This window comes from Eulemur rufifrons, chromosome 28 (genome assembly GCF_041146395.1).
Source record: "Eulemur rufifrons isolate Redbay chromosome 28, OSU_ERuf_1, whole genome shotgun sequence".
NCBI lineage: Eukaryota > Metazoa > Chordata > Mammalia > Primates > Lemuridae > Eulemur > Eulemur rufifrons.
In genome coordinates this window covers 43,894,512-44,035,045 of record NC_091010.1, presented here as the reverse complement: position 1 = coordinate 44,035,045, position 140,534 = coordinate 43,894,512, and the positions used below count along the sequence as shown (strand labels likewise).

Sequence of the window (140,534 nt, the reverse complement as noted above, 5' to 3'; positions counted from 1 at the left end):
GAAATATTTCACATATTAGCTGTTTATAGCTGCATAAAGTTATTACCCCAAAGATAAAACCAATGAACATTTATTATGAAATCAGGTGCAGTGGCACACGCTTGTAGTCCCATCTACTCAGGAGGCTGAGATGGGAGGATCACTTTAGCCTAGGTGTTCAAGGCCAGCCTGGGCAACATCAGGAGATTCCATCTCTAAAACAAAAACAAAACAAAATCACATTTATTATCTCATACTGTTTGTGTGGGTTAGGAATCCAGGAGCAGCTTAGCTAGGTGTTTCTGACACAGAATCTCACATGATATAGCAGTCATGATGCTTGCCAAGGCTTCAGTCATTTGAAGGCTTGACTAGAGTTAAAGATCCACTTCTAGGGTGTCTTATATGCATGGCAAATTAGTGCTGACTAATAGCAGGTAGTCTCAATACAATGTCACATGGACCCTTCCACTGGGCTGGTTGAGTGAACTGACATGGCCACTGCCTTCCACCAAAGCTAGTGATCCAGGAGACACAAGATCTAAGCCACATTGTCTTTTATGACATAGGCTCAGAAGTCGTACTCCCTCATTTCCACAATATCCTGTTGGTTGCAGAGGCTAGCTGTATTCAGCATGGGAGAGGACTACTCAAGTGTTTAATACCAACAAAGAAAAATCACTGTAGGTTATCTTGATGGATAGCTACTGTTACCAAACCCACAAAGGGGTTCCAGCCTAGGTCTGGTTGGTTGTCCCACAGAAAGCCAATTACTGAGACAATGAGAAGTGCCACGGAAGAAAGAGAATTTATTATGGATGCCATTATCTGGGACATGGGAGAACTGCTTCCAATCCATCTCCTTGACCAGCTGAAGGTAGGGGTTTTAATAAGGGGCTCAGGAAGGGCCACAACCTTTCCTTTTAAGGGCATGACTTGGGGTTTGCACACATCTCTTTTGCTCCTGTCTCAGTGGCCAGTACTAAGTCACATGACCCAGTTCTAAGGGAGGCAGATTCTTTCTTTATGGCAGCACTGTTTCCTGCTAAATTTAAGAGTTCTGTTACTACAGAAGAAGGCAAGAATGAATATTAAAGACAACTACTGTTTATTTTTAATTGAATCCAAAAACATTAAAAGCTTTCAATTAAATTGTGACAATGCTTTCTTATCACTTATTTTTATGGTGTACTTATTGAAATAGAGCTTTTTGGTTTACTTAGAAATGGACTCAATTATATATCACTTCCATATATATATATATATATATATAAAGGAATATGTAAGCAAAATAAATCATTTAAGGTATTTCTAAATTTTTTTTACATTCAGAGTCTAACTATTCTTAATCACTTTCATTCAGTAGCATAAGTAACTGAATTTTTCTATCCAGTGTCATTCTCTGTACCATAAAGAATGTTTGTGATGCAGCATTTTTTAAAAAAGTGCTTCACTATTACCTCTGGAATTTTCTGACACATTGCTCACACCCATTCAGCATATTTTGATGCTTGCTATGACTAAGGAAAAATAGTAAATTAGTATTGATTCTGGAGAGTTATGGATCTAGATAAAATTATGGGTTCTATGAGTATAGAAGAAGGAATGGATATTGGGAGCTAACTAGAAGTCTTAGTAACATGATTATCATTTCCATATCATATATATACAGTAAAAGAGGCCCAGAGAAGTGGACTAATTTTCCCAGTGACATGCAATTACTGAGTCACAGAGCCAAAATCAAGTCCAATTAGTCTAACTCTACAATCCTACTCTAAAACATAAATCTAGAATTGACAAGGCTTTGAGGAAATTGGAACACCCATATACTGTTTATGGGAATGTAAATCACTACATTTTAGGAGGAACAAGTTAGCAGTACCTGTCAAAAATGTAAATGTGTTTTTCTTTAAACTGAACAGTTCTTCTAGGAATTTAGTCTAAAAATACCAGTACAAATGTGCAAAGATACACATACAAGAGCTACATGAGTGAGTCACTTCTGTAGGTTTTAAATTTGAAACTAGTGTTGCAAATAAGGATGGGGGTATGGTGGCAGGTATATTGAATTTCAGAGCCAGCAGTGGCAGTATTGTCATTGGTACAAGCAATAGTGTCTATAGCCAACAGTCACAGTAGTGTTATTCCCACATATGTGAGTTCTGCGGTGTGATTTTGGGTGTCTTGGTGGGCCAGCCTCCAAGATGGGTTCTCTGGCCATTCCAGAGATTCTGTGAGCTGCCAAGAATCTTTCAGCAAATTGCTTTGCTTAAACTGTTACATTGGTTTCTACTGATTGAGACTGAGAAGTGTAACCCATACACTGGCCTCCTTTCCTTTCCTCCAAACTGCAAAGTTGTTACTGCCTTAGTTAGGCCCTTTGCTTTTGGCATTCCCTCTGCCTTGATCGCACAGGGCCAGTTTCTTCATATTTAGGCCAAATGTCACTTTGTGGAAACAATCCAGATGATCCCCCATCTAAAGACGTTCTACACCCACATCTTTCCCTCTTTATCAAATTGCCTTGTTTTATTGTCTTCACAGAATTTCTCAATAGGTGAATTTTTTTAGTTCACATTTACATGTTTTCTTATTTCTTTCCCTCTCCACAAATAGAAGCATGAAAAATCACCTTGCCCAGAAAATTGGCACATACTATGAGTACAATAATTTTTGTTAAATTAATAACTGAATAAAGGAATTTTAGAGCTTTGTTTTGTGGTACCATTAAATTGGGAATATCTTTTGAATATCCATAATAGGAAATTAGTTAAGTAAATAGGGGCACAACCAATGTACCTATTAAAAAGATAAAGTGCATTTTATATATCTTGACATAGAATGAATTCCACAATGTGTTGCTGAATGAAACAGTGACAAAAGTAGTTTATAAGGTGATATTATTTCACATGTGTAATAAGTGTAGAAAAATATGGAAAGATTTTTGCTGCCCAGACTGGAGTGCAATGGTCTGATCATAGCTCACTGCACCCTTGAACTCCTGGGCTCAAGGGATCCTCCTGCCTCAGCCTCGAGAGACCTGAGACTACAGGTGCGCACAACCACGTAGAGCTAATTTTTTTTTTAAAAAAAGAGATGGGTCTCATTATATTGCCGAGACTAGTCTTGAACTCCTGGGCTCAAGCGATGCTCCTGCCTCAGCCTCCCAAAGTGCTAGGATTACAGGTGTGAGCCACCACGACAGGCCAAAATATGGAAAGATATTAAGCAAACTGTTAAGAGTACTTAAGCCAATACTATGATGAGAATAGTGAGATGGAAGGAGGGGGAGAAACTCCCCACGTTTTGCCTGATAATTTTTTGTATATTTTTGCACCAATCATGTATGCATTGAGACCTTCTTAGGACTGCAAAGAAAAACAACAACAAACAAACTAGGCTGAAAAGATAAATTTATTGGAAAACTGTCAGGGTATGATAGCCTTTATAATAAAAGGAAGGCTTGAACACACAACTACTGAGAGGAAAAGAATGATACTAGGTCTCAGGAACTCCTAGAAACAGTGATATAAAAATTCTCAGATCTCTTCCCATCAGTCTCCTGTCTTGACTTATATTTACATGTCAGCTTTACTCTAGCTCACTGCAAAAAAAAAAAAAAAAAAAAAAGCGCTTTATCCAAATAGTAGAGAATGTCATTGTTGATAGTTTCTCAGCCTTTTATCTAATCTCTTCTACCCTCATACCTCTACCAGCTGAGAAAGACTAACCTATCTTTTTCAGGCCCAGTTTGAAAAATCCCAAACTTTCAGATTTGCCCAGCTATAATCATATGCAGTAACCACAGTGTTGGGATTGGTGGAGGCATAGTTCTCAGAAGAACATGAGAGATGCTGAGCAGTAAAAACATGAGATTTATACTATAATATACTATATTAAAATTGAATACCAAGTAAGAAAAATGATACATTGAAGCAGTATCTATAGTTCAGGGTTCACTCAATTTATATATAAACTTGGTCACTAAAATGGGGAAAAATTACCAATATTTCCATCTAGGTTATGTACAATAATGTTTCCCCAAAGACACCCATGTCCTAATCCCTGAAATCTGTGAATATGCTTCCTTACATGGCAAAAGGAACTTTGTAGATGTGATTAAGTTATTTCCCATTCTGAGACAGGGAAATTATACTGGATTACGTGGGTAGTCCCAATTGAATCACAAGCGTCCTTGTAACAGGAAGGCAGAGGTGTTAGAGTAGAAGAGAGGAGAAGATGGTGTGATGATGGCTTTGAAGATGGAGGAAGGGACCATGGGCCGAGGAATGTAGATGCCTCTGGAGGCTGAAAAAGGTAAGGAAACAGATTCTCTCCTAGAGCTTCCGGGGGAACAAAGCCCTACTGCCACCTTGATTTTACCCAGATTTCTTACTTCCAGAAATGTGAAATAATAAATTTGTGGTGATTTCTTAATAATTCAGTAAGTTTGTGATCATTTGTTACATCAGCAAAAAGGAATCAAATCTACCATCATAAGGCATGAAACACCAATAAGATAACTCAAGATGTGTTAAAATTTCTAAGAAAGAAAATTCCTTAACCTAATAAAAGATATATACGAAAGTAAATTACTGCAAACACCATACTTAAGAGTGGAACATTAAATGCACTGGAACAGCAATAGGACAACATGACATTAACATCATTTCTATTCAACATTGTATATATTGCACTTACTGGTGCATAAAGCAAGAAAAGGAAATAAAAATAAAAGGATTAGAAAAGAAGAACCTGTCATTACTCATAGATGATATGATTTTGTATATGGAAAAGTCAAAAGAATGTATAAATAAATGGATGATTAAAATTAATGTGAAAGTTTAGCAAAGTTGCTAAAACCAACATATAAAAATCTGTTGCACTCCCAAGAGCTAGTTAAAAATTTAAAGATGATGCCATTTATTATAGCATTATTAATAAAATATGAAGTACTAGGAATAGATGTTAAAATAAACAACATGTGAGACATTTGTAGAGAAAACTATAAAACTTTAGTAAAAGACATTTAAGGATACTTAAATAAATGGGGAAATACACCATGTTCATGAATTTGAAGATGCAATGTATGCATGCCCAGTTGCTAGCCAAGCAGGAACAAGCCTTTGGGGCACAGGCAAGCTAAGACTGGTAAGTAGGGCATCAGCAGGAAATCAAGTGCACGAAACAAATCAGAGTACCACTGTGGGTGCTGCTGGTATCAGGAGCTGCCAAAAACCAGTGCACTTCTGTGTGTGGCTTAGGCGAAGGCAGCTTCGGGCAGCTGCACTGGCTCACTGAAGACAGCCAGCTTTCAGGGCTCCAGCTATGTGCACATGTGGGTCTGAGGAGTGGATGAAGAGAGAGAGCAGTGACCTGGGAAGACACAGATTTATGCTGCTTTGGGGCTCCCAGCTTTGCCTCTGCCACCCAAGTCTAGAAATGGACACTAGATAAAGCTGCTCCTTCAGATACTTCACACTGGAGAGAACTGTACAGTCCAAACAGTAGAGAATAAAAGCACGTTCTCCAGAAGCCAGTAGAACCAGGAAGGAAAACTTGCTCCTCCTACAATGTCTCTCCAGCTCACATCCAGCTCCCATTTCTTAAAAGATAAACATCATGCCCACTGGCAAAGGAAAAATATTTCAAGGACCCAGGTCCATTTTTACAGATCAAGAAAAAGGCTAAATTTTGGGCTGGGAGGAAATCAGTTAATAACTGGCATAGCTGCTTGATAAATAATACCCAACAATGAGTTATTTTATAGCAGAAGGCATATCTCAACAAAACAGAGAAGCTATGAAGAACAGAGCAGCTGAAGGCTCAATACTTCCACACTGTGTCACCCACGGTGGAGGACAAAGACCAGTACTCAGGGAGCTTTCTTCAGGTGAGGTAGCATTTAGTCTACTAGCAGGAGCCAAATGGGTTTTTGGGGGCATCACTGAAGACTCAGAACCATCCACAGGGCCCATGTAGCTGTCTGTGGTTTGTCCAAGGTGAAAGAGGAAGTAGTAAGAGAGATGGCTTCTGAAGAACCACAAATGTGGCATCCAAACTAGTACTGTGAGTTCTTTTGCCTCAACAGGACGTCACATTTTGAATAATATAAACGATGCAAGATTTCAGTGGTAGACATACATGGTGACAACTTTTATGTTTTCATCAGGGCAATTACCTTCTTTCCTCTAGATCATCCATGTTTTTATGTTCACACAATCTGTAGGTTATAGCTCATCTTTAAACACCACTGAGAAGACTTCCATAAACTGGATGTGGAAACTACTATGTATAATAACACTCTGAATAGAGACCACCAACTCTAGTACTTTAGTATTTCTCATGACCTTGGTAAAATCTTAATCACATTTATTCAGATGATTGATATTTTATACAGTATTTTTATTCAAATTAGTCAGTTCCATCAAAACCCAAAAGGGAGCGTTTTAAAACTGTTGAAGTATTGCGTAGGCCACCTGCTGGTTTTTTTTTTTTTTAATTTCAGTATCTTAACAGAATACAAGATTACTGCTTTTTCATGTCCCAGTCCAATATGGGTTAAAAGGCATAGCAAGAGGGTTCGGCTCCATGTAGTCATTCAGGGACATAGGTTTCTCATATATAGTGGTTCCACCTTCCCGAGGAAGCTAAGACTCCTGTGAATTCTCCATATCTGGCCTTCAGAAAAAGTAAAGAAGCCAACACCTGTTTCTAACCATCACAACCTGAAAAATTACACACATCACTTCTTCTCACATTCTGTTGGTGACGTCTAGTCATATGATCCCATCTAGGGGAGCTGAGAAACAGGCTGGCTCCATGCCCAGGAAGGACAGGAGGAAACTGATACTGGTAGTCACTATCAATCTCTATCAGAGTTGATAATAAACCGCTTGTTGTATTTTTCAAGTGTTTATTTCTAACAGTCACCTCCTTTTAGCATGAATAATGTCATAGCTGTACAACTGTTTCAGCAGGTTCACATTCTGTATTAGTTGACACATCATTGGTTGCAGGTATCAGAAACTCAATGCAAAATAGCTCAAATGAAAAGGAGAATTTATTTGCTCACATAATTAAACCTTAGATAGGGGAGGGACAGAGCAAATCCTAGGTACAATTGGAATAACAATACGGTTCCCTCTCTCTGTTGCTGATCTCTGTTTGTTTGTTTTTTTTCCCCTATGTCTATTGGTTTTCTTCCTTAAAACTTTATGTTAGGAGACATGTATTTAGAGCCAAACAACTCTATGAAGATGGAAATGATAAGTGGTGCAGGCACTTTGGAGAACAGTCTAGCAATTTCTCAAAGGGTTAAACATAGGGTTACAGTAAGACTCAGTAATTTCACTCCTAGGTATATATCCAAGGGAGATAAAAACTTATGTCCATACAAAAATTTGTACATGACTGTTTATAGAAGCATTATTCACAATAGCTAAAAATTGGAAACAACTCATATGTCCATCAACTGATATACGAATAAATACTATGTGGCATATCCACATAATGTAATATTTGGCCGTAGAAAGAAACAAAGTACTCCTACATGCTACAAGATGGATGAATCTTGAAAACATTATGCTAAGTGAAAGAAGCCAGTCACAAAGGACCACATATTGTTGTATGATTCTGTTTATATGAAAAGTTGATATTAGGCAAATACATAGAGATAGAAAGATTAGTGGTTGCCTAGGACAGGGGGAAATCGGGAATTGGAGAGACAGGTAAGGGGTGTGGGGTTTCTTTTTGGGACAATGGAAATGTCCTAGAATTGACTGTGGGGATAGATACACAATTCTGTGTATACTAAAAGCCATTGAACTCTACACTTTAAATGGGTGAATTGTATGGCATGTAAATTATATGTCATAAAAGTTGTTTAAAAGAACATGTAGACATAGATAACAGGTAAAATGGGCATGGCTGCGTTCTCATAAAATCTTATTTCTAAAAACAGGCAACTGACCAATGGGTCATAGTTTGCTGACCCCTGTTATAGAGTAATAGAATCCTCAATTTTTTTTAGCTGGGCACTGGCTTACTAGAAAAGAAAATACTACTTTTCCACCTGTCTTGCAGAAGCTTGTGTGCAACTTTTGGAAATTATCTTTGAATGGAAAAGGTGCACTTTTCTTTGAATTCCTTAGTCCTTCCTGTTCACTGGAATAGCTAAAGCTTTAGCAGCCACCTTGAATCCTTAATTGACTTTGGAAAAGGGAAGCCACACATAGTGGGGCAACAAGGTAGACAGAGCCTGGAAGCCTCACCCCATTAATCACCATACCTACCCTAAACTGATTTCATCCATACTTCCTGAAAGAAAAAAACAAATTTGTCATGTTTAAATCTTAATAACTTTTGTTTTGGAGCTTTCTGTTACTTCATGCTCGAAGCGGAACCTAATCCAACCACTGTAGCCCTCAAGGAATTAAAAAACAGCTATGCCTCCTGGAAGAATCAAGGGGATGCTATAGGAGGTGCCATTCTTCGTATTTTTTTTTTTTTTTAATAGTATTTCATTCTTAACATACTGGCCTTTTAACCTGGTGTCTTACAACTACTTGGGTTCATATTTGTAACAAAGATGTAAGAAGATATATTCTCTATTAACCAATTCTGTGTAACTTTTTAAAAAATTCAAATTCCAAAAATATAAGCAGCACCGTATCTCTTATCAGAACAATTCCACTGTGTAACAACTCCCTGTAACTTAGTACAAGTCCCAGGGCTTAGCTAAAGTCCTGATCACTGCGTACACAGAGTCTGTTGTGGGACATGGGTCCAGTAGTGTGAACATTAACTTGTGACTTTCTCTGCTCTGCAGGATGGAAAAAACAGGGTCCTCTGGGTATGCAACTTTTCCTTGGCAAGATTAAAATAATGTCTGACGAGCTCTAAAAGTGTCACAAACATCATCCAGATATCATGTTTACTTTTGTTCATAAAGAGATACAGGGCAGGCCAGGTGTGGTGGCTCATGTCCATAATCCCAACACTTGGGGAGGCTGAGGCAGGAGGATCAATTGAGGCCAAGAGGCTGATACCAGCCTGGGCAACATAGTGAGATGCTGCCTGTACAGAAAATAATAAAGAAAAATTATCTGGGTGTGGTGGTGCATACCTGTAGTCCCAGGTACTTGGGAGTCTGAGGCAGGAGGATTGCTTGAGCCCAGAAGTTTAGGCTGCAGTGAGCTCTAAGCACATCACTGCACTCCAGCCTGGGTGACAGAGCGGGATGCTTGCTCAAAAAAAAAAAAAAAAAAAAAAAGGGGGGGGGGAGAGAGAGATAAAGGACTGCAAAGTCACCATAGCATAGCTCCTCCATAAGGGTGTGACGCATGATATAGACCTAATGTTCTCATGATTCCCCCACTCCAGAAAAAGTATCTCAGAGTCACACTTTGTTATGAACTGAATGTTTGTGTACCCTCCAAATCCATATGTTAAAGCCCTAACCCCCAGTGTGGCTGTATTTGGAGATGAGGCCTCTAAGAAAGTAATTAAGATTAAATGAGGTCATAAGTGTGGGTCCCTTGATCTGATAAGATTAGTGTCCCTATAAGAACAGATACCAGAAATTTCACTCACCCTCCACCCTCGAGCACAAGCCAAGGACAGGCCATGCGAGGACATAGGAAGAAGGCAGCCATCTGCAAGCCAGGAAGAGGGCCGCTCACCGAAAAGCAAATTGGTCAGAATTTTGATCTTGGACTTCTAGCTTCCAGAACTGTGAGAAAATAAATTTCTGTTGTGTAACCCACTCAGTCTATGGTATTCTAGCAGCACAAGCAAACTAATACACACTCCAAAAGGACAGTGTGAAAAGATGTTGCTTCAGCATCATTTAAAAATTATCCTCTGATAAAATCTTCTTTAACACTGGCATGGTCATAAGCTGGCTTTACACAATCTGGACCTACTTGAAAGTTAAAAACTTGACTCTTACTCTCATGGGTGATTTTTTGGGTTGGTGGAGGTTCCCTGCTAGGGTGCCTCCAACTGCAACTCCTGAACACGTAGAATGACCAACCATCTTGAATTAGTCCAGAACTGAGGGGTCCCTGGGACTTGAGGCTTTTTGGTACTAAAGCAGAAAGTCCCAGGAAAACTGGGACAAGTTGGTCATCCTAGATGGTCAATGAATTCTATTCCTTCAGTTACTGCTCCATCTACAGATCTGGATTTTCTAATAATCCACACCACACAGACTCTCTCTGTTGGAGTCCCAGCTCCCTGCTAGGCAGCCGTCTTTGCTAGACTCAAAAAGGGCCCGGGCCAACTCCCTCTTCTCTCAGGTGCCCGCATCTGATGCATGAGAAACATCAAGGTATCATCTGCCCTGACAAACTATGGCTAATGCCAACATAGTAACTCTCCTTCATTCCTCTGTCAAAATTTCTCACTGGCCCATCTCCTACACCCTTGGGATTTCCCAGATGTGAGTCAGAATACTACTGTACCTCTCAAAACCCAGGGAACACAGGTCAAGTTCTCTGATTACTGCCATGGAAGCCCTTCTCACTAGACTTGAAGGTGAGTGGGGAAGCATAGCAATGGCTCTCTCCAAAACTTCTCCTCTCGAAAAGCTTCTCCTCTCCTCCCTTTCTCCAAAAGCATTAAATGGCATGGCAATGCTGGTGTTAAGCATAATGCCTCACTTCTAAACTTTGTTGGAGTCAGTTGGATGTAAGGTCCACGACCTCTCCCCGCCCCCGCCAGCTGCTCTCATGCACACGCTGCCGGAAACCCCTTCACCACAGTCTTCCTCAGTCGACCGCGGATCCTTCCGCGTCGCGTCAGTTCCGTTAGCCTCTGGCCTCCGCTCCTCGAAATACCCGGATGCAAATATCATGGCTGCCATCAGTGGAGACCAGCAATGGAGATCGAGTCCAGGGTTGCCCAGAAGGCGCTCAGAGCCTGGGGCTTCAAGGAGGACTGTCAAGGGACAAAGAATGAGATTTCGGGGCAGCAGGGTGCCCCAGACAGTCCTAGGAACTGCGTCTCCGTGCTTCCTGTTAACTTGCAGCCAAGTTATTTTAAAGTCGCCCCTCTTGGCAGGGAGGGGCCTCACTTCTCACCCGCCCCTTCTTTGTGTGCTGAGTTTTTGTTTCCGTCACTTCCCTCAGCCCTGAAGCTAGGCGGGCAGTGGGGCGGCAGCCTGGGAGGGGCGTGCCGGTTGCTGGAAGAGAGAGAGGTGGGGCGCGCGGGGAACTCCGGGGCAGCCGAAACTGGGGGCGCCTCACTAAGGGCAGCCTCCAGCTGTCGCCCCCTTTGGGGCCTGGTTTCTGGTCATTTCAGCAGAGATACGCCTTACCGTGGGGCGCTCAGAGCTGGTCACAAGGCCCTTCCTTGCTAACCCAACTACACTCAACCCTAGTCTGCCCTGCCCTAGATAGACTTTGATCCTAGAAAATGTCTACGTTGGGTATAGTGCAGTATGTGATTGTTTTTTAAAAAATATCTCAAACATAAAGGAACTAATACTAGGTTTGTTTCAAAATTAATAGGCAAAGTTCACACATTGAGTCATGTGACAGTTTTAAGGTTTAAATTTATATAACATGTTAGTGCTTTTCAGATTTTAATGAAAGCGTTATTTTAAAATAACTGGTGTGAGAAAACAGATTAATATTTAAAATATTTGAACTTTCCTACTGTGCAGTTAGTTGTAACACGAAGATACCTCATAATAAGGCTTTAATTTCCAGATGCTTCTGAAAATAAGGTAGTTCTATTAATTTGAGTTACTTTTCCTCCTTGCAGGGTGTCCTATTAGTTTTGTCACGGAGTGAAACAGGAACAAATGTGAGTTAATTTTTTAGCATTTCCTAGTAATTAAGATTATTTTTTAAATGCTTAACTCTGTTGGATTCAAAATCTAAATTGAAATCATTTTTATTTGCCTGAGATATGTAATGAGTTTATACATAAAATACAGAATGTTACTATTTTTGTAGAAATAAAAATGTCAAAACTGATATTTAAAGCAGGTTAATTCTACATAATGTGTTCTAATTTAGATTTTCACTTAAACTCTCAAAATTAGAAGAACTGACCTAGAAAGGCTTAAACCTCTAAAACTTGTGTTTTTTTTGTACTAGGGTTAATATACTATTATAAAGCAAAAAGAAATGATATGTTTATACATTTTAAGTATTTTGTTCCTGGTGTTGAGATTGTGCTTATAATGTGTTTGTATAAGGTACTTATTTGGTGGTTATAGATAGTTTGGATTCTTTCTTTTTGTATGGTTTCTTGCAGGTAGGTCTATTGGGTTCTTGGCACAGTAGTTAGACAAAGCATTAAGGTGGAAATTTTTATTGTATTTATCAGTGCAAACATTTGACCATTCTATTTAGTTTTCTAGTATTTTGGACAAATAACTAGATGTGGTTGTCATATAATGAACAATAGTTGTAGGGTAATTGGTGACTACTTTAAACTATTTTCTGCTAAATGTAAAGTTTGATCTCAAATAGTTGACATTTATGGAATACTTACCATATGCTAATCTCTGTGATAAGTCCTATGCATATGTTATCCTATATAATACAGCAACACTGTGAGTTAGGTTTATTAAATTGCTGTTTTAACAGTTAAAGAAACTGGAGCAAAAAACGATTAAATTTCTTGCCCATGGTTACAAAACTAGAGCCATCTTCGTACATATTTATTTTATATGACACCTCTTTGCCTCTATGTATCTGAACACAGGTAGAACAACAATGAAAATGGAACATAGCCTGGACCTAGTCTACCTACCAGCTTTGTGAATTAGGCAAGTCATTTAACCTCTATGAATTTCATTTTCCTTACCTGTAATAAATGAACACTTTGAACTGTTACATTTTATTGAATCTTGAATCATCAAGAATCCTTAAAAGTATACGTTCAGTGTTGAATCTGGGATTTTCTTACAAGCCCCCGACGCTCATTCTGCAATTTTGATGCACGTGTAGAGGCAGTGCCAACTCCATCTGCCTGGTCTGAAAACATTGCTAAGATTGTAAGTTGTGACTGATTTCAGAGATGTCAAAATGTAAAATAATGTACATCTTGGAATTGTTGAGCTCCTTTTCAACCCTGATTCTGTGACATCGGTGACTTTATAACATTTTACTGCTGGATTGTATATTCTTAATGTAAATGATTCAAGGTAGAACATGGGCTTCATGATAGTAGGAAAGTAGAAACCATATCTGTCTTTATCACCTGTGAATCCTCAATACCCAGAATAATGCCTAGTATGTAGTGAGTGCTCAGCAAATATTTGCTGCATGAATCAAGCAAGTCTTCATTTCATATTACAAATATAACTTTTAAAACAATTGTGTTTAACTTGAATTTGACATAAAATATGCAGTTATGCATGCCTTAGTGACAGGGATAGGTTCTGAGAAACATGTCATTAGATGATTTTGTTTTTATGCAAACATCATAGAGTGTACTTACCCAAATCTGGATGTATAGTCTACTGCACACCTAGGCTATATGGTATGGCGTGTTGCTCCTAGGCTACAAACGTGTGCGACATGTTACTATACTGTAGGCAATTATAACACAGTGGTAAGTATTTGTATATCTAAACATAGAAAAGGTACAATAAAAATACAGTATTATAATCTTATGGGACCACTATCCTATATTGGTCTGTCATTGACTGACACATCATCATGCAGTGCATGACTTCAATAGTATGAACAGTGCAAAAATATTTTACACCTCAAATTTTTTGCATTTAAAATTGCACTGTTGTAAGATAATAGGAAATTATTTTATTCTCATGATATATATCCCAGAATGTTTAAAATCCTTTCCAGTGTTCAATATGACTATAGTTATAATTTTACTTACAGAATTCTGTAAGGTATATATGTCTGCATATCCAACTTTTAAGGAATAAAGTCATTTAGATAGCTACTAAACTTTCTGCCACTAAAATAAAACTCTATCACATGACAGCACATCATTACTGAATTAACATTAACCACTAACATCTCAGAATTTCCACTATCCATTTGCTTTACTTAGGGCCCTTTTTCATGGAAAACACAAAATTTTTCTTTATAAGTTACTCCCTATGCAGTAATGAGGGAGAAATAGGTTCACTTCTGTTAGTAGTTATTTCCTTTCACAGACTGTATACATGTATACTTTCCTGAATCCTCCAAACCCAAAGAAGAATAAAGCCAAGGGCCCACAAGAAATTATTATTATTATTATTATTACAGGATCTAGCTCTGTCACCTGAGCTAGAGTACAGTGGTGTCATTATAGCTTACTGCAACCTCAAACTCCTGGGCTCAGTTGATCCTGCTGCCTCAGCCATTCAGGAGGCATAGGCGCGTACCATCATGCCCTGTCTAACTTTTTTTTGTAAAGACGGCATCTTACTCTGTTGCTCAGGTTGCTCTTGAACTCCTGGCCTCAAGGGATCCTCCCACCTTGGCCTCCCAAAGTGCCAGGACTACAGGTCTGAGCTACCGCTCCTGGCCAGCAATTATTTTATTAGTCCAAATAAAGTAATTTTATGAGATTTTCACAGAAGTTTATTTTTTTTTTTATTTTTTATAAAAAGACAGTCCATAGCAGAGAATGGTTTTGATCTATTGACCTCTGGGTTAGGAGCCCAGCACACTTCTGCTGCACCACTCTGCTGGCTTTTAAGTTTATGCTTTACTAATCAAAGGCCTTTAGGTTTGGAGAACTGAAGGAGAAGTGATGTTTATTAAGTTTGGAGCAAATAATATGTTGTTTGATTTAAATAACTAAAAAATTTTTAAATGCCTAAGAATTGCTTTGTACTACTTTAAAATTTGTTTTTCTTTAAAGTTGTCATGATTTTTGTACTTTCTTTTCTATCTTTCTGTTAACCTATAAATGAATCACATAGTAATCCCCTCTCCCCCAACCGTGAATTTACATAGGCTGAAATCTTAGGATATATTTACTTTGTTTTGAATACCTTTTCCATATGTTTAAGAATTTATATCAAATATAGATAAGTTCAAAAATGTGACATTTGGAGAGAATCTCAGTGACTCAATAAAATCAGAAAGGCATGGAATACTTGAAAGGAGAACCAGAAGCAAAATTTTTAAACCCTCTCATTGTATTATCTACAGCAAAGATGAATTTATAAGCATCTCATTTAAACTCTAGGGTAAGTAAATTTTTTAAAAAGTTTTTAGAGAACAAGGAATACATTTCAACATATGGATTTTGGGGGGAAAAAAGAAAATAAAAGAACAAGGAATACAAATGGAATGTTGCTAATTTAAGACATCATTGTTTTTAACTTTGGTATATTTAAGGTAAAGGATTTTACAAGTTCACCAACAATTTTGTTCTCCAAATCCTGATTTTTTTTTCCCCTTGGAGGTCTCAACCATGACTTCTTTTAATATGGGATATTCAGAAATGTTATCCTACAAGTTGGTGAAGAAATATTGCATTTTCTTTCTAATCTTTATTATAAAATCATTCTTTATAGTCAAATCCTTCATGGCCCATTTTCATAGGCAGAATATACTTTTTATGCTCTGCTTCTTAATTTGGTGACTATGAGAACTCTTTCATTTAACTGATGACATTTATGAAGTACCCGCACAGGGTTAAGAGATAGACATGAAATGATGACTACATTTTCCCCCAGCCCTGGAAGTCCCTACATGAGAGTGACATTTAAACATACACATGTGATGAAGTATGACCCAGACTGTGGTGGAAGTATGTGCAGGGTAGAGAGAAGACACAAGGGATCCTTCTCAAGAGCTGGAGAATGTGTTTAAAGGGGGAGAGGGGCTTCATAGAAGCTGTGACACCTGGATGGCCAGGTTTCTTTGAGGAAGCACTCTCAACAGTTTGGTGGCTGTGTTTTCAACAGGAGCAGTCCTAACATGTTGGAAAGGACAGTTTATCACTGCACTAGACTCTGCTAAGCATTGCAAGCCATTTAGCAGCCTTGCGTCTGTGGTCTTTTGCCACCAGCTTTTGTCAGTTGGAATTACGAGGAGTAGTTGGCATCCTTATTCCCAATTTTGACCTTTACACATGCTCACACAATCTCACTTTATTGCTTTGTGAGCTTTCCTGTCGGTGTCTTTCTCATTTCCTTACATTGACTGAAGACTTTGGCACATAGCTTAGTTTCCCTCCTTTCCCGAAGTCCCACCTTTATGCCAGGTCACTTCAAATTCTGTATGGTTAACACAGCCAACATCCTGGCCTCTCAACTGCTTGCCCCCCCTCAAATTTAGCAACCTTTACCTTTCCATGAAGCCACCCACTCTCTAAACTTTGTTATTATTTATGTCAGCTCCACCCTTAAAAACTATTCTTTGCCCATTTTTCCGGCTTTCTAACTGAATGACTTCCAGTGCATCTGTATTTCCGCTGTGAAAACTGCTGTCTCCCTGTCAGCTTCTGCCTTTTAGTTGCCATCACTTTAACCATTACACTCTTGTACCCTTTTCCTTCTGTTGTATCTGCCCAGTAAAACCCAACCCTAGGTCAGAAATTATAATAATAGCTCTCATACACAGAATGCTTATGTATTCCAGATACTTTTCTAAATTTATCTGGATTGTCTCCTTTAATCTTCATTATAGCCCAGGGAGATAGGCATTGTTATTATTAATATCCCCATTTTGCAGATGAGGAAACTAAAGGTCAGTTTCGGTAGATGTTTATATGGAACTTCTCAGAAAAAAATAAAATAAATTAAGCTCAGTTTCTGTCTACTCAGTGTCACTAGGCTATAAACCCAAGCAGTGCTCCTAGAAAACATGCTCTTTACCATGTCTTCAGATGGCCTTCCAAACCAGCTGTCTTCTCTGCTTCCACATTTGGACTGCTGACCTGTTTTGGGGACAGAGTAGGTTTGGCTAGATGGAGAGTGTTGAATGCACTCATCTTAGCCCTTGGCTCAATAACTGACCCTCTTGGTAGGTCTCCATCCAAGCCAGGAAACAGATAAAGAGGGAAGTAACAATGATTAGGCATTTAATGCTACCAGCTGCTTCTGGTGTCTGTAGCCAGAGGGAGAGGGAGTGGGAGAGGGAAAATGAAAGAAAGAAGATGCATCAGTTTGGGGATTGAGCTTGACTTGTTACCTCTGCCAGATGACCAGGCACCTACTGAATTTTAGAGATTTAGACTTGGCTTAATTGGCAAGGGAATAGACAGGAAAGGGTCCTCTGTCTGTTTTCAGTAAACCACTGTAACTAGTCTTTACTCTGAATTTCTCTCTCTGGATGTCCCTCTTTTTGTTCTGGATTTGTTGACTCTCACATTGTCACTTGAAGTGACAGGGTAAAGTTTTTGAGAGATGATTGCTCTAGTTAATAGGGCACCTGTGGTGCCTTCTAAGTACAGTCATGCATTGCTTATAATGGAGATATGTTCTAAGAAATGCATAGTTTGGTGATTTCATTGTGCGAACATTGCAGAGTGTACGTGCACAAACCTAGATGGTACAGCCTACTATCTGCCTGGGGCTGTATGGTACAGTCTATTGCTCCTAGGCTTCAAACCTGTACAGCATGTTACTGTACTGACTGCTGTAGGCAATTGTAGCACTGGTATTTGTGTACCTAAACATATCTAAACATAAAAAAGATATGGTAAAAATAAAGTATAAAAGATTTTTTTAAAAAGGTACATATATATAGGGTAGCTTGGTTATAATCTTATGGGACCACCGTTGTATGTGCTGTCCATTGTTCACTAAAACATCTATTATGTAGTACATGATGGCTATAGTTATTTTAGGGCTTTGTTTTGACAATGATTTTTATTTCCCTATAACAAAAAACCTTTCCCATTGCCATTCTTAGGTCCTTAAAAAGGCAAACTTTTATTTTCTAAATATTTAAAATAATACCGATAACTTCTTACCTTTAATGTCACAGATTCCCCATAATTTCTGCATGTATTAATAATATTCATTGGCTGGGCGCAGTGGCTAACCCCTATAATCCTAGCATTCTGGTAGGTTGAAGCAGGAGAATCACTTGAAGTCAGGAGTTTGAGACCAGCCTGAGCAAGAGCAAGAGCAAGACCCTGTCTCTACTAAAAATAGAAAAAAAAAATTAGCCAGGCATAGTGGTACATGCCTGTAGTCCCAGCTACTTGGGAGGCGGAGGCAGGAGGGTCTCTTGAGCCCAGGAGTTTGAGGTTGCTGTGAGCTAGGCTAACTCCACAGCACTCACTCTAGCCCGGGCAACAGAGTGAGATTCTGTCTCAAAAAAAAAAAAAGGAATTTGGGAAAGATTGTTTTTGGCTTTTAAGAGTGTTGGACATGAAGGTAAGGGAATTAGTTTTGGATTTTAATTCTATTGGGGTTTAAAATTTTGATTTGCAAGGAGATTTAATTTTGAATTTATCACTGTAAATTTGATAATGGGAGAAGGTTATATTAATATTTAGATTTGGGCATCTCTGTGTTGTTGGCATTTTATTGAGTCTTGGTGCTTTTAATATGCCAGGTTAGACCATGTATTAGGGTTCTCCAGAGAGACAGAACTAATAGGCTATGTATATAGATATATGACAGGGGATTGATTAAGGGCATTGGCTCACGTGATTATGGAGGCTGAGAAGTCCCAAAACAGGCTGTTTGCAAGCTAGAGACCCTGGGATGCCAGTAGTGTGGCTCAGTCCAAGTCCAAAGGCCTCAGAACCAGGGAAGTCAGTGGTGTAACTCTCATTCCAAGGCTGAAGGCCTAAGAATCTAGGGGGCATCTGGTGTAAGTCTTAGAGTCTAACGGCCAGGTAGGCCGGAGTTCTGATGTCCAAGGATAGGAGAGGAAGAGTGTATTACAGCTCCAGGAGATAGACAGCTCCTCTGTTTTTGTTCTCTCCATAGTTCAATTTTATTGCATTTGAATTCTTATACATACTTAGAAAGAGTATCTGTTCTTTGAGGCTATGAAATAATTCTTCCATGGTTTCTCTTTGGTCAATATTTAAATTTTTTAAGGTATGGATCCAATTTTATTTCTCCAGGTAGCTGCCCCATTGACCTAACTTGATTTATTGAATCATCTGTTTTTCTCCGTTAATTTAAGATTCCACCTTTATCATATAAGTTCCATATATGTTTGGAATTTCTATTCTGTTTCACTAAATTGTCTGTTAACTTGTTTGCCAGTACCATTGTGTTTTGTTTATTGTATGTTTATAATGTATTATAATATGTCATAAGCCTTGTTTCCATTCATTATTCTTTAAAAAATTTTTCCTGGTCATTCTTGTTTAGGTCAGCTAAAACAATTAGTTTGTGAGATTATGTTAAAGTTATAGATTAAGCAGAATTGACATCTTTATAATGTTTACTCTCTTATGCAAGAATGCAGTATGCCTTACTCAAGTATTCTTTTGTGTCACTCACAAATATTTTAAACTTTCTTCTTGTAGATCTTGTACATTTCTTGTATTTAATGCTAAGCATTTTATCTTCTTTTGGTGGCCAGTGTATTGAGTATACCTTGCATTAAATCTAATTGGTGGTTGTTTGTATATATGAAAGCTATTTTAATTATGTACCCAACCAATTTACTGAATTTGCTTATTGTCTGTAATAGTTTTTCAGTGGATTATCTCATATACAATCATATCTGCAAATAGTTGTAATTTTATCTTCTCCTTTCCAATTTTTAAACTCTATTTTCTTTTCTGTTATTTAATTACATTGCATATATTTGTACATAGGTATTATTTCTTTTGTTTTTCTCTTTTGTAATTCATTAATTTCTGCTTTTGTATTATTTATTACCCTCTATTTCTGTTTGATTTACTTGTTCATTCTCAGACTTTTTCAGCTGGATGTTAATTTTCTTCTGAGCCATTGGCTTTGGTTTTATCCCAGAGTTCATGATGTGTAGAATTTTCGTTATAATAATTTTCTAGTAATTTCAGTTTAGATTTCTTATTTGACCTAAAAATTGAATTCTTTGGTCCTATTACATATTTCTTTTTCTTTTTTTTTTTTTTTTTGAGATAGAGTCTCACTCTGTTGCCCAGGCTAGAGTGCCGTGGCATCAGCCTAGCTCACAGCAACCTCAAACTCCTGGGCTCAAGCAATCCTCCTGCCTCAGCCTCCCAAGTAGCTGGGACTATAGGCATGTGCCACCATGCCCGGCTAATTTTTTCTATATATATTTTTAGTTGTCCATATAATTTCTTTCTATTTTTAGTAGAGACAGGGTCTTGCTCTTGCTCAGACCGGTCTCTAACTCCTGAGCTCAAACGATCCACCTGCCTTGGCCTCCCAGAGTGCTAGGATTACAGGTGTGAGCCACCGTGCCCGGCCTACGTATTTCTTTTTAGTCACATTTTCATGATACTATGTCTTCTACATTAATTCTACTTTCTGGAATTGATGCATAGTCAAGTTTTGTGTAACTTCCACATTAGAGTTTGATATTATCAAAGAAAACTTACAGAAATATAGTAAATTATTAGTATCCTGTTTACTTGTGCACAGTGGAAACCAGTGATGGATTGATTTCGTCTAACAAAGGCAAAAGTGGGAGTGTGTGTGCAGTTTGCAAATATGAATTTTATTTTCTTGGGTAAGCTACAGACTAGCTTGCAGCTAGTAGCAAAGAGGCCAATGAGAGTATTCACATTTAAACACCTAGATGGGTCAACAAAGAAAGCAATTTTAGCAGGCTCTGAAAGCAAAGAAAGCACTCTTCAGGAGACTGAGAATTTTGCTGTTGGCCTGAGTGGCAGGCGGTTTCTGTATGTCTGTCAGTGTCCTTTGTTGTCTCTTCCAGCTTTGTGATGCCAGGTCTGCACCATTTCTCTTCTCAGAATTTCTCAAGGTATGTCAGTTAGATCTACCATAATGATATGCTAAGGTTTTTTATATTCTTTTTACATCACTGATCTGTCACGGACTGGGAGAGATGAATTACAGTTTCTTTCCTACCACTACATTTTTCTTTTATTTCTCCTTATACCCCCTATAGTTTTTGCTTAATATTCTGCTAAGTTACTTGATCCACAGAGATTCATAACTGTTCAGGCTGCTTATCATGAATTGTATCCTTTAGCATTATAGGGTGGTTTTTTTTTAAAGTCTGGTTTAGTACATTTTGGCTTGAATACATAATGCGTACGGTCTTGTCAGTTAAGGTCTTGACCCTTGCTTTTTGTTTGTTTGGGTTTTTCTGATTTCTCTTTACACATCCTTTGATCTTCAACCTTTCTAAATTATTTTATTTTAGGTCTAAGTCTTTCATACAACATAGATTTGAGTTTTGCTTTGTGTTTCAGTCTGAAATTCTTTTTCTGTTAATAGTTGAATTTAGCTCATTTATTGATTTGATATGTTTAGACTTAGTTCTGTCATATTTTGTTATACTTTCTGTATTTATATCTTTTAAAAATATTTCACTAGTTTGCTTTGTTTTTTGTATTTCTTTTAATAATTACAAAGACTTGTATTTTTGTTCCTATAGTTACCTTTGTAATTCAGATTGTTTTCTGTTTATTTAGCCAGTATCACAGTGTCTATAATTTACTTTTATAAGTAATGATAAAATTAGTATATTTCCTTCCCTGTATTTTATCACCCAATTTTATCAATTCTCTTATCTTTCTTAGTGTTTACCTTTGTACTATTAAATGTCCATAACCCCCTGTTACTTGCTTTGTCATTATTACAGAAAGCTTCCTGACTCCCATCTCTTCAAACTAACCTATCCTGATACTGTCCATCTTCCTTCCTAAAATCACCTGTATCACATCACAAACCCTCAGAGGTATCTGTGACCCCACAAAGTCTTGCATTCTCTTCTGGCTTTCAAAACCCCATAACCCAGCCTTGTTCTACCCAACATTATTTCTTTCACAACTTCTCAGGGAGTCTGTCCTCACTGTCCACCAGATGAGCTGAGCATAGGAGGAGGGAAGGGCTTCAGCCAGGCTAGGGCAGTCTGCTTTGTGCCAATACTAGGAGTGACAAACCCCACCTGCAGACTGCCCTCATCACCAGCTTGTGGCTAAATTTGGGGTTTGTCACCATTCCACTTAAAATTCAATTCACAAGATTTTCCAGGTATGATCTAACCAGTACTGAATCTGAGGGGACTGTGCCTTCCTATGATCGGAATACTCTAAGTCAGCCCAGGACAGCATTTTAGTAGCCACAGCTCACTTTTGGACTGCATTAATTTTTTGAGTTACTTAGTCCCAAAAGCCTATGATGGGCTATCACATATCATATCCCTATCACCACATATAGGAGCACAAGATAAATAAAACAAAATCCCTGCCCTCAAGAAACATGTTGATTCTGTGAAATGATCTATGATCTTCAAAACTGTCAGTCATCACAAACAAGGAAAGTCTGAGGAACTGTCACAACCCAGAGTTGCCTAAGATGATCTAACTATTAAAGGTAATGTGATATCCTAGGTAGGAATCTGGGACAGAAAAAGGATATTAAGGAAAAACTAAAGAAATCTGAATAAAGTATGGACTTCAGCTAATAATCATGTATCAGTATTGGTTCTTTGTGATAAATGTATCATCCCAATGTAAGATGTCAGTAAGAGGGGAGACTGGGTATGGGGTATATGGGAACTCACTGTATCATCTTAATAATACTTCTGTAAATCTAAATGTTCTAAAATTAAAAGCTTATTAAAAAGGGAAAAATGGAATATGTTCTAGTGAGGGGAAACTAGCAAGTAAGCAGATAATACAAGACAGGGGCTCTTACTATTTTTAATCACAGATCCCTTTGAGTAGCTGACAAGACTTTATGGACAGAGGAAAACATTTACCTATAAATTGCATACCACGTCAGGGGCTCATGGACTCGATTAAGTACTCCTTCCATTCAGGGTGGGAATGCTTACCTGGGAAGCAGAGGGTGCTCGGGGAGCAAAGATGAAGAGTGGTAGTGGGGCCGGGACAGGGTGGCAGCAGGTATCCTTCCCACAGGAAACTGGAGCCTGGTCTTTATGCTGTCAACTGTACTTGTTACTTTTTTAAAATCTAAGGGATTTAAAAAAATGGATGTTGAGTGATTCCTAAACTAACACAGTATTAAACTGAGTTCCAGACTACACCACTCTAGTTGCTTCAAGTGTACTAGTCATATTTATCAAACTAGATGTAAACTGTTTCAGGCTGGGGAGGCGAAGTCTTTTACCACGTGCTTGAAAAACACATGCAGAGCTCAGAATCACAACGCAAAGCTCCCTGCTCTGGTTTAGAATGTTGTTTTTTTTCCCTTAAATTTGGCCCTAAAGAACACTATATTACAAATTATATTTATACTTAGGTGAACAGACCATTGTCACTGTTGACTTGTTACATCTCATACCTTTGATCATTTTCTGTGTCCTTACTTTTGAGATCAGACTTCACATTTTCTAAAGCTTGCACCATTGTTCAATAAATTAGAATGTGCAGTTGCTAATGTACTAACAACTATTTAAAGCTCAAAAGGCAACTGTGGTGTTTAGTACACTTTTGTGGGTGTCAGTATGGAATACATAATGAATGAATACGTTTCCCACCACTATGGTTACATTCTACATCTGGATGGCTTTTAGTAAATATAATCATGCTTCCAAGTCTGACTTATGTGGTGGCATGGATCAATAAAGCTACAAATATGTAAGTTTGTATTTAAAATAAAAACACCAAAGCCATTTTACTGAAAACTAGTTTTATTTTAAAATTAAGTGCATAGCACTCATCTAATTCCATTGGTGTAGACTTTAGCACCATACTTGCTATTTGCAATTAATGTCAGAACACAGATACATTTTGGTTTGCAGTCTGTACTTGAGTAGTGTTTATTTAGTGGACTTTGGTAAAGCCCTTTATACATATCATTAATCTCTTCACAGTACATAGTTAATGATGGTCCAGTAATCTCAAAAAAAAAAAAAAAAGACCTACTTTAAAGACTAATCAATAAATTAAACAAAACAAACCCACACAAAATCCCCCCACCCCCAAAGCTAGCAGTTGTGAGTTGTATTTATATGGAAACCTAATGTTTTAAAAATAGTTCTGGTTCTCCAACCACCCCATCCCACCCCGGGTATGCAGCAATAGTAATCAATTATTTTATTCTACCCCCCCAAAAGATTAATCCAGTGTTCTTTAGCTTTTTTAAATATAAATTGGGAAAGTATTACTAATAAGTTTTTTTAAAAGGCATATTCTTCTATAATAAGAATGACATATAAACCAATCAATAAAAGCATTTGACAAGACATTAAATTATCACAGGCACTGGTTGTTGTTTCAAGTTGGGATCTCTATCCCAGTATCTTACATTCATAGTATTATTGAGGTAGTTAAAATACTGAAAATTGGACTCCAGATTGCAGGGTTCTGAATGTGAATGTGAAAGATATATTCTCTTTTGAAACCCACTTTCCCCCCAAATAATTCAAGTTTTCTTGAGGTAAGAACTACCAAAATCCAATTGGCAGCCTTCTTTAAAGAGGAAAAGTGGTGGTACTTTCAGAAAATAATGTTCATGCTTGAAAACTGCCATCAGTGATTGTTCTTACCCAAGTAGTTTTTTATCTACCAGACTAATAAATCCACATTATGCCCTATGTACTCTAAATATATAAGTTAAATCCTTTTAAGTAAAGAACATTTCTCTAAGAATTCGTGCTGGAAGAAGCCACCCACCCACATTCATCCCCTGGAACCATCTGGACAGTCCATTACTGTGTTGAGCCCCTTCCCTTCCTAACAAAGGCCATTGGCTTGATTACTGAGACTCCTGCTGCATACCCACAACATCTTTATAATAAGTTTGTCTTCAATGCAAATTGTGGCAGTCACATATCTGCCATGCAGATTCCCTTCTATTCAAGTGCTATCTTTAAACAAACACAAACAAAAAGACACACCTTTCTAATTTTTAAAGAAAGCTTCCCTCCACCGAATCTCTCTTCTCCCACAGATAATAGCGCGATGTATACAGTTTCAGTTATTACAATGACATATTTTTTTTTACTTTTTAAGGTTATTCCCCCAAAACGCTTTACTCCCAAACTGCCCTTGCTGTAATAACTATTATTGCTGTTTTCACTTATTACAAGTACAATGAAATGTCCCAGGGCAGTTGTAGGACCAATCCAATGAAAATTGCTACTGAAATTTAGTAATCAGTACCTTTGCCTGCTTAGACTGACTAGCTGGATTCAAAGGCTGCTTATAAAAACCTGTCTTCCACATAACAAAGTGCTGCTGTAGCACAACCTGAGAACTACCCTGGCCACAGTCCCTTCCAAAATAAACCTATGGGACTTTATCCTAGAACTGACATTTTACAGTTATGCCTTCCCTTGAAAAAACTTTTTTTTAAAAAGTGATATCAAATCTGAGTATAAATCACAGATTGCACTGAGAAATGCAAAACCTATACACTTATCATGAATCACAGGAACTACCACTTTGTTCATTCTGAGCTACACTCTTATGTTCTCATTTGAAAACACATCCTAGCAACAGTATTTTAACCTATGTTATAAAGGTAGTTCATACTATAACATTCCCAAAGTATGTTGCATTACAGTTAAGTGTTTCCAAGTATTACAAATTCCCTGAGTTAAATGTGTTTTAATTCTAAAGATTTGAGGTTGATCACTTAGGGAAAAAACAAAACAAAACAAAAAATTATGACCATGATTTTAAAATAACAGACTTAGTCCACCCTTAATTTTAGTACATAAATCCAGATACCTAACCTATTTATGATAGGAAGTTATATAGAATCTAAAAAAAATTGTTTTTTACTGCACAGATTGGTATAGCATAGCAACTCATGAGTTTAAACTTAGTAAAAAATTTATCTGTAGAACAAAAATAAAACTCAAAACTGTAGAATTAAAAAAACCTCATCAAAAATTAATACTGTAACTTTCCTTCATAAAAGACTGTTTGGCAAGTCCACAGATAAACATTAGTCTTTGACTGATAAGCCAACATTAGGCCCAGAACCTACCACAGGTCAAATCTCAAAATGGCAAATTGGAGTCTGTCCAAATTTTCTGTTGTATTAAATATTTTTGAAATATTTGGACCATCAGCCAGGACTTGAACATTTTTATCATGCAGGGATTTGTTGTAACAGAATTTGACACACACACTATTAAAGTGTTTTAGTCCTCCCAGGTATTCATGGTGCATTGAAAGGGATAGTCAGTCTTCCTGGTGCTGGTACCTGAAGAGTTCTGATGTCATTTGGATCCCTTTCCTTTTGAAGAGAAGTTTACAAAAGCTTACCCAGAGCTTCCAGTCACAAAGCAGTCTGGGTCAGTCATCACCTTCACACACAATCACCTTTCAAAGCATGGAGTAATACAAGGGTAATGTTCATTTATCTGATAACTCCTGTTATAAGAAACACTCAGACAGGGTTTAACTTCTACTGGTATTGCCAACGACATCCCAACACCAGTCTGCACTTGCCCAAGGCCCTGAACACTAGTTTGGAAACCAGCAGGACATGTCTGTAGTGTGTAGGATGAGGTGTGTGTGGTAGATACAATTTGCTGACAGCTTGGTTGTTCCGATGCAGGATGGCGATACTGCAGTGATGTCTGATGTGGCTGATGGAGATTTTGCTGAAAGTGAACTGGCCGTGAGGGCTGGGAAGCTGTCTGGAACACACTTAGTTGTGCTGACTGATGTCCTGCTTGTCCTCTCTGTTTGTTTGCTTCTTTCACATCATTATCATGAGCACTGAAACATGGAGAGAAAGGAAACTATTAATAATGTTACTTACAAAGAATTTGCAATAAAGTCATGCCCCACACCCAGGTCCTCAACAGGTAGCTTCATACTGCCACCACTACTTAGGTAGCAGTCAATGCACCACAATTCCAATAGCAGTGAGACCTCGCTCGTACACTTCTAAAGCTCTTTCCCTTAGTTTGAACCTTGCTGGTAGCTTTGAGGGCTATTTCCGGCTTGGGAGATATGTACAAAATAAGTACTTAAGTGTGGCTGCCACTTTGGTAACATCCTGGTGGCCCCAAAATTAAAAAGATGCGGAAACGGGGAATGGGAGATGATTTGGCTGGCTGAACTGATCTCACAGTTATGTGGCTTACAGACACACAAGAGCAGCTCCTTTCCCTATCATGTATCTAGAATCATTCTAGCAATGACAACTTCTAACCAGTTAACAGCCCAAAGGGACAACCCTTCTGCAGAATATTGCTCCTACAGGGCCCTGCTGATGGCAGCAAGTAGGTGCTAGAAGCAAGTTTCCTGGAAGGTCTGTGCCTTTGAGAAACTTTTTTTAGGGCACCTTATTCATGTAGAAAAATGGTAGCAAGAAATGACAAATACAAGAACAAAAAGGCTTACATCAATAGCCGTTCAATACACTGCACTAAGAAATCCCAGGAATAAGCAGTAAGACGATGTAGTCTTGTAGGCCACGTTGGAGAAAGACGAAGTATAATCCTTGAAGAAGCCACACATGCAGCAGCTACTAAAGAAGGTGCATAATTTAGAAAGGCATAATCTGTGGAGACACCAAAAATGAACTTAAGCAACAGAATACACCAGTCACAAGCACACAAGTCACTTACGGGCATTCACAACCACTCACCTTGCAAAGATACTTCCAGGAAGTAATCTGCATATTTGGCCATATAGAGTTTAGTTTTTTCCAAGCAAATCATTGGCCAGCCATCATGAAGATCTGTTTCATGTACTGCTTCAGAGAGGTAATACTCAATGAAATGGGCAGCTGTTGGAAGGCAGAGGTTCCACTGAAAGGTTTCTAATAATAACAGTTCCATATGTAGCAAATTTTGTTTTGTTAATACTAGATTCATATTAGTCATACAACCCAGGCTGTTGAGCTGCTCCAGCTTGGGCACACTATCTTCTTTTTCTTCAAATTTACCTTGTAAGAAAAGTGGGGAAAGGAAAGAAAATGTTAGGCAAGTGATCATTATAGGTTTAGTCAGTAAAATGGGATTTGCTATCTTACTGCCAAAATTTAGATCCAAACACATTCTTTATCCTACCTTTCGTAGATAACAACTGTGTAGAACTCTGTGGTTCTCACATTTCCATGTGTTTTTCTTTTCCAGTGCCACTGTCCCCAACCTTTCCCATCCCCGGAAAAAGACATGCTTGAAACATGTAAACCATTCTGATCGGTGTTCTATTGTATAATGTACATAGTCCTATGTGCCAATGAAAAATAGCTTTCTCAAATCTCATCAACTAAATCTTTTCAGGAAATTCCTTTTTGCAAGCAGGTGGTGGCTGGTGGAAGAAAATTATTTTAAAGTAGAAGATAGTTTTAAAAAATTTAATGTCATAGCTTTATCTGAAATCAAAAATAGTTGGGCTTCAGTTGTTTCATCTTGGCATATTTTCAGCATAATCTCAATTCCAGAGAAAGATAAAAAGACCAGGAGGAAAAACTGGGTGAATATTTAACATAAGCATTGTCATTCCACAAAAACAAACAAACAAACAAAAAAAAAACCCCATCCCTTCTCTTTTGAATTTAAAACAAAAATCTAGTTGAGTCTAGTTGAGTCTGTTAAAAGAAAAACGAGAAGGGGAAGGGGAGATGCTTTATGTCTTTATTAACATATCTTTAGATAATTATCTTTTAGATCCCCTTACTCAAAGCAGAATAAAGACAATATGATGGCAGAACTTTATTATTCAAAGGCATTGATTTCTTTTCAGGAAATACTTATCTATAAGGTTTCAACTATGCATAGCTGAAGATTCCCTTTACAGCCCCAAAATAATGTTTCTATAGATTATGTGCCATCTTACACTTTAATTTACAAATAAGCATTTTACTATATATATAAAGCATTTGTCTTAGGTATTTCTAGAACTGACAGCTGGAGAAAATTCACAAACTATAAAGTTCCATTATGATTTTCCAGATGTAGCAACAGAACCAAAGAGCTGTCTTCAAGTCTCTTTGGGTCTTTGTTCCATGGTGGTCCATAAAAAGGAAATTATAACTAAGCCTTCTACCTCTCAGGATGGCATTCTATTTTATATTTAAGGTTTAAAACAGTCATATCATATTACAATTATTATTGATTTCTCACAATAGATTTTACACTCATACTTGTTCAAAATTGTTAGAATGTTACTAAAGAAGCATATATTATTTTCAAAAATTCATTTTAATATTTTGATATATTACAATATATTTTGATAACAATTTCAATATATTTGGTTTCCTTGGAAATTTTTTTTTTTTTTTTTGAGACAGGGTCTCACTCTATTTCCTGGGCTAGAGTACAGTGGCATCATCACAGCTCACTGCAACCTCAAACTGCTGGGCTCAAGGGATCCTCTTGCCTCAGCCTCCCAAGTAGCTGGGACTACAGATGTGTGACACCACACCCAGATAATTTTTTCTATTTTTAATATCAGTGGGGTCTTGCTCATGCTCAGGCTGGTCTTGAACTCCTGGCCTCAAGTGATCCTCCCACCTCGGCCTCCCAAAGTGCTAGGATTACAGGCATGAGCCACCACACGTGGCTGGAAAACTTATAATTTTATCCATTTAAAAACTTTTTTTTGGAGAAGAACCAGAAAGACTGCCAAAGCAGGAGAAAGCAGAAAGGTTTCTCTTCTAGAAGCGATGCGTTTTTACCTCACGTTAAAGATGCTACAAATGATAGTAACCAGGGTCACTCAGCCCAGACGCTCAGTGTGCAGCAATGGGGCTGGAACCAGCGTAGATTTGCTGATGTTGACCTGTCTTGGTGCTGGGGAAAAAAGACTGCCTTGATCTTTGCTCAGGGAGAACTGGGGTAGAATTTTTTGTCTCTGATACCAGGAGATTCTAAGCTTATGTCTTGTGAAGAACCTACACCCAAAACATCAGGAGTGATGGCAGAGAGATGAACTTACTCAGATCTAAACCCCTTTTTAACTAAATATTGTCGCAGGTAAGAGTTTATCCAAAACTTACATAATTCAGAATTTAAAGACAAATTTCACAATTTTTGCCAATATCATATACTTAATATAGTAGAAAGCACTAAAGTGATCTTTATGACATAGTCATCTAGCATCATCACTGAATGAAGAGATAGCAGAGGAGACCACTGTTCTTAGTATAATGAAGTGAAATTCTTCAGCAGGAGAATGACCTAGAAATTCAGTTCAGTCCCTCTGGATGAATTATTATGGCTTTCAGGTACCCTGCCCTGCCATTTGTGTAGCAACAACAATATTAGCAGTGTACTTCAAAGGAATACTGTAAAAATTAATGAGTTTATTTACATCATGCGTGAAGTTTCTTTGAAGAAATTAATATACCATAATATGAAACATTCTTGATCCTTGAATTATCTCCTTGAAACTGTCAACACTGGGGAAAAAAATGTATATGACCAATTTCACTCTTCAAGAAATCAAGGTAGTGAGGTTGGCCAATTCATGTAAAGTCAAATAAGTTAAGTCAAACCAAAAATGGAAGCCAAAAGAAGATTTATGTTTGAATTCCCAAATCAGCACTTCCAGACCAAAGTATTGCACCAGGTTACATGGGAATAACAACTACCAAGAGGACAGACTTCTATATTACTAAGGATCTATGGGATTTTTATATTTATAAAGTATTTGGCTATTACAAGTATGAAAAACTTTGCATATTGATTTGCAAAGGTAAAAACCTGCATACTGTATAAATAACCATACTGGGGATTTTAATTCAGGTTCAAATTTTTTGGCACTTTTTCATTATGTATAATAATAAATACTCAAGATACATGGACATTAAAGGATTTTAAAAAGTGTGACAACCTCAGTGAGCACGTGTATTCATATTTATAGTTTTTGTTGTGCTGAACACTATGTGTGTGGGTATTTTAAATCCACTTATCCACAGTGCCACACAGAGATCACAAAGATCAGTTTCTTCAACTGAAAGGAAATACCAGAAGCCATGTGATTATATTGATAAAGGCCCCAAACAGGAAATAAGGGCACAGGAAATTCATATCTGTTTCCCAGAAAATAAAGAATTAGAGGCTACAGAAACAAAACACCAGGTTGTCTTTCCTTTATAGGAAATGTTCAGATCAGCCATGGAAACCAACACATTTTCAAAGCCAGCAGTGAATGGTAGGTATGTGGTAGAGAAGATTTGTATCCTGAGTAGGGGATGGATCAGATGTCATTGTGAGCCAACCCAGATTCTATTCTTTTATTACTAAGAGGAGAAAAAAGTCATCCTTAATATACACTAAGAATCATCACAAATTTACAAGACTGTCCATCTAATATAAAAATGAGTAAAGAGTAAGAAGAGGTTGTTTATGGAAAAGAATTTCTAAGGCCATTAAAAATGGAGATGTGAATTAAACCAACCATGAGTCAGTAAAGTAAAAAGCTTTGCTAATCCAGTATTGGTGGGCAAGGGGAAAAAAGAACTTGTTACAAATTATTAACTAATAAAATACTCTTATCTTGCTTCTGGCTTCATCTGGACTCCAGGATCATTTCTTAGTTAGACAAGACCCTGGGCAAATTATCAGAAACCTTATCTCCAACATTGCTTCCATATTCTCCATAAATTTAATGGTGCTCATAGAAGGCAAAGGAAACCAGTGTATACATGTGAAAGAACTGGAATATGAGAATTTCTCAGGACAGATCAGGGTCCATTTTAGAAGCTAGAACCTTTAGGGCAAAGGAGGCAGGCTAAAGATTATAGCTTAATGTAGAATTAATCATGATGATGATAAACAATTTGTTTCAATTTCCTATGTGCTTTTAAACAATATGACCCCACTTAATCTTCACAACAACTTTGTAAGGTGTCTTTAGTTCCATTTTATAGAGAAATAAGCTGAGACGCAAGGGTTGTTTAAATTCATATTGCTGATCAGAGATTTAAACCCAGGAAATCCATCACTGTCCTCCCTGCTCTAAAACATGGCTCTTCAATCAGAAGTAATCTGTAGGCCCTTCCTTCCTACCTCTAATAGAGGAGACATTCAGGCAGCTGGATAAACATTTGCTTCTGGAACTTACAAGGTGTGTTCCATATTTTGCCAAACTACCTGCAGCTTCCCAACTTATTCCGTAACTAGAATCTGTCACCCAGTCCTGTCAGCTGTAAGCTGTTCTTCACTTTCATACAGCAGGGCACCCATCCCGAATCAGGGAGCAGCTGGGGAAGGGGTATACAAAAAGTTCAATCATTCTGTGAGGAGAAGTATTATTTGAATGTTTATGATAACTATTAATAATTGGATAGCTGCTGTTGGTATCCAAATGTAAGATATAGAGTATAAGAATGTAAGAAATACTAGAATGAACTCTACAAATTTAAAACAGACATCTGATACTGAAAACAGGATATCAGTTTATAAGCATCCCAAGCTTTTTTGCTGTAAAGTCATAGACTGGGGTGGGGGGTGAGGGTAGAGATTGCTGCTGGCTGAGGGCCATCCTCTTAGATTCCTAACTTTAATGTAGAGCTGACAGCAAACTCTTTTGACCACTTCCTACTTTGGAGGGGCCAAGACACTGAAGGATACCTCACACACATTCCCACTCTCCAGGGCAAAAGGAAGAATGTAAAGGCAGTTCTCTCTCAGGGAAAGGGGGCTTTGGGAGCATCAGCAGAAAAGAGGGAGGAGGTATCCAGTTCTTTCAGTAACAGGTGATAATTCATATTTGAACCCCAGCAAATACAGCCTAGTTACTGGAAGCCTAGTTACTGGAAAATGAGCCAAAAATAACTACATATTACCTGAGAGATGAAACCAAATAATCTTCAATAAAATAAATTGATCGTAACCTTAAACTAACATTAATATATAATTTAAAAAACAAGAACAATTGAAAACTCCATTCCAACCAACCTAAGATGGTACACAAAGATGAGCCTCTCACTTGGCCCACACCACACTTTAAGAATGGCAAGCACAGAGCAGGTAGAACTTTGTAGTGTTAAAATGACAGTGATGGCCATAGTAGCCAAAAGGTTACTTTCCACCAATTATCCGAAATTTTAAAATAACCTAACTTGCATGTCTGATTTCTGGCATGTTTCTACTATAAACTGATCCTATAACAAGCTATTATTCTGGGGAATAACAAAAAGCCATTTTATTTGTGGACTCACATCTAACCTGTCAAGTGTTTGGGTTTGTCCAATCTTATGCAAACTATTAAACCACAAAGGGCTTCATAGTCAGTGATGAAACACGTATAGTATTAGACACGTGATTACTTATGAGCATGAAACTTTAATTAAAGGTTAAATTAAAGGTTAATTATAAATGTACAAGCATTACCTCTCTGGCTTCTGGGTGGGGAAGAAGGGTGGGTGATGTGTCTGCATCTTAGAGAACAAAAGATTTAAGGGGAAATATGGATATTCAGGAAGTAAATAGTATTCTGCTAAGAATTTGGCTCAAGGTACGTGGGGCTAGGGTTGGATGAGACTGGAAAGGTAGCTGGGTCCAGATGAAAGGTTCTAAATGCCACATTAAGCAATTTTCACCTTAACACACATGCAGTAGGAAGTCATCACTGCAGCTGTGATTTATTTATATTCAGCCTCGTTCTATAAGGGATCTGAAATAGCTTACAAAAGGACATTCAAGGGACAAAACAAGTAGTTGGGCCATCAGATCAAAAGAATAAGGGCAAGAAAAGAAAATCTGAAAAGAGATTAGTACCAGAAATGATACCACATAAGACTGCATTTGGTTTTAGGTTTATTAGCAGCCAAAGCACAGAGGTGTTTTAGAAAGAACTCTGGTGACATGAGTGTACGGATAGTGTTCCTTAGGCAGCAGCCATATTGGATCCCAAACCCTCAAGTGGGGGTTACAGGTGAAGGGTGTCAATCAATATATTTACATACTACTTTGAAATAGGGCTTAAATTTCTATTGTAATGACATGGATAATACAAAAACTATTATCAATTTGAGTTCAATATCAAATAGTCTTTTCACATTACTAAAAGAAGAAAAACTCAATTTCAATTCCTTTACTTGCCGTCTCTCTTCAGTGAGAGTACCAACAACCGATGAAATGAGTTACAAGATGTTAACAGAAAGAAGCCCCCAAAGGTCTATCAGTACATTCTGTATTGGGTAACAAATACAGTTGTATCAGATTATCCTGAAGCCTATTACATAGTTGGCCTAATGCATAAGCAACAATTTTCACATTTGTAGCAGTTGCACATTAACTTTCAGTTCACTAAGCCAGCTCATTACGTAGTCAGTAGAAAGTATTCTAACAGTATAAGAGTATGGTGGTACCTTTAAGAAAGATTTTCTCAACTCCAGCTCCACTGATGTTTTGGGAAAGAGAATTGTTATGGGGAACTGTCCTGTGCAATACAAGATGTCCAGGCCTCTATGTATTAGATACCAGTAGCATTCCCCCAGGATGTGACAACCAAAAATTTCTCCAAGTGTCCCTGTGGGACAAAATTGTTCCTGGTTGAGAATCACTGCTTTAAGACAGTGGTTCTCAATAGGAAAGGTACATCAGAATCACTTTTGGAACTTTTAAAAAGTTAAAAGATACCCAAGCTCCATTATGTAGATTCTGACTCAGCAGATCTAGGGTAGCCTGTCTGACAGACATTTGTTATTAGAATTTTCAGGATGCAGGGCTCAGGCACATGTTTTTAAAAGACTCCAGAGCTATTTTTTAATGTCTTAAGAATTACTGTGCCAAGAAATACTTTCAACACAAGCTTCCTGATACTAGTAAAGTGGAATGAATGAGATTTTCTGATATTTTACTGAGGTACACATAATTTTAATATACAAAACATAGGAATTTTCACTCATGTAGATCAGAGCCATACTTACTTGCTAGAAGCAGACAGGAAAGCGCAACTAAATGCAGCTGCTGGATAGAGATGTCATAGCGATCCATAAACAGGTCCAGCAAATAAACAGCAAGATGGCGGGCTGAAGGGCAAAGCGTGAAGCGATTGCTCACAATGGCAATCAAGTCAGCAAAATACCGTCTGAGACTTAGTTGAGGGGACTGCCCTTTGTAGGAGGGCAACTTCAGCTCCTAAATCAAGAGGAATGACATTTAGTCTGATATATCTACAATAAACCTACAATGCAAAGATTTAACATTGTTTTCCCACTATATCAGTGTTACAAGTACTCAAAACATACTTTTCTTGAGTGGAACACAAAAATGGAAAAGTTGAGTGGAAGGACAATGAATGGCACTTAAAATTTAATTTAAAACCAAACTTTTCTTCTTATTCTTAACCACCCCTGATGTGAGCAATTATGGGTCTTTCTTGCTTTCTAGAATTGATGCATTCTAGAAGGATTTTTAAAAAGGGAATCCTGTTTTCCCCACCAAGTGTTTTTAGGAAAACATCCTTACAAAAAAAAAAAAAAAAAATCAACCACCCAACACACACATGTGCAAACACACTCCTCTCCAGGAAGTTCAAAGCTTTTGGTTAAAAGATAAATGGATATGCTTCTGGTATGCTGCGTACTGTATTATACTTGCAGTGACACAGAGACCAGTATTCATCCACTAGTATCTTCTAATTTTGTTTCCCTTTTAGTGTTTTATGATCTCTCCTTTGCCATCATCCTTTCATATACCTAAAATCACCTTTCAATCTCAGGACTATATCATATCAATTTATTTTTTAAAAACTGGAAAATTTCTAGAGCATACAGAAAGATAGAAAGTTTCCAAATTCATAAGATCTGCATAATGCTGATACTAAATCCAACAGATATCACAGTAGAAGGAGGCAACACTGGTATAACCCAAAAGCACAGGCAAAATTTTAAAAAAAAGAAAGAAAAAAAAAAAGAAATTAGACTGCATCAAAATTAAAAACTTGTTTATCAAAGGACACTATCAACAGAGAGAAAAGACAACTCACAGAAAGGAAAATATTTGCAAATCATATCTGATAAAGGGTTAATGTTTAGATTACATAAAAAACTACAACTGAACAAAAAACCCAACCATTTTAAAAATGGACATAGGACTTGAATAGACATTTCTCCAAAGAAGATACACTAATACCCAACAAGCAAATATGAAACATGAAAAAGATGTCAACATCACTAATCATTAGGAAAATGCAAATCAAAACCACTAAGAGATACTGCTTCACACACATTAGGATTTATATTTAAAAAAAAAACAAAGACAAAAACAAAAAAATAACAAGTGTTGGCATGGATGTAGAGAAATTTGGAACCCTTGTGTGTTACTGGGGAGAATGTTAATTGGTGTAGTCGCTGCGGATAACAGTATGGCAGTTCTCAAAAAATTAAAGAATTACCACATGACCCAGTAATCCCACCTTTAGGTATATACCCAAAAAACTGAAAGCAGAGACTTGAACAGATATTTGTATACCCATGTTCATAACAGCATTATTTACAATAACCAAAGGTGCAAACAACCCAAATACCCATTAGCAGATGAATGGATAAACAAAATGTAGTATATTCACACAATGGAATATTAGCCCTTAGAAAAGAAATTCTGATATACATTCATCTACATTGATGAACCTTGAAGACAGTATGCTAAATGAAAAAAAGGCACAAAGGACATTTATTGTATGATTCCACTTATATGAGGTGTCTAGAATGGTCAAATTTATGGGACAGAAAATAGAATAGTGGTTATTGGGGGCTGGAGAGTGGGAAGTTGAGGAGTTATTAAATGGGTATGGAGTTTCAGTTTGGGAAGGTGAAAGAGTTCTAAAGATGGAAAGTGGTGATGGCAGCACAACAATGTAAATATACCTAATGTCATTGAATTGTACACTTATAATGGTTAAAATAGTAAGTTTTAAGTTATGTATAGTTTATCATAAAAACAAAGGTAAACTACATATTAATCTAACTTAATGTTACCTAATATAAATAGATAAAATAGTCGTCAATGTAATTTAGTAGTGTAGCCAAAAAATATATCATCATCAATTGTAACACATCCCAGGAATGTAAGGATGGTTTGTTATTAGGACATCTGTAAGTCGGAATAAAAACTCACAAATATGCACAATCATCTTGACAGATGCCAAAATAGCATCTGAAATGAAGGTAACCCTGGGAGAAATGAGAACAGAAATATTTCCTTGAGGAAAGGGAGGGAGGTAAAAAGATCTCAAATATAAGAGCCAGCATCTCACTTGGAGGTGAAACAACAGGATTACCATTCTAGTGCCTACAATTTAACATTCTGTGAGCACTAACCAATTCAAATTGAAAAAAGAAAAAGAAGGTATAATTATTGGAAAGGAAGAATCAAACGTCATTTTCAGGAACAAAATTGTAACTTTTCAGATAGCAGAATTTATATTAGAAAGCCCAAGAAAATCAAGAGAAAAAATAAAGTGAAACAGGAAGAATTCAGCCAGACGCCTGATTATAAAATATAAAAAGTCAATAGCTCTTCTGTATACTAAAAACCAGTTTGACAATTTCATATCTAGTAACTATAAAATGAAAATACCTAGAAATAAACTTATATATGCTAGCACTGTATGAAGATAACATTAAAATTCTAATGGGGTATGGAAGACTTACATACATGGAAAGACATTCCTTTTACTTGGTTAGGAGGACCTATGTGATAATAATGGCATTTCAAATAAGGAGAGAATAGATGCATTTAATATTTCTGTCACATATGACAAAGAACTAATTTCTTTGTTATTCCGAGAACTCTTGCTTACAAGTCAGTAAGAAAAAGGCAACAAATATGGACAGTTCATAGAAAAATACTAACAAAGGCCAAAAATATACAAAATAATTCCTATCCAATTCAAATATAAAGAATTATATAGTTTTTCACTTAACAGATTAGATTTTATCAATTTTTGCTTATGCTATTAAGAGGGAAAATAGGAACTCTCACATACTATTGTTCAGATTGACAACTGATAGAATCTTTTGGAGGGCAATTAGGTAAAATAGATAAATTTTTAAAAATGCAGATAACTTTTAACCTAGCAATTCTAAGCCCAGGAATTTACCCTACGTGTAAGGAGGTCCTTTGCAGCACTGTTTGTAATAGCAAAATAGTGGAATAGAGAAGCTTGATGCCCCAAAACCTGGAGGCATCTCTAAGGAATTATGCTGAGTGAAAAAGTTAATCCCCACAGGTCATATACTGTATGATTCCATTTAAATAACATTCTTAAAATGACAAAATTATAGAAATGGAGAGCAGATTAGTAGTTGCCAGGGGTTAAGGTGGGACATGAGGGTGGGAGGGAATAGGGTGTGGTTTTTATAAAAGGGCAACATGAGAGAGTCTTATGGTGATGGAAAATGTGTATCTTGACTATATCAATGTAAATATTGTAGTTGTGATATTGTACTACAGTTCACCAAGATGTTACCACTGAGGGAAACTTGGTAAAGGGCATAGAGGGATCTTTCTGTATCATTTGTTATAAATGCATGTGAATCTACAATAAACTCAAAATTAAAAGTTTAATTAAAAAAAGTGTGATGTCTAACAGGGAACTGGTTAAATAAACTATGGGGCATTGATCCAAAGTGGCTTTTAAAATAAAGAGCAGTAGAGCTATATGTGTTTATATGGAAAAATCTGAGGGTAGGGTTGGAGGAAGGTATAGAACAGTGAATATATATTATGACCTCTGTATCAACAACAAAAATATTTTACTAGAAGACATATTAATTTATTGGGTATCTTTTCAGGAGAAAACAATAATGGTAGTAACCTTAGAGGACCAGGGGTTGGACGAGGCTCATTTTAAACCTTCCTATAATATCTGAAATTTTTTTTTAACCATGTACATGCAACCCTTAAAATTTTTTAAAAGTGCTAACAGGGGTTACTTGGATGATGGGCTAATAGGCCATTTTATGTTCTTAATTTTTGTATAAGTGAGAAAGGCCTAGACAAACACCATTGAGGAAAAAAATATATTTCTTAAAATAAAGGGAACATGCTGATTTCTCATGCAGCTCCTAGGATTTTTCTTTTACTCCTTCACTATTCTGTAGATCTTTACAATGGCGTAAATGAGTGACAATTTTACCTTTGCTGCCATCATGTGATATTTATTGAGCATCTCCCATGTAGCAGGCCCCCTGTGCTAATCCCAGGGATTAAGGCTGGAAAAAGTCTCAAGCCTCTCTCTAGTAGGTGAATCAGAGATTATAATACATGTAGTAATCATAGGCTACTATGGAAATATGGAGGAAGACAATCTAACTCAGCTCAAGGGGTGGGGAGTTGGGGAAAAAAAGCCAGGGTAAGTTTTCTGGAAAAGAGGCCTGAACATGGTCTTAAAGACTCCCTGGGAAACACACTTGGAAAACACTAGTGGATTTATTTTTAACTATGTTAACCTTACCAACTTTACTAAAAACAAAGGCAGGAACCACAAGGACTATCAATAGAATATTTTTAACAATGTGTTCAATACATTCTCTTTTATGTCTTTTTAAATGGTAAAGTACAAGTGCTTGCCAGATGACTGTCAGACTTTGTTCTCTTTGTCCAGGTACTGCAGTCATATACACATGCGAAAATGACTCCTGCTTCTCTCACTTTATGAGTTTCTTCTATTGTCTATTTCTGATCCCTCAGAACTGAACACTCTTGTTCCCATCTGCTTTTCAGGAATCCATGGGACCAAAGCACAGGGAGGCCTGAATACATCATCTCCATCTCCAGTCTCAAGTGTCCATCGGCTCTGCATACCAAATGCCATCCCCTTCCCAGAATGGGTTAACTGTCCAGGTAGAATTGAAATAAAGGCCTAAAAGGAATACTCAGAAGCCTAAGTACAACTCTGTGGGGTGAATATTTTCTTACTGTTTCTCACAAAGCTAGAATTGTTCCCATTTATTATTAGGCTCCTAAAAATACATTCCCAAACAGCCTATGACACTAAGTATACATAGCAAAATGATAAGAAAGAAAAGGAGACAGCTACTTCGTAGGGTTTTTTGGGGGGGGCGGGGGGGGGGGCAGTAAATTATGTTTTACAAAAAATAGTATAGCTGGCATGAGGATTTCCATTTGTTGTAATTTTCACTCTCTCTACTTCGTAGGGTTTTTTGGGGGGGCGGGGGGGCGGGGGGCAGTAAATTATGTTTTACAAAAAATAGTATAGCTGGCATGAGGATTTCCATTTGTTGTAATTTTCACTCTCTCTAGTAGATACAATGCTGGTCAGACCAATTATTTCTCCACAAACCTTGGGTCTAAACATAGAACACATTCTACATTATCCAAATGGCAAATGCCCAAAGGAAGACCTAAATTTGGGTACTCTAAATTATAAAAAGATTAATCTATGAATAGGCTGGAATTACCATGTCTTTTCTCCGAGAAAAGTTCGTTTGAACTTTTCTTGACTTCAGTGTACTACAAATAGTGGTCTCTCCAGTTCCACTTTACTGATTAATGTAAATTCTTTATAAAGTGTTACCAATGTGTCAAATCATGAAACATGGCTTACACAGTGCTTTATTTTTAAAGACAACTCAAGGCAGTATGCCACAGGTGGCCCAAGATAACTGTCAGTGGAATTCCTTCAGACCTTGTGCTACCTTGTCCTCTGATAGTCTATAAGAAACTTGAGTGCAGGGTTGGGTCTTATTCTTTGAATCCTCCAGAGACTAATGCACAAAAGCATTCAACAAATCTGAATTAAAAAAAAAAATCGACTTCCAACCTCAACTGACAAAATTAATTCAGATAAACAATTAGGAGTAAAATTATCTACATATAAAACATAGGAATTGAAAACTTTTTAAATTTCATGTAAATTAAAAAGTACATATTATTAACATCAAATAATTCATTTCACCACATACCAGAGGGATAAAGAGGCTGACACTTATAAAAGAACTTTTCAAAATATGTTTAACTATTATATGTCAATTTTTAAAAAAGAAAAGAACATTTCACACTGAAAGATGACATCTGCAAAAAAAAAAAAAAAAAAATCAAAAGTGTATCTGGACAACTTTCAAAACAGAAAACCTGCAACTCTTTCCCTAACAAGCCAGAGATTCCATAGTTGGAATGTTTATGTGGTCCAAATGATCTCCTAGGGGGCTGAGGTGTATTTAGTGTGTGTAAGAGATTGAATATCAAAATTAGTAAGTAGCATTTAGAAATCTCAACCCTAGGAAAGCTTGTAACAATTTAACTCAGACTTAGGTTTTCCAATCTACTTAACTTGGTCAGAAACTCAGGACATAGGTTCATTATCATCCCAGGATCTCTCAACTCCAAGGGTCAGAATCCTCTTTCTTTCCCAATTTTCTACACTTACCAAATGGCTCTCTCTATCCAAGATGAAACTGAGTTAAGCGAGAGATCATTTTGGATCTAGTCTCTCTTCTGATTATCAAAAAGGCAGAGCTGTCGTCTCATTAAGCTGTCTCGTGACATGCAGAGCAAAACTGTAACTTAAAAGCAACAATACGCAGACTTTGCTTTTTGCTTTGCAAAAGAAGGTGTATTTTTTTCCCAATGCCTATTAAGTATACTAAGTCTACTTTCTGACTTTGATATTAGCAGGAGGAAGCAGCTAACTCCTTCCATCTTAAGGCTTTTTGAACAGCCCAAATCTTGAGGGGTAAGTGGTACTAACAGTTATCACTTACTATATGCCAAGCACTACTCTAAGCACATGTCTAGTACTAACCTACTTAAAGTTCACAATCATAAGGTACGTTCTATTATTCCTCACTTTACAGATAAGGACACTGAAAAACAGAAAACTAACATGTCCAAAGTCTCACAGTAAGTGAAAGGCTGGGGAATTTATGCACGAACGCGATTTACAACAGATAGCTGCATCTTACAGCAACCGTAGACAGACCAAGGAGGGCTGCTCTGCCCAATAAAAATAAAATCAAATTCATGTTCCACCTGGAAACAAGAACATCAGCATGTTCCTTTCCACCTTCTCTGGCCCACATACCACGCCCCTCCCCTCACTTAAGTTGCAGGTTCTTCTGATACATCCCAGGGAAGGAGCCAAGAAGTTAATTAACCTTGAGCAAATAAGCAAACTCGCCTTTTCTGTCCTGGAAAGTGGAGAGTAAAGAAGGGAGCCGAGATTCCTAACAACTGGCGCGAGACAACGAATGGGAAAGGTTGGGCGTTCGAGTTACCTTGTACCGAAGCGCTTGGTGAATATCAGCAGCCAGCTGTCCTCGCCACCACTGCCCCTCCAGCTCCATGGGACCCGGCGGCGCGCCTAACCAGACGCTGCAACTTCAGTCTGTAAGACACCCCCCAGACGTGGTCACCACCAGCTCCTTCCTACGACCCTCCGCGCCCCTTCCCTGAGGGCTGTGACCTCAGGCCACCCTGTGTGGCTGCTCATCTTCCCCTGACTCGTCCTAAACCCAGCACCGATCCAGACCGGCTCTCTAACTCCACACATAACGCCCGACCTGCCACTCAGGAGGAGCTGGCTTATTCTGGGAACTGCCCAACTGGGTGACGGGCAAAAGGGGATCAACTCGGGCCCCAAGTTGCCAATGGGTGCAAGCTCTGGAAAAGATGGAGCGGGGGGCCTGGCTTCGGGCTCCCAGCGTCGTGGGTTCGAACTCTCCCGCCGGCCCTGAGGAGGGGGAGACTTGACACTAGTCATGGCCCAGCTGAGGTGAAAAGCTCCCCGCAAGAAGCCCGGAGGTCACTGTCTGCCTGGCTGGGGGTCCCCGCTTAAGACCATCGGGCGCTTGCTCCTCCTCGGGAGCCCGGAGGAACTCAGGGGACCGCGCGGCCCCAGAATGGCGAACAAAAGGCCGGGCCGGCCAGGCTCCGCGCCTCGCCCCGGGCCGGGCCGGTGCCGCACGCCCAGTCCAGGCCCGCCCGGCCCTACGGCAGCTCCCTTACCCGGAACCGCGGCCCTCACAGCCCCAGCCCCGCCGGCGTGCTGGGAGCGCCGGCCCCGCTCATGCTGCGGACAGTCGGCAGCGAAGCGCCGGCCTCAGCTCGGGCCCAGCGCCGGGGCGCTCGCGCCGCCCATTGTTAAAGGACCGGCAGGCGGCTCCGCGTACAAAGCCAGCGCTGGGGCACAGGCAGCCCGCTGCTGCCAATCTCGTCTCGCGATACAGTGGGGTCGCCCCGAGCCGCCCAATCGGCTGCCGGGCCGGGTCCAGGTGCAGCGACCGCTGAGCCCCAGCCTGGGCCCGGGCAGCATCCTGGGCGGCGCCTTGTAGCCTAGGCTTCGGTTGCCCAAGAGACCTGACACCAACTAGCGCGAAGCCGGACTGAGGGTGGCTGAGGTCGGAAGTGCACCGGAGAAATTATAACGTTGATCACTGCAATGACTGATCCAGCCAGGCCACTCACCTGCTGAGAACCTTCGATGGCTCCCTGGTGCCCGGAGGAAAGTTCCGACGCCTCAGTCTGGCATTTAAAACCCTTCGCAGCATGGATTCAATCTGCCCTATCTCACATTGCAACAGCCCCATATATCTTAGGGGCTGCTCTGTGGGATCATCAGTCTTTCCAAATCTGCTTTAGCTGTTTCAACTGCCCCTAAAGCACTTTTTCTGTGAAATTCCGATCTCTTTTAACTTCCACCTCAAAACCCACCCTCCCAGAAACCTAATTAATCTCTTCCCCCTTCTTATTTCCTTTGCTTTCGAGATTCCCAAGAGCTTTGAATGAAGGGAATTAAGATTACCTTTAGTAACCTTGCTTGTCAAATCCATAGTGGATGTAATTAACCATCTGTGGTCGTAAGTCAGGAATCTACAAAACTGAAAACACTCCAACGTCAATTAAAGTGATGTGGGAGCTGAAATGTGATTAGCAGAAACCTAATCAATTTATTTTAACCTGTTTGGTGGACCATCACTAAAGTGGATAGTCACCAAAAGACAGTGATCCCCACTTCTCTGAAACTATCACCCTCCTTTAACATTAAAAAAATAAATATTAAAACATAAAACCCCTCCACTTTTACTGTGAATCCTTTTCCAAAAAGATGCCTGATGATAAAGAACTACTACAAAGTGATGAATGTGTGTTACGTGCATCTAGGTTTATCACAATGGCATCTTCATACACTTAAAGAACAGGAGCAGGCATGTATATGAGCCTTAGTCCACCTATAGACTATGCCTATGCCCAGGAGAGCAGGGCTATAGAAACCAGTGGCAAGAAAAGGGAAACTCAGAAGCAGAGGTTGGCAGAGCCCAGAAAGGCTGCCCTCACCTATTTCAGTTGCAGGGGTTTCTCTAGAAAGGAGATAGACAACATTAGGCTAAAAGCTCCATGCCATTTTTAATGGCATTTAAGTAGTATCAACTTCCTCAGGTTCCAATTCATGACTAATGAGCAACTTTATGTCAATAATTTGGTTTCCAAATGACTTAAATATCCAGGGCCTATTTAAGAACCCTTTCAGAAAAATAGGTCACAGACTATAATCATTGGTATAATAAGTAGGTTGTCTCATGGTTTCTACTTTGAAGGTATTGTTCACTGGGAGATATTTATTTAGAAATCATTCTTTTATTATTTTCTGGATTTGCCTCATGTGATGAGAAGACTTCAATGTTCATTTCCTTTTATAGATTAACGTTCATTATATAGACATTAATCTACACACATATGTATTTTTCCCTAGTGTGTCTTAGATTATAAATCCCTAAAATGTGAAATTCAGGTTTATTATTATTTTTTTTAAATTCCTATAGAGCAAGGTGGACACAATTAAGGTATTTACTTAATTCTTAAATAAAAGTCTTCTCTTAGAATTTGAATGGAAGAGAGAAACATAATGAACAACAAAAAAACATGTCACATGGTGACAAGTACTGTGAAGAAAAACAAACAGAAACAGAGGCTAGAAAGTGACCATGGGTAGACTTTTTTTTTTTTTTTTTTTTAATGAAGGGGTGGAGGGTTGTGAGGAGGCATTGCTCAGTTGCCTTGTTTGTTGTTGAGACATAGTCTCACTCTGTCACCCTGGGTAGAGTGCAGTGGTGTCACTGTAGCTCACTGCAACCTCCAACTCCTGGGCTCTAAGTGATCCTTCTGCCTCAGCCTCCTGTGTAATTGGGACTATAGGCGCAGGCCACAAAGCCTGGCTGGGTTCCACACCCCCCCCCCCACCTTTCTTTTTGGTAGAGACAGGGTCTAACTCTTGCTCAGGCTAGTCTCGAACTCCTGAGCTCAAACAATCCTCCCGCCTCAGCCTCCCAGAATGCTATGATTATAGGTGTGAGCCACGGCACCAGGCCAAGCCAACCCCAGTCGACTTTGTTTTATGATAAAGTGAGGCGTGCAAAGGAATGAGGGAAAGGAGTGAGAATACACATAATCTGGTGGCTGAGCCTTCCAGGCAGAGGGAACAGCAAATCTCTAAGGAGAATATATGTTTGGCGTGAAAATAGGGGCCAATGTATGTCTGCAGCAAAGAGGAGATAGGAAGGACATTCCAAGTGTAGGAAGCAGTGATCATCAGCAAAGGTATGAAAGGATGGAAGTAAAAAAGGCAGAATATCTACATAAAGAGCAGAGAATGGAAACTGCAGAGTCCAGTGTGACTGCAGCATAAGGCACAGCTGGGTTTGGCAAGAGATGAGGGGGGAACCAGATTCTCTGGAGAGTTTTTGTAACTCACTAAACTTTAGGCAATGGAAAGGTGCTGGTTTTAAATTGTTTATTGAAATTTTTTAAATGAATGCATACAAAAAGTAAGACCTTCAAATAGTAAAAGGCTATATACAGTGACTAGCAGGTCTTCCTCCCTCCTCTAATCCCAGTTCTTCCAGAACCAACACTATTACTCTTTTATACCCTTCCAGGGATATACAGGTATTTATGATCATGCATCTATATAACCCCCTTGACCCATTTTGCACACAAATGGTAGCACATTACACACTGTCTTGTGTACTTAGCTTTTATCATACAGAATATTCTGGTGAACATTCCATAATAGAATTTCCAGGATTACTTTCAATGGCTACATTGTATTCTACTGGATGTTAAAGAGCTTAAAACCTTTCAACGATTTCCTACTGCACTGTCAATGAAATCTAAACTCTTTACTATGACCCATATGGTCGGGTCCTGATGTAACTCTCCGGTGCTGCTACTCTCCCCTCCCCAGGAAAGTCTCTTCTTGGACTGAAGATCTTTGCAATCAAAGTTTCCTCTTGAATGCTTTTATCACAGGTCTTTGCACTACTGGCTTCCTTTCACCTCTGGTAGACTGTGATTTGCCCACCCAACAGCCACATTCCTCTTTCTCCTCACCAACAGAATGCTGATTTTAGTTGGGGGAGCAATATATCCATGTAAAACACTTGATCTCCCAGCCTCTCTTATACCATAGGAGTGATACAGTTCTGGCCAGTGGGATATAAATAGACGACACTGGGAATGGTCTCCCGGGAAGCATTTTTAAAACAGCAAAACCAGCTGGCATACTCTACCATCCCACTCCTTTTCTGTATTTTCTGGTCATGAAAATGCTTGTGAAACGACAGCCAAGTTTCTGAAAGTGTGCTCCCTAGATCAGCAGTCTCAACATCACCTGGGAATTTATTTTTTTATTTATTTATTTTTTTTTTGAGACAGAATCTCACTGTGTTGCCCGGGCTAGAGTGCCATGGCGTCAGCCTAGCTCACAGCAACCTCAAACTCCTGGGCTCAAGCAATCCTTCTGCCTCAGCCTCCCGAGTAGCTGGGACTACAGGCATGCGCCACCATGCCCAGCTAATTTTTCTATATATATTTTTAGCTGTCCAGATCATTTCTTTCTATTTTTAGTAGAGACGGGGGGGGGGGGGGTCTCGCTCTTGCTCAGGCTGGTCTCGAACTCCTGAGCTCAAACAATCCTCCCGCCTCGGCCTCCCAGAGTGCTAGGATTACAGGCATGAGCCACCATGCCCGGCCATCACCTGGGAATTTATAAGTACAAATTATCAGGCCCCACCCTAGACCCACAGAATCAGAAACTCTAGGGGTGGGGCGAGCATATGTTTCAACAAGCCCTTCAGGTGATTCTTATACTTGCTGAAATTTGAAAGCCACTGAGGTAGAAGATAGAAGACACCTCAAAGATAGCCAAGAAGTTGGATGAAGCTAGTATACCTACAACATCATGGAGCCACTATACCAGACTTGGACTGGCTCCTCTTGACCTGCAGTGCTGTGAAAAAGTAATCCCTATTTGGTTATGCTAGTGTGGTTAGGTTTCTACTACGGGCAACTGAATGCACTTGTAATTGATAAATCATTGTTTAAATCTCAGCTTAAATGTTATCTCCTTAGAGAAGCCTTCCCTGACTACTCTGCTTACAACCTTCATCCCCACCAAATACCTTCTTTATCATCCCATCCTATTTGTTTCCTTTATAGTACTCAAATCACGTCCTGAAATTTTCCCACTCACTTGCTGTTTATATGGTATGGTGTCTTTGTCCTGTAAGAATGTAAGCTTCACACCTGTAGGTAGGGTCTTTTTGCTGCTGTACTCCAGCACGTACTCAAGTGTCTGGCACATAATGGATGCTCCCTAATTATTTGTGGAATGATTTAAAAAAACTTTAAACTTATACATTCCACTTAAAATCATGTATTTTTAATGTTTAAATGAAAAATGATTCATTACATATAATTTTACAATTTTCAGGGAAAAATTTAGTTGTAAAAAAAAAAATTCATACAATATGGAAAGGTCCTCTGGGCTTGCCTGTGAACACTTGCTACCTTACTCTTGAGTGGCCTATCAATTCTAAAACCACAAACAACTAATAAAATAGCTATGTAAACATTCAAAGCTCCACAGAAGTGAACTACATGAATTCAGTATTTCTTTGGCAACTTCATCTTTCCATCAGCATCATTTTGACTTGTTTAATAACAACATTTCATGCAACATTTAAACACAAATATTCAAATAAAAATAAAAATTCTCATTAGTTTTCTAGTGCATGCCACAAGACATGCACAATTAGGTTTTAACCTGGGAAGAAAAAACATTCCTTCACCCACTTTGCTTTCTCTAGTAATCTCAAGCTTTGTCTAACATCACTGCAAATAAATGAGGCCTGCTCTGGCACAGGTGCATGCAGGCACATTTGGGTAAGGGATACAGATTGGGGGTCTCCTGCAGATGAATTTAGGGTCTCTGGTCTCTGCATGTGAGAGTGAACCAAGAAACCCCAATGCTTCTGTCATGGGAGAGATGAATTATCTTTCTCTTATCTTTACCTCATACAAAACTGCTCTGGTCAACCTTTGGAAATCTGTATCCCTTGATTATTTCTTTTAAATAATAAGTTGTTATGTTACATTTAAGTAAATTGTATAAATATTTTTCTCAATGAGGACAAAATAATCAATGAGAAGAAAGTATAGTGCTTCCTACTTAGATCCCTGTCCACTTTTTCTTGAGGAGCTCCTAGGATCTAGATGGACCATCACTAGGAAAAAAAAACAAAACAGCAAAAAGTGCCAGAGGCAGAGTGAGGGGCTGTTCACTAAGGAGAAAAGGAGCCCTGAGATTTGTCAAGACCATTTCCTCCCTCACAGAATCGGGAGAGATTAGATAAGATTAGAGCTTCCTCAGAGTCCCTTCCAAATACCTTTTTCATGTGTAGCAAACTTTCATCAGGTGCAAACTTTTGAAACGGCTCCAGAACTGACATATCAGCCCAACATGGTAGATTTTCCTTTTTTTCTTTCTCAGTGAAATAACCTTTTATCTATGAGAGGCAATGACCTTAGGTTTCCATTTGAGTAACATCTACCTGAAATTATATCAGTACCAGCCTTACTTTTGTAATGACAACATTTCTTAAGTCTGGGTTCTTCCTCTTAAAAGTGCATCAGAATTATCTGGGGGTGCTTGTTGAAAATAACGCAGGTTCTGGAGCTCTACTCCCAGAGGTTCTGCTTTAATAGGTCTTGGGTAGGATATGGGAATCTACATTTTCAACAAGGCTCTCCAGATGATTCTGATGGAGATGGTGTGAGGCCCACAATTTGAGAAACACTGGCCTTAGGGGGAAAAGCCAGAATTGCTTCTTTCCCAGAATAAGACTTACTGTAGACAGTGACCCAAGACAGCCAGACTTCCCAAAGGGTCCTCCTTGAAGAGGTTTCTGGTGAGGAGGTCATCCAGACTCATCCTCAAAGACTCAGGGGAATAAATCTCCATACTGCCCAACTTGATAAGTGAATCAAAAATTGGGTTTAGCACTTGGCTAGATTTTAGAATAAGCAGCAAAATCCCAAGGTACCAGAAAAGTTTGGTTTGCTCCTGGTCTAGGGATTCATAGCACAATCTTTTCCTTTTTTTATATTTTTATTATTTTTTCTTTTTCTTTTTTAAATTTTTTTCCTTCTTATTTCCCTTTCTTCCAGACCCCACAAGGACACCGAAATCTTTCCCTTTTCTCTTCTTCCTTTTCACTTATATTGGGTTAAGGAAGCCAAATAAACCCACACAGATAATATGTTACTTGGGTATGAATGGATGTATACAGCTAATGCAAATTCTGTGTGGGGAAATTCAGAAGAGTGAATTCCAGTTTGATACACGGCATCAATAACTGACTGTAGATCAGTGTATGGCATCTGGATGGGAAATCCTACAACCTGGATCAAAGACAGAACAACATATAAACCCACATTACAATCAGGTAATCAGGAATTATTGTACACAAAAAGATCACAGAAGACTCAAAGAAATGATAGCCATAATATAATAATAGTTTTTTGTGGGTGCTGATTATGTTCTGGGTATAACTAAATGTTTCACATACATATTTAATCCTCAAACAACCCTATGAGGTAGGTACTATCATAATCCCCACTTAACAGGTAGAGAGGAACACAACCAGGTCTGTCTGATGCTAGAGCCTATCCTGCACATTCAACATTCTACATACTTGCACCCTTTCTAGACAGCAAACTGCCAAAAAAGAAATTACTTGGTCCTACGTATGAGAGATTTAAGTGAGAATTTTTGAAGACTTTATTCAACATTGATTCAGTTTATATTTACTAAGTGACTATTTATGTAACAAGATTAACAGATCATGGAACATGGTCCTTTGCAAAATTATCTATTTAATAATACACAGTGACATTCATAAGCCTCTTTCAACCTTATACAGGAATATTTTCCTAATTCTTAAATCTGTTCACGTGTTCTTCCCATGTGGTTGTGTAGTGCACTGTCCTTCCTTGGGCTTACTTAAAAAAATATATTGCAATTATCTGTTTCCTAGTCTGCCTTTCTAAGTATAAGTAGTCTGTCATCTCTGTGGATGCACAAGCTCATATCTGCCTTGTTTAATGCCATAACTTCATTGCCTAGCACAATTCCTGGCACATAGAATAAAAATAATAAATAGCATCTACTAAACATTTAGTAGGTGTTGGGTGCTAGAGTAAGTAGTAACTCACACAATCCTCAACAAAATGACAAAACAGACAACTATTTTTATCCCTGTTATCCAATGGGGTAGAAAGTGTAGACAGGTTAGGTAACTTGCTCTAAATCAAAACTAGTGAGTGGTTAAGCCAGGTTTGAACACAGGCTGCAGGGTTCAGTCCAGGTTTATTATTGTTGACTGTATTATTAAATAGTCAGATAATTTTATATCAGAACACCAAGTTTTAAACCTTGGCTTATATTTAACTATGCCTTGCTTATCTGTTTACTCCCTAATTCTATTGAAAATAAAGCAAAACAAAAACAACTTCTTCCCTACTCATGAATGAATAGTGCTGGCAGATCCCTTCCTGGTGGCCTAGGTACTCAACTCCAAACTCCTTACTTCCTCCTCTCAGAGGCTTCCACTAGGAGACATCTTCCACTCTATATTGATGGTAAGGGGAACGAGGAGTCTTACTCTTGGGAGGCTCGGTTTTTCAAAAACCCACTGGACCAGTTCATAGGGGAGAGGAGGTGAAAAGATACCCAGAGCTGAGGGTAGGGTAGGAAAAGGAAAGGAGAATCCTAACAATACATCAGATGCCCACCATGTTTGCTTATGGACTTGTGGAGTTTGAGATGCCTTTTTGCCATCCAAGATGTCAATGGGCTGGCAAATATATGAGAGGAGGTCAGGAGAGAGGTCCAGGCTTAATGTATAAATTTGGGAGTACAGCTGGCCCTCCATATTGGAAGGTTCTACATCCCATCCACTGATTCAACCAACCAAGGATCAAAAATATTTGAAAAAATAAAAATAACAATATGACAATAAAAAATAATATGAATAAAAATAGTATAACAGTTATTTACATAGCATTTACATTGTATTAGGTATTATAAGTAATCAAGAGATGATTTAAAGTATACAGGAGGATGTACATAGGTTATATGCAAATACTATGCCATTTTATTAATATATGAGGGACTTGAGTATCCATAAATTTTGGTACCCATGGAGGTCCAGGAACCACTGGTCCTGGATGACTATGATTTGCATATAGAAGAAGCTTGTCTGCAGTCCTCTTGCCCAGAACTAGTGACAAGGAATCCAATCTATTACTGGAGATCATCTTTTACTTTCTTAGTTACAGGGTGGTTTCCTTTTGGGCATCTCTTTCCAAAGTCTATAGCTCATACATCATAAAATATGTGACTGGTTTCAAGAAAATGCCATGCAGTATGGTCCTGGTAATGACTGTTCACTACATTCGAACAATTATTCTTGGTCTATAAGTAAATCCATTTTAATGCCATAGCATCTATCTTCCAGGATCAAGACAAAAGGCATTTCAGAGATATTTAAGATTGCTATTATTTAGCAATTAATATACATAAAACAATGTCATTAATGCATTAAATTATATACAAACCCAATAAAGTTGTAGTAGTCTTTCAAATTCACCCTCTTTTTCATCTGAAGCAAAGCTTCCTATGCCAACTTCTAGCTTAGGAAGGATTTGTCGCAAAATAGATGAACATTGTCGATTCCAACGTGTTGGGTGTTGAGGTCGCCATTCCATCATTTTACACTTTAGAGTCCTTTCAATCCTAAGATAAGATTGCAAAGATAATTTTATTACAAATTACAACTCATCTAGTAAATATGATAGTTTTGTCGCTTTTATTCAGGTATGAGAATGTTACTTTTGGGGCTTAGGAGGAAACCAGACCTCGATAACTAGGGGTTATCTGCCACCATTGATATTAATCAAGTTGGGGAGAAGCAAACTCTTGCTTGGCTTGGGAAGGCAAGAAGCTTCCTGGAGTAGCCAGAAATTAGCTCTCCAAGTCACATCTCTTTTCCAGTTACCTGTGTGTAGGAAGCTGCCTACTGGGTATGATTTGACAATACTTACCATCCGATTACTGGGTTGACATTCCTACTCCAAGACCTTCCTTTGACATAGAACATAGTATTTCTAAGTAACCACCTTTACGAAAATTCAGATATCTGGTCTGGCATGATGTTAACAGAGATAGGATTATTTGATCAGTTAATTTAGCAAGCAGAGTTAGGAGGAATTGAGGCATTGGACTGAGAAGTATGAGAGGTATGGCGATGAGCTTCTCCCTACTAGGATGTAAGCTCCATAAGGGCAGGGATTTTTACCTGTATACTCAGCCCCTAGAACAGTGCCTAGTGATGAATGTGCCAGGGAGGAGAGAGAATGGGGACAAAGTGTGGGTTGGTTGATGAGGTCTTCCTGAAAAGCCTTTCTGTGCAGGATGATTGCGTGCGGTTGATTCTCTAACTGCAGTGTGTGTCACAGAAGAAGCTGCTGGGAATCTCCTCTTGGTTGACTTTATAGTGCAACTAAGTGGTTGGAGTTTGCAGAAGGTCCCAATAGTGGCCATGCATCAGAATCCCCTGTAGGGCTTTATCAAAACGCTTCGCCTCCAGACATTGATTCAACAGGCCTGGTCTGGGATCCTGGCACTTGTATTTTTAAATAGTTCTAGAAGTGATTCTAATCAAAACCAGAAGTTGAGAACCATTTACATGCTGCATTTCTTTCTTTTTTGCTAAGAACTTGGATATGAGGAATGGGAATGACAGGGTGTTGGGGCAGGCGTTGTGTGCTAGTGAGAAAAGAAAGTGGCAAAACTATTTTTGTTATGCTGTTTTGATTGGTTGGTGTGACTTACATGCCAGCCTGCTGTGTGAGTATGAGTCACTGTAGGCAGTTAGATCTAGAGCCTCTGACATATCTGGAGTAGGAGTGAGGCCTGCTGCCAAGTCGGTGACCCTCTGGGCTTGACTGACCAACTCCTTAAGGCATTTGTGTGTATGTGTTTGGGGAAGTGAGGAGCGCCCAGGAGTGGCAGCACTGTTGTTTCTGCCACCCAACTGGAATGCTTTTACCATTCCCCAAGTCATGGGCCATTTGCCTTCAGGTCCTTTCAAAAGTGTTAGCTAGGCTCGGCATGGTGACTCACGCTTGTAATCCTAGCACTCTGGGAGGCTGAGGCAGGGGATTGCTTGAGGTCAAGAATTCAAGACTAGCCTGAACAAGAGCGAGACCCCATCTCTACTAAAAATAGAAAAATTTAGCTGAGCAACTAAAAATAGAAACAAAAAATTAGCCGAGCATAGTGGCACATGTCTGTAGTCCCAGCTACTTGAGAGGCTGAGACAGGAGGATTGCTTGAGCCCAGGAGTTTGAGGTTGCTGTGAGCTATGCTAAGGCCACGGCACTCACTGTAGCCTGGGCAACAGAGCAAGACTCTGTCTCAAAAAAAAAAAAAAAAGTGTTAGCTACTGCATTATTATTACTACAGGCTCAACAGGCGTGTGTTGAGAACTTTCCAACGGTGACCCACAATGTTTCCCAGAGTTAACTTAGACTGTCCTTTCAAGGAAAGCCCTAGATGGCTAAGGGCTCACTTTTCAATGCATGTACGAAGAGACAGGTGGTTTCATGAAACTATTACAATCTCCCTTTCATGTTGTGTTGCTGAATGTAGCAGCTATTTTGAATGGCTGGGTCAGGGGACGGAAAGGTGACTAAAGAGATTAAGGAGAAAACACAGTACCTGTTCTTTAGATCTTCTACCATGCTTTTATTAGTATCAGTGTAAGTTATTTCTTCAGGCTAAAATACAGACAACCAAAAGTTAGGAAAGAGTCTATAGAGACCATTTTTACATCACAGTCACTCTGGTGTACTACCTAAAATGAGGAGGAACCCAAACCAGGCTCTCATGGCAGAAACACTTCATCCCATGGGTAAAATGTAGACCCCAGTATTCCCTTAGACACATGCAAACCCCAAAGAACTGGATACTGGCAGCTGAAAGAAAAAATAGTCAAAGAAGGAAGAAGACAAACGGTGTTAGAAGATTAATAACAATGTACGATGTTTATTGAGCATTCCATATGTGCCAGGATTTACATGTATTACTTTACTTTAAAACCTTTAAAGACCCTAGAGCAGTAAGCATACTATTGCCCCTACTTTAAAGATGAGGTAACTGAGACTCAGAACAGAGAGGTTAAGTAACTTTGCCAAGGTCACAGTGAAAAAGACCAGTATAGCTGCCAAAGATTATTTGGTAGAATCAATGAGCATGTCAAATGCTTGTCTGAATAAATGAATGGGGATAGCAGGTCTGTCTTACCCATGAAAAATACCTTCTTTTGTAAATCCATACCCCCTCCCATGCACTGGGGAAGCCTCTATGGGTCTTCCTGCTCGTTGCTGCCACTCTCTGCTGGGACTATTCTCTTTCCTGATTTCCGTCTAGGCCAGCTCCTGCTCCCCCTTCCTCACTCAGCTTGTCATCACTTTTCCCCAAGAAGCCCCTGCAACTCCTCCTCCCTCAGGTCGTCTGGTGGCCATGCTCCCAAAGTACATTCATTTCTTTTGTAACAGCATTTATCACTCTGTACTGCACTTGCTTGTTTCCTTTGTTTCCTCCTCTAGAACCCAAGTTCCAAGAACACCAAGGCATGTCTTTTTCTTTGTAGTATCTACACCTAACATAGCACTGGCTCATAGCTGAAATCAATAAACATCACTTGAATGAATAAGAGAATGATCATATATTAAATAAATGAAACCTTCATTTCCAAATAGGTCTTTCAACCCCTCAGAGGCAGCAATGCTTTGGTCACACCTTTAGGAGGGGAAACCAAGGCATGGGTTATAGAGGCTGTGAATGTCTGCTCAGGAGAGATAAGCACATTTTCCCTTCTTTAAAATAACTTTTCAAATGGGAAATACATATACATGCTTGCATCTGCATGGAGGATGTTAGAAAGATGCCCCCCAAACACTGACAGTAGTTATTTCTTCCAGTGTGGGAAAGCAATGTTGAAGGGGAGAGAAACGCTTCACTTTACACACTTGGGTATTCTTTGGTTTCTTCTCTCACAGCCACCATGCATTCTTTTTGATGGTGGGAATGGCCTCGAATATACAGACAAGCACAGGGAATAACACAAGGAGAGCCACCCAACATACTCCTTTAAAAACTACTGATGTGTGGCTACCACTCTCAGAGATTCTGATGTAATGCACGTACAGGCAAATTGAGAACTATTATAAATTGGTTCAGTTGGTTCATCTTTTACTGCTGTACGGAAGATTTCATTTTATGAGAACTTCACAACTCATGTACCAATTTTCCTGTTGATGAATCATTTCAAATTTTTGCTCTTTCGAGCAATTCTATAATGAACATTTTGTACTTGTCTCCCTGTGAATGTTCCTCTAGGGGATATACATAGAAGTTTGAACTTGTGGATCAAAGGCTGAGCATCTTCACCTTTACCGGATATCATCGTATTGCTTTCCAAAGTGTTTATAGCAATTTACGCTCCCACCATTTCTCTGCCTCTTTGCCAACCCTTGGCAAAATGTATGATCACACAATTTGTTTCCAGTTTTATGCACGTGAAATAGTTTTATTTCACATTAAACTATTAATTTCATAAAACTAATAGTTTAGTTTAAATTGCATTTCTCTGATTATGAGTGCGGTTGAACATTTGAGTTTCTGCTTCTGTGATGTATTTTGCCTATTTTTCTATTTTATTTCTCTCTTTTTCTCATCTTTTCTCTCTCTCTCTCTCCCCCTCTGGGCTCACAGCTCCTAGTTTGTAGACGTTGCCATTGCCTGCACCCTGACATACCATGGCCCTCAATCCAGAAACAGCTGCTGAGACGGTATTTGGAGTGCTTTCCCAAAGCCATACTGAGCACATCGTAGGTCCACTGGCCAAGCCATCTAGTGATTGGGTTAGTTCTCAGTCTCCTGCCTTCTGCACCCCACGCAGTGAGTCTACAGGTTTTCTTCCCAATTTCTTTCAAAAGTAGGAGTGTAGGGGAGCCCCATCATAGTCCCTGGCTTCAAAAAGTGATGCGTGCTCTGGTTCCTTGTCTTTCATGAAGCATTTTCAGACCTTGCTGCTATCCCTGCTTCAGCCCCACTCACTGTCAGTGTTTCTCTCCCGTTTCTATTCCATGAGATAATTATCATGGTTTGGAGCCCAGATAAGCCTTTTGTCTGTCAATTTTTATACCTGATCATCACCATGGATGTGGAGCAGGAGGGCTAGGTCAAAGTAATAACTTACTATACATCTTGAACATTATATGCTATGTTTTATGATTAAAAATTTTTTAATTCTATTTTAACATTGAAATTCACATTTGAGATGGCACTTTGTTCTCAATTTATTTTCCTTCAGATAGAGCAAAAGAGCCAAAGTAGCCCGAACATGGGCTGCATGGCAGAGAAAACTAGTTTTTGATTAACGTTGCCAAATAATTCAATAAGCAATCAACTACAAACCATGGCAAGAGCTGTCACAACTAGTAAAGATTAGAAGCAATGGTAACTCTCATACAGACACCTGGAAAAATATGATTTACCTGTATGCTTTGTGCTTTTATCTCTTGAAAATTGTTTGGAAGCAACTGTTTCCAGAAACTTTCCTTTGAATAGTCAAAATGTACAGCCATTGGTATATTATTTTGTTGAATATTAAACCAGACCTATTAAAACATTAATAGAAAATCATTGTAGGTCCATGGAACACAAGGCCCATAGTTGGTAAGGATGAAGCAAAATTTTACAGTCTTACTGCCCAATGAAGTGGCAGAAGCCAAGGGCAGTTCTGAGGCGAGAGACAGAGATTCCAGGGTTTTGTGATCACTAGACTATCTCACTGGTTCTCAACCTTGGAGGCACTACAGACCCACCTGGGGGATTGCCCAGGCTCCATACCCCAGGGATTCTGATTGAACATCTATATTTTCTCCAAAGTTCCCAGGTGATTCTAATGTATAGCCAGAGTGACTCTTGAGGAGATAACTCAAAATAAGATTTCCCCCATACACTCACATTTCTATCATCAAACAAACAATCTACACTTTGTAAGGGACAAAATGGGTCAAACTGCTTATGACATTGCCCAGTTGATGGATTCCAAAGCAAATATTCATCAGTTTCTTGAGTTAATACATAAGCCACAGGCCCCTGTATGAAGAAACAGAGTTAAAGTCATTTGTGGTGCATTTAACTAACTTCTATATGTGGAAATTATAATGCGCTGATGCTAATTCTTAAAAGTCTTTTTTAGGGCTTTTTAGTTTTTTGAAAAAAAACAAACCCCCAAAGCTCCAGCAATCCTCCGGGCCCAGCTTGGCACGAGGACTCAGATGAGAGACCCTGTGAGCCAGTGCAGCCACGTACGGGCCTGCAGGGTATTACCCTCATGGCAATGAAATATGCTATTCTAACAAAATCAGTATATTATGATGATTTCCCAACAGATAGCACTAAAGTGTCTTGAGGTGGGGGCACTTTTGTCTAATTCACACAAGGTGCTATGTGGACTAGCCCTGTTTTGATTAGAATATAGTTGGAGACTAAGGGTGAACATCAGGCAGAGTTACGGAATGGAAACTGGCTTACAGCTCTGATAAAACCAAGTCATTAAATTAAAATATAAGAAATTTTAAGCCATTAAATTAAAATTAAGAACAAGATTAGAGGCTAAAGACTATACAGGAAACTAGTCTGAGGAATAAAAAGTAGTCATGATGTTATTATTTTTCTCTGCACATACCTTTTATAGCGTAAGCCTTTCTTGGCAAATAATACAAGTTCAGGTAACAAGAATAAGACCATTTAACATTTATTCATTATTTATGTGTATCAGGTACCATTTTAAGCATTCACACTAACTTTCACTCCAAATTTTGTGACGTAGGGATGGTTATTATGCCCATCTTTCAGATAAAGAATCAAAGACTAAGCTAGGGTAACAGTGAATGGCATTATTCCTGTTTTGTAAGGATATAACTGAGGATCAGAGAAGTAAACAAGGCTGATAGCATACAGTTAGTAAGTGGCATTTCTGGGTGTAAAACCCATGTCTGACTGTGCCGCTAACCCATATACTGAACACTATGCTGTGTAGCCTGGTCTCTCTGACCCCTCAGTCCTTGCTCTCCATCACCACGCTCCTCTTCTCTGTAGGATAGAGGAGGCTTGAGCTAAACCACGCAGCTGAGGGGAAGCCCTGAATGGCTGTCTCTGGCGGTGTGGTTCACAGGTACAGATGCAAATGTCCATCAAAATATTGTTGACTGTTTACTGCCATCCTAGTGGCACTTAAAACTACAGCAGGGGATTATGTGGGAAGAATTGACCATAGCATAGGCTTTTAGTGAACAAACTTGAAAAAGAAATAACAAGGGAATATAGGGAAACAAATGATTATGACAAAAATCATAAGGCAAGACACTCCTGATAGGGCTAGAAACAGTTCAAAAAGTATAGTTTTCTAGAGGTATGAATGCAGGAGAAGTATATAAATTAAGTTATAAAAATTTCTGATAGGTAAATAAGAATTTCTGACCTACTTGTAAGATTAAAACCTGAGTAATGGAGCATGAAGAAAACTGTTTTTTCAAAGATCTTAAAATATAGTTATTATTAATGGAAACATATGGTGGATTATACCCACCACAAACACACTGTAACTATTGCTACATAACCACCACCACCACCACCACCACTTATTGAGTATTTGCCATAAACAGGTGCTATTCTCAGTGCCTTATATGAACTAGGCCAGTGGTCCCCAACCTTTTTGGCACCCAGGACTGGTTTCATGGAAGACAATTTTTCCATGGAGCGGGGAGGTGGGGATGGTTTTGGGATGATTCAAGCACATTACATTTATTGTGCAGTCAGACCTCTCTGCTAATGATAATCTGTATTTGCAGCCACTCCCCAGCACTAGCATCACCACCTCAGCTCCAGATCCTTGTAAGGAGTGTGCAACCTAGATCTTTTGCATACGCAGTTTACAGTAGGGTTCATGCTCTTATGAGAATCTAGTTCTGCCATTGATCTGACAGGAGGCAGAGATCAGGCCGTGATGTAAGCAATAGGGAGCGGCTGTAAATACAGAGGAAGCTTTGCTTGCTCGCCCACCACTCACCTCCTGCTGTACAGCTTGGTTCCTAACAGGCCAGTACCAGTCCGCAGCCCAGGGATGGGGACTGCAGTACTAGGCACTTTAATATTCCCAGTAACCCTATGAAGTAGAACTATTGTTTAGTACTATTGTATAAAGGAGAAAAACAAAAGGAAGTCACTCTTTACATTGTATTATAGAAATTTTGATGAAACATTATCCTCCTAACTATTAATAATAATTGCTCATGAAATTCCAAATTAGCTTGTGAAGAGATGGAAACTTGGAGTTGAAGTCTTTTAAATTTGCAGCTGGTATCCAATTTGGTTTTGCTTACATTATTTCAGTATGAACTCCAGCACTTACTTCTAACACTGAGGTTCCCAGTAGGACAAACGCCTTCTTCCCCAAATACAGGAAGAAATTACAGAGAAGTATGGCATGCTCCTCCTTATTTCCAATAGCCAAACTGATGCAGCGCTAAGGCAAAACAAAAGCAATGAGAACAAAAAGTAAAAAAGGAAAGGAAAGTTGAGTAATGCAAGCATCCAACAGATTTAGAGCCCCTCTATTCCCTCTAATTCCAAACCCATTTATTTTTGCCAAGTTGCTAAGATGACAGCAAAGCAGACAGCTCTGGCTTTGCTAGGGCATTAGAAGAACAGAACATTGACTAGGAACATTGGGGTCACCTTTATTAAGGGGCACTTAATATAGATATTATATAGAGTAACCAGATAATTTATACCCAAAATGGGACATTTTTGTTTAGGACAAATATTAAACAACCCTGGGCAAACTGGGACATATAGACTGGTATTTTGAGGAATCTTATCTGATAGGGAATCAATCACATAATATTTGGGAGGAAATGATACCTTTCTGAGTTCTACCAGATTTGAATCACTGGATCTTAGAACAAAACCATACATTTGTGTCTTCCTTGGTCCACTTAGCAGGACACAGGGCTAACTTAACAGACATATTAAGTCTATTGAGTCTAACCTATTAAGTTAGCCCTGTTTCCCTTAAATTCATCCAGTTTAGCTCTAACTCAGCTCTAAAACATTCTAGATAGGTACCAGGATTATCACTTCCAGATGAAAGTGTCCCTCTATTAGGCTCCCATTATATTTGTATTTTCTAATTCAAATATTTATTGAATGCTTGCTAAATTTAAAGCAGTGTACAAGTGATGAATATAAGAACAGATAAGAACCAAGTCTCCCTCTGCCTTCAAGGAGTTTACAATTGGGATGTATGTGTACAGGGTGAGATGTGGGGTCAACATATTAGCAACTAAATATAATTTAAGGAGAATGGAGGAAGTGCTCTAGGGTTGCCAAATTTAGAAAAAAAAATTATAGGATGCCCAGTTAAATTTGAATTTCAGATAAACAAATTATTTTAATAGTAGTTTGTCCCAAATATTGCATGGGCCTGTATTTAATTTGGCAACTAATCTAAAGAGACCTTTAATCCAAGTGCTAAGGAAGAGCACTGCTATATGAGCTCTTCATTCCATTGGGGGAGACTGAGGAAAGCTTTAGGCAAATGACAGTGTCTGCCCAGGACTTTAGGGTCTGACCAACTCCACAGTGACAACCATACTGCTCTCTGGAGAATGTCATAATATCGTATTCTTGGAATTCCTGTGGAATAAAAATATTTATGAGCTACCACTTAGAATGCTGAAAAGATTTTTTGGCCTTCATAAATTATTTCCATAGATTGTTACAGAACTGAAGATATAGTTAAAATTATCAAATACTTTTAAAATTCACAAGACAAAATATTACATGAATACATAATATTTTAAAAGGCTTCTTTCAAAGAAAAGCAAGAAACACTATACACTTTAATTATAAAATATAATTTGTTACCTCTGATGTCAACCATATATCAAAACCATCATTTTCATCCACTGTATCAGGCATAAAAGGAATCAAAGATACAAATCGAGAAATGATGTCCTAAAATAATATTAATTTACATTTATTGAGTATGTACTATATGTCCATCGCTGAGCACAGTGCTTTACATGCATTATCTCATGTAGTATATGCTATAAGCCTATGAAGTAGAAACTATCATTATTCTAGTTTCACAGAAAGGAAACAAGCTTGGAGTGATAAAATAACCTGTACAGAGTCATATGGCTAATATAATATACAGGTGAAGTCTCTGGGGAACTAAGCCCAAGCTGGCCTGCTCCAGAGGGTGCATGTTAATCATTATATTTTATCATAATAAATTATTAAAATTTTAAACATTATAACAATATGTATCAACATTAGACATGTACTTTAAAATGTAACTGTTAAAAAAATTTCTTCTTTTTGGCCAGGCATAGTGGCTCATGCCTGTAATGCTAGCACTCTGGGAGGCCAGGGCAGAAGGATCACTTGAGGTCAGGAGTTTGAGACCAGCCTGAGCAAGAGCAAGACCCTGTCTACTAAAAATAGAAAAATTAGCTGCGAGTGGTGGCATGTGCCTCTAATCCCAGCTACTCAGGAGGCTGAGGCAGGAGAATAGCTTGAGCCTAGGAGTTTGAGGTTGCTGTGAGCTGGACTGATGCCATGGCACTCTAGCCTGGGTGACAGAGTGAGACTCCATCTCAAAAAAAAAAAAAATTATTTTTAATGTTGAAGAATAGCAATGGTTTGATTTGCTTTTAAGTTCAAAATCTATCTGAATTATTTTTGTTAATATATGCTTATTATAAGCTGCTGCAGTGGGGAGATAGTGGTTCAGTCTGCTTTCTCAAACAACAGAAGCTATACTGTGGATTTTCCCCCATACAGCGCTGGAGACAAGGACTCAGACTAAGGTAGGAAAGAAGAAAGGGATACAAATAAACAATGAGTTAATGAACAGAAAGTTCATTAACATTTTAATTGACATACAATAGCTGTCATTTATGCACAATCATGACTCTGTACACTGGTGACTTCATCTAATTAATAAACATGTTTCATAATCCTTGACAAGCAAAGGAGTTAAGATTTATATACTTTTTTAAAACATAAAGATAATCTTTGAAATAAATCTGAGAGCACTATTATCTCCTTGGATATTGGGTGTCAGGAAACATACGAAGAAACCCATGATGGAAAAGTAGAGGGTAGCAAAAGGCAATCTAAATTAGAACTTTTGATTTCAGCTTAAAGAGTAAGGCTAGGAGAGCTTTATAATTTACAACTAGTATAAATATTCTGAGGAGAGACAATTGACTAGATTGAACCCAAATAAACAGAAGGTAAAGGGATTCTTCAATCACAATGAAGCGGTTATTAATAAAAATAATAACTTACAAGTGTTGCACTAGAATCATGAAGTAACATATCCAGAAGTTGCCGAGGTGGATTTAATGCCTTGATATATCTTGTTACTAAGATCTGTTTCCCTTCATGATTAAAGACAGTAGTTATGATTCTTCGGTTAGGAAACATTGCCTTGCAATTTTTTTTAAAAATCTGTGCTCTTTGCAAAACATCTATTTGATCTGAAAACTAGAATCAAATTTAAAGTATTGTACTATATTGTTCCCACAGGAAAATGTCAAGAACCAATGTTTATATTTGCCAACTTTGAGATTATTATCACAAGTTTTAAAAATAATTTAAACTTCTTTGATGGTATAAATGAAAGAAATGAAATGTAAAACCTACCTTATCTGGTTTTGGGTTATAGGTAACATATGATATTTGAGGTTCAATGGTAGCAAAAATATTTAAGAAGGTACATTCTTTTAAATTCTGCCAATTGTAATCTTCTTTAGGAGATATGTAAGTCTTACTCCAAGTATACCCAAGCAAAACTGGTGGAATATTTACTTGAAATGTTCCACTAATCTGAAAGAGTATATTAATGTAATAGATTATGCATGATGAAAACAAACATCATTTAAATATTATAGCCCAGCTCCGTCCTCTCCATGGGAGAAAGCAGGCTTGCATGAATACGTGGGCTTCTACTCATATGCACTTGCCCAAGAATGATCAGGTTCTCCATGATGATCTGCTTATAGGTACTCCTAACACCTTGGGTCCCTGCCTAACATATACTATGTAGAGACGGCAGGAGTAAGAAAGGGATGAAACAAGGAAGGAAGTTACTACACTGGACTGATAAAAGCTCTGAGAAAATCTAATTCAGGCTCAGAGAAGAAGCTAAAAGATCATGTTACAGTTTGCATTGGGTCTAAAAGAGAAAAAATGTAACAGCAGGAAAGACATTCCTGAGGTATCCAGGAGGAGGGATCGTGTGTGTGTGTGTGTGTGTGTGTGTGTGTGTGGAGGGAAGAGATGAGTTACAATAATAATAACTAATAATAATAGCTAATAATTACTGAGCTATGTACAAGACACTGTGCCAAGTGTTTGGTATAGATGGTAACATTCAATGCAGTAGATAATGCCTTTATCTCCATTTTGCAGATAAGGAAACAGAGGCTCAGAGAGTTGTATTTTATGCAAGATCACAGGAACTAATGAGTAGTGGAGCCAGGATTACAACCCAGCTTTGTCCACCTTTGAAGCCCACATTCTTAACTACCTCTCTCGCCTACTGTCTGGCCTGAGACTGAGAATTGTTGTAGGGATTTACAAATGTAGGAAGCCTTGTACATCCAACAACTTAAATCCCTATTGCTTTTTATTTGCAACACACACCATGTAGGCACTTCTACTCTCCTACCCAATATCCACTCTTTCCTCCTTTCTTACCAACAGTTTTAGTTGGTAACATAACAGCTAGGTGGTGGCCATGCCACATAAATAAAATGCAAGCAGAAGTCTGTTGGAGTTTTCCGGCGAACTGTCTGTTTTTCTGATATAGGCATTGCCCCTGCTTGCTTCTCCCTGCCTCCTGTGGCAACATAGATTTGAGGCTAGAGTTGCAGTGAACATTTTGCATTAGTGAGGATAAAAGCCACGAACCTAGATTCTTTATGATATCCTTGAGCTGCTGCGCTGGCATCTGGACCTTACCTGCATCAGCCACTGTTAGTCAAGTTTTCTGTTGCATATGGCCTAATGCAGTCCTAACTAATACGATTCCTTCTCACTCAAAAGCCCTCATTTGCTTAAAGACAAATTTATCTTTAAGGACTTAATTCAAAAGTTATCTCCTCAGTAAAGTCTTCCCTGACCTTTCATTCTCCTTCTCAGTCTCCGCTTATCCACCACCAAAATCTTAACCACACCCCCATCCCCGCCCACTTCCCCCTGCAACCCAGGAAGAGTAATGTACTTCCTACTATGTGTTCTCATAGTACCTATCTCCTGCCTCTATTAAAGCACCACTGCATTATCACATTGTACCAAAATGTTAGTTTTCTTCTATAGACAGTGAACTCACTGATCTAGAAAACTCATTTCTGAATTTTTAAATCTTCTGTGCCTGGCATGGCCTCAGAGATATCAAGGCAGTGACCTTGCCTGAAATCACTCAGTAAATAAGTAACAGAAACTAAAATGGAGTCTAGGCTGGGATTTTTATACTTTGCTGGTCATGTAGGCATATTCTTGCTACATAACCCAACAGCAGAGCCCTCTGAGGGTCTCACAGAGATCAGGAGCTCATCATCAGTCTCACCATTAACAACAAGCAATGCTGACAAGCTGAAACTCCTGGGACTCATCATTACAAAGGAACACCATTGAGAATGTTCCTTGAATCTGGGCTTACAGAACTCTTATATGCAAATATGAGTGTTGCTTTAAGACCTAAGGCTAGCTGTCCTATTCTTTATTAGTGAACACTCTAAAGATATAATAAATAAATTTGTGGGTATCCCCTGTTCTAGAAATAGCCAAAATCTTCAAATACTATAAAACCCAGAATACTCTAGCACAGGATCATTTTAATTGACTTACCAACCTGCCAAACACAGAAGCTGGTTCAAAGACAACAGAAAGTGTTTCTGTTAGCCAGAGGTCAAAACTTGGAATAATTAGCAAAGAACCATTTTCTGTTACCTCCGATTGTTGCAGAAGAGCAGAAAAGGGGAAGATGATAGATCCAAGCCAATTCTTTCTTATATATGAATGACCACTACAGCTCTTGAGACAGTGAGCCTATTAAAATAAATAAATTTTTTACTATTTAATATTATGTGATGAATAGTTTCACAAACTAACAGGTAAATATAAAAAATCATCCCCTTTCTTTTTAAAAAGAAAACAAAAGATAAATAGAAAAGATATTTTTCTTGTGTTTTAATTTTTTAAAAAGATAATTGACTACTGAAAGCAAAATAATAACCTGTTGTGGAGTTTATGACATGTGTAAGTAAAATGTATGACAATGAAGCACTGGAGGGGGAAATGTAGGTGTTACAGCATTCCATTCTGCACTATATGTGAAGTGGTAATATGTTACATAAAGATAGTCTGTGGTAAGTTAAAGAATATATTGTAAAGCCTAGAGAAACAATTAAGAAAATAAAGAAGTATAGCTAAGAAGCCAGTAGTGGAGATAAAACGAAATCATAAAAGTAGTCTATCAATCCAAAAGAAGGCAGGAAAAGAGGAAAAAAGAATAAAGAACAGATGGGATAAGCAACAAATAGGAAGATGGAACCCAGCCAGGTCAGTAATTTCACAAAACGTAAATGGCCATATATTAAAAGAGATTGTCAGAATGGATTAAAAAAAAAAAAAAAAGCAAGACCCAACTATATGCTGTCTACACTAAACCCATTTTAAATATAAAGAGACAGATTAAGAGAAAATAATAAGCAAAGAAAGAAAAGGGAGAAAAAGATATATCATACAAACATTAATTAAAAGAAAGCCAGAGTGACTACATTTATAGATGAAGCACATTTAAAAACAAGAAATATAACCAGGAATAAAGAGAGATATTTCATAATGACAAAGGAGTCAATTCATCAAAAAGAAATACACGCCTAAACATGTGTGAACTTAATAACAAAGTTGCAAAATATCTAAAGCAAAAACAGAGCTGAAAAATATGATATAAAAAGCAAGTTGGTAAATTTGACTTCATCAAAATTAAAAACCATGCTTTTCAAAAGAAACTGTTAAGATAAAGAAAAGATAAGCTATATACCGGGAGAAAATATTTACAAATCATATATCTGATCAAGGACTTGTATACAAAATATACAAAGAATTCCCAAAACTCAATAATAAGAAAATAAACAGCCAAATTTTAAAAACAGAATAAAGACTTGAATAGACACTTCCCCGACATAGATGGCAAATAAATACATGGAGAGGTGCTCAACATCATTAGTCATTAAGAAATGCAAATAAAACCACAATGAGAAACCACCACACAGCTATTAGAATGGCTAAAATTAAAAACTCTGACAAAGTATTTGTAAAAATGTGAAAGACCTAGAAGTCTCATACATTACTGGTGGGAATAAAAAGTAGTACAATCACTTTGGAAAACAGTTTAGCAGTTTCTTAAATAACTACTCAGTATAATATCCAGCCATTTCACTCCTAGGTATCTACTAAGAGAAATGAAAGTCTATACAAAGACTTGTACACAAATGTTCACAGCAGCTTTATTTTATAATAATCACAAAAGAAACTTAAATGTTCATCAACAGGTGAATATATAAACACACAAGGGGATGTATGCTTATCAATGAAATACTACTGTACAATAAAAAGGAACAAACTATTTCATAAACACTACAATATGGATGAATCTCAAAATAGTTTTTCTGAGTAAAAGAAGCAAGATTGAAAAAAAAAAGAGTACATACTTTATGATTCCATTTCTATAAAATTATAGAAAATACAAACTACAGTGACAGAATGCAGATCAATGGGTGGGAGGCAGGAAGAGGAGGGAGGGAGCTATGCCTCCAGAGCAGAGAAAAACTTTTGGAGATAACACATGTGTTGATTATCTTGATTTTGATGATGATTTATTAAGTGTATACATATGTCAAAACTTGTCAAATTATACACTTTAAATATGTGCAGATTATTGTATGCTAATTATTCCTCAATAAACTATTTTTTTAAAGATAGGGTCCTGCTCTGATGTCTGGGCTAGAGTGCAGTGGCATCATGATAGCTCACTATAACCTTGAATTCCTGGGCTCAAGCAATCCTGCCTCAGCCTCCCAAGTAGCTAGGACTACAGGTGCACGCTGCCATGTCCCGCTAATTTTTTAAAATTATTTTTTGTAGAAGCGGGGTCTTGCTATGTTGCCCAGGCTGGCCTTCAACTCCTGGGCTCAAGTGATTCTCCTACCTCAAACTCCCAAAATGCTTGAATTATAGGCATGAGTCACCATGCCCAGCCAACGCTATTTTTTTTTTTTTTTTTTTTGAGACAGAGTGTCGCTTTGTTGCCCTGGCTAGAGTGAGTGCCGTGGCGTCAGCCTAGCTCACGGCAACCTCAAACTCCTGGGCTTAAGCGATCCTACTGCCTCAGCCTCCCGAGTAGCTGGGACTACAGGCATGCGCCACCATGCCCGGCTAATTTTTTCTATATATATTTTAGTTTGCCAGATAATTTCTTTCTATTTTTAGTAGAGACAGGGTCTCACTCTTGCTCAGGCTGGTCTTGAACTCCTGACCTTGAGCGATCCACCTGCCTCGGCCTCCCAGAGTGCTAGGATTACAGGCATGAGCCACCGCGCCCGGCCAACACTATTTTTAAAATTAGATAAAGTATGTATAGTAGGGAGGAGCAGGGATTAAGCATAAAAGGGATTGGCGTTTACTACCACCACTGTCCCTCCCCCTGGCAGTATCCTATGATCCACTCCACTTTTAGCCACTTAACATTTTTTATTTCGTCAACCAAAGGCCAGAAGTGGAGGGCCTCTGGGGAACATGGAAGAGAACGGTTGAAGTTTGAAAAAAGTTGCCAAAACCCTGATTCCTGCCTTGGGCATCAGGATCCCTTCTTTTTGTACTTTACTTTTTTGTACTTGTCCTTGAGCTGAACAAAATGGACTGTGTTCCTCTAGTCTCAAAAGTAACAAGCACTCTTAAGTAGTAGCTTTGTAGCAATTAAGGCCTCGGACTTCTGACTGATGTGATCTCAACTGAATTAATCTTTCCATCCCAGATCCCAGGGATGCTGCAGGCTTCCTAGGTCTACCTTGTCTCAGGCTATAGATTATACTTCTATTTGTGTTCACTTTACAGTTGGTTCCCTACGTATCCTCTCTGAGAAAAAATGAAAGAATTTTATTCTTAAGACCATCAATATGAATTATATATGAAGCAACCTTTAAAGAATCTATTAGTATGAGAATTGTTTATATCAAGTGATAAAAACAAGAGTTAATATTCCTGAGCTATAATTTGTATGTGCTAAGTCTGTAACATATTGGCATAAGTTGAGGCAGGGCCACGGACTCTTTAAATGGCTGCAGTGGGGCTGCTATGATTGGACCACATTTATGTGATTTATTTATTTAAATCACATAAATAAAACTGAGCTATTTGTGTTTTTAGTTTCTCCAGCCCCTTGTAAATCAAAATAACCCCTTCATCTTTATCCTGGTATGTGATTTCTTGGTGAGCAACCAGCTTGCCCTATAGGATCCCTTATCTTGTTATTGGGATAAGAGATACAGTCTAAGATTTTTTTAGAGATAAATTCATAGTCTTAGAATGTTTCCGTTATTTGTAAGAGGGCAAGAGATCAAACAAGCTAGCCATTCAACACATTTGGCCAAAATATGTACAAAAATCAGTCCTAAGGACATTGGGGGAAAAAATTATAAAAATACAAGCAGAAATAAATGAATTAGAAAACCAAAAATGAAATGTAAAAGCAATTTCAATAGTTGGTTCTTTAAAAAATAGGCAAATCTCTCTTCCAAATTAAATCAGAAAAACAAAATAGAAAGACACTTGGATAAAGTTAGAAATGAGAAGATAAATAACAGCAGGTCAAAAATTATGCTGAAAAATTATATGCTAATAAATTTGAAAATCTTGAAGAATAATTTTTCTTTTTTTTAAAAATAGCATTTAAACCAACATCTGAGTATTAGATTAATTTAAGTTCTTTTTGTGGCTACTGGGATTTTTGTGAGGATTTTAGGCTCCAAATCTGGAGTGGTGGTCAGGGCTTGCTTTGTCAGCTCCAAATGTAAATTTCTTTCATCCCCAGTGTTAAAAATACGGTATGTGCCTGTGAGATTTCCAAGTCCTCAGCTTGCTGCCAGCAGGTAACTAAAGAAGGGGAGACCCACGAGAAGTAAGAAACAGTAGATAGCAGAAAGAAAAAGTGCAGGAGGGACATAGAGAAAAGAGAGGATAATTGAAGAATTTCTAGACAGAATAATAATCAATGACAAACCAATATCTTCTTTCAACTGGGTGGCCATCTTGGGACTCTGCCTAGCTCTAGTCCTTTCTGAGAAAATGGAATGTTTTGGCCCATAGTTACCCTGCAACCCAGTCCATGAGAGGAAGGCAAGAGTACATGGCCCCTTCCTTTCCTAAATAGCATGCCAATATTGTCACAACCAAGTCTGATACCTAAAGCATATGGATCATTCCAATAACAACACAAAGCCTTTTTAAGGTTCTATTGTTAATCAACTGCTATTCAATTCTGGTCAAATTAGTCACTGAGATAATTCTCTTTTGAGAAAGAAAATCTGGTAGGCATTCTTGTGGGTTTTCTAAGCTGTACCCATTATCAGTTTAGATAATCAGAAAACTGCTCAGTTTAATTCCTTGGAGAAAAGCCATCACCAAATTTCTGTTTAATATTTTACTCTCTACCTTTATCAGGAGCTGGTAAAACATGTTTTAATATTTGTCATATCTCTTGGAAAACTGGGTTTGAAAATATTGCTATTATGATTTGCAGTCGTTTTTACAGAAAGCTTGTTCCTGAACCATATACTTCAAGGTCTCATTCAACCTCTCTGTCCTGGACCCCTGTTGCCTCCAGGTAGAATTAATTGCTCCTTCAGTAGTCTTGCCCTAGAATTTGATAAACATCTATATTCAGGCATTTAATTTACCTATCCCAAGAGAGTAGTTACAATGGATATGCATCTTTATATTTTTAGTGCCAAGTTCAGTAGGGAGGAAACTAACATTTATTTCAGAGCTTGCCATGGCACTAGGCATTGTGTCAGGAACCTTCACATATCCATGAGAAAGACATTCAGTAATTTTAGAAATTGATTAAATAGAACTGAATTTTAGTCCTAGGAATAACTTGGTCTCTTTTGTAGAAATGGCGTATTTTCTTTGATCAGATAATGAGAACTATGTAAGCTATTTTTGTTTATCCTTCTGTCTTAGCTACCGGGAAGCTCACATTTAAATGTAATGTTCCATTGCAGAAACCTACTTCTCCCAAGTTCTTGGTATCTTGGTATCCCTCCTCCTCCTATACATGGTTTATGATCTCTGTTACTTTTGAGCCACCTTGTCACATGTCTGATTTTATTGCAAGTTGCCTCAAATCCTTTTAAGAAAATGTTGGATATAGATATTGCATCTAAAATCAAATTTACAAATATTACTAGATTTCATTCAGATTGACCTTCTTAGAATTATTCCAGTGTTGGTTGTTATAATTATTCTACTTTACCTCATGCTTTTCAATCATCATTTCATCAAAAATGTTAACATATATATAATCTTTTATTTTAGATAAGCTTGAGAAGCTATAATCATGTCCTGGTGAGCTGCAAATAAAAAAAAATACTTAAATGCTTGATTTTCTCAAAACCCATTTGTTTTCTAAGAGCATTATTCATAAAGAACTATGAAATTGCCTGTGTTGTTTTCTTTTATAAAGGGTAAACTAAGGCAAAGCTATATCCTTTGAAGACTGTCACTTATCTAGGTGATTCTAATGCACAAAAAAGTTTGAGAGCCACTGTCTTAAGAAGAAAGTCTTGCACATGTGCTCCAGAAGATAAGTACAAGAATGTTCAAAGCATTTTTTTGTAATGGCAAAAAAATTGGAAAAAAGATAAATATGTATCAACAGAAAAAAGCATAAATAAATTATGGCATTTTCATACAGTGGAATACTATATAGAAGTGAAAATAAATAACAGTGTCTTAGTTTGTTTTGTGCTGCTATAACAGAATACCTGAGACTGGGTAATTTATAAAGAACAGAAATTTATTTCTCATAGTTCTGCAGGGTGTGAAGTCCAAGATTGAGATGCTAGCATCTGGTATCTGGTGAGGGCCTTGTTACCGTATCTTCACATGGCATAAGGCCAAAGGGCAAGCTAGGGAGGAATGCTGTGTCCTCACATGGCAGAAGAGCAGAAGAGGGTGAGCCCACTCCCACAATCCCTTTTTATAATTAATCCATTCATGAGGGTGGAGTCCTCATGACCTAAACACCTCCCATTAGGTTCCACCTCCCAATACTGTTGTATTGGGGGTTAAGTTTCTAACAAATAAATTCGGGTGGGACACATTCAAACCACAGCAAACAGCTGCAAGCATTAACATGGATGAATCTCTCAAAATAATTAAGAGTAAAGAAACAAGACTGCAGAAGAATACATAAATATAACTCAATTTACATAAAGTTGAAAACATGCATAAATAAATAATATATAGTTAGGGATAGATACTTATGAAGTAAAATTGTAAGAAAGAGAGAGTGATTAGAGAAGAATGCTAAACACAAATTCATGGTTGTTACCTCTGGGAGGAAAAAAGGGAGATGCAGTTAGGTTGTGGCACCGATGGCCTTCTAAGGTATTGGTAATATTCTATTTTTTTAAGCTGAATGGTGGATACACAGGTATTCATTTTACTTTTCTTCAGAACTTATGTTTACATATGTATCATATATTAGTTTATATGTATGAAATATTTCATAAAATAAAAGCTTAAAAAATAAAGCCCATATCAATCATTATATACAATAAATGGCTCAAGAAAATAATTTTGTTATTGCTCTTTTTTTAGGAGCTGTGGAAAAATGGACTCCAACTTACATAAAATCTACTTTAATTTCTTCATTCCAGCATGGATGAGATCCACTTGTAGTATTGGTTTGGTATACAGTGTGCTGAAAAGAAACTTCCACAAAAGGGTGTACAGCATCCTGAAACACACAATTAACATTGACTAGACTTTTGTAATATTTTATATAGTTGATAAAGGTAGAAGGCTAGGAAATTATTTGGCAACTGTATGGCTAAGTTTTTCCAGTTTTTCAAACAGCCATTATTCATTCATTCATTTAATGAACATCTATCGGTCCTATTCTATATGAGGAATTTTTCTAGGCTCCAAAAATAAATAGAATGTGCCCTCAGGGATTTCATGGTCTATTAGGGGAAAGTCAACAGGTAAACAAATAAGGGCAGTGAAATGTGAGAAATGAAATAAGAGAAATATATTCAGGGTATAAGAATTACTTAGGAAAGGGAGTGCTTAACTTTCTGGGGTGAGGACAAAGAGGGCATCACAGAGAAAATATTGCTTGAGCTTGGGCTTTGAAACATTAAGTAGTATATAGTTCACTTGGCCAATGATATGAAGATGTATGGAGGCCATTCCAGGCAAAGGAAACAACTAGCAGCGGCCTTGTAGAACAAGTAGTAGTATGATACAGCTGGGGAGTAGAAAGAGATGAGGCTGACTGGTAGGCAAGGGCCAGATAATTGAAGATTGGTTTCTAAGGAGCTTGGACCTTACTCTACAGACCCTGAAAGCAGGGAATGAAATGGTTAAAATTACATTTTATAAAGAACACCTTTGCTGTGTTACAAAAAGCCAAGGAAAATAGAGATGAAGAGACCAATTAAGAGCCAACTGCAATTCAGAGCAAACATAATCAATATTGTACTTTACAGAAGTGTTAAATACTTACCTCATTTAGGATCTCATCTGAGGCTGCTGATTGGAGTGTGTCTTTCTGTCTGAGGCAAGATATAGGTGACATCAAAGAATTAGGCATATCCAAGACTCTTCAAGAAAAACAATATTGAAACATATACCTTAATTAGTTTTCATATTAGTTTTGGTAGAAGTGGATGGGTTTTCTTCCTGTACTTATGGAGATATGTAATTCAGTTACTCTGGATCTTATAGAGTTTGCTTTGGATTCTCACATTGTAGGGAGGTAGAGCTAAACATCTGAGAATCGCTACTCTGGAAGAGTGCCTCCTAAATGCTGATATGGATTAGATACATACACTCTATGATAAAATTTTCACTGGTATTCAGCAAAAGGAGAACAATAAGGCAAGTGATACTTTGAGAATATACCCTTCCTACTTTTTTGGTGTTACAATATTTTTTCTTTTATATAATGGTGATTACAGAAAATGGTGGTGACTTTATATGTCCTTACTGCATGAAACAGCCTTTGAAATGTACATTTGTTTTGAGAATATTGTATTCAATTAGATGAATAAGGTTATGGTTTGTAAAACATGGGCAAAACCTTTATGACATTTTAACTATAGATTAGTAGCCCGTAAGCAAAATGTTTGTTTTTCATAGGTAGAATTCATGGGTCGTGGTAAGCATAAAATAATCAGGTAGAGCACATGTGTGTTAAACACAGATAGACAAGGATATCTAATATTCCTGAGGCACTTGAGCACTAAATATTCATAATATATAAATCATACATGACATTAAATACATGAGACACTAAATATCCTGGATATACTAAACATGTGTGAGCATTCGTATTCAGTATACCTTAATTTGACCATCTATTGGTGATATCCATTCTAGTCCCACATATCTTTTGCCCAAGAAACATAAATAAAACCCGACTGAGTGCATACAGAAAGGATGGGTGAAATCCCACTTTTGTAGAAGTCATCTAAAATAACAGGTCGAAAGCAGAGCAGGGTGTAAATATAGCAATCCTAATTTCATAAACTGTTCCACATTTCCTTCACAGCTTTCCCAGAACATTTCCTACAGCAAAATTAGTGTTCCACCTACTTTCTCCAGCTTTATGCTTCCAATATTGAGATGGTAAATGGCATGGAATAGAGCAGTTGGCAGCAGAAGCATCAGAATTTTCACAACAGGGATTATGGACAAAAGATATTTATTTGATACAGCATGAGAAGGCGGCATGGGAAAACACCCCCAAAATATACATGTTAAAGCTACTCTGGGAATCTCAAACTTCAGAAAACTTAATATGTGGCATTGACAGTAGGTCTGACTATCCAAATGAAGATTTCAACTTTCATTCATTTTTTGTATCTGAAATATTAATCAGGTACAAAGTTTTACAAGTAGGACAGCATGGAAATTTATCACATTTAAGACAGATCTTTTGTGATTCTAAAAATTGGAGTATATTATCTTACCTATTAACTATTGTTTTCCTCGTCGGAATATTATAGGCCCTCACTATTCTGATAAGAATTTTAAGATCTCCATCAGAGACAGTCTGTGCTGTGACTTTTTTCCTTTCTTTCCTCTGAGGCTTTAACTTTCTTCGTGGTTCAACAAACTTACAAATTGCATCTGTCAACTGGCTAAAGAGTAAAAAAAAAAAAAAAGATCAATTACCGATTTTTTGATTAGTTATAAATAAGGCCATTATTCTGAACCATATTCTTTCCATTATGAAGGGGATACAGAGTTGTCTTAAACCCAAGGAAAGAATCTTTTTCTGAGCATAGAAAGAAAGAGATGCTATGTTCCTTTGTGTTGAGAGACAATGTGATTGCCCCAGGCCCTTCAGGTACATGGTCCAAAGAGAGAAGGAACAGGGAGAGGTAAAGCCATGAAACATGATGATCTTTCAGAAGATTATTCATTTTTTAGGGATTATTCTCTTGAAAGTGCCTGGATATTCACATTTTCTCCATGGCTCTGAAACCAGAGTTACACATGCTGCCAACTTTGGCAACACAAATCCATGGAATTATAGTTTTGTGGTCACACCCAGTTTTCCCCAAGGACTAAAAATAAAACACCATAGAGTTCATCATCCTAAACCAGTTAAAACTTTATTGGTAATACCAAGAATTTGTATGTGGCCTCCTAGGAGTTTCCCAGAGACATGGCAGCCCCGTTCTTACCCTTAGGTTTCACAGATGGACAATATGAGAATTGAGTTACTATAGCGAAAGCTCCCCCAACTACTACTTGTAGATCTCAGCACCCTTGTATAGCTGAGGATTCTCAGTTTTGCAGGGGAGAAATTACAGGCTTAGTGTGGTGCTACCAGCAATGACTATTCCAGTAGCAATTTTAGGGCTGGTAATCTTAAGACAAAACTAGGGACAAAGGCATTTCTTTTCTTTTTCTTTCTCGCCCTAAAAACTATCAATAAGTATAGAGCAAAAAACTACCCTAAAATAGTATACAATTGAAAATATATCATGTACATGTTCCAAAATGCAACTTTAAAATGAACAAATATATTTTAAGTCACTATATTTTACTTTATGCTCTGAAACTGCATTTTTGGCGTATTGCTTAATTAAAATAAAAAACAGAGAACTTGGACAATTTTGAAGGTATTAGCTTAAAGCTTTATATTTAATACTTAATCTTTAGCAGTTACCTTGTAGATACAATTTCTTCATAATCAGTCACAATATCTGACAAGTTAAATTTGCTAATTTTGGCAATTCTTTTCATTATCAATCTTCTCATCTAAAAAACATTTTTAGAATTTAAAGAAATGTAATGCTTATATTTTAAGATTAAGTATTTACAAGCTACTGGTGTCACGATATTTTATTCCTAATTTTTACAAGCAATGAATGGAAAGGGGGATTATACAAGTAAAAATATAGTTCTGTTTGCTACCAGAGTATACCTGAGTGTAAAGAAGGTTAAGAAGTACTACCCCAGTGATCCTGCTATATATTCATTCAAAGAGCTGCTTTTTAAACCACAGGTTCTTGGCCTAGTCTTCATTAACCCTATTTTCTGTTAAATACCCAGATTGAAATAATACAGTACTCCGAGCACTTAGAAAGCACATAGCTAATCCTTTCCTTTTAGCTCAAGTTCAGCATGTGATATTTAGCACCACCCAGTGGCAATCTTTTCTTATGTTCTTGTGAATAAATAGCAACTTGTGCAAACTCTTGATCACAAGAGAGAACACCTCAGTCAACAGATACTAGAAAAAAATTGCAAATCAAATTAAAGCAGTTTCATTTTTAGTATATGTGTTGCTGAAGCGAGCACGAGCAGTTTCATTTTTAAAAAGTCATCTACTTTTAAAAGTTCAGACTGTTTTAAGATTGTTTTCCTTGCCTCCTGTCTCCTTAAAGATGAATAGCTTAGGTAGTTTAAAAACAACAAAGAAATAAAAAAAATTCTCCTTTTCTTCTGTAGTTGTATACATATATTGGCTTTAAAATAAAATTATATGTTAGAGGAAGGGTCCATTTGTAAGGTATAGCAGTTAATTTTTCTTTCTTTTCTTTTTTTATTTGAGATAGGTGCAGTGGCATCATCATAGCTCACTGCAGCCTTGAACTCCTGGCCTCAAGTGATCCTGCTGCCGTGGCCTCCCAAAGTGCTGGGATTACAGGTGTGAGCCACTGCTCCCAGCCTGAATTTTTCTTATGAGAAAATAGGAGTGTCATCATCAATGCTTTAAAAAACAATGTAGAAGAGTGAGAGAGAAAATTGGGGCTCTTTCTCGAGAAATCTTCTGATTATTTCTTCTAAGAAAATGAACTGGAATACAGGATGACTCTGTCCTATAGCAGTCTAAAACATGACCTTCCTTAACATACATGTAGACAATCTATGTCTTAACCAACTTGGAAGAAAAGCAAAATTCTAGAAATGTATTTTCTCAAATTATTCTTTTTTCAACCTGGATTCAGTCCCAGGCTGCTGCTTACATCCGTGATCCCGTCTATTAAACAGGACCAGGCTGGAGGGCTTGCATCCCACTGAAAGGGCATGAGGCACCTGCTGCCACAGCCGGGAATTAAAAAAAAAAAAGGACCATAACTCCCCTTCAAGAACTGAAGAATTCTTTAAAGTTCGAATATTTGGGGAACACAGACCAAGGCTGTGCCCTGATTTTCCATTTCTGAAAGTCACACTTTAAGTTAAAAATTTCTGTTCTGCAAATTTCCACATATCAAAAGAAAATATAGAATTTAAATCATAGTATCTTTTCAAAAAGAAGAGAAAAAGATAGTTCTTCACAGAAGTCTTTTTCTTTTCTTTTCTTTTTTGGTGTCTTAAATGTCAATGATCACAAAAACTTCTGGCTTCTCTTCATTGTAGACCTGCATTGCTGAATATGTTATTGCTCTGACTTCTGTTTCCTGAGGGTGTTTGCACAATGAAAATTCTTCTTCTCACTCAGTTGACTGTAATTTGAAATTTCAACATTAAGTACCTTCACTTCCCAGGGTGTGAAGAATTCATCAGTACTGAACTTATAAAGCCATTCATTCAAAAAGCGAAACAGAAGAGACTGTTAAGTCATCTCTGAACATCCTCTGTATGATCCAAATATTCCTACTTCCTATTGACTGGCAGATGCTTGGCCTTAATTGGCTTCTGCTCCTCGGTCAAATTGTAGTCTCTAACATCTGCCTCTTCCTGCACCATCTCTTCCTGCTTTTTTCATAGCACGTTTCACTCTCTAACATACTAACAATGTGCTGTTTATTACCTTATATATTCTATATACTCCAAGAGGTCAGGGATTATAGCAAATGCTCAATAAATATTTGTTGAATAAATTAACAAAATGGACAGACTTAGGAGATACACTGCCCTCTTAAATGCAAACATTTTAGCAAAACTTTAGTAATCTTTGAGACTGCTGGGACTCCATTCTTTACTGCTATATCCCTGGCCTCAGCCACCACTGATCCCAGTTACACGGCAGGAAGTTAATGCACACAACTGACAGTTCCACACGTTCCTTCTTTGGAAGGATTTAAGTATTTATGGCCCTAATAGGCCTCCAGGATCTAACCTTTCCAGTATCTGTAATTAATTATCTCATGAAAGTACCAAACTTGTAGTTTTAAACTGTCTCCAGAAAGCAAAGAAGTCTTCGCAAAGAGTTGAAATCTAACCACAAAATTTTCTTAAAGCTCTTTCCCAGGATTCCTATATGAAGTTCAAGCATCCTCGGACACTTGCTTATCCTCTGCCACCCTCCCTCTGGGGCTTCCCCTTACATAAAAAAGAAGAGACAGGATAAGAAGGATATGTACTCTCTTTTCTCATGAGTAAGAATACTTCTTTATTTTCCAAGATAGCAAACTCATTATTAAAGCACATTCCAACTTTTAAGAAATATGGAGCTAGTAAAGAAGGGGTAACAGGGGTAGGGGAGAGTGGGAAAAACACCTGCCAGTGATAAAGGGGGGCTCTCTCATGCCTGGGACAGCTAGAGTGGTCTGCATTCTACCACCGTCTCATAGGAAAGATGTATGAACTAGAATAGCACTTGACGTTTTTAGCTCATTTGCCCCTCAGGTCAGAAGCAAAGCAAAGCAAGCATTATTGTCTGTTTTTATACAAGAAAGTGGGACTCAGTGATTAGGTTACTTGCCAAGGATAGATGGGATAGTAAGAACAGGTCTTCAGACACCTGCTAGGGTTCTTCTAGTTACATATGGCTGCTTCTCACTTGTCCCCATGAGGGATCTGGAACGTATGTCTTAGATCTTTCCATGGCTCTTCTTGTTTCTTTTCAAATTACCCTACAGGGCTGCTCTGGTGCTGTCCAGCAAAGGCTACTACTTGGTGAGAGTCTACTTTTGAGGGAGTTTTAGAAACCACCTCAGGCCCTAATCCCTCACTTTATTAATTTCTCAAACTTTTATCAGCTGGGCACTGAGGATCTGCAGATACAGTCCCTGCACTAAGCTTCTGAGTCTAGAAACTTAGAGTGATGAGGGGGGCCACAGAAAGAAATCAAGAATGAAATTCAGTGAGGGATTCCACCTCAAACCTGGCTACGGCTTTGCCAGAGTGTTCTGTAAATGTTTAATATTTGACTTGGTATCAAAGCATATCTATTTCTCTAATCCTTTCTGTCTGCTTCTATTGGCTCCTCCATCCCTTTATGTCCTGAATTGCTTTGGTCTATGACATTACAAGGTACTAGTAAAAATAGGGATTCTGGAAAAATGCTAGAGTATCTCTCAAGGTGAATTACTAGAGTCAAATAAAATATGGAAAATTTTTAAAATTCATGTTTAAACAGAAACATGTGCATAAGCACATCCCAACCATTCAGAGATCACTATCAATGAAGTTAAGCTAACTCTGAAAAGGAAGTCTGAGGAGAACAGAAAATTCCTCAGTGATCAAAAAGAAGTGATGAGTAAGTGTATCCATGCATCCAACTCTTTGGGAAGAGTATAATACCATGTATGCAGCAGACCAATTTTCACATAAGTAAATGCAAACATATTGATAATACTGTGTTGATGTTTTTACCTTTTTCAGAAAATTGGCAGAATTAATCCTTTGTGCAGTAATAGAATTCACATCTGAAAGGGATACATCCTTCTCGATCTGACTTTCAGACTCCTAAACACAGAATTAAGTTAGTTTCACTTCTCCAATGTAACAGAGTTCAGATATGACATGTTGCAATAAATATTACTATTCATTTTAGTTCATGTGTAGGACATTGGCTAAAAGCAGTTTATGACTACATTCCGTTTGCCTCTAGGTTGAGGACCATTTATCTTTTAAAATAGAGTAATGATTGAGAAAAAAATTATGACTGAGAAAATGATGAAAACATGTGAAGATGATTGAGGAAAAAAATATTTATGTATGCATTTGCCTGGCAATCACTAAGAACAAAATGAATGGGAAGTAGTATAGTGTAGTGGTTACGAAATGGGCTTTGGAGGCAGATAGTCCTGGACTCAAGTAGGCCCTGCTATTTCCTAGCTGTATGGTTTGGAGAAAGTTGATTAATTGCTCTAAACCCCAGTTTCCTCTCTATATTATAATAATAATGATGATGATGATGATAATGATAATAACACCTATGTTACAGTATTGTTTGTGAGGCTTAATTGAAACAATATCTATAAAGTGCCTGGTACCTAGTAGTCAACATGTGTTGAGTATAATTGGTGATTTTAATATTACATGTGTAGTTGGTATAAGATTATTTGTCAGGACTCTTCATCTATATGATTTAAAGTAAATTTGCACCTGTTATTTATGCATTTGTAGTACACATCCCCAATGCACATGGAAATCATTTTATATTATAGATGTCATTAAAGACTACACAAAAACAATAAAGTGGATATTTTAGAATCTTCAGCCATATTACAATATATGCTCTATCATCTGAAGATAAGTCATTTGTTCTTCTAATTACCCATAAGAAATCTTGAAATTAATTCTGTTGACAAGTACCAAGTTTTACTTAAGGATATTATATAATATTTTTTGTATTCACTCTGTCATTCACTTGTAAAATGTATAAACCTTAATATCCTTCATCAGAATCTGGTATCTTTATCTAAGCTGGCTGACATCACTCTGCAATAGTAATTCTATCGTATAGCATTTTCTTCAGACATGGAAAAACAATTCCTTTCTTCTTGAACTATCACTTAGCAAGCTCAAATGCTAGGATTACTACAATTGGTTATTTCTACAAGAATCAGAAGAATTATAAGTAATTCTTCTATTGTAAGGCTAGCAGTGTGCTGGTAAACCTTTAACAACAGTTTCTTTTGGAGTGGGAAGAAAAAGTATTTGCTGATTTATGATGTAAATACTCCCCCAGTAGGAAATTTAAAGCAACTAATACAAAATCCATGAAGGTAGAGTTGGGAAGAAATATGTACAATAGGGTCTCACCAGTAGGTGCCAGCTGGCTCCAGCACACCACAAAATAAAACTAACTTTTCTCTTTTTTTCATATTTTAAAGTTTCTGAAATTGAGGTGTGCTTTATAATCAATGTGTAAGTTTATTGTGGTAGTGTTTCTCCCTCTTACCCCCAAAATCTGCTTTTAAATTGGTGATACATTTTATGATAACAAAAATACAATAGTTACATAAATTTAGAATATACCTGAAAGATTTTGGCTGTGAAACAGATTGGACAACATTAAGTTACAAAATCAAGCTAAGGGCTTTTTGGAATTTTGGGAGATCTGTACATTTTTATTGTCTAAAGAGAAGGAGGTAAATCTATCTACAGATTATTGGTTTAAAAAAAAGAAAGAAATTAAGATGAGTTTAAAGCAGCAAAATGTTAGCTTTAGCATACAACAAGCCATATTTAAATAGAAATCAAGTACCTGGAAGACCGAATCTGGAATTTCTCTATCATAGGCAGGCATTTGCTGCAGAAGGAAAATATCTAATTGACCTGCATTTCTAAGCTGCAATAGCTGGAAACGTTTACTCTTTTTCATCTCCTCTTCAGAAACAAAGTTAAATTCATCTTGCAACTGTTCAAGACGGAAATATTTTGGAATAACCTGCTCCTTATGTCTCGTGTACTGTAAAACACAAAAATGCAAAGTCTTTACTTAAAATATTATTTTTTTAAAATCAGGAATTATTTCAAAACTCTTTTTCTTCCTCAGCTGTGAGATGTAAGAGTGGCAATATAAGTAGGAAAGTAGGAGAAATTGAATTTGTAGAGGGATAGAACATGCAAAAAAAATACAGAATGCAGTCTACATGGCTTCTCGACTTTCTCCTAGTCATGACTTACACAGAAAATGAAAATATTTGTATGGTACACTGAATTAAAAGGTGAGCCTGTTCCTATTTGGTTGCCCTAAGAGTTGAGAGAGGATCAATATTTCTGTATACCTGTAACCAATTCTGTACATCAGTTGGAAAGCTCTAATCTAGGGGAGCTCAATGTAGTAACCTAATTTACAGGTTGTTTTAATCAACAAATGCAAATGAGAGTGCATCATCCATGCAAGGAATCGTGCTAGTTGCCAGCAGAGAGACAAAGATTTATTAGCTGTAGTTCCACAAGAAAAGATAAAACACATAATGAATAACTACAGTAAAAGGCAGAATGAGATTAGAGTTGTAAGAGTTTATTTAAAAAGAAAAAAGGTTGATAGGAGAGCAAGGGAAGAGCCCATGTCTAACTGAGGTTACCAAGGAAGCATTTTTCAGACTTGCAAGGTGGCTAAGATAGCCACTGTGGATGCCCTTCTAGGCAGAACAATGGCATGAATAAAGGCATGAAGAAAGCATGTTTGGGGTACATAGAGCAGTTCAGTTGGCTATAAGGAAGAATTAAAGTGACCATAAGTGGAGTCTGAGGGAAGGAGTGTGTCGATAAGTCATCTTGATATCTTCAGCATCTAATAATATGGCTGGCATATCTACTGGTGTACAATAGATGTTAACCTCAAGGTTAGACTGCTGAATATGCTGTGGGATGCTCAGTAGGTACAGAGGACCAACCATCAGGCCTAACAGTAATTATTTCAGTTGCTGAATGTCCAATTGCCCTTACAATACTGTACACTGGTTGAAAATTTTATCTGTCCTCAGATTTATGTTGACATGCCCCCTAGTGCCTAGAAAAATATATAGCTAACTATGGGGAAGGAGAAAAGGGTGGAGCTTAGGAAACAGAATACATTTACAGTATTGATATTTGCTATAACTTACCATAATAAATTCCATTAAATCAGAATATTCTGGATTGTTTGGATCAATTCTGACTTCGTTTGCCCATTCAAAAAGCTTCTGTGCATTAATGAGCCACGGAATTCCAGGAACCCCTCTTGCATTTACATTCCTTAACACATTGACACAGAGAAAACATTTTGCGAATTTGCATACAATATGCAGATTATACATTATTAAACAGGGTAAAAACATACCCTTTGGGTCTTTAAAGATAAAACCTATCTTTCCCCTGTATTTGAGGATAAAATAGAAAGTTTAGATGTGATAGCTCTCCTGGGTCTTCTCATATTCTAACTTGTATCATCGTTTTTTTTTTTTTTTTTTTTTTTTTTTTTTGAGACAGAGTCTCACTCTGTTGCCCGGGCTAGAGTGAGTGCCGTGGCATCAGCCTAGCTCACAGCAACCTCAAACTCCTGAGCTCAAGCGATCCTCCTGTCTCAGCCTCCCGAGTAGCTGGGACTACAGGCATGCGCCACCATGCCCGGCTAATTTTTTGTATATATATATTTTAGTTGTCCATATAATTTCTTTCTATTTTTAGTAGAGACGGGGTCTCACTCTTGCTCAGGCTGGTCTCGAACTCCTGACCTCGAGCGATCCACCCGCCTCGGCCTCCCAGAGTGCTAGGATTACAGGCGTGAGCCACCACGCCCGGCCCATTGTTTTTTGATAAATGTCTACAAAGGACAATAAGCTTCTTAAGAATAAAGTCCGTAAATGTCTGCCATCTCCACTCTGTGTAGTAGCTAAAATATAGTAGATGTTTAAGTGAACAGTGCTTATTGGATGTATTCTGTAAACCCTAAACATAGAAACTTATTATTTTCTTTTCACAGGATGCACAATATTGAAATTTAACCAAAATGTTTGCTTAAGCAAAATTAAGAAAGTACACAAAATAAAAACAACTTTAGGCCATATCTTTACAGTTGAAACATAATCGAGAGTAATGCAATTAACCAGACAATATGTGCCAGGGAGGTATCTTTGCTTGATCATATGAGACCATCTGCAAAACTCATAGTATAGCCTTAGTGACCTTAGCTATAGGCTAAGTGCAGAAGGAATTCAACCCTAAAGAGTAAACATTTCTTTAGAGCTATCAATTATCCTAGTTATTAAATCTCTCTCTTCATAGATTTGTTCCATCACGTGTAGAGGAATTTGGACTAAAACATTTCCAAGATCCTTTCTATAAAGTACTCGAGAAAAGGTCCCATCTATAAACTGGGACTCCAGAAATACAGTTCTGACGAAGATTGAATGATGTTTTAGCCCAAATATTTTACACCATCTCCTTTCCATCTGTTCATATTTCTATGAAAAATTGTCTGAAGCTATTGCTGCAAAAGCCAATGCCTGGTATGATAGGATGTAAGCAAAATTATAAATAGGTGAAGTTTGAGTATTCTTCTTTTCTTTTAATTCCTATTTCTGCTCTCATGTTTGAACTGTTTTGATTTTTATGTCATAAGAGATCTCTAGGATTTGACACCCTTGATAGTACCATGTAACAAATTTTCCTTCTGAAGACAATCTTAGCCCAGGTCCCCTACAAGACAGGACCTGAGGCAAATATTAAATGTTAACGAATAGGTTAGAGAGATAAACTTATCCCATTATATCCTTTAAAAAAAGGGAATTTGTAATTGGATTTCAACATAGTCCCATGATTTCTGCCTCCTGGGAAGTAATAAAAACCTCAGAGCCTTGCTACAGTGATTCCTCCAGCTGTTCCGTAAGTAGTTAGCTGTGGGCTATGGAAAAGTCCCTGTGTCATCTATAGGGCCCCTCCACAACTGAGCACCAAATAAACAATCTGCCTCTTGGCTCAAGACCAAACAATTGAAGGTTTTCTTTCTCTTTCCTTCTTTTCTTTCTCTTTCTTTGCTCTCTTTCCCTTTCCTTCCTACCTTCCTCCCTTCTTGAGACAAAGTCTCGCTCTGTCGCCCTGGCTAGAGTGCAGTGGTGCCATCATAGCTCACTGCAACCTCAAACTCCTGGGCTCAAGTAATCCTCCTGCCTTAGCCTCTGGATTAGCTGGGACTACAGGCACACACCACCACGCCCAGCTAATTTCTCTATCTTTTGTAGAGATAGGGTCTCGCTCTTGCTCAGGCTGGTCTTAAACTCCTGACCTTAAGGGATCCTCCCTGCTTGGCCTCCCAAAGTGCTAGGAAGACAGGTGTAGCCACTGTGCCTGGCCCATTCTTTCTTTTTTACTAAAGATTTTCACTTTGCAGGTGGAGAGCTGGAAGTAGTACACAAAGGGCATGTGAAACTTTTTGATTGTTGTCTGTCTAATGGTGTCCTAAAATATTATTTCAGTCAAAATGAATCCAAGTATAGCATGGCCCTGAAAAAGAGGCATTCTTTAATTTTAGCAGGCCCTAAGACACATGGCCTATACAGGCATCATTTTTTAAAATTGAGATAAAATATACATAATATAAAATTTACCATTTTAACCACTTCTAAGTATATATATAATTCAGTGGCATTAAGTGCATTCACAATGTTATGCAACCATCACCACTATCCATCTCCAGATTGTGGTGATAACTGTGCAACTCTGTGAATATATTAAAACAATAACTCCCTATTTCTCCCGGCCCCAGCCCCTAGTAACCTCTATTCCACTTTCCACCTCTATGAATTAAGAAAAAAATTTAAAGTTACTAGGGAGAAAAAACAGTCTAAAAAAGCCCAACATTTAGACTGATAGTGGACTTTTAAATAGTAATAATAAATCCCAGAAGATTATGCAGTACTATAATAGCTTTAAAGTGTTACGAAAAAATAAATACTATCCTCAAATTTTATACCCACCTAAATTACTATTCAAGAATTAGGACAAAATAAAGACATTTTCAGATAAACAAAGACTAAACAAATTTGCTATCCACAGAAACTAACTGAAATAAACATTAAAAGAGTAGACTTTTGGCAAGAAAAATAAATCCAGAGTGAATGTATATAAAACAGGAAATAGGGGCAAACATAAAAGTCAATAAACTATTAATATGTTAGAAAATTTCATTAACTAGTGAGTGTAAAAAAAGTGTTTTATGTTTAAAAATGTGAAAAATAAAAACTAGATAATCATTGGGATTGGAGAGGTGAGTTTAAGGTAGTGCTAAAGCATTCTTAGACCCTCTTTTGGTTCACTGCTTTATCACTGGCTCATCTCAGCATTTGATGAGTGAATTAATGAGTGGGTAAATGGGTGAATAAGAAATGCTGTCTTTCGGATCTCCTTCAGCTTCATTCTCGGGCTCCCACAAGTTAGCCCTGCCTCCTGGAGTGCCCATTCCCAGTTCCCAGAACCACTGCTCAGTGCCAGCCCTTGGGCTCCCACGACTGTGGAGGACAGCTCTGTAACTTTCTCTAATTATAAAGTTTTACTTAGAGAGAGCCCTGAGCTTTGAAAACCTCTCTTTCAATTCACTCCCTGTTGAAACCTGTCACTTGTCCCACCCACTCTTGCACAGAACTGCTTTCAATCTTTTGTAAACTTGAGTTCCCCAGTAACTGGAAATGTAAAACAGTGAGGACAGGCTAATGTGTATGGCCAGAAGGTCACATTCTCCTACATATAAAGTTACTGCCTTAGAAAAGTGATTTAAAGAAAAAAATAAATCAACATCCAAATAAACTAAACTGTTCCTACTACTGCGTGAATTTTCTCTTTTACACACGCACTTTGTCCGATGTCTTGATCAGACCTGGCATTCTTTTTGAAACATATATGTTTATTACCTGCAGTAAGCAGATCTTGATGGCTGGAACAGAGGTGTCAGAGGAATGCCATTTTCATCTAAGGCCCATGATAGAGAATAGCTAAGTTTCCCTGATGTTAAAAGACACAGTTCTTCAGTTCCACTTCCCTCAAGAATAAAAGGCACATCTGTTTTGTAAAAGGCAGTAAAAATATGAATTTTTAAAGTGTGCAGTTGTAGCACATTGTGGATTTTTCTCCTGACTTTTACTTGTGGAACCCAAGGAACACAAAGGAGGTTCTGTGCTGAGCCCAGGCTGTTCTCTTAGTGCTCTCCCTCATCTCCCCGCTAAGACTTCAAGGAAGACTAGTTCAAATAGACTACAAAAGAGAGAGGACAAGACTGAGCTGACTACATAGAGGTGAACACCTGTATTTTCCTCTTCTTATGCCTGGAAGTTTCTTAACCATTCTTTCTGGGAGTGGCTTCCAGCAGGAAAGGACCATTGGCAGTAGAACAAGAGGCAGACAAGCTCCTTTTTCTCCCCTTTCCCTAAATTCCTGAGTCTTCTGCCTCTACCCATTTTCCTTCTCAATCTCCAGAGACTTTACCAATACTTCTTGAAACTTTTGCTGAGTTCCCAGTGTTCCTTAAATTTTTTACATCCTGAATCCTTTTCTACAGGATCTCTACAACCCATTCCTCTGCTTCATCGGGACTCTAAGCAGACTCAGTATTTTCCTCATTCCCTATTCTCCCCAGGCACTTTTGCCTAGTTATTATCTTCCTTTCCCTCCCTGCTCACTTGTTCTAACGTCCTGCCTTTTCACCAGATGAGTGGTTGCAAAACCCCTAAGAAGGTGAAAGAAAGGAATCCTGGGGAGGAGAGGAAGGACAGTGTTCTTGGAGATGTGCTAACTGAAACTTAATTGCCTAAGAGTAAAATCCATTGAAAAACAAATAAACAGAAACATCCCTTGTTCTTTCCTCTCTCCTTTTCTGTCCTTCCTTCTGTGCTTCTCTCCCTCCCGTTCTTCCTCCCTTCCCTACCCAGTCAGAGACTAATCCACACGTCCTGGAGGCCTGTGGGCTCACTGGGAGAGGCAGAGGCAGAGCCGTCCATCCACCCAGGAGCAGAGCTGCTTCCAGAGAGTATAATGCTTTTGACCTGGAGGGAAAGCACAGGTGCTAACCGCAAATTTTAAATTTCCTGAAAAATCCGATTCATGACGAAGTTTTAAACTATCTAGTTTACCATCTAAATGGAGAATTTAATTCATTTTTAACCAAAAAACTATAAATACAGGATTCTTTGCTCACATAAGTGACCCAGGGTAATTTAGGATATGGTGCTCATGAAAAAAATGGGAGAAGAAACATTTTTAATAAACTCACTGCTTCCTACTGCTCCATCCTGAGGTGTGACCGGCTTCTCAGAGCTAAACTCTGCATATTCCAAAACAGTTTTGCCTTTCAGTTCTGTGTAGTTAGGTAAAGGCAAGTATAGTTTTGCCAGTAAGCTTGTACTTTTACTTACTTCATAAACCTAAATAGAAAAGAAATGGTTGATAGCTCACAAGAAATACAAAATAGAAAAGAAAAAAATAGGCACCCTCAATAACATATTTTTATTCATTTTTTAAAAATACTAGAAATGGGTGTTGTTCTATAGCATTTCAACCACATGATTATGAGGAAAGTAGATAATCATATGTCCTTAAAAGTATAATGCCTTTTACTGGATTCCTAGAAAATAAATTGAATATAATAATTACAAATACAGTTCTGAGAATATAGGTATATACAACACAATATCCTAATAACTTCCTTTGTGTAGTACTTTAAAAATTCTTTATGTCATTTGAACCTGATAAAAATTATAGGAAATATTAATAGATGTTATTCTCATTTTACAAATGAGGAAATGGAGATTCTATATGAAAGTATATTAGTTTTGATTATAAGTGATTGAAACTCAGGTTGAATTGGTTAGGAAAAAGGGAAATATAATCCTAGCATTCTGGGAGGCTGAGGTGGGAGGATCTTTTGAGCTCAGGAGTTCGAGACCAGCATGAGCAAGAACATACCCCGTCTCTACTAAAAATAGAAAAATTAGCTGCCTGCATTCCCACCTATTCCGGGGGCTGAGGCAGGAGGATCGCTTGAACCAGGAGTTTGAGGTTGCTGTGATCTAGGCTGATGTCATGGCACTCTAGCCTGGGCGACAGAGCGAGACTATCTCAGGAAGGAAAAAGAAAAAGGGAGAATCACTGGCTTGTGGAATCAAGGACAAGTTAAACAAGCTATGACAATGGGAGAGGGAGGAAAAGTTCCAAAAGAAGGGAAAAAGGAGGTGCTAAGTAGAAAGTACCATAGGGGTTCAGTGGGTACCAAAACCAGGTCTTCTGATTCTCTATGCTGTGCTTTCTACTACAATGGCATGCAACTTCACTGCCATGCAAGTTCACTGCCATAACTATAAACCAAAATTTTTTTCAATAGAAAAAATGTCATTTTGACCTATACTATTTTGTCAGTGCTTGGGGAAACAGTGATATGTGCTCTAAGAAGGAAATCAAGGGGAAAACTGCCCCTTAGAAGGTAAGAAAAAATATGCCAATCAAAATGATGGCTGATTAGCAGAGAAAGCAAAGAAAAAAGAAAGTTAAATAAGCACATGTTTTTTTTCTGGTCATCTAAATGCTTTCTTGTAAGAGTGAATTTAAGCCAACACACTTGTCTCTTTGACAAAGTCATCCCTAGCATAGAAAGGTTTGTAGGAGGTGCAGGCCTGTGAAAGAAATTTTCTTTCTTTCACAGGGTTTCCAACTCCTGGGCTCAAGTGATTCTCCCACCTCAGCCTCCTAAGTAGCTGGGATTATAGGCATGTGCCAGTGCTGAAGTGAGAAAACGAACTGATAACTATATTCAAATATTGAATTGGCATTCTGATTTTATACTTCAGCCTTGTGAATTAGCTTAGGGTCTGTAGATGCATTCTCAGTGGCCTGTCAAATCCAGGTTCTCTGATTACAGCTGGAGGCCAGACTCTGGACAGTGGTAAGTGGACAAAGGTAGAAAATTCCACATAGTGAGGCCTCCCAGGAGACAGTCTTGCGTTCTGATGACAGTTATCAACACCACTGTGTGGCTGACGCAGAGCATCTTAAAAATGTTAAGAATGAAAATGGGCATTATAAATGAAGCAGCTAGAATTTGTAAAAGTTCAGATGTAGAAAATTGCAAGGATGTATGGGAAAAAGAAAAGCAGTTCAGTCTGGCAGAATTGAAGAGTAAAGAGGAAAGTAAGAAATGAAGTAGAAATATAAGTTAGACTCTTTTAGGATAGAGCATAGAGATTTATTTTGCAATTTTTGCAGCTGCTAATGGTACAATTTGTAGAGACAAACTAGATTCCTCTCCTTCCCTGCCTCTTGGTTTATTAGGGTGATGTGCTAAGTGATAGGATGCATGAAGGATTCAAAATACACATTTACCCATTTGGGGAAGCAGATTTTAAACTTTAAGTGATTGGATTATTATATCACAATTTATTTTAGGTTAAACAGTAGGAAAATATAGTCAGCATATTTTTAATGTAGGAATTTACACAGAGGGAGATTGTAAAGATGATAGGAACTTGAATAAATAATACCGAACAGAGCATCTATTGGGGATAGAACAAAATTATCTTAGGCATTATAAAAATAATTTATTTAGATTTTTAATTAAAATCCTCTCCCTGCTCCTCAAGCTCCACCTTCCACAAATCTTTATTCCCTCCTAACTTTTCTTTCAGGTCTAGCTTCAAGTTTAACCCCTATATGAGCCATCAGGACTTCTTGTTTAGACTCCTTTACTGCCTCTGGTTTTTTTTCCATCATCCTATTTTCTTCTTCCTTTAGCACAGGAGTTCTTATGGTGTGATCTCTGGACAGGGTTCAGGGGTCTTGTGTATATGCTTTCATCTGATTTTTACAGGGATCCAAAATCCAAAACAGATGAAGAACAAATACATCAAGAGACTGAAGCCACCAAGTCAGGGCTGGGACAATTTGGAGAAATCATTCCCACTTAAAATAGCTATGCTACTCATTATACTTTAAGCAACTCTCTTCTACCTCACTTGAGAATGAATAGTAATGCTGGATGTCCAGGATGGGCAGAAATTTTAGCAGGAGAAAAGTATTTGGAACAAATACAAATCAAATAAAAGATTATATTATAAATTATAATATAATTATAAATATCTTGCCTATATTGAGATTAGGGATAATCTCAATATAAAAGATATAAAATGAGTCATCTCTTAATATAAAAGAAATTACCATGTATATTAGTAGCTAATAAAAAATTTTAAATTATGTAGGGCTTAATACATACATTAGATACAAAAGATACATAAGATACCAAAGTAAATGACAGTGGCATACCTTCAAGCAAATTGTTTCAGGCCAATATAATAATTGCATATTGAAAATTTGCTGAAACATGACTTTAAAATCAAACTGTAGGGAAGATATTGAAGTACGAGAAACTTGCTTATCATTGTAAAATATTTTAATAAAGTATTTAAGCTTCTGAATTTTGGCTCTCCTCTTTTGTTCATGCCTAAAAATTAAATAAACCTTTAATTGACCCTTGAAAACAGAATGGATACAAAATATTGTTCTTTCAAAATGTACTGTAGCATGTTAAAATGAAGGTGATATTTTTAGAGAACAAATGGTATCTTTAAACCAAATAACACTTGTCTACGTGTGGATAAAAGTTTCTCCTTCTCAAATGTTTTTAATGAAAAATATGTACTCAGAAATAGAAAAAGAACTAAAATCAAGGTACTTTAAATCATTCAGCTATTATTTTACTAAATTATAACATAAAGAGATTACAGCACTTATCCACCAGATGTCTTACAAGAGGAGAAAACTGAGGGACTGGGGAATGTGGAAGGGGGCTGGAATAAAAAATTTAAAAATATTTTCTAACTTTTAAAAGACACACACACACCCCACACCATGTTTTCAATAACTTCAAGGATGTGGCTCTAAGGCAATAGGCTTGTTGTGTCCTCTTAAAGGTCTTTGTAAATTCCACTAGGCTTTAGGCTGTATAACCCTTTTCCCAGGACAGTGGGGAAGCTATTCTTTCTCTGAACCTAAAGATCAGAGAGGCAAGCCAGGTTACATCCCTGGGGCTTCTGTGGAAATATTTTTACAGGGAATAAATTGATCCTGCGAGTGATATAAAATTCCTAGTCTTTCATCCAGTCATTCATTCACTCGACCAACATTCACTGACTATCTTCTCAGCTGCAAGGCAACTAACCTAGTGATGTTTAAGAACACCTTCTTTTTCAAAAGAGAGAAGACTGGAATAAAAGCCCTAGGCTGAAACATAAAATCCCCTTCTGCTCCCACCCTAATCATCCTGCGGGCCCAGTGTCTCTCTGCCCCATTATCTGCCCATCTCTGTAATGTTCTCAGAGGATTAGGGGACATCTAATATCTCCTATCTCCCTGTGGACCTCTTTTGACTATCTTCCCAATTACTTTTAGAGAAATATCTAAATAAAAGTTACCCTTTATATTGCCCTCTAATAGTAATTTTAACAATGAGCTCATGAATTGTTTATGAAAATTTCTTAATTCAGGACTATATTTATCTTCAGGAAATCTTGCCTTTTTCTTCACCTGTAAATTCTTTTTAATTTCTCTCTAACCTCTGTATTCTTCTCACTTCTATCCTTGATATCAACATATTATTCTTTTCTAGAGAATCAATTTTTATTCAACTGAACGTTTTAAATGAATGGCAACAATGCTACCAGAAAGCAATGGCTTTGAAAGTTATAAGGCATTATATTTCCTTTTGCCTGGACTTCCACTAAGTTTTAGTCTAGGTTTTCCAGCACACACATCATCTTCCTCTTTGGTTTTTTTCCCTCCAACTTCCATTCTATGGCTCCTTTTTTCTTACTCTGGTTTAGATGGTCTTCATTTACATAATAAATGATCTCAGGCCTATTTTGGAAGGAGGTGTAGAACAAATAAAGGATTGCTTCACTGCTGCACTTCTCTGGTCAGAGAGTGGTGATAATTGTGTCTCTGTGTCTGCTACTCTTTATGTTCCCTTTAAAATGTAAATATCCATTCACTTATTTAATAAATAGGAATATTTATCAGACAATCACTATGTTCCAACACTCTGCTGAATCCTGCACATTCACAATACTCAAAGATGGATTGGTACAAAGTGTGCTATGGGATAGAGATGTTCAAAAATTGGACCTAGTGCTCTAAGTTGCCATATTCATAAGCCTTGTAGGTGAGAGAAATGGGGATATGTATGATGTCTGTTTGTGCATAATGTCCTAAGCATAGGAAGAAAAAATGGTAGCTCAAGGAAGGAGTCACAACTGGGAAAGAATGAAGCTTGTATTGTCAAACAAGAAAATCGTCCAGAGGGCCCTCTTGATATGGAATAGTTTTTATGAGAGCCAGGGGTTCTTTAACAAGCAGAGGTTATGGTATAATCTTATTTTTCATAGTAGCTTTATATCCCACCTATCTATACCTGAACAAAAATTATTATCATAGCAAAACAAGAAACCCAATTCTCAATATATGAAGCTTAGTGGTGAAGACATTATAGCCTCTATAGCAAACATGACTGGAATATGTCCCACATCAGTCATGTATTAGATGTGGACAACCTGGACAACTTAACCTTCATAAGCATAAATTCCCCCATCTCTAAGATGAAGATAATATCAGACTTCACAAGAGCTATGGTAACAATTAAATGTGAAAATGCATTTTTAAAAACTTAGCAGAGTATGAGGCATATGGCACTCACTCAAGAAATCTAACATTATTAAAACCAATATAAGTAACAGACAATACACAATGAAGAAATAATTCTTAAAAAGTGCTTACAGTGAACACTTGGATAAGTTTGTTAATTCTGCAGTGAAGGAAAGTAGTGGCATCAAAGTAATTGGCTTTATTCTTTCAATTTCTATTTCTTCAAATTCTGCACCTAAATATGACAGTTTCTAGAAATCAAAAAATAAATATATATTTTACCATGAACATTCCTTATGTAGGATACTTGTTCTTAAAATTAAACTTTTATTTCCTATATTTGTCATTTTGTTGGATATCTGTTACAAATACCAAGATTTCCTGAATTCTACCAAACAATAAACTATTATAACTAGTTAAGATGAATTGAATATTATTTTACAATATAAATACCTCCTGTTTTTCTTCATTAAGTGCTTTTCCTTTAGTTTTCTTCTCAGTCTGAGACATTTCTGACATTTGCTCTTGTTCTTGTGCATCATATTTCTTCCTAATAAGTAGAATTATTTAAAGCAGAAATAACAGAAGTATTAGAGAGTTGTTAGAGGTCTTGTCAAAACACACATACACACAACCAATCTCTTACAACAAATTATTTTATATCCTAAGGAAATTATCAATATGATAAACATAAGAAAACTTCATAAACTTGTTCTTAGCTTTCACAGATTTCTCCCTAGTCTGTAAATTTACCATTAGTGTTTACAGCCCTTTTTAAGGGCATCAAGAAACCTTTCCCGGCCAGGCGTGGTGGCTCAAGCCTGTAATCCTAGCACTCCGGGAGGCTGAGGTGGGAGGATCACTTGAGCTCAGGAGTTCAAGACCAGCCTGAGCAAGAGAAAGAGCAAGAGCCCATCTCTCCTAAAAATAGAAAAAGAAAAAAAGAAAAAAGAAAACTTTCCTCTGGTGAGAATAAGTAACCAGGGGAATGGGGAAGTATAAATTAATGTACACACACCATATTTCCTCTCACTTTTCTTCCTCTCATATTTTTTAAGCTGTGAGAACATGACCAGGTATAAAGACAGGTAACCACAGTGATAGTAAGTGTTTATGCATAAACAGCATGCAGTTCATGACATTAGTACTATTGCTGCCACTGCTACCTCTACTACTAGCTAACACTTATGCAGTACTTACCAAGTATGTGCCACGTAATGTTCTGAGTACTCTACACATATTAACTAATTTAATTCTCACACCTCCATGAAGGAGGTACTATTACTATTCTTCTACTATTAGTAGTTCAACAAAATCCCTGTTATCTCAAACTATTTCAGAAAATAATTGATGTAGGAGTTGTTTTTCTGATAGCTTAAAGGTTTATTCTTTTTAGCACAAAGTTTTGTTTTTTAATTTTAACTATTTAAGAAGGAAATCCTTTGGTAAAATAGGATTATATGCTCTGTTGGGAATGGAAAATGGGGTATAGCTATTTTGAAAACCAGTCTGGCAGGTCCTCAAAATGTTAACCATTAAGTTACTATATGACCCAGCAATTCCACTCCTAGGCATATAACCAAAAGAAATAAAAACATATGTCCACACATATGAGGAATAACTGCTAATGGGAAGATGGTTTCTTTCTGGAAGTGACTAAAATGTTCTAAGATTAAATTGTAGCGACTGTTGCTCAACTCTGTGAATATACTAAAAGCCATTGAACTGTACACTTTAAATGGGTGAACTGTATGGTATGAAAATCATATCTCAATAGAGCTATTTAAAAGCTAATGTGACCCGAGACACCCCCTTACCAACTACTATGGACCCTAAGGTGAAGGAAACAAAAGTTTCCTATGGGTTGAGGGTTCAGGGCCTGGCTGGCATGGCACATTTCTAAATTCTTAAGGCTACGAGAAAAACCACACTCTTGCTCAACTCCCTAACAATAGGCACTATCAGACCCCTCCTAATTCTGATTTACAACCCAGACCACTACAACTCTTACTGGACAGGGGACTGGCCTTAACAAACATTCTCTTCTGATGAGCAACTGCAGACTGTAAGCCAGTGCACAAATCGTCTTTGTGTCCTACAGTTCACCTTTTGACATAAAGAGCCAAATTCCATCTCATTTTAATGCTAAAACCCTGCCCCAAAGCGAACATGGGATGTATGTCACATATATATTTACCTATTGGGTATAGCTTTCCCCCCAAACCTGCAGAATATTTATGACTCTATTATGTAATACAGACCCTTTAAGGCATAAAAACCCAAACTGCTCCTTTTCTCCTCTAAGAGAGAGCACCTTCAGCAAACGCCAGAGACTATCTCATCCTGGTTTGCAAACTGCTATCACCAAAAATCTCTCCTTTCTATTATCTTTCTACTATTTAGCTATCCTGGTGGTCTTTTGGACCAGCGGTCCCCAATCTTTTTGGCACCAGGGACCAGTTTCATGGAAGACAATTTTTCTGTGGACAGGGTGGGGGTGCAAGGTGGTGGGGGGGTGGAGTTCAGGTGGTGATGCAATGGGGAGCAGCTGTAAATACAGATGAAGCTTCACTCTTCCCCTCCAGCTCACCTCCTGCTGTGCCCCCCACTTCCTAAGTTTCATGGGAGACAATTTTTCCACAGATGGTGGAGGGGCTGGGGGTGGAGCTCTGTGGCCAGGTCCCTAACAGGCCACAGACCGGTACCAGTCAGCAGCCTGGGGTTGGGGACTGCAGTTTTGGACAGCACTATTACTAATAGAAGGTTTTTGCCTTCTGAAATAGAATATAGGGAGCCTAGTATGGATATTACCTGTATGGTCTATGCCTTACTTTTCTCATCTGAAAATTAGGTGGTTGTGAAGATTAAATGCACTAATTCATGTAAAGTGCTCAGCCCAGGGCTTGGGGTAAAAGAAACAATTAATAAATATTATTGTTTTCCTCTGATTTAAGGTAATGACTATGACATCAATTAACTTGCTGTTCTTTAATACAATGGTTCTCAAACTTTGTTACATATTAAAATCATCTGAGGAGCTTTTTAACACTCCTGATGTCCAGACTATACCCCATACCAATTAATCAGAACAGTGGTTTTTAAAATTCCCACAGGTGATTCCAATGTGCAATAATTTGGAGAATAGCTGTTGTTAGTAACTTACACAATGGGTATTATACCAAGAATGCCTTTTGGGGGAAGTTACTGAGGCAGTGATCTTAGATCCATAGCTTCCTCCTTTCTATTCTGGGCCAAGTGCCTCTGGGAAGTGATGACAGGCCTCAAGTTATTCTACCAAATGCTCTGGGGTTTCCTGCATGTATAGCTTGCACTTTCTCATTTTAAAAGCCTCTTTGACAGATATCTGAATCTTCTCCAGGTAGGTAATGCCTAATAGAGAGCACAGGTGAAGAAAATATGCTGGAATCTGGGTTCTTGGTGGTATTTACTAGTGCTGTGGTTTGGATTCCATGGCCAGAAGACAACAAAGGCTACAGCTACTTGCCCAGCCAGTTTCTCTAAACTTAATGCAGTGTTGCTAACATTTGACAAGGAGAATTTATTGCCTGAATGAGAAGAGAGAGCTATAGCCTCAATTTCCTGCTACCTCATTTCTGCCACTATCACTTTACAAAACTTGCTCTAGTTAAAATTATCAATAACCTCTATGTCAGGAAATCCAATGAACATTTTTAGTCCTGAACTTAACTGATATTTCAGAAGAATTAAACACTGTTAACCACTTCCTCCTACTTAAAATGACTCCCTTTTCGTTGCCTCTCTGACAAAACACTCTAACGTGTGCTTCTCTCTCCCTTCTCTGGTTTCTCCTCCTCTACCTAGTCATTCAAAGCAATTTCTCAGGACTCAGTCCTTAGCTCTCTTCTCATATTGTTCCCTATCCTCTCCCTAAGCAGTTTCATGTACATCCATGGCTTCAATTGTGATTACTCTGCAACAGACTTTCATATTTTTATTTCTAGCACAAACCATACATCCCACTGCTCACTCAATTGCTTTATTCGGTGATATCTCAAAGACATATCGAATTCAACATGCCTCAAACTAATTATATGAAGAAAAGCTAACTCAAGGGAAGTGTCTAGGTCTCAGATCTTATTGTCATAAATATTGTCTTTCCTAAAGGCCTGGCTACAGTTTATTCAGTTAGGACTCACAAGGACCAAGTTTGTTGTGAGGTCAATAGTGGTAACCTTGGCCAGAAAACAGAGTTTCCAGAAACATCTTCCAACATATAGCTCTTCTAGATGATTAGAATGATACGTTAACTGCTTAAACTAAATGCCCCAATTTAGGATCACTCGGGCTAGCCCTCCTAGGGCCAACCCGGTCACTGACAGAGTGGGATTTAGTTCAGAGGTCTCCAACTAGACACAGTCTGGAGAGGTGAACGTTTCCAAAGTCCACTGGAAAAGTTGATTGTTAAATGTCAGGAAGAACAAACTCATAGGGCCTCAGGTGGGACTGGAGTTCAGAGTAGTGGCAACAACAAGAGTTGTTGGTGAACACAAAATATGGGTCCGGAGCCAGTGTTCTCAGTAATTTTCCTCTTTTGCTCATGACTTTATGATGCATGGCTGTGTCAGGCTGGTTTAAAGGATTAGAGGCAAGTCATTAGAGTTATTTTAATTCAGCAGTCTAAGATAAAATTCCATGTTAGGTTTAGGTTTAGAAATTGTCGGAAGCACATTTATTGAAAAAACACTGCAGCATGAGAAAAAAATCAACAAAATAAACATCTTTCTTAATTGCCTGAAATTACACTAAACTTTTATACTTTTAAAAAACAAAAAACCCAGGACAATGGGTTGTGGTGAGGACACTAGTTATTTCACTGTGAGTTCACAAACAGCTTAAGTGTTTAGTTTTGAATTGTAATTATCTCCTCCAATAGATATGTTTTATGACTTTATCCAATTGTCTAAAATATGTTTCAACTGGGAGTAAGATTGCTGGGTCTATATTTAACTTTCTAAGAAAGTGCCAAACTGTTTCCAAAGTGGCTGTACCATTTTGCATTCCCACCAGCAATGAATCAAAGTTTTGTTGCTCAGCGCATTTGTTAGTGTCTTTTCTTATTTTTGTTTTATTTGGTATTTTAGCCATTCTAATATGTGTGTAGTAGTATTTCATTGTGGGTTTAATTTGCATTTCTTTGCTGACATGACATGATGCTGCACATCCTTTCATGTGTTCATTTGCCATTTGTGTACATTCTTTAGTGAAGTGTCTGTTCAAATCCTTTGCCCATTTTTAAATTGGGTTGTCTTCTTACTAAGTTGTAGAAATTGTTTATATATTCAAGATACATGTCCCTTGTTGAAATAGTTGTCTAGCTTCTGGATTTTTTCCCAGTTACTATAAATTCCCAGTTATTCACTGACAGTTACCAGGAGACCATAAAGAGCAAATAGAGCAGCCACTTACCTCTGGACCTGTAACTTTATTGGGGTGCTTGTAAACCCTTGCCGTCGTCGAAGAGATTTTATTTGTTTCCAAGTCTGTATTATACTATGTAGTAGGGAGAAGTCCTTTTCCCTTTCTAAGTCATATAGCTGTTTAGTATTACTACAACAATAATGGTAGATCAAAAATATTTTTGTAGATTAGAACCATAAGTCATTAAAAATGGCATAGAAGAATGGTATTGTGTTACCTCTTCTGAACCCCCTCCCCACTTTATTTTTTTTCATTTTACCCACATCTGAACCCCCCACTTTATTATTTTTTATGTTAGTCACTGAAATTCCACTATTAGAAATTCATTCCTTTGTGACTTAAAAGTTTTCCACTATTCAAAAGTGCCCTGCTAAAATACAAATGTTCCTGAGAAAGGAAATATCCTAGTTAGAACTCTGCAAGATTCTGAAGCACCAAAGAGAGAAGAGCAATAGTGGAAGAAAGAAAATAGTGAGAGAAAGATGGGTAGAAAACCATAGTGGAAGACGGGTTTAGATTCAGGATGTCAAAATCTCAAGAAGCCTTGATGGGAAAGGATGGTGGTGGCCCCACACCACAGAATTTGAGTTACTCTAAGAAAATGCTGGGGAGAGATTCTTATTTCATTAAAGTGCATGAGTATAGAACATATGCCTTTCAAAACTCAGTTTATATCACTTCCTTGGTGCAGCCATCTTGAATACCGCCAAAACACAAAATTAAAATTTCTTATCATAGCCTTTTATGCTTATCCTTTTTAATACTCATCAAACTTTCTATAACTCATTCAATGTCTGTTTCCCTATGTGACTTCAAGGTTCAGTATACTGTGGGATAACAACAGGTATGTACTGTAAATATTACCAACATTTTGTGTAACCCCATATCACCTCCCAATCCATTCTTCTAGCTGAAGTGTTGAACAAGAATACGTAAAGGAGTATTCTCCCTTAGGCCATTTTGAATAAGTGCTACTAGAAGTGTGATGCAGTAGAAAGAAGAGCAACATCCTTGAAGTCAGACAAACCCAGTTTTGTTTTTTTTTTAATTTCAGAATGTTACAAGGTACACATACTTTGGCTACATATATTGCCTTTGCACTGCCCAAGTCAGAGCTATAAGTGTGCAGGACCCCCAGAAAGTGCACACTGCACCCATTAGGTGTGAATGTACCCATCCCCTCCACCCTCCCACCTGGTCAACACCCGATAGATGTTACTTCCATATGTGTACATAAGTGTTGATCAGTTAGTGCCCATTTAATGGTGAGTACATGTAGTGCTTGTTTTTGCATTATTGTGATATTTTACTTAGAAGAATGGGCTCTAGCTCCATCAAAGATAATACAAGAGGTACTAGTTCACCAGTGTTTTTTATGGCTAAGTAGTACTCCATTGTATACATATACCACATTTTATTAATCCACTCATGTATTAAAGGGCACTTTGGTTGTTTCCACATCTTTGCAATTGTGAATTGTGCTGCTATAAACATTCGAGTGCAGATGTATTTATTAAAGAATGTATTTTTTTCCTTTGGGTAAATACCCAGTAGTGGGATTGCTGGATCAAATGGTAGTTCTACTTGTATCTCTTTGAGGTATCTCCATATTGCTTTCCATAGAGGTTGTACTAATTTGCAGTCCCAACCATCAGTGTACAAGTGTTCCTATCTCTCTGCATCCATGCCAACATTTGTTGTTTTGGGACTTTTTGATAAAAGCCATCACAACACTGATTGTGTTACAAATCAGTAACACAAATGATACTCATCTGTGTACACTGATTTTGAGTTAAGTGACATCTCATTGTGGTTTTTATTTGCATTTCCCTGATGATTAGAGATGTTGACCATTTTTTCATATGTTTGTTGTCCATTAGTCTGTCTTCTTTTGAAAAGTTTCTGTTCATGTCCTTTGCCCAGTTTTTAATAGGGTTGTTTGATTTTTTCTTGTTAATTTCCTGAGTTCTATAAAGATTCTAGTTATCAGCCCTTTAGTGTAGGTACAGCATGCAAATATTTTCTCCCATTCTGCAGGTTGTCTGTTCGTACTCGTGATAGTTTCTTTAGCTCTGCAGAAGCTTTTTAATGAGATCACGTCCCATTTATTTATTTTTGTTGCTGCTGTGTTTGCTTTTGGGGTCTTCCTCATAAATTCTTTGCCTAGGCCAATGTTCATAAGAGTTTTTCCAACATTTTCTTCTAAAATCCTTGGTTTCATGCCTTAGGTTTAAGTCTCTTACCCATCTTGAGTTGACTTTTGTGAAAAATGAGAGGTACAGATCCTGTTTCAGTTTTCTACATGTGGCTATCCAATTTTTCCAGCACAATTTATTGAATAGGGATTCTTTTCCCCAGTGTATGTTTTTGCCTGCTTTGTCAAAGATCATGGCGGTATGAGGATGGTTTTTTATCTGAGTTCTCAGTCCTGTTCCATTGGTCTATGTCTCTGTTTTTGTGCCAGTACCATGCTGTTTTGGTTACTGTAGCCTTGTAGTACAGCTTGAAGTCTGGTAAATTGATGCCTCCTAATTTGTTCTTTTTACTTAAGGTTGCTTTAGTTATACAAGGTCTTCTCTGGTTCCATATGAAACATAGAATTATTTTTTCTAGATCTGTGAAAAATGATGTTGGCATTTTAATATGGACTGCATTGAATCTCTAGATCGTTTTGGGTAGTATAGACATTTTAACAATGCTGATTCTCCTAATCCATGAGCATGATATAGTTTTCCGTCTGTTTCTGTCCTCTGCTATTTCCTTCCTTGGTGTTTTTTAGTTCTTCCTGTAGAGGTCTTTCACCTCCTTAGTTAAATATATCCCTAGGTATTTTATTTTCTTTGATGCTATTGTGAAAGTTAATGAGTCTTTGATTTGGTTCTCAGTTTGACTGTTGTTGGCATATTTGAATGCTACTGATTTGTGTACATTGGTTTTGTAACCTGAGCCAGGAAAGGACTCAACAAAAGAGAAAACTACAGAACAATATCCCTTGTGAATATAGATGCAAAAATTCTCAGTAAAATCCTAGCAAATTGAATTCAGCTGCTCATCAAAAAAATAATCCATCACAACCAAGTGAGCTTCATCCCAGAGATGCAAGGATGGTTCAACATATGCAAATCAATAAATACAATTCACCACATAAACAGAAGGAAAAACAAAGACCATATGATCCTCTCAATAGAAACAGAAAAAGCATTTGACAAAATTCAGCACCATTTTATGATTAGAATGCTTAACAAAATAGGCACAGATAGGTCTTACCTCAAACTGATAAAAGCCATACATGACAAACCCACAGCCAACATCATACTGAACAGGGAAAAATTGAAAGCATTTCCTGTTAGAACTAGAACCAGACAAGGTTGCCCTCTATCACCACTTCTGTTCAACATATTTATCAATCACAGTACTCTCTTGGCAGAATCTTTGGAGCTTTCTAGATATAAGATCATATTGTCAGCAAAGAGCAATAGTTTGACTTCGTCTGCCCCCATTTGGATGCCCTTGATTTCCTTATCTTGTCTGATTGCTTTGGCTAGGACTTCCAGCACTATGTTGAAAATCTCAAAGTCTTAATATATTCAAAGGATTTAAATCATTCAGTGCAGAAACCTAATACAAAAAAATACAGCTAGGAAATCTCCTTATGTTTGGAAATTAAGAAATACATGTCTAAATAATATATTTGTCAAAGAAAATATCATATTGATAAATAGAAAATATTTTGAATTTACTGTTAAAAATTACTATGTACCAAAATTTCTGAGATACAGCTGAAATAATTCTTAGAGGAAAATTTGTTGATTTAAATACATTAGAGAAAAAGAAAAGTGAAAATGAATGAGCTAAGCCTTCTTAACAAGTTAGGATAAAGGACAGGAGTAATAATAAAGAGAAGACTAGAACTTAATAAAAATATAATAGAGAAAAATCAATAAACCCAGATGTTTCATAAAAATTGATAAAGTTTTAAATTTTAGCTATATATGTCCATAAATATAGTGTAGGGAGTGTTAGAAGGATGAGAGAGATTAACTTCTAGCTTCTGCAGGACAGTGTTCCGTTTCCAGACCATCCTGCACCCTCCCACTTCCACCTTCCCAACCCCTTCAAGCACTTGCCAAAAGTGGACTCTGTCTTTTAGCTACCTTCTACTGATGGCTGGTACACCAAGACAGAGATAGCACACCCATTTGAGTTTTTTTGACCTCTAATATCCTCTTTTACCTCTCATAAACATGTTAGGTCTTTGGTGCTTTTAAGAAGAAAAACTGTATTTCGTCCATATTTTTTTTTTTTTTAAATCTATCTTTAGCTAGATGGTAGCCTCTATTACTTGAAGTGACAGTCCAATGAATTTTTCTTTGCTTCTTTAAATTTTAATTAATTAGATTTAATTGTTTTGCTATTCTCTTTTTTTCTTCTATTGAATTTTTAAAGTCTATTTTGTCTGATATTTGTATACCCACCCCTGCTGTTTTTTTGGTTACTACTTGGCATGGAATATCTTTTTTTTATCCTTTTACTTTCAATCTGTTTGTGTCTTTGGATCTAAAGTGAGTCTGATATAAATACCATATAGTTGGATCATGTGTTTTTATCCATCTGCCAATCTCTTTTGATTGGAAGTTAAAGTAATTACTGATAAAGAGGGATTAGAGTGTCCTAGTCTTTAATGTCTGGCTCCAAAAATGAGAAAAAAAGAAAAATGAAAGGAGGGAGGGGCACCAGCCTTTTAAGTCCTGTGGAAGTCACTATAGCTAGAGGTGGAGGAAGACTTGCAACTATGGGGCAAAGTATAACAACAATAGCCCCCCTCTCTTTTCACCTCTGTGATGAGAAGAAGCAATCAGTTATCAGAGCACAGATCCCAAATATTTGGAGGACTAAGTCCTTTTTGCCCACTCTGGGCAAACTACAGACTCAAAATATTCAAAAATAAAAAATAATACAAGTAAAAAATAATACAGTATAGCAACTATTTATGTAGCATTTAAATTGTATTAGGTATTATAAGTAATCTAGAGATGCTTTAAAGTATATAGGAGGATTTGTATAGGTCTACATGCAAATACAATTGCCATTTCATATAAGGAATTAAAGCATCCATGAATTTTGGTATCTGCAGGGGGTATCTAACATACTGCTGGAAAAAGAAGCCTACTTCCATTCATTCATTCAGTAAAGATTTGTTCAGTGCTTATTACATTCCAGGCATTGTTTCAGTCAAGGGAGAATAAAGACATCAAAAGACTTGCTGAGTTCAAGAAACTTATAGACACATAAATTAATCAATGCAATAAACTGTTATAGGTGTTATGATAAAATCCACACAAGTTAGAGTTTGGGCATAAATAAGAGAATGGTAGGCAGAAGTAGGGAAAGACTTCACAGAATATATGATACTCAAATAAATAAATATGTACTAGATATCTATTATGTGGCAGGAATTATCTTAGATGCTGGTAACTAATATCCCAGCAGAAAGGACAGAACAAGTAATTACAAATGTGATGAGTATCACAAAAGGAGAAATACAAAGTGCCATATAAGTATATAAAGAAAGAGAATTTAACCTAATCTAATGAGCAAGTAAAGGGCTCCCTGAAAAAGTGACATGAAATTGAAAAAAATTTGTAATATTTACTAAGTATTAGGCAGAAAAGGATAAAAGAACATTCTAAAAGCAAGAGGCATTAAAAGAAAAATATAGATGTGTTAGCATAGCCCATTTAGAGTACTAGACTATAAAGTTCCAAGGCAGAGAGCCCCTAACATGAGGCTGGAGTGGTAGCAGGAATCAGATTATGCAGGGCCTTATAGATCATTCTAAAGATAACAGGGAGCCACTAAAGATGTTTTATTTATTTATAAAAATCACTCTGGCTTCAGTATGGAGCATGGTTTAAAGAGGTATTTTAGGAGACTATCTGAGTAGTCAGGCTACAAGAGAAGCACCTGAAATAAACAGAATCAGTGCCAAGAGAGAGGAGTGCAAAATGGAAAGGGATTTTAAAAATTAAAAAATATAATAACTTGAGTTCTTATATGAGTTGGATGTGAGGGATGAGAGGAGAGGCAAAGAGAGGGTCGTACATGACTTACAGATTTCTTTCCTGAGTACTAAGTGATTGTGGGTACTAGGCACCTAGTAGATAGTCATTAAAGGTTAAATACATATGTGCCATTCTTAGTTAATTACATTTTGTGTGCAAATCTTCTCTAATAGAAACATTATTTTTCAAAAGTCCCCAAACTACCCTTTGCAGCATTTCAGTATCACCCCCAAAACTCTCCTTAATGAAAATCTATTACATGCTTCTTTTCTGCTTTAATAAAAGTGATTACTTCTTCAGCAATCACCCCCTCCCACACACACACATACCCACACACAGTAGCAGACCCCCATTCACCAATACTGGACCCCATCTAGAGCCAATTTTTTTCTCTTTTTCCTACATCAAAGTTTACTTGTTCTGTGCTCTTTATGCCCATGTTTGTTCTGTGCCTTCAATTTTAGCTAAATTATAAATAACACCAGTTACTGCCTTATAAATGCTGATGGCTTCTATTCATTTATTCAACTAATATTTATTGAGTACTCACCATGTGCCAGGCCTCGTGTAAGGTATATGTCAACCTTCTCAAGTAACACTGTTTGCATTTAAATAGGTTATTCTAGGAAACCAACGATTTAAATCAATTGTTGCCTCTAGTGGCTAAGAGTTTGTAGAACCATGTCAGGTCAATGAGCAGGGAGTTGGGGAATTTCTGTACCTAGCAAATCACTCTTATATATAGGCAACTGTTTTATTTTTGTGCACAGTTGATCTTTCTACCTATTAAGTATCTTACAGTGAACTTACCTGCTTTTGGAGATTCCTTGACACATTAATATGTTTTGTCTTAGAATTATTTTTCCAGTTATTTCATACTTTCACAACTTCTCTTCCAACTAGTCTATAAGCCATTGGTTTCCAACTTGTAGACCATGTTTTCTTACAGGGGTCTTTAAATCCATATGTTCATAAAGTATGGCTTTAGATTGAATTAGTAATATATTTTGCACATATTCAATGTGTACCAGTTCTCAACTATATACAAATACTTGAGATTAATAATCCAAGTCACTTTAAAAGTATTAGTGAACTCATAGTTTTTCAACATTTTAAAAATCAATAGATATTAAAACTACAATTACTTTCACATGGCATTTCTGTGTAATACTTTTATACAAACATGGGCCTTAAGGAAAGATTGGAACCATTTAGGTAGTCTCCTAAAGCGCAGGGATCTTGTACTTTTATCTTCCATAGCAAGTGCAGTAGTTTGTCTACAGAAGTTACTTAATAAGTACTTGATAAATACATGAATGGCTCAAAACCTACCTTATCTGCCAATAATAATCTTGTAAGGATTTTCTGGTCAGCTGGTTTATTTCGGAATTTTCATTTGCTAATTTGGTAGCATTTATCAATGCTTTCAGCTATAACAAAGAAAAGAGCTCTCTGGTATATTTTATCCACCTGTTATCATTACTCTAATTCACCTGTAGGTCTAGGTGTGTGCAGCAGAAGCACAAATGTGTAACTTTTTGGTGTATTATTTTCTTGTCTTCTAAAATATATTTCATATAAGCACCTTAGGACAGAACTGAGAAGAGCTTCAATATCTAAGCAATAAACATCATACCTTGAATATACTAGATGATCAGTTCATCAATTGATATAATGAAATGCTATTACATCAAGACAGAAGATTGAAGACAGTATCTATTTTATCTTCCACCTAAAATCCCCTGGTTACAGAAAAGATATCTGTTTGTCTTTATTCACATCCATTGCCATCATCACATCCATATCTATATACCTATATTGATAACTATTTACATCTATGAAATATATAGGAAAATGAAAATAAAATCAAGAGAACAAGATATATTGCAGAAGGTATAAAACAGAGTAACATCCATAGAGAAATAAAACTAGAGGAAACTATACCCTAAAACACATGGAGGAGACATCTGTCACAGTTAGGGGTAATCTGTTGGAACTTCAAGACTAGAGTCAGTTGATATAAACTTTCACTGGAAGACATAAGAGAAGACCTAAACAAATAGGAAAACATAGTATATTCATGGATAAAGAAACCTGATTTTTACAAAGATCAAATTTCTTTCAAAATTAATATAACAATAAAAGCTATCACAATAAAAATGGTAATATGATCTTTTAAAATAAAAGGTGACAAGCTAATTCCAAGGTTCATATGGAAGATCAAATCTATGAGGGTACCCAAAAACATTCTAGAAAAGAACAATAATAAGGAGACACTTGTCCTACTACATTCAGTAATGTAATAATTAAATATGGTAACGAGAACAGAGCAGGACTAGACTAATATGTCATGTAAGCTACATGAGTGGAGCTAACCAAGTCTATTTGCTGAAGATGAAGAGAAGGAGAGAAAAAACTAGCATTGTTAATATTGTTGAGCCACCAAATTAACTATCACTATAGTTGCCCTAACTCGGGCAATATGAAGTAATACCTTTTCCTTACTGTTTAAAGTAATTGAGGTGGAGTTTTCTGTGAATTGCAACCAAAAGTATGCTAACTGATACACATGAGGTAGAAAAGGTCTTAGGAAACTTGGGAAGCAAAGAAACAAACAACAAAACCTAAAATCCACAAGGGAAATGACTGACGGATTTGACCTCATAAAAATTTAAAAATGTTTGCGAAAATATATAATAAATGAAGTTAAAAAGCAAGTAACCAAAGGTGACACAATATATAAAACACACTTAAAAGACACACATCTTTTATGGACTTACATCCAGAATATATTAATACATATTTTAAAATACTTATAGATTAATTAGTTAAAGATAAGCAAAGCAAGAGAAAAATGGGCAAATATCACAGGTAAGGAATCTGGGAAGTGGTTTCTGTCCTGTCCTGCCAGTGAAAATTCAAATTGGAGCAATGTTTTTTGGAAAGGCATTTTATCACTTTCCAATAAAATTTAAACTGTATGTACCCTTACCTACCCTTGATGAAGCAACTTCACTTTTAGAGATTTAGCCTGTAGAAGTATTGACATGTGTACTCAAATATATGGGTTTAAGGATGTTCATTGTTTCATTATTTGTATGCATAAAAAAATGGAAATAACCTAAATGTCCTGAATGGGAAGTGATTAAATATATTAAAATAAAACTATGTTATGGTCCCATATATAGTGATATGGTAGAAGTTCCAAGATACAGTATTCATGTTAAAACACCAAGTTGCCAAATAATACATATGGTAAGATCCAATTTATGTTAAAAATGATTATGGCATATGTATATATAGAAATAGAGGGGAAAGAGAACTTTAAAGTTGTACTGCAAACCATGAGATGAGGAATTAAGTAGGCCTTTCACCCTTTGACATTTCTATAATGAATCCTTTCTAATGAGAATATATTCCCGTATTACTTGTATGATTTAAAAAAATAAATCTAGAGGGAAAAATAGCAGAAGTGTACATACTGTGCATTCTTTCTACTCTATCATACTATATGTAACATTCCTCCTTGTTCTTTAAGTGGGGTTCACGCTTATATAAAGGAGCATATTCCAGTTTAAGAATTCCTTGGATGCCAGTGAGTCTTCCACTACTCTGAACTGGTTTGAAAACACTGGGAACAAGCAGAGTCACATATTTCACACCAAAGGACTAAACAGATACATATATGATTCATTTTTAAACAAATCAGTCTTTAGTATGAGGCCAGAGGACATGCTCTGCCATATCTAGCTTTTTCTCCTCCTCCCACTGCTCTTCTCTTTCAGAAGAGAAGGACATGCACACAGCCTACCACATTTCTCTTTTTACAGTTGGAGAAAATATTTATATTCACATAAGAGAATAAATTGAAAAAAAGTAAAAATCAACTTTGCCTGCTAAGAATCAATCATAATACTGAAAAATGTTGCAAATATCGATCCCAAAAGATTTTTATTTTATGCAGAGCCATGCATGCTACATGAAAAATAAACCTAAAGTCTATATATACACTAATATAATAGTAATCTAATCAAATAAAATTGATAATTCTAGGTAAGACTTTAAAGATTATATAATATTATTAGAAAAAAATTCCATAAAGTAGAAATCTGTAAATCAAATCACTTTTTCAATGACCTGCATCTGAATCTCAGAGTTGGTTCCTTTACTCATTAAAAAAATAGCTGTACTGTACTAAAAGTTATATTCAGTATTTGTTTTAGGAAACATTCTGATGTTATGAATGTATGGTGTTCATCTATTAAATTCTCCCACACAATTGCTACATGAGAATTCAATCAAATAGATTAAGTCTTATGGATTTTGCACTTGTATTTTAAAAAGCTGATGTTTATTAAGGTACAGTTCATGTTCAGCTTATCAAGAGGTGTTGGTGACTCCATCAGGATTGAATGTTTAATTAAACATCTAGTAAGTAGTTAATATCGTAGTAGGTATTTAATTTCAAATGTACCCATAGTTGAGACCTATCAAAATACCGTTCCTGAAAGAATACTAGTTAACAAAATGATCATGTATCGGAAACCCAGAGAGAGTTCAAATGAGAGGTACAAGTCTGTAAAAATAATCAGTCGGTACTCCTTTGATTTCTCTTCAGACTTTCTATATCCTTAATAATGTCATTAGATGGCTGTCTGGATTAACTCTTCTCAGACCAAGACTCTTCACATTTGATATGAGAGTCAAGATTTCTAACATTTTTAACAAAACACTTTATTATAAGGCTTAAAACAGGTACATGGCTCTTTTAAATAGCAATCATTTCAAATACTCTTTTTGAGTCAAAGGGCCAAAAATACTGATTATCAAACCATTTAAATGTAGTAAATATCCTGCAGGATATGTTTGAGGTTATATCCCCAGCCAATCAACTCCCACAGTTTTATCAAACTGTTGTTCTAATTAGTTAAATATTTAGAGTGCTAAGGGAAAAATATCCTGATAACTTGCTCTGTACCAAGAATTTTTCTCTTTCAATATTACATGTTGAGGTCTATTCAACGGTAGGCTATCATGATTAATAAAGTTAAAATTAAAAAATTTAAAAAGTGTTCAGCATTATAAATGTAATGAAAGCCATTCTCACCTTCTCATAAAGCAGCTGAGGTAAATTCTGTTGCTGCCTGTCCTGAAAATATTCATAAAGTTGGAGCAGCCTAGCACATAACACTTGTTCTTGATTGAAGAGATGATGGTGGCTGAATTGCAAACCCATAATGTTGAGATCTAATTGGTACACTTCCCTTTGATTTTCCATTTTCTCCCTAAAAGAGCTTCCTACTTCATATTTTATTGCCTTTTAAATAAAAATATATAAACTTTGTTAATTTGATTCAATTTCTTTTGGAATTAGAAGTAAATTTTTCTTATAAAAATAACATGTCAATGATAGGAAAATCAAGAGATACAGAAAAACAAAAAACACTAATGTGATCCTTCTTCCTTTAAATTGATTATGGCTCTTAATTTCATAAAATATATTTATATTACAGCATTTTAATCATCTTGCATAAATTGTCATCTGCTTCACTATTGTGCACTGATGGAGGCTGGACTTTCAAGTTATAAGACAAAAAATAATTTCCTATAGGAACACTATGACAAGCGGTGCTTAGAACTGTTGAGTCACTAGTTCAGCTACATGATGATATAATGGACATCAGTGGGCCAGAGCTAAATAGTAAGTACTTATTAAAACGTTATTTTTTAGTGAATATATTGGTGATCCTCTGGAAAATTCCCTTGAGGAACCTGGGTCCTCTGAGAAAATGCTACATTCCACTGCACAAATATATATATTGCACATTCTTTATCCATTCAACTGTTAATGGACAAACAGGTTGTTTCTACCTCCCGGCTGTTGTGAATAATGCTGCAATGAACATGGGAGTGCAAATATCTTTTCAAGATCTTGATTTAATTTTTAAAATAAATACCCATAAGGGAGATTGTTGGACAATAATTATAGCTCTATTTTTAATTTTTTGAGGATACTCTTTTCCATAGTGGTTGTGCCAATTTACATTCCCACCAATAGTGTATAAAGGTTCCAATTTCTCCATATCCCTGCCAACACTCATTATTTTCTGAGATTTTTAAAATAATGATCATCCTAACAGGTATGAGGTGATGTTTTATTGTGGTTTCAATTTGCATACCCCCGATGATTAGTGATGTTGAGCATGTTTTTATACATACAACTATTGGTTGTTTGGATGTTTTCTTTAAAGAAATGTCTATTCAAGTCCTTTTCCCATTTTTTAACTGTTTTTTTTTGTTGTTGTTGTTGTTGTTGTTGTTGTTACTGAGTTGTAGGAGTTCTTTATATATTTTGGATATCAACTCTTTATCAGATACACAGTTTGCAAATATTTTTTCCCATTCCATAGGTTGCCTTTTCTCTCTGGTGATTGTTTCCTTTGCTGCACAGAAGCTTTCCAGTTTGATGTAGTGCCACTTGTCTATTTTGTTTTTGTTGCCTATGCTTTTGGTGTCATAGTCAGGAAATCACTGCCATTGTTGTAAAGCTTTTCCCCTATGTTTTCTTCTAGTTTTATAGTTTCAAGTCTCAGTTTAAGTCTTTATTCCATTTTGAGTTAATTTTTGTGTATGGTATAAGACAAAGGTCCAATTTCATTCTTTTGCACATGAATATCCAGTCTTTCCAGTACGAGTTGTTGAAGAGACTCTCCTTTCCCCATTGTGTAGTCTTGGCAATCCCCTTGAAGATTATTTGACTATATAAACATGGGCTTATTTCTGGGTTCTTCATTCTGTTTCATTGGTCTATATGTCTGTCTTTATGCCAGTACCATACTGTTTTAATTATTGTAGCTTTGTAATATGCATTGAAGTCAGGAAGAATAAGGCATCCACCTTCAAGGTCCTTTATGGTTCCTCATGAATTTCAGGATTTTTTCTATTTTTGTAAAAAATACCATTGACATTTTGATACATTTTACACTGAATTTGTAGATTAATTTGGGTAATATGGACATTTTAACAATATTAAGTCTTCCAATCCATGAACATGGGGTATCTTTCCATTGACTAGTCCTTTATTTTTAAGGAAAGAGTACATATAATTAAAAACATTCCCACAAATTAATTTCCAGGCGAAGGTGGATTCATCAGTAAATTCTTCCAAACATTTAAGGAGGAAATAACAACAATCTTACAAAACTCTCCCAAAGAAGAGAAGGAGGGTACATTATTTAATTTGTGTTGAAGCCAGTGTAACCTTGATAGAAAATCTGACAATAACATAATGAGGAAGAACAACTTCTCTTAGGAACATACATGTGAAAATCCTAAGCAAAATGTTAGTAAATCAAATCCAGCAATAAATATAAAAATATATTACAAATGAAATTTATTACAGAAATATTTGAAAATCAATGTAAGTCACCACATTAAAAGTAAAAAGGGGAAATTGACACTATTATCTCAATAGGCCTAGAAAAAGCATTTGCTAAATATCAAAATCCATTCATGATAAAAATTCTCAGCAAACTAGAGAGGGAAATACCTCAACTTGATACATATCATCGATAAATCTTTCACCAAAATCATACTTAATAGTGAAATACTGATAGCTTAATTCCTGAGATTATGAGACAAAGGATGACTGTTATCATCAGTTATACTCAACTTTGTACAAGCTAGCATAGTATGGTGAGAAAAAGAAGATATCTTGGTCTTCTTGGGCTTTTATAACAAAATACCACAGAATGTGTGGCTTGAACAACAGAAATTTATTTCTTACAGTTCTGGAGGCTGGAAAGTCCAACATCAAGGTGTCAGCCAATTCGTTTCCTTGTGAAGGCTCTCTTCTTGGCTTGTGTGTCCTCACATGGTGGAGAGCAAGAAAGCTCTGGTGTCTCTTTCTTTTCCTAGAAGGGCACCAGCCCTATTGGATTAGGGCCTCAGCCTTATGACTTTATTTAACCTTTATCACATCCTCACAGGCCCTTTCTCCAAACCTAGTCACATTGGGGTTAGGGCTTCAACATATGAATTTTAGGGGTCACAATTCAGTCCATAGCAGAAGGTATAAGAATTGAGAAAAATAAAATCAAGTTATATTTTTTGTAGATGATATGATATTTGAATATAATGCAAAAAAACTACAGATGAACTATTGAAATTGATAAATGAATTTAGGAAAGTTGTATAGAAGGTCAACAGACAAAAATCAAGTGCATTTCTATACACTATCAAAAATAGAAAATGAAGTTTAAAAGGTAATACTATTTGTAACTACATTAAAAACATTATTGCGTAGTAAAAAATACCAAGATAAAATTTTTGAAAAAAATAAATAAAAATAAATCAAAAGATGTTTTAAATTGCATTATCAATCAAAATCCCATCAATTTGACATGCCGATTCTAAGATTTATTCACGAGGGCAAGAATAGCCAAAGCAACCTTGAAGAACAAGAAAACTAGTGGACTTTCATCATCAGATATCAAGACTTCTTATAAAGCGAGAGATTGCCAGAAGCAGAGAGGTACAAACACATTTCCATACTTGGGCACCTCCTGACTCTCTCCTGTGTCCCATTAGGGCAGAGTAGTTGCTAGTTCTCTGCCAACCCAGGATTTTACTGGCTGCAGTAGAAAGAGTTCCAGGAGAAAACTCAGGAATAAAAATAGAGAAAGTGAGACTTCAGACTGAAATTATTAGAAATTCTCAAGAAGTAAAGAAGAAAAAAGAAACCAGAAAAACCATTAGGAGCAATTAATTAAATCTTGGAGTGACCAGGAGATCCAGATTTTCCTAAAAGAATGGGAATTTCTTGAATTTGAAGAGTTCAGAAAGAAGAATCATGATCTAAAGCAACTGCCCAGCATCTCCAGAAGAGGGGCAAAGAATAGCAGGCAAGAATGTTTCCAGATAATGACAGGTTTGTAGAACTCATACTGGACGACTCATGAGACCAATCAGAGGTCAAGTAGCCAATATTGTCCTTGTCCTAATGTAGAGGCCCTACATAGGATTCTAGGATGCAGATGGAAGGACAACATCTTTTCAGTTCCTCTCTGTGCAGATGTGGTCACCCTTCCAACTCTTGAGTACCAGCCACAGATCTGTGCCACCGATGTTCACTTGGAGAGGCAGCTGTTGGCTCCCCAACCCATGATCTACATGGAGGATTCTCAGGTACCCAGATGAGAGCTCCAGAGCCAGTTCCATGTCTATTTCCTTCCTTTTTTCTGGCATCTCTCACCCTCCAGAAGCAGTGGTTGACCTATGTTGACTCTTACTGATTCAGACCCTGAACTTAGAGACAATTAGAACCTGGATTCCTATTCTGCCTGAAAGCAAGGGAATAGCACAATCTGTACACTAGTACTAACTCCTTCCTCTCCCCTCCCAATGTAATGAGAATACAATGTGAAATAAACAAATGACCATGACCTCAAAAAACTAAAAAAGACTTATTATAAATCTACATTAACACAGTGTGATATGGGATCAATAATATACAAGTAGATGAATGAAACAGAATAGAAAGTCCAGAGACAGATCTACACATATATGGCCAACTGATTAATGTCAAAGATGACAATGAATTATAAGAAAAGGATTACTGACTTTTTTCAATAAATGGTACTAAGTCAACTCAATATCCATGTGAATAAAATAAAACATGACTCTCTACCTAACATTATACACAAAAAGTACATTCTAGATGGGCGATAATTCTAAACAAGAAAGGCACAATAGGCCGGGTGTGGTGGCTCACGCCTGTAATCCTAGCACTCTGGGAGGCCGAGGCGGGTGTATTGCTCAAGGTCAGGAGTTCGAGACCAGCCTGAGCAATGAGCGAGACCTCGTCTCTACTAAAAATAGAAAGAAATTATCTGGCCAACTAAAATATATATAGAAAAAAAAAATCAGCTGGGCATGGTGGCGCATGCCTGTAGTCCCAGCTACTCGGGAGGCTGAGGCAGTAGGATTGCTTAAGCCCAGGCGTTTGAGGTTGCTGTGAGCTAGGCTGACGCCACGGCACTCACTCTAGCCTGGGCAACAAAGCGACACTCTGTCTCAAAAAAAAAAAAAAAAAAAAAAGAAAGGCACAATAAACCTTTTAGGAAAAAAAAAAAAAAGAAGAATACCTCCAGGACTCAGAGTATGCAAAGATTTCTTAAACAGAACACAAAAAAAATGCTAACCATAAATAAAAAGAAAATGGTAAATTATACAACATTAAAATTAAGAATGTATCATCAAAAAGCACCATTATGAGGGTGAGAAGATTAGCCGTAGAGAATTATATATTCATCCAATATAGGGCTCATAACAAGAAATCAACATGTCAATAAGAAAAAGCAGACAACCCAATAAGAAAAAAAATGTGTAAAAGTCTTAAACAAGCTTTCATAAAAGAAGTTGTCCAAATTGCCAGTGAACATGAAAAGGTGTTCAATTTCATTAGTCTTCAGAGAGTAGATTAAAACCTCATGAAGTATTACTGATGTACACCAAAATGGCTATAATTTAAAAGCTGGACAATACCAAGTGTTGGCAATAATATAAAGCAGCTGAAATTCTCACACACTTCTAGTCTATGATTCCACTTATGCAAAATAGGTAAAACAGACAAGCATAATCTACAGTGGTAGAAATTATCTATTTTTATAAATTTAGGATCATATATAAGTTTGCATTCTGCTTTTTTTCAGTTCACATTTTAATTTGAGCATTTCCCCGTATCATTAAATATTCCTTGAAAACATAATTTTAAAGGCTATTTACTAGACTTAATATCATTAAAGGGTAAGTTAACACCACAAAAAGATTAGTTATAATTGACATTACAAGAATTCTAACCATAATTATAAATAAATTATTGTTGATTACCTTCCTGTATGTGGTCTTTAGTGCTGGATTTAAAGATTCCTTGCTTATGTTTAGTAAGGAACTCCACGACTGTTTAATAGGTGTAGGTAATGATATTAATTCTCCACTTTCTTCAAACCAACACTTTCCCTACCAAAAATATTTGATAAATATAGTATTAAATATCTCACTAATAAAAGATCACATAGTATCTGTGAGCGGTTTAACATGTTAGCTGGTGCACTTGCCTCTTCTAATTTAAGCAGGCGATTTTCCATTTTGTTGCAGGTCTTTTTATATATTTCTGGCTTTCTCTGAATATAGAACCCTTCATCTTCTAAAATACGTGGTATCATACCTTTTGGCAGTTTATGCTGGCTGTCCACTTAATAACAACAAAACTCAGATATTAAAGTCCAAAATATTAAACAGGTATTGACAAAATAAGAAGCACAAAGGAGTTGTCATTATACCCTACCACTAAAGTTTAGCAGAAAGTGTGCATGTGTACACACATATATATGAGATAAATGAGTTCTCTTAATCAACTCCTCTAACTCAGAGAGGGCATGGAAAACAAATATAGAAAACTTACTATAATTAGAGATAAGTACTTTTTATTTATCCAGCATACAAAGTAGCTATTATCCTATAACATGATTCATTAATGACTTCACTATTTTATTGTAAAAGAACATTACCTGGAGAATTACTTGGCACAAAAATATTTGCCTGCTGTTTTTTTATTTGTTCTTGATCATCTTCATATTCAGCAGCTTTTACTTCAAGTAAATCTGTGAAAATGACTTTTTCCATAAAATTTTCATCTTGGCTCTCAGCAACATTTTGTAAATTAGCACCAAGCGAAGAGTGTTTAGAGTAACTATCATTTACTGATCTCTGTTGAATACCAAAAACAAAAATAAGTCTACATGCTTGTCTCCAATGATTAATACAAGATAAATGAAATGTACTGGAACCTTACTGTGAACTGTGTTCCTGATCCATTCCACCCAGATCAAGTTCTAGTTGAAATGAAATTTTACTGAACATAATGGAACTCACTTAGGCTTAATATTATACAATATGATTTTTCTATAGCTCACCAGTGCAATTCTCCAATGAAAGACTGCTGAAATAGAACTATAATTTAAGCCCCTCCTCCACTATAGAAAATGTTCTGAGATACTGGAGTATAATACTTCAATTACTGAGAATTCACAGTGTAGGGAAGGGTCAAGAGGCATCAGACTATGTGGTCTTAAACCCCATTTTCTTCATCATTCAGAAAGCAGTACTACTTACAGTGCTGTGGAGTTGGAATGCTGTTTTCTAGAAGGTATTTAAGAAAAAAAGAAGAAAGAAGAAATTTCAATTCAACATAGAAGTCTGGCAGAGTGATTACAGTGAAATTCTGATATATGATGATATATATGAATGTTATAAATAATCTGAATATAGGTATAAAACAGACATATTACTAAGGTATACTTTATATCATAATCAGAAATTTAATGAGTCTATTCACAAAAATATAATCATCAATTTATTTTAGATGACTTTGTCTAATCTGAAATATATATATGTAATAAACAAGAGAGAACATGTATGAGTTATGCAAATAAGAATCCCTCAATTCTCAAAACCATACATTTAGGGTACATTATATAATAAAAAGAATTAAAGAATTAATCACATAACTCCCTTTGAATAGAGAACCTATATGGCTTTGATCAACTCTGACAAAATTAAATAAGCTATGTAATTAAGCATCACCTAGGTTCATATGAAGTTATATCATCACATCCTCCTTCCTATCCCTGTCATAAAATCAAGAAAATATTTTACATTCAGAAATCTTTGCAATGTCTTTTTCAGAAATCAAATAAAGTATGACACCAACCTCTGGGAGCAAGATTTGAAGGGTCTATACATAGAAGAGATCTCTGAAGATTCCAATCATAGACTAAACACGGCTCTTTGCTCCAGCTCCAACTCCCATTACCAAGCTTCCTTTACGGCACCCCTGGTGTGGGCCAGGGCTTCCAACCTGTCTTCAGAGCTAAGGTCTGCCCTGATGGCTGAGTATGTCGGGCTCTCATCTTGGACCCCAGCCTCTGATTTATGAGCCCTATCTAATCTGCCTATATTTTTAGCCTGAGACAAGCTGTGATCTCAACCCATATAAGCCCTATCTGCCCAACTATTTCTCTAAATAGTTCTCTAAACAGGATTTGTGATGAATTGGGTACCAGGCATGTAAGTAAAAGAGGATTCGAGGATGACACCAAAGTTTGGCTCAGCAATTGGAAAAATGGAATTGCCATTTACTACTATGATTCTGTATATATGAAACTCTGTGTATATGCATGCACGGGCATACACAGAGAAAGTTATGAAAAAAAGATAGTAGTGATTATCTCAGGGCAGTGGGATTTGGGGTGATTTTTATTTCCTTCCTCATGGTTTTCTGCATGACGTTTTTATAGTGCATATGTTTTATTTGTTTGAAATTTAAAAAGATAAAAATTTTTATTGTGGAAAAAACAACGATAACAAAAAAGGAATGAAAGGACTGGGGCAGAATTCAAAAAAAGGGGAATGGAAGGGACTGGGAGGCAAGTAGGAAGGCACATGGGGGTCCCAGAGCTACTTGAAAGGAGGACTGAGGGATCTGGAAATGACTGAGAGGTGTCTGAAGATACTGGCAGGGGACCACTGGGAATGGGAGGTGCAGGGTAGAGGGAGCTGAAGAAAACCGGGGAGACATGAAGGTACAGAGGAATCGGAGAAAGCAGACAGGAACAAGAGCAGATGGGGAGACTAGTGAGCTGACAAATCAGAAAGAGATGGCAAAACCTGGTGAGACTAACTAGTACTGGAGGAAAGGGCAACCACAGAGTGACAGGGTGACTCAGCTGTTTGAAAGGGACTAGGAAGGACTGAGAGAAATTAGAAGGGACTGGGGTTGGACTAGGAGTGAAGAAAAAAGGGGCAACTATGAGGAGTGATAGAGATTATGGAGAACCATGTGGGGCGCTTGAGAAGGACAAGAATACAAATGGTAAAGAAAACCCAGGTGCTTGAGGTGATAGCCTACGCATCCCAGCTCTATCAATGCGTAACCTTCTGTGTCTCAGTTTCCTCACCTATAAAGTAAAGATAATCATAGTGCTTCCCTCACAATGACACAATGCACTTTAAAAACTCAGTATAACATTGGGCATCCAGTAGGCACTCAATAAATGTGAGGTATTGTTATAATATTATATATATAAATAATAGTACTATTGTTATGAACAGCTTCTCAAAGGTGAAAGGAAGATACAATAAAAATTTCATCCCCCATCCATGTATTTTATTCTATACCTTTAATAAAGAATTATTTTTCCTAATTCTTTATTTAATAAAGAATTTAATAAATTTAATAAAGAATAATTTTTCCTAATAAGTGGAAGGGAGGGGAACAAATCCCACCTGCTCTGCAGACTGGTCCAAAGCTGAGCCTTCTTCACCAGTCAGAATGAAAAATGAAAGACCTTTTTCTGATGAGACTTTAGTCTGTGGGTTAAACAATGGTAAACCATTATTTAGTGCTGAAATGAATAATTTCTGCTTATAAAAAATACTTTTCGGTAATATGGTAAACAATAAACATCTTAATGCACAAGGAACAGCAAGGCAGACAATATCAAGTTATATTTAGCTTCAAGTCAGTTTGGTTCATGAGCTTTTATTTTTTTTTTTAATGTTCTGGTTACTTCAGTAAAAAACACAATAAAGTAGAGCCAAATCTTCTCCATCTTCCTAAACTATCTCCTCACTCTAGTCTGAGCATTAAGAACATTACCTCACAGTTTGACCAAAACGCAGCTCAGGTCAAACTGTTTTCGGGTGTGCGCTTGCTCTCGGTCTCTCTCTCTCTCTCTCTCTCTCTCACACACACACACACACACACACACACGAGTACCACCTCGCCCCACAATCTTTGGTGGAGTTAGATGCAATTAAAAGTCTTAAAAGTAGTATATTCTTAGGTATAAACTTGCTGATAAAGAAGCTCCCATATTTCAATCATGTAAAGTCTGAATCTTTGAAATATAAATCACATCACTTCTTTCTTACATACATATATTCAAATGAACTGTTTTAAGGAAGGTTTTATCAATTCTATATAAAAACTAGAATTCATAGTTACTATGAATCAAAGAATTTAAAAATATGTGAAAGACAAAAGCTTATCTTATAACCTGTTTGTATCTATAATTTAGCTGTCACGTTAACTTTAAAAGTTATTCACCTTGAAACAATGTTGCATATAGGAATCCTCAATAAGTACTTATACTTTCCATCATCTCTGCTCATCTCAAAATCACTTGCTAAAATACCCTAATTCCTAAACAGATATCTCTGTCCAGTAGTCAGTATGGAGATTCTCAGAGGCCAATTTCTCTTCCCTTTTACCGTTTTTTTTTTTCTTCATACTCAGTGGATTGACCTTGACAAACTTTGTACTATTCATAGTTTTTACTATTCACAGTCAACTTAAATCCAATTTAGGCCATGATTTTACTCATATGCTGAATGAATAACATGTACATAAACATCAGTTTTAGTCTACTTTTATTTTTAAATTTAATTACAATAAATTTTATTAAGCACTTGTGAGGGGCACTATAGAGGAGAGAAATATAGATTTAAAAAAATCTTTACTTTTTAAAATTTGCAAATCATTTTTTTTTAAGAGAGGGAATCTCACTTAAAAGTTGCCCAGGCTGGAGTGCAGTGGTGCAATCATGGCTTGCTGCAGCCTCGAACTCCTGGGCTCAAGCGATCCTCCCGCTTCAGCCTCCAGAGTAGCTGGGACTATGCATGCCTGGGCAAGTTTTCTTATTTTTTATAGAGACAGAGTCTCACTATGTTGCCAAGGCTAATATTGAACTCCTGGCCTCAAGTGATCCTCCCACCTTGGCCTCCCAAAATGCTGGGATTACAGGAAGGAACCACCATGCCCAGCCAAAATTTGTGGAGTTAAATACTTCAGGTGTTTGTGGAAGCCACTACTAGTTATTCATTACTGTCTTTTCTCCCATCTTTAATAATAGAACCTACTTTTAGCTGGATACCTAGATACTTCTCCCACGTTGGCTTAGTGGAAACGATGTGTACAATTTGCAGGTCTTGTCCCATAAAAGATCAACCTGCAATCCTTTGGTTCTTTCCTCCTCCCTTCTCTTTGGCTAGCAAATGAAAAAACTGGAGCTTTGCCATTGGACCCAGAGATGGAAATCACATGTTGGAGATGGGAGAACTCTCCTACCAGCCTGTACTACTTGTCTGTTACACTAGAGAGAAATAAAACTTCTATCTTAATTAAGACATTTTACTTTTAATCTTCTTGTTACAGCTACTTAGTACTCTAAATAAGGGGTCCCCAAACTATGGTGAGTTGTATAATTATTTCATTATGTATTACAATGTAATAATAATAGAAATAAAGTGTATAATAAATGTAATACACTTGAATCATCCCAAAACCTTTCCCCCGCCACCTCCCTAGTCCATTGAAAAATTGTCTTTCATGAAAATGGCCCCTTGTGCCAAAAAGGTTGGGGACCACTGCCAATACAGTTCTCCAAAAATATGAGTGGTTTAGTCATTTCAAGTTTCAAATACGTGATTACACATTGAATTTTCAAATATTGATTACGTACTGAAAATCTGTAAATTGGGGGTCACCTATAATATTGTTATAATAGTTGGAAGGCCATTACTGAGGTGGCTCTAGGGCCCTGAGTTCCTATGTAAGCAAACTGAAACCCAACGCAGCATGAATGGTCATATTCAAGGAAAATGAAACTTAAGTTTTACCAGTCAGAAATTTCAAACTAGTCTCTAACTAGGGACTTTAAGGCTATTGCTCTACTCTAGCTAATCAAGTATTTTCTTTGCCTTGTTTCTGCTGGCACCTTATAAAATTTTCCCCTCATGCCCCTTTGGTAGAGCCCTAACTACCCACAGTCTGGTACTGCCCAATTCATGAATTGCTGTCTGTTCAAATAAACTGCTTAAAATTTTAATGTGCCTAAGTAAATCTTTTAATGATGTTTTATTATAATTTTTAGGATAAAAAGTAATGCTAAGTAAGAATAAGGAGTGCCTGCAAATGGGCATGAGAGATCTATTTTGGACTGATGAAAAACGGATTGTAGAGTTGATGGCATAATCCTGCAAGTTAACTAAAAATCAATAAATCATACACTCCAAATGGGTGAACTGTAAGTAAGGTTTATGTAAAGTATAGCTCCATAAAGCTGTTTTTAAAAATAAAAAAAAAGTTATTCACTTTAGAATACTGACATACCTTATCAATGTGCTGAGTTGAAGATTTTTCACCTTGATTAATCTGAAACACAACATAAATAAATCTCAACAGAAACAGATAAAATTGTGCTCATAACTCTTTTGTCCAAAATGGATAAAAGTTAAGCCTTTTCAATGTTTTTCTTTTTAAATGTATATATACATATGCATTTTACATATATTCCTCATATATATAACTATTAATACTATTACTATGACCAAACCATTTAACTTTTCTTGGCTTTAGGTTTGACATTATAGGGATGTTATGAGACAAAAGGAAAGAAAAACCATGGGAAAGAACTTGAAACTTTTTGGAATTAAGGAGTTATACTAAGACTGAATTTCAGCTATTTTTTGACAAAGAAAAGTTTATTATGCTATATGTCTCATTTAAACAGTATATTTGAAAACAGGAAATTTTAAAAAGCATTACCTTAGCATTTTTAAACTTCTCTCTTACTTTGCCTCTCAACGTGTTTGCCATGTTTCGATTTTCTTCTGCATAGAAATCTATCAGGAAACCAACATAATACAGTTCATGACACTTTCTTATATATCAACAGCAACAGCAGCAAAAATATTTAGTAACGATTTTAATTGCATGCATTTCTAAGCCTCGTGACAATTATGAAAACTGGGTCATTGCCCTATGAGAGCTTAGAACCTAAGGGCAATAGGTATCCCTTTCCCCTACTCCATCTGGAATAACTACTTTTATCTATGGTCAGAACTGAAGTTTATCTTTGTAACTTTTTCTCTATCCTCTGTTACATTCTTTTGGTGCTTCCTCAGCTATTGGCCAGAATCCTTCTTTGGCAAAAAAAACAAAAAACAAAAACAAACAAAAAAAAAAACAAACCCCAAAACAAAACAAACAAACACAGATGAGCAAACTTTTATTTTTTTTCCTTTTAGGAAAGAAAATCCATGAGAACAGTCATATTCTATATAGATATCTCTGTGAAATATATAAATATCAAAGCCAGGTTACTTCTATTTGATTAAACTGGAAAGAAAGGAATCTGAAAAGAAGAGAGGTAAGTCTCTAGGTACGTATTTTAACTATTTATGTTAGTTTTGTAGTATCAGTATAACACTTCTGACTCCTACTTCTGCCAGCCATTGGAAATGAACCAGTATTGTAGGGTGTAAAGAATGTTCCAGCTGTTGTGTGAACTCCAAGCCATGTGTTATTTTCTGTTCGTCCACTGGATGATCCACTGGATGAACTGAAAAAGACAGAGGTTGTGCAATCCTAGGTACATCAAAAAATGGAGGACCTACTGGTCATTTTGCCTTGGATTTTTCTTTTCCCTCTCGCTGCCTTTAAGTACTTAAAGGTTGTATAAAATATGGTGGAAATAAAGAGTAGGTATAAGGCTAAATCACTATAGGTAATGAGAATCTTCATTATTAACTGCAGTATTCCTTGGAATAATTTAAAAATTACTAATCAATTTTGTTTATACTCTATTCCCAGAACTTATCATACAATGGCAGATGGCACGTAAGACGTGCTCAATAAATATTTACTTGGTGAATGAACCAGGATTCAAGAACTATTTATGTACTTTTCTCCCTGAGATTTGAAGCTTCTTGAAGCAGGTTCTGTATCTATGTATCTTTGTGGTCTCATACAGTCTCAAACACTACTGGATTCTCCACGTTTGCAGAGACAGAAAGAGAAAATGGAACTTATCTTTATTACTTGCATTGACTTTTCTACATATTTCCTTATGCCTACCTTGTATTATCTAGGAAATTTAATTTCTGTTTAAACTCATTCCTTAGAAAACTAGAGTTCCAGTTGAAACTCTAGGATAGGATTAATCATTTACATCATTTGAAAACAAAAACCAAGAATATCAGAGTTGGGGTATACTTGTTGGGCACCTTTTTGGAGATGTTCATCTATAACTTCTTCTACAGTAATGTTATCCATCTCTTCTGACACCTGCAGGAAAAAAAAAAAAAGAGGAGAAGGATTAACTTGCACCTTGTTTTGTCATTGAACATCTCCTCACATATTCATCAGCCATTTGAACATCATCGCCTTTAAAATACCAATTCATATCCGTTGCCTGTTTTCTTAAATTTCATCTTTTTATCAATTTGTATGAGTATCTTGGATTTTTAAATTAAGAAATTGCTCTCTCTAATATTAAAATAGACCTTTTAATGACAAAAATCCAATGGTTAGTTCTTAGTGTTCATGTATTGCCTACTTCGTGTATCTTTAAGGAGGGTCAAATGAGATCAGACATGCATGAAAATACTTTGAAAATCCAACACTATACTAGTCAGTGTTAGCTATTATTTGATTGATTGATTACTCTGTAGCATCTGACAATGCTGAGTACTCTTACTTCCTGAAAACTTCTGTATCCTTGCCCTCTACCCTTCTACTTCTCTGGCCACTTATTCCCTGTATCCATCAATGGTCATGCTTCTCCCCATAGCCTAAACATGGGTGCATTCCAAGTCTCTGGAGAGTATATGTATTCCCATGGATTCCCAAATCTGTGTCTCCAGCCTTGACTGCTCTCCCAACTACGGTTTTTCTTTTCAAAATCATATTTCTAGCTGCCTCCTTGTAATTCTAACGGGATGTTCTACCATCAACAAAAATTCAGTATGTTAAAATAAGCATTTCTTTTCTGGTTTTTAAATCTCAATATTCTAAAAGTAAACTATTCTAGCAATGTTAAATCCTTTTTAGAATGATATGGAGTATAAGTTTGTTTTTAATTTTAAGTTTAAGAAATATAATAGCAGAGGCTCCTGAAATAACAACTATACATGCTAACCCAATTAATGTGCAGTTGGAAGGATCAAGCAGACATACATCAGCATTGCAACCACAGTAAAAGCACACATTTGTGTCAAAAATCAAAGCAGTCTATTGATATGATCATAGGAAAATATTATTATAAAAAGAGCTCAGTATGTAGACTTTCCAAAAGAACTTCAAAATTCATCAGTTCTTCCTATAGGAACACTTAAGAGCTACTGAATAAGATCAACATGGAGTGAGACGCTCCCTTACTTCTCAATGAAACTTCAGTACCTTCCTCAAGACAATTAAAATTAGTTAATATTAGTCTTGACCAGGGGATATCAACCTGTGAAGGCATGATGGAACATCAGCCCTAGCAAGTGAATGATAGAACTCTCCCTTTAATTCCCAGTAATCTTGCCCACCATTCTCAGGATTCTGTACACTTTTTCATAACTTCTCATTTCCAACTAGAAGGCAGGGATAAAATAAGAATCTTAATTGAAGTTACTCTAAGAGACACATAGATATTGGTCCTATATAGGTTTCACTCACTGACTAAAAAAATTATTTTGAGCAAAGCACAGAATAGCTTGCTGGCTGGCAAAGAGAACACATAAATAAATGAATCTTTAAATAAGAGATTAAATAAATAAATACATAGATAACTCATCTCTAATGCTCCTATTACATGACTGACAGACCAAATAAGAATACAATTTATCCCTAAGCTCTTTTATTATTTTTTAACATATTAATTTATGATTTGTATATAGAATTAAATATATCACATTTATCAGGATAATCCTACATTTATAATTGGGCTACTTAGAATAATCAAAATCCTTATAAACTCCATTAATACCTTACCTTTTTTTTAGTATCTTTTTTTTTCTTGAAGGTCTTTTTCATGATGGTTCTTTTATTTCTACTTTCTAAATAAATAAGAAATATTCTTAAGAATGATATATTCTGTTACTAAAAGAAAATGAACTATTGTGATACTTGCAGGTAAAAAGTATGCTATTTAAATTTTTGAATTTAACTAAAAACAAAATATTATCATAAAGAGTCCAGTCTGTAGACTTTCTGAAAGAACTTCAAAATCCACTAGAAAAGAAGTATACTATCATTTTTAGTATTTAATATTTAGTATCTGATCATCTTTAGTATTTAATAGAAATACTGGTTAATGCAATAGACATGCAAAAGAAGTAAGAGATGTAACTCTTGCAAGGGGAAAACAAAATTATCATTGCTTATTGATGATAGGTTTTTATACATGGGAAATCCAAGAGACTCAATCAAAAAAGTTTAGATATAACTGGAAAGTTGGTAAGTGGCAAAATATAAGAGAATATATGTAAAAGTCAATGTTTATCCTACATGCTAATATGATAAAAAAAATCTCTTTCATAACAATACAAAACAAAGCCAAAATACTTAGCCATTACTTCAATTAAAATATGTGGTAATTCCTCTCCCCCCAAAAAATATACCACTTTATGGTGAGGAAAAAAAACAGGTCTAATTAAATACAGAGATATTCTACAGAGGCAGGGAGATTGATTAGAAGGCTATTGAGAGATACTAAAGATGTGAATAAAAAATGGATATGGGAATGGAGAGCAGAGAAAGATTCATTTAATCTTTAATTCACAGGATTTGGTGAGCAATTAGATGTATGGGACAAAGTGAGGGAGGAGTCAAGGAGGGCTCTCAGATTTTTGGCTTAAATGAAAGGTAGCATCATTTCAGTATTGTAAAAATAGGAAGGTAGCTGAGGCAGCGATTAGTGAGTTCAATATGCAGATGTTGCTTATGGATGTTTATGGAACATTCAGGTGAGAAGTCTGGAAGGTGGTTAAAAATAGTGAATAGACTTGGAACAGAAGTGAATCGGGTCTAAGCTAAATTCTTTGTATAATCAGCAAAAAAAAAGCACTTAAGAAATAACTTAATGACTTTTTAAAAGATTATTAACACCCTTAAGATTTTTCCTGCTAACATACCAAGATTAAATAAAGAAAAAGTTACAGTACAGACTTTTACCTTCTTACAACCGTTTAACTTTCTGTCTTAGAAAACTGGCTCCAACAGTTAAACTCAATGTTCTCTTTGAGGATAATCCTAATTTATAATTCTTGCAGTTAAAGCTTTTTCTAAAAGGTAAGGAAATTGAGGATTAGCTATTTTTGTATCAGGTGATCTGAAAGTCCATAGTCAAAGTCTGAGAATTAAAACTACCAATTTATTTAACCATTTCTGATCCATAGCAAACAGAAGGCAATTTTAGTCATACAAATATTTGCTTCTTGAGAAGCAGAAAAGCAATGCGGAGAAAGGAGTTGACCTGAGAGCACAGCCACCACCATGAGCCTCCTCAACAAGCCCAAGAGTGAAATGACCCCAGAGGAGCTGCAAAAGCGGGAGAAGAATAATTTAACACTGGTCCACTCTCCGTGCTCACACAGTCGGTCAAGAACAACACTCAAGTGCTTATCAATTGTCGCAATAACAAGAAACTCCTGGGCCATGTGAAGGCCTTTGATAGACACTGCAACATGGTGCTGGAGAATGTGAAGGAGATGTGGAATGAGGTCCCCAAGAGCGGCAAGGGGAAGAAGAAGTCCAAGACAGTCAACAAGGACTGCTACATCTCCAAGATGTTCCTGCACAGGGACTCGGTCATTGTGGTCCTGTGGAACCCGCTTATCGCTGGCAAGTAGGGCCACCTTCCTGCCGACATCTTGGTCCCCTGTCCTGTGAAGACCTGCTCTTTGTGATGACAATAATAAAGCTGTGTTTTTTTCTAGTGGAAAAAACCCAAAAAACAAAAAAACAAATATTTGCTTCTTGTTTAGCATTTAGAAAGTTCTGGGTTCTGTAAATTATTCAGCAGTGCTCTATCACTATGGTGATTTCTGAAATGAAATTTCCTAAAGCTTATGCTGTGTGTGTAAATTTAATATTCAAGTAGGACTGTATCACTTGGACCCTTGAAAGCTCAAAAAATATGGTTGTATAGGAGATCTGTTCCTAGACAGACTTAGAATACAGAAATATGCAAAAATAGAGTGTAATTTGTAGTTTTGCAAGCATTTTTATTTCTATCAATGATGGAAATATGGAGTAATGGAAATATGGAAATATGGAATAATGGAAACAGATGGATAAAATATAAACAATTTTACTTTACTATCAAGTAGGATGTTAACAAAATAGATTTTACCACACTATCTTAATTTAAATCTGCAATAATTGAAATTAAAGTCAAAGATGAAATCAAAAGCATTACTTTTAAGTGATTGCAAAGGTCAGAATTCCTCATATCTCACATTTGCACTCACACAGAGTCTTTGGGATGGAGGCCAACTTCTGCAATTTCACAACAAAAATCCAATAAAACACCAATTTAATAAGGAAAAAAACCAAAGAACAACTTGTTGAGAGTAACATAACAAAATAAGAAGTAATCACCTAATTTCAATTTCTCATGTTTCCAAATTGTAGAAAACATTAAATTTAATAAAAATATTTTTGGCCATGGAGGCTGAAAAGACTCTATGGGATTTATTTCTCTTTCCACATTCATTTTTGGCTCCACAAATAACCTTGCTGCAGAGTGTCATTCAACATAAAAGCTAAAATGCAAGTCCAAGCAATTCCTCAGACACAACTGTAGTGTCCAGCTTGCCACATAAGTACACAAGACTATGCAGGATCCCCTGATACTTGCTTTAGTTGGGACAGAATGCTGAAGTATTAACTACTACATAGAAAAACACTCTAGGAATCAGCGCAGACTTCTTTTTGGCACTATTTTCAATCATCTTGATTACTTCTGTCACGTCATTTGGTTTCAGGAGTGCTAGCAGAGTACAATTATAGAAAAATCTCAAAAAAAAAAAAAATCTCTACTGTATGGAATGGTTACAAAATGCATATTCTGGTATCCAGTAATAGTTCTTTGGTTAATTGTGAGCTAATCAGAAATTTGTTTTCCCTTTAATTTCCCTCCAGCCCTTGTTGAAAATCTTTCTAAATGTATTAATACACTTTCCTTCCTTAGCAGATCTGAATTCAGACCAAAATCCACTTTTATCTTCATCTCAGTTCATCTATTGTCACATAGCATGATGCATCTTTTCTGAACTCTCTTATAAGTGTTTCTTAAATCATGGTCTTCCCGACTTCTTTGTTTTGAATTAGGATGCTATACCAAAAATTAAGGTCTCAAAGTTATGATAAAAGTAAAGCAACAAATAGCATTTTCTCAAAATAAAAATGTATTAAATATATGGCACCAGCTACCCTTTCCTAGTACTGGGATATAAAAATAAAAGTGGAATTTAACAAAAAAATTCTATACTTAGTTAAGTGTGATACTGCGGTATTTCACAATGTTCTACAAAAAGTATCATGACTTCCAGGCATTCCATTACCTGACAAGTTTGAAAATTAACATCTTTTAGTTAACTGTGCTCCTATTTTCCAAAATCAAAAACTAGGAACAAGTGGGCTGACAAAGGATTTTCTGATCTTTGAATTTATATATGTCTTTGAATGCCATCAAAACTAAATCACCCACTGCTCTCAGAACCAAGGCTTGTAGATCAAGAAAGATTTGTACTCACTTCCCTTTTGGGGGACTTCTGGTACAGAAAAGCTGAATAAATGTGGAAACAGGTGGCACTATATTTTGAAAGTTTATATCTAACACACATACAATACAATATAGTTACGATACTCACAAGTGAATTACAAGATTTATAAAAATGTACTAATTGGTAGAGCAATCATAGGCCATGAGGTCTGGAAACTCTGACACATTTAAGTCCTGCGATGTCTTTTATTCAAACCTGTAGATTTATCTCTGCCTGCACTAGAGCGTCAATTGGAGAGAAAGTCAACCCAGAGGCCCTTTCTGAAAGTGAAGTCAAAGGACCCTCATGTCCACTTCCGCATCTAAGCCCCGCTCACCACTCTCCAACAAAAACCTTCAACCACAGCAGGCTCAAACTCTTGTTTACACTCCCTTGACACCTCCATCCTTTGATTTTTGCAACTTTCCCCTCATGGAGAGCATTCCGTGTTTCAAAGCTTGATTCAAACGCCACATCTTCCAGGAAGTTTTTTCTGACTCTGGCCTTTGACTTCCAATAGCACTTACAGTTTGTAATGCTAATGTTTGTGCATTACATTCTACCTTGCAAGTTCATCCTCCTGCTTAGCCCAGACGAGGGCTGGGACATGAATTTGCCTACACCCACCAATCCTAGCAAGGCGTTCAGCGCACAGTAGGCCCCAATATGCTGACCCGCATTTGATGCAAATCAAGCACTGCTCTCAAACGCTGTAAAAAGCAGCGGTTTTCAACCCTATTAATACCCAAGGGGATGACTAACGGGTCGGACAGGCCCTGCGGACTTGCAAGTCCCAGCGGCCCGCGCGGCTCCGGCCCTGGCTACACCGGCCCGCCGGTCCTGCCCACAGCGCAGAGCTGCGACCCCGGTGCCGGAGTGTCTGACAGGGAAGGATCCGAGGACTCGTAACAGGCAGCACGACATTCACCTCGATGGCCAGCGCACTTTTATTAGGTCTCGGCAGAAGCGGCAGGGCGCAGGATTCACCGCGGACAGGGAACGCTCACCAACCGACCAGCACCGCGCCTGACGCCCGCTCCTCACGCCCACAGCCCGGCTGGCGCTCACGGCGGCCCAGGAGCATGCGCGATGCGTCCCCTCTCCGGCGGTGCGCCTTCTGGAATGTTCTGTGCGGTTCATCTGTTCGTCGCTGCCTTGGCTTGTGGCTCGTGTTGAGGCGCCAGAGTGTGTCACTCCCGCCCTCGTCTCTGTCCGCGCGCCTGACGGGAGCCACGGGCTTTGGTCACCCGGAACCTACGTGGGTGCCACAATGGCCGTAGCTGCCCCCCGGGGCTCTGTTCTGGAAGAGGCCTGAGAGCGGGGTTCCCTGGGTCGTGGGGGTCCCCCGCACCTCTCTTGTCATGGTGAAGAAGGGGAGTACCCCCAGCGGGTGAGTATCAGCCAGAGCTCCCCGGACGGCTGGCACGTGGGTTGCCGCGCCCGTGAGACCTGCCTCCTTTTTATTCGTCGCCTCTGCCTTGCCAGGAAAGAGGGGTGCTTTGCACTCAGGGTGATTTGAGTATGGCATCGAAAAGAACCCCCTAAATATGGAAGCAGTTCTTTACATTTCCAGAGTTTTCTAGTAATGTACACATTTAATATTTTTTAGACTTAAAATAGGGCATAGTAGACATGCTCACTTGGTCATGTCATCATCACTTAATAAACGAAACAACTTACACTGTTTTTTTTTTTCTTTTTCCCAGTGCCTCGCCAGAGTTATTAATAGTTCCATTGCTCTACCTACCTGATACAGCACTATAACTGGATTACATTCTTGTAAGGGCAGAAGTGAGTGTGGAGTAGTGAGAACTTTATTAGAGAGACTTTGTCTACCTTTTTCCTATAACTTCTTTGATCTTGTCAACCTCAAATAATCAAAAAGGTCAGAATCTAGTTTAAAGGGAGATTGTGCAAGAGCAGAGGGTTGAAGGGGCCCGCCTGGGAAGCACAGATTCCAAAGAATGGAAGTCAGTGTTCCAAAGTGTAAAAGTTCAGGATCATTTATCCAGACAAACTTCAGGGAAGTTTAGCAGAATTTCAACATCTTTCTATGTAAGACTTAATGCATACTTAACAACGATCTAATTAGTTGAGGTGGTCTTTTTCTTTCGGGAAAGGTACAGTTAACATTCCACATTGAGGATGTAACTCTCATGGGGTCCCTGTTCCAGCATCATTTGGTCTGACTTGGGTACAGGACAATAAAGGAAGTAGTTAATCTATAACAAAGATCAGTGATTGGAAGGGAGGCGTCTGGTCTCTGGTCTTCCCTAATAGTTTACAGAACAAGAACAATGAGAAAGAGTTAAGCTATAATCTAAGAAGCAGAATTGCAAACATGTTACCCCGCTCAGCTCACAGTCACATCTCTCTCAAAACTCCAAGAGTTTTGGGGGTTCCAACAGCTTTTAAATTTTCTTTTCACAATCCGATGATGCTTTGGAGAGCTCTTGAAGTTCATATACCAAATAGGAAAATCAGACATTATTCATTTATATCCTTGATTGTAGAGACTTTAAATTCAGAGTCTGAAGACACAGTTTCTTTATTTCAAAATAACTAAGGGGGTACAAATGTTTTTGTCACATGGATTGTTTTTGTAATGCTTCAGTCAGTGCTGTTAGTGTGCCCACCACCCAAATACTGTTCATTATACCTGTTAGGTAGGTTTTTACCTCTCCTCTCCTGCCCCCTCCCTCCTTCTTGACTTCCAATGACCTTTACTTCTCTCTGTGCCCATGTGTGCCCATTGATTAGTTCCAAATTACCAGAGAGTATATGTGGTGTTTGTTTTTCCATTCCTGGGATACTTTACTTAGGATAATGGTTTCCAGTTCCATCCAAACTGCTACAAAAGACATTAATTCATTCCTTTTTATGGCTGAGTAGTACTCCATGGTGTAATACACACACACACACACACACACACACACCTCCCACATTTTATTAATCCACTCATAAATTGATGGGCATTTAGGTTGATTCCACATCTTTGTGATTGTAAATTGTGCTGCAATAAAAATTTGAGTGTGGATGTCTTTTTGATAAAATGAATTCTTTTCCAATGAGTAGATAACTCAGTAGTGGGATTGCTGGGTCCAATGATAAGTCTATATTTATTTCTTTGAGGAATCTCCATACTGTTTTCCATAAAGGTTGCACTAATTTGCAGTCCCACCAACAGTGTATAAGTGTTCCTATCTCTCCGCATCCATGCCAACATTTGTTGTTTGTGACTTTTTGATAAAAGCCATTCTTACTGGAGTTTGCATGCTGTGCATCTGATAAAAGGCTGATAACTAGAATCTGAATAGAACTCAGGAAAATCAGCAAGAAAAAAAACAACTCCATTAAAAAGTGGGCAAAGGATATGAACAGAAACTTTTCAAAAGAAGATAGACTTATGGCCAAGAAACGTGAAAAAATGCTCAACATCTCTAATCATCAGGGAAATGCAAATTGTTGAGGGTTTTTATTATTAAAAGGTGCTGGATTTTGTGGAATGCTTTTTCCACATCTATTGAGATGATCACATGATGTCTATTTTTGCTTCTGTTTATGTGGTGAACCACATTCATTGATTTACATATGTTGAACCATCCTTGCATCTCTGGCTTGAAGCCCACTTGGTCATGGTGGATTATTGGTGTGCTGTTGAATTTGGTTTGCTAGTATTTTGTTGAGAATGTTTGCATCTATATTCATAAGGGATATTGGTCTGTAGATTCTTTTGTTGTTGTGTGCTTTCCTGGCTGTGGTATCAAGGTGATATTGGCTTCATAGAATGAGTTAGGGAGAATTCCCTCCTTCTCCATGTTATGGAATAATTTCTGTAGGATGGGTACTAGCTGTTCTTTGTAGGTTTGGTAGAATTTGGCTGTGAATCCATCTGGTCTGGTGCTTTTTTATTGTTGTTGGGAGATTTTTTTATTACTGCTTTGATCTTGCTGCTCATTATTGGTCTGTTCAGGAGTTCTATTTCTTCCTGATTGAATCTTAGGAGGTGTGCATTTCCAGGAATTTGTCCGTCTTGTCTGCATTTTCTAGTTTATGTGCTTAGAGATTTTCATGGAATTCACAGATGATATTTTGTATTTCTTCAGTATCAGTTGTAATATCTCCTGTGTCATTTCTGATTGAGTTTATTCGGGCCCTTTCTCTTCTGTTCCTGGTTATTTTAGCAAGAAGTTTATCAATTTTGTTTATCTTTTCAAACAACCAACTTTTTGTTTTGTTGATCCTTGGCATTTTTTTTTTATTCCATTCTATTTAGTTCTGGTCTGAGCTTTGTTATTTGCTTTCTTCTCCTGACTTTGAGTTTGGTTTGCTCTTCCTTTTCTAATTCCTTGAGATGTGACATTAGGTTGTGAATTTGTGATCTTTTTGTCTTTTTGATGTAGGCATTTCAGGCTATGAATTTTCCCCCTAAGACTGCTTTTGCTGAATCCCATAGATTTTGATAGCTTGTGTCCCCTTTGCCATTTTGTTTGAGGACTCTTTTGATTTCCATCTTAATTTCATTATTGACCCAATAATCATTCAGCAACAGGTTGTTTAATCAATCTTGGAGAATGTCCCATGTGTTGATGATTAGAATGTATATTATATTCAGTTGTTTTTGGGTAGAATGTTCTATAAATGTCTGTTAGTTCCATTTGTTCTAGGGTCCTGTTTGAGTCCAGTGTTTATTTATTTTCTGCTTTGATGATCTGTCCAGCTCTGTCACTGGGGTATTGAAGTCTTTGGCAATTACTATGCTACTGTCTATCTCTTTTCTTAGACGTAGTAGAATGTGCTTTATGAATCTGGGCGCTCCTGTGGGAGGTGCATATATATTTACGATTGCTATGTCTTCTCGTTGAATTGCTCCCTTAACCATTATATAATGACCATCTTTGTCTTTCTTTACTATTGTTGATTTAAAGTCAATTTTATCTGATATAAGAATGGTTACACCTGCTCTCTTTTGGTTTCTGTTTGCATGGAAATTTTTTTTCCATCTGTTTACCTTGAGTCTTTGTGAGACCAAGGAGGGAGGATCGCTTGAGGCCAGGAGTTCAAGATCAGTCTGGGCAACATAGTGAGACCCTGTCGCTACAAAAAATAAGAAAAATTGCCCAGGAATGCCTATAGTCCCAGCTACTCTGGAGGCTGAGGTGGGAGAATTGGTTGAACCCAGGAGTTCGAGGCTGCAGTCAGCTATGATCATGCCACTGCACTCTAGCCTGAATGACAGAGCAAGACTCTGTCTCAAAAAATAAATAAATAAATAAATAAAATTAAAAAAAAAAAACATTTAAAAACTAAAAGCAGACTTAGCATATGACCAAATAGTTGCACTTGTGGGTATTTATCCCAGAGAAATGAAAACTTTTGTTCACATAAAAACCTGATATGAATGTTCACAGCAGCTTTATTTATAATAGCTAAAAACAAGAAACAAGCCTAATTGTGTCATTTTTATAATAAATATGTTATCACCTCTGTTAATATCTTTAGGAGTAAATAATAAATCAATATATATTTTTGATTGTTTATTCTTACATGAAGTTAGTACAATAAACCAGCACATCATCACTCACAGTTGTAAGATTACTTCTTTAATGCATCAGATAAATAATGTTAAAAGTGATCTGGTTATGACATATTCCTTTAAATGAAAAGATGCTGTGAAAGGTGTTATTTACCAGTTTTTACACAAAATTTACTCTAACACCAACACACTTTTGTTTGGAATTTTACAAGTTGACAGTTGCAGGATAGAGAATTTTGGGCTCATAAGCAGATACAAAGGAGAAATGAAAATGAGGGACAACCCAATTTAGGTGACATTACACCAAAGTTATCTGTGTCCTGTTGAATTGGATAAAGGGAGATTGTGCTAATAACAGAGCATTTATACTTTATTTATTGTTAAAATACTAGGGATTTATAGCATATTTTCCACTCCTACACACAGGTCTGGGAAAAGGTCAAGGCTTCTTAATGATCAGCCCTCTCAAAATGATGTACAGATAAAGGATTATGATGTCAACAATGGACCTGTCCAAAGACGTGGGAATTTTTATGAATACCAGCATAGTGACAGCAAGACAGAAAAGAGACACCTGAGAGACTGAGATTTTGGTAATAAGGGGCCAGGACCAAGATGTTCATTTTTTGCTAATCACCAGTGTTATGATGTCCCCCAAGAAGGGATGGATTTCAATAACAATGTGCCTGGAACAAGACCAAGACCATTTCGTGATCACCAGCCTCACAGTAACTTCCATGAACCAGACCCTGGAGATGATTTTGATTTTGTTAGCAAAGTTTGTGGACGAAGGATGCATGCTATTCATAACCATCAGGACTATAGTAACTTTCAGGAACAATTTTCAAGGAAAGATTTGGTTTTGTTAGTAGAGGCCAAAGATGAAAACAATGACCTCTCTGTAACAGCCATGAGAACCCACACATGGTGATTTTCAGGATCAGTTACTTGTACAAGGTTTTCATTAACTCAGTAGAAGTAGTTTTCAAAGGCAAAGACCTTTCCGTACCAGCACTGTTCTCATGATGAAATGAATTTGGAAGATTTAGAAAATACAGAAGTATCATAACATACAGACACCTTTACATGACCATTCCAACAATGACAGTAGAAACACTTGGATTGGTATGTAAGAGAAGGAGTAAGCTTTGTAAGTGGCAGTGAGGTGGCCCACTATAGAGCAGGCTGCCTATGGAGGACAGCATTCGGGTAGTAGATGAACACTCATCTGAGAGCCAGGATGTGACTTAGGAGAGAGCTGACAGCCATAGATTGTTGAAGGCCTGGAATGTCTGCTGGGGAGTTTGACTTTACTTTGTAGGCAATGGAAAGCCTCCAGTGGTTTTAGTTGGGAAGCAATGTGATTAGGCCTGCTTTTTATAAAGATTAATCTGGCAGCAATAGAGGCAAAACCACCATTCCTGGTATCAGTCTAGGTGACATATATTATAGATCTTTACTGGGGTGATAACAGTAAGATTAGAAGGGGAAATCAAAATAGAAAATGTTGCAAGGGCAGAATGGGCTGGTCCCATTGGTAAAGCAGATTCTGATCTTGGTTAGTTGAGGCATGATGAGTTCATGATGAAACACAGGAGGAGGAGCAGGGTCAGGAGTAATGGTAGAGTTCAGTTTAGGTCATCCCAGTTTCATACTATTCCGTGCCTACTCCCAAGACTTTCCTTCCCTCCTTTCTTAGAACTTCATTGTAAGGGGTAATGTTTGTTAGTGTCTTACTTGCCATTGACTAATCTATGTTCTCTGGTGAGCTCTGCAATTCAACATACATGCAAAAAGGGATATTAAAAACAAAAAGTCAACACTTGTGCTCATGAGGGTGATGCCAACATTGTGTCAATTTAAATTTAGAAATTATCTAAAATAGATTCAAAAGGTATAGCAATGCCCTCATCAAATTAATGGTCTCGAATGTCACTTTTCTAAAGAGAAGGCTCATAAAGGCACCTCCTCTCTCTATTATTGAAGTCTATTGTACGTGTGATAAAACCGATTGTGTTCAGTTGTGTTAGATTCATGTGCAAATAAAAAGTTGAGTAGTTAGCTATACATTGTCCTAAACATATAAAATAAGAAAAATAAATTGATACATAGTCTCTTAGGAAATCTACCAGTTTAGAATGTGAACTTAATTAGGGAGCTGTTAGAGCATCCTGATTAAGGTTATGGAAAAAAGTTACAGACTGATAAAGTCTTGGAAGTAACGACATTTTTAAAGAGAATATTCCTTTAAATGTTGTAATTTACAGGAAAGGCACTTTATGTTTCAGTTAATGAGACACTGGTAGATTGAACCATGATGCCCAGTGCTTCACTCCTTTCCTGTGTTGGAATTAATCATCCATGCCCTTTGCCATATGTCTTTTTCCCAGTGTTTCTCTAACTTGCTTATAATGTATTGAGCTTGGTCATATGACTTGTTTTGGTCAACAGAATGTGGATGGAAGTGATGGGGGCCCTGACCTGGCCAAGGCCATAAGAGACATCCTGTTAATGGTTTCCTCTCACTCTCAATGCTGTTCATCATGAGAACGAACATGTCCCAAGAAGCCACTGGATGAGGAGAATGAGAGATACATGGAACAGTCTTGATCCAAACTTGAAGTAGAGATACCCAGCTGACATGCAGACCCGTGAACATGAAAATCAGTGTTTATTGTGGTAAGCCACCAAAACTTTGAGGTTGTTATAAAAAATAAAAAACTTAATATAAGCTGAAAGAAATGTATAGTTAGTGACCACAGCTAGTTATGAGCAACTGTCATGTTCTAACAGGATAGCAACTATTAGAATTTGAATCAGAGTGGGACCAGAACAGTTTGGGTGAAATTCAGTTCATCTTTTAAGCTGATGATAAATGGGAATATATTTTAATAGTAATTTTGCCATTATGTGGCAAACTTTGTTCTGTGAGCTATTAAAATACTGATCTTCATTTAATATTCAAATTTACATTTTGAGTATGGAATGTAAGCATCAACGATTATCTTATATTATCTTCAAATCCAGATGAAATTTTCCCAAGGTCTCTCATCAGGCATCTTGGCCTGCATAATAGTCATCTCTGCCTTCACCTGAAGGCCTTCACCTAAGGGCAACAAAACCTGAGAAAGTGAAATTCTGAGCTGGAATCTGAAAGGATTGTTTAAGAATAATGTTAAACCTCACATATAACAAATAATGGCAATACTGTAACAGTATCTGTAGCTGTTGAAATCCCCCATCCCCAAGGGAAAGGCAGTGAGGGCTTAGTCTCTGTGTCTTTTTAACTTTACATGTACTTTTTTGGACACGTGCTGTCCAGTATGGTAGCCAATAGCTACACACGTGCTGAGCACTTGAAGTGTGGCTAGTCCTAATTAAGATGTGCTATAAATGTAACATGCCCAACATATTTTGAAAACTTAGTATAAAAAAATAAATATTAATAACTTTTATATTTATTACTTATTGAAATGATAACATTTTGGATTTAGTCACTTTCTGAAACTCTAAGTTACTCATCTGTTGAGTGTACTATCTGTTTCTTGCAGGGACCTTGACTAATACAACAGTAAAAAGAAGTGTACTTTAAAAACTTTTATTTATTAATATATCACATTACATATTTCTTGTAAAGAACTGGGTAAGTTGAAAATTTTATCTCTCTCTCTCTCTCTCTCTCTCTCTGTCTCACACACACACACACACACACACACACAGAGAAAGCCTAATTAAGTAGCTTCATTCTTTTGTCTACAGAAGTAACCACGTCTGCTGATTTTCTCCCTTGTGGGTTCATAGGAAAAAAATTCCTACCTTATCTTTATCCTTTGAACAGAGTTACCAGAACCAAGTTTCGAGTACTGAGTGAAAGTCCAGGGAAGAATGGTAATCAATTATAACCAGTGGCCAATTCAATATTAAAATTAGTTGATAGTGACCCATCTTATTTCACCTACCCCACCCAGAATGGCCCAACGCTGATTCCTGGATCTGCCTCAAAACCAACCTTCTCTCTAGCAGAATTGAGATTAGGTTCTACCTGCTAACTGTCTCCATAATTGGAGCTTTTGACAAGTGAAGTTTGGCTTCCAGATATCCAAAGTATTTTTATTTTAGAACTAGGCAACAAAACAGAAATGGAGTAAGAAAACATCTGTGTTCTCTGAAGGAAACTTGTGAATTATTACATAATTCCAACTTGCTGAGGGCCAGTGTTTAGAAAAGAAAAAGCAAAGCAATATACTGGAGGCAGAAGACATGAGTTTGGGTATCATCTCTGCCATGTAGTAGTTTGTATGACCCTCGTTTCTAAAATGGAAATAATAGTTACACCCTCATGGTTTGTTGTCAAGCTCAGACTAAACAGATAATGTGCATGACAGTGCTTTGTATATGCAGACAGAAGGAAGAAGGGGGCTGTTACTGGCTCAACTTATTTGATCTTTATTTTCATCATCTCATCAACACTATTTTTTTGATGCTGATCTACTGTGGCAGCAAGTGAGCAGTATAATTAAGAAGCCAGGAGTACAGGAACCACTGATTAGTATCGTATGCCACACATTACCATCGAGAGCACACGAACAGAGTATCTGTGTTGCCATGACATCCTTTGTGGTCTTAATATTAAATTACAAGCCCATCAGGAACGTCTAGACCATCTGTCTGTTTCCCTTTCTACCATGTCCCTTGAAGCCCGTATTCATGTGGATCATGTGGAGTTTAAGGTGCATGCTTGGGAGTTACGAAGAGACAGCCTAGTATATTCAGGAAAGAAAATAATAGTTAAGTGCATGCCATGCTTTTGCTCAGCCACGTAGGCAAGTGACTTCTCTGAGATTCAGTTTCTGTTTCTATGAAGTAGAGGTGGTAATAGCTACCTTCTTCAGATTGTTGTGAGGCTTAAATGAGAAAATGAATGCAATGCACTTGAGCACAGAGCCTGGTACACCACAAATGCTCAGTCAATAGCAGCTATAACAACATAGGCAACTACCACTAGAAAGAGACTTTGAACATGTCCCAATTTGACTTCTGATTCCTTATCAATGTCCAGAGAATTCAAATGTGAGTAGCAGAGAAGAAAACAAAAAGGTCCTGTGCACAGCTTTTTAAAGTTTATATTCACCTGGCTGTTGTAAAAAATGGCTTGGTTGTTCAAGAGATACAGAGACATTTGGCTCCTAGTTTGTGGGAGAGATTTTCTTTCCCCATAAGCTCAACAGTCAGTCCCCAGATCCAGAGATGGAGAGCTTGGGACAAGGTTAGAATAATGCATCACCACTCAGTCCTGCTCAACAGGT

At 37.2% G+C, this 140,534-nt stretch overlaps 2 protein-coding genes and 2 pseudogenes across 4 annotated transcripts; 1 reads left to right on the top strand and 3 right to left on the bottom strand.

Annotated features, from left to right (window-relative positions):
* Window positions 1-23,660: 23,660 nt before the first annotated feature.
* Window positions 23,661-43,021, bottom strand: CCNJ (cyclin J). 3 transcript variants are annotated; one of them, XM_069460260.1, is made up of 6 exons: window positions 42,885-43,021; window positions 42,155-42,264; window positions 34,841-35,051; window positions 27,602-27,901; window positions 27,355-27,514; window positions 23,661-26,724 (listed from the first exon to the last, which is right to left on the bottom strand). In XM_069460260.1, the coding sequence occupies exons 2-6, from the start codon at window positions 42,221-42,223 to the stop codon at window positions 26,319-26,321; spliced, it is 1,146 nt and encodes a 381-aa protein (XP_069316361.1). In that variant the 5' UTR covers window positions 42,224-42,264; window positions 42,885-43,021; the 3' UTR covers window positions 23,661-26,318. The 3 variants fall into 3 exon arrangements, with proteins under 3 accessions (XP_069316361.1, XP_069316362.1, XP_069316363.1); XM_069460261.1 differs by having other exon boundaries at window positions 27,355-27,481; XM_069460262.1 differs by having other exon boundaries at window positions 27,355-27,478.
* Window positions 43,022-49,427: 6,406 nt separating this feature from the next.
* CC2D2B (coiled-coil and C2 domain containing 2B) lies at window positions 49,428-125,958 on the bottom strand. Its single transcript, XM_069460711.1, has 34 exons — window positions 125,917-125,958; window positions 124,164-124,224; window positions 122,704-122,780; window positions 122,265-122,310; window positions 119,382-119,500; window positions 116,606-116,804; window positions 116,153-116,289; window positions 115,926-116,054; window positions 110,143-110,352; window positions 106,368-106,465; window positions 98,962-99,102; window positions 93,967-94,063; window positions 93,646-93,764; window positions 91,141-91,318; window positions 88,103-88,253; window positions 86,748-86,895; window positions 82,968-83,106; window positions 81,620-81,823; window positions 79,780-79,872; window positions 75,902-75,993; window positions 74,694-74,864; window positions 73,226-73,322; window positions 72,345-72,454; window positions 70,967-71,063; window positions 65,380-65,478; window positions 63,070-63,252; window positions 62,713-62,910; window positions 61,282-61,371; window positions 59,765-59,878; window positions 57,313-57,447; window positions 56,841-56,963; window positions 53,998-54,056; window positions 51,834-52,011; window positions 49,428-49,616 (listed from the first exon to the last, which is right to left on the bottom strand). Exons 1-34 carry the CDS (start codon window positions 125,956-125,958, stop codon window positions 49,428-49,430), a joined length of 4,323 nt encoding a protein of 1,440 aa, XP_069316812.1.
* Window positions 77,553-77,928, bottom strand: LOC138376391 (protein archease pseudogene; annotated as a pseudogene).
* Window positions 125,959-127,414: 1,456 nt separating the features above from the next.
* On the top strand, window positions 127,415-127,817 carry LOC138376403 (small nuclear ribonucleoprotein Sm D2 pseudogene; annotated as a pseudogene).
* Window positions 127,818-140,534: the final 12,717 nt, after the last annotated feature.

Bases quoted from the DNA above. Each gene is read 5' to 3' on its own strand.
- CCNJ (XM_069460260.1), bottom strand. From the start codon at position 42,223: ATGGAGCTGGAGGGGCAGTGGTGGCGAGGACAGCTGGCTGCTGATATT. The intron at 27,902-34,840 runs GTAAGTATGGCT...TTTTCTTACAAG, and splicing joins TTCCTGTCTGCTTCTAGCAA to GTAAATTTGAAGAAAAAGAA. The intron at 27,515-27,601 runs GTGAGTGGTTGT...GTGTCTCCACAG, and splicing joins CCTGGAAGTATCTTTGCAAG to ATTATGCCTTTCTAAATTAT.
- CC2D2B (XM_069460711.1), bottom strand. From the start codon at position 125,958: ATGAAAAAGACCTTCAAGAAAAAAAAAGATACTAAAAAAAAG. The intron at 122,311-122,703 runs GTAATGCTTTTT...GTTGTGTTTCAG, and splicing joins AGAAGTTTAAAAATGCTAAG to ATTAATCAAGGTGAAAAATC. The intron at 88,254-91,140 runs GTATGCCACTGT...TTTTCTATTTAG, and splicing joins CTGAAACAATTTGCTTGAAG to GTTTATGAAGTAAGTAAAAG.